Below are 144179 nucleotides of genomic sequence, written 5' to 3'. Positions count from 1 at the left end.
GTTCACAGCACTAAACAAGCTGCTAACCCCACACACAGACAAAACCGGGAGAACAGGCTCTCGACAGCAGGCAGAAGCCATCAAGGGCCACAGGAACGGTCGTTCACACCTCATCAACCCACAATGCGAGCAATCAACTACAAACTGAGAGAAGCTCAAGAGAGATCAGCCAGACGAAGCTCATTCTTTGGGAACACTTTGAACAATGGAACAGGTCTGTGCTGGAGGTGTGGGGGTGGGCACCCGTCAAGGGGATGTCGATTTCAGCAGGTTGTTTGCAGAAATTGTGAAAATACAGGGCATTTGGCCCGCATAGGCAAAAAAAACGGCAGCTCGGCTGGTATACGAATCGGATGGGTCGGAAAGCGGACCAGAAGATGGTGGGGACAGTACCCGGGACACCAATGTACAGCGGGTCAACACGATCAATGGCCGCTGCTCCTACAATAGGCCGCCTCCTATAATGATGAGAGTCCTACTCAACGGGATATCTGTCAACATGGAGCTGGATACGGGAGCGAGTCAATCTCTCATGGGCGCTCAACAATTTGAACAACTGTGGCCACATAAAAGAGACAGACCAAAACTCACAAGGGTCGACACCAAACTAAGGACCTATACCAAAGAAATCGTACCAGTCCTTGGCAGCGCCATGCTCTCTGTCACACACAAAGGGACAGTGAACCGACTTCCCCTGTGGATTGTCCCCGGAGACCCCCCAGCACTGCTGGGGAGAAGCTGGCTGGCAAAACTAAACTGGAAATGGGATGATGTCCATGCCATGTCATTAGAGGAACGGACCTCCTGCTCAACAGTTATAAAGCGATTTGAACATCTCTTTCAGCCAGGTATGAGCACTTTCAAAGGGGCCAAAGTCAAAATCTACATCACACAGAATGCTAGACCGGTCCATCACAAGGCCAGAGCTGTACCCTATGTGATGAGGGAAAAGATTGAACACGAACTAGACAGGCTTCTGCGAGAAGGCATTTTATCACCTGTGGAATTTAGCGACTGGGCAAGTCCCATCGTCCCAGTCATGAAGCCTGATGGATCCGTGCGAATCTGTGGAGACTACAAATCTACCATAAACAGAGTCTCCTTACAGGACCAGTACCCGCTGCTCAGAGCGGAGGACTTATTTGCCACATTGGCTGGAGGTAAACTTTTCTCAAAATTAGACCTCACATCTGCGTATATGACACAAGAATTGACCGAGGAATCCAAGCTACTCACCACCATCAACACACATCGAGGCCTTTTCATGTACAATTGATGCCCATTCGGCATCAGGTCGGCAGCTGCCATATTCCAGCGCAACATGGAGAGTCTGCTCAAGTCCATCCCGAGGACGGTTGTATTTCAAGACGACATACTTATCACGGGCAGGGACACCGACTCCCATCTCCGTAATTTGGAGGAAGTACTAAAGCGGTTGGATCAGGTAGACCTACGAGTCAAGAAATCCAAGTGCCTGTTTCTCGCACCCGAGGTTGAATTTTTGGGCAGAAGGAATGCCGCTGATGGAATCCGCCCAACAGAGCCCAAAACAGAAGCAATTCGCCTGGCACCCAGGCCCCGGAATGTCTCAGAACTGCGCGCCTTTCTCAGGCTACTCAATTACTTTGGGAACTTTATGCAGAACTTAAGCACATTGCTGGAGCCTCGCCACATGCTACTCAGGAAGGGGTGCGATTGGTTTTGGGGGGACGCCCAGGAACGCGCCTTCAATAAGGCACGAAACCTTCTGTGTTCCAACAGTGTTTTGACTTTCTTTGACCCAGGTAAAAAGCTAGTTCTCACATGCGATGCGTCAGCGTATGGGGTCGGGTGCGTTTTGCAACATGTCAATAGTGCAGGCAAATTACAACCCATAGCTTATGCCTCCAGGTCACTTTCGCGGGCGGAGCGCGAATACGGAATGGTAGAGAAGGAGGCGCTCGCGTGCGTGTACGGTGTCAAAAAGATGCACCAATACATTTTCGGGCCATGTTCGCGTTAGAAACCTACCACAAGCCCCTCACGTCCCTCCTATCCGAGAGCAAGGCAATAAACGCCAACGTCTTGGCGCGAATTCAACGCTGGGCACTCATGCTAGCGTCCTACGACTATACCATAAGGCACAGACCAGGCACAGACAACTGTGCCGATGCGCTCAGCAGGCTACCCCTGGTGACCATGGAAGGATCTGACGAACAGGACTGTGAGGTAGTCATGGCAATCAATGCCTTTGAGTCCACAGGTTCACCCATGACGGCTCGCCAAATCAGAGCCTGGACGGCCAGCGACCCCACGTTATCCTTAGTAAAAAGATATGTCCTCACCGGTGACTGGGCAGAGGCTCGCGATGCCTGCCCAGAGGAATTAAAACCCTTTCATAGGCGCATGCATGAGCTATCACAACAAGCAGACTGCCTGATGTGGGGCAGCCGAGTAGTCATGCCTCTGCGAGGCAGAGAGGCATTTGTCCGGGAGCTCCACCGCGAGCACCCGGGGATCGTTCTCATGAAGGCCATAGCCAGATCCCACATCTGATGGCCTGTTATTGACGTGGACTTGGAGCTCTGCGTCCGAAGGTGCACCATTTGTGCCCAACTCAGCAATGCCCTCAGGGAGGCTCCACTGAGCCCCTCGCCCTGGCCTACCAAACCGTGGTCGCACGTAGACTATGCGGGCCCATTCATGGGCAAAATGTTCCTCGTAGTTGTAGATGCATTTTCAAAGTGGATCGAATGCACCATTTTAAACTCGAGCACAACCTCCACCACTGTGAAGAGCCTCGCAACCATGTTTGCAATGCACGGAATCCCTGACATATTGGTCAGTGACAATGGTCCGTACTTCACCAGTGCAGAATTCCAAGACTTTATAATTGACCACGACATAAATCACGTCAAGACGGCACCGTTTAAGCCGGCCTCCAATGGCCAGGCGGAGAGAGCAGTGCAAATCATTAAACAAGGCATGCTTAAAATCCAAGGTCCCACGCTGCAGGGTCGCCTGTCGCGACTGCTGCTGGCATACAGATCTCATCCGCACTCATTGACTGGGATCGCCCCCCGCGCAACTGTTGATGAAAAGGACTTTAAAAACAAGGCTCTCATTAATCCTCCCAGACATGCACGAAATCATTGAGGCAAAGCACCGTAAGCTGACTGAGTACCATGACAGAAATTTGAGGGGGAGATGGAATGAGATAGGGGACAAAGTGTTTGTACTAAACTATGGCAGGGGTCCCAAATGGCTTGCAGGGACAATAACGGGCAAGGAAGGAAACAGGCTACTGGTAGTACAAATGGACAATGGCAAAACCTGCCGGAGGCATGTAGACCAAGTCAAAAGCAGATTTACCAACAATACTGCGGAACCAGAGGCAGACTACAATGTGGAACTCGCACCATACCTGGTGGACAGACAGAGGGAACAACCTGAGGAAAGGGCAATCCCAACAGACAGCCCAGGCGAGTGAACAACAATCACACCAATCGAAACAGACAGGCCAGGCGAGATACCAGCAACCACACCCAAAGAAAAACAGACACCAAGGCAAACAACTGAACCACAACTCAGACGCTCCACGTGAGAGCGTAGACCACCTGAGAGACTGAACCTATAAAGACAATAAGACCTTGGGGGAGGGTGATGTCATGTATCTTACATTATAATATATAACTGTATCCCAACATGCTATACATTACTGTAATAAGATATGACCTGTAACCACCAGCATACCTTACCACCAGGGGTGCACTTGCAAGAGACAGGTATATAAGGACAGGTCTCAGGCAAGTGCAGCATTCCAGAGCTGTGAAATAAAGGTGTAGATCCAGAGTGACCTTGACTTCACTACATGCCTCGTGTGAATCTGTACTGAGGGGACAGGACTTTACACCTTGCATTGAAGTATATACCATTTAGCGCTGCCAAACTCCCTTGTGTCTATTTTCTAGTCCTTTTTTTCCCCCCTGTCTTCCATCACTTTCTACTTTTTTGCTTTCCAATTTCAGCTTTGTTTCTCTCCCTTCTGAATCTATTATCTGGTTCCCATCCTCCTGCCAAGCTAGTTTAAACCCTCCCCAACAGCACTAACAAGCCCCTCCGCGAGGATATTGATCCTGGCTCTGTTGAGATGCAACCTTCTGGGTTTCTACCTCCCCCTGAAACGGTCCCAATGCCTCAGGATTCTAAAGCCCTCCCATCGGCACCAATTCTCCAGCCGCGCATTCATCTGCTCTATCCTCCTATTTTTGTACTCACTTATTTAAACATTAAATATACAGTGCACATATACTCTTACAGTAATATAAGTAAATATTGAAATTAAAGTTTGCATCAATATTTTGTCATGTAAAAATCAAACTGCTTTGCACATAACAATGTGGTAAAAGAATCATCATACAATCATAGAAATTACAGCACAGAAGGATGCCACTTGGCCCATCATTTCTTTGCCTCTGCCATGTCTTTGTCAGACTTGGTAGCACTCTCACCTCTGAGTCAGAAGGTTGTGGGTTCAAGATCCACTCCAGAGACTTGAGCACAAAATCTAAGCTGACACTCCAGTGCCGTACAGAATAAATGTTGCACTGTCGGAGGTGACATCTTTCAGATGAGACGTTACACTGAGGCCCCATCCGCCCTCTCAGTTGGATGTAAAAGATCCCATGATACTATTCAAAGAGCAGAGGAGTACTTCCCGGTGTCCCAGCCAATATTTCTCCTTCAACCAACATTACTAAAACAGATGATCTGGTTATTATCATATTGCTGTCTGTGGAAGTTTGCAGTGCGCAAATTTGCTGCCTCATTTCCTGCAATACAACAGTGACTACACATGAAAAGTACTTAATTGGCTGTAAAGTGCTTTGGGGTATCCCTAGGCAGTAAAAGGTGCTATATAAATGCAAGTCTTTCTTACTTTTACCAGTTCTTCAACTGGAACTATAAGGGTAGAAATTGTAACCAGTCTGCACAGGTATTGGTCCCACTGTTAGGTTTGGGGTCCGTGCCTAAAATAGACATCAGGCTTCTTAAATATGTTAATGGGGAGCCTAACATATATTAAGAACATAAGAACATAAGAAATTGGAGCAAGAGTAGGCCATACAGCCCCTCAAGCTTGCTCCACCATTTTATAAGATCATGGCTGATCTGATCTTGGCCTCAACTCCACTTTCCTGCCTGTTCCCCATAAACCTCGACTCCCCTGTAGTTCAAGAATCTGTCTATCTCCGCCTTGAATATATTCAATGACACCATTTCCACAGCTCTCTGGGGTCAAGAATTCCAAAGATTCACGGCCCTCTGAGAGAAGAGATTCCTCCTCATCTCCATCTTAAATGGGCGATCCCTTATTCTGAAACTATGGCCCCTAGCTCTAGATTGCCCCATGATGGAAAACATCCTCTCAGCATCTAACCTGTCAAGCCCCCTCAGAATCTTAAAGGGCCCCTCTACAAAATGTTTACCCAATGAGCGGGGGCAGGCAGGATTCTTCAGCTGCCCCCATGGCCGCCAACTACAGGCAAGTTTTTAAAAATTAAATTTAAATTAAATGTGGAGCCAGGAGGAGAAGGAGTGTTCCCCCCCCAAATACACAGACCTGCTCATCAGCTATCTCCCATTGCCCGATCCGACCCCCTCCCAAAACAAACTTGAAGGCTGCAGCCAGCAGCCTGAAACTTGTGGGGCGAGCTGCCTGTGCAGATGTAACAGGGGCTGGCAGCTCGACCCGAAGATGTAGATGTGACTGGAGGCCCAATTTTGTGATGAACTCGGGCCTCTTTGTTCAGGCCCAGGCTAATTTCGACCCCATTGACTCCCATCCTATTTCCATACATCCTTTTATATTCTTCCCAATCAAGATGTTATCCAATTCTCTTTTAAATTGTGTGACAGTCTTTGTATATGGTAAAGCATTCTATGCTCCAACAGCCCTCTTTGTAAAGAAAATATCCTCCAACCTCCTCCTTCATTCTTCTAGTGATAATTCTCACTTCAGTACCCCCACCCTCTCAAAACCTTGCATAATTTCAAAAATATCCAATGGATTTCCCACTTTGCCTTCTCCAGTCTAGTAAAAATGACACAATTTGTCATTCCATTTTTCCCATTTCATAACTTTTCCATGGCTCTTCTTGTAAAGGAGTACTGAACTGCACACAAGATCCCAACTGTGGTCTAGCCAATGCCTTGCACAATTTCAATATCATTTTGTTGCTTTTGGATTCAATGTCCCCATCATAAACCCAAAATTCCACTTGCCTTTTACATAGAAACATAGAAAAACATAGAAAATAGGTGCAGAAGTAGGCCATTCAGCTCTTCGAGCCTACACCACCATTCAAAATGATCATGGCTGATCATGCAATTTCAGTACCCCATTCCTGCTTTCTCTCCATACCCTTTGATCCTTTTAGCCATACAGGTCACATCTAACTCCCTTTTGAATATTTCTAACGAACTGGCCTCAGCAACTTTCTGCGCTAGAGAATTCCACAGGTTCACAATTCTCTGAGTGAAGAAGTTTCTCCTCATCTCGGTCCTAAATGGCTTACCCCTTATCCTTAGACGGTGACCACTGGTTCTGGACTTCGGCAACATCGGGAACATTCTTCCTGCATCTTACCTGTCCAATCCTGTCAGAATGTTATATGTTTCTATGAGATCCCCTCTCATTCTTCTAAATTCCAGTGAATATAAGGCTAGTCGATCCAGTCTTTCTTCATATGTCAGTCCTGCTATCCCGGGAATCAGTCTGGTGAACCTTCGCTGCACTCCCTCAATAGCAAGAATGTCCTTCCTCAGATTAGGAGACCAAAACTGTACACAATATTCAAGGTGTGGCCTAACAAGGCCCTGTACAACTGCAGTAAGACGTCCCTGCTCCTATACTCAAATCCTCTCGCTATGAAGGCCAACATGCCATTTGCCTTCTTCACCACCTGCTGTACCTGCATGCCAACTTTCAATGACTGATGTACCATGACACCCAGGTCTCATTGCACCTTCCCTTTTCCTAATCTGTCACCATTCAGATAATATTCTGCCCCTCTGATTTTGTCACCAAAGTGGATAACCTCACATTTATCTATATTATACTGCATCTGCCATGCATTTATCCACTCACCTAACCTGTCCAAGTCACCCTGCAGCCTCTTAGCATCCTCCTCACAGCTCACACTGCCACCCAGCTTAGTGTCATCTGCAAACTTGGATATATTACATTTAATTCCTTCGTCCAAATCATTAATATATATTGTAAATAGCTGGGGTCCCAGCACTGAACCTTGCGGTAATCCACTAGGCACTGCCTGCCATTCTGAAAAGGACTTGTTTATTCTCACTCTTTGCTTCCTGTCTACCAACCAGTTCATTATCCACGTCAATACATTACCCCCAATACCATGTGCTTTAATTTTGCACACTAATCTCTTGTGTGGGACCTTGTCAAAAGCCTTTTGAAAGTCCAAATACACCACATCCACTGGTTCTCCCTTGTCCACTCTACTAGTTACATCCTCAAAAAATTCTAGAAGATTTGTCAAGCATGATTTCCCTTTCATAAATCCATGCTGACTTGGACCGATCATGTCACTGCTTTCCAAATGCGCTGCTATTACGTCTTTAATAATTGATTCCAACATTTTCCCCACTACGATGTCAGGCTAACTGGTCTATAGGACCCAAGTTTCGGGCCGCGCCTAGAACGGCGCAGCCCCGACCTGGACGCCCATTTTTTGCCTAAAAAAAAACTTCCAGATTCTCCGGCTCCCTGCTGGTCCTCTGGCCCTCGGCACGGCGCAGCACGAGCTGTGGGGGCGGAGCTAGGTCCCTGCGCTGAAAACAGTGCCGGGACCTCTGCACATGCGCGCTACAGTGGGCGCGCATGTGCAGTAGCTCCAGGCACCCAAAACTGTGTGGGAGGGGCCCGAAGCACACAGCCCCTAGCCCTGGCCGAATGTCCTCACTGGGGCTGCGTGTATAAGGCTCCGCCCACGCCCAGCTCCTGCTTTCTCCCACCCCCCGCCCCCGACACGAACCGACCTCCCTCCTCCTCCCCCCCCTCCTCCCCCCCTCCCCCGACCCGACCTGTGCTCCCGTCCGCCCCCCCCCCGAACCGGCCCCGACCCGATCTGACCCGCGCTCCCGACCCTGACCCGCGCTCCCCCCGATCCGACCCGTGCTCCCGACCCCGGACCCGACCCGACCCAACGCCACCTACCTGGAAATCTGGTGCTGGGGACAGGCCCTGCCTGAAGCCCGTTCAGCCTCCCCCCCGCCCCTTCTCCTCCCGCCCCTTCTCCTCTCCCCTCCCCTTCTCTTCCCCCTCTCCCCCTCTCCCCTCCCCTTCTCCTCCCCCCTCCCCACTTCCCCTTCTCCCCCCCTTCCCCTTCACCACCCCTCCCCCTTCCCTCCCTCCCACCCCTTCACCATCCCTCCCCTTCTGCCTCCCTCCCACCCCTCCCCCTCTCTCTCCCTCTACCCGCCTCCTCTCACTGTCAGAAACACAGACACTGACAGACAGAGAGTAAGAGACACACACAGACAGACAGACAGACAGACAGACAGAGAGAGAGATAGAGACACTGACAGAGACACACTGTGGGGGTGGGGGGTGGGGGCATCCCAGCACACTGTTGGAGGGCTCCCGGTGCTGTAGTCGGTAAGTAGAAAATGTTTTATTTATTGATTTAAAAAAATATATATTTCTTATTAATTTTTTTTGATTGAGTTATTGGTTGATTTATTGATGTTTTTATCATTTATTATTGATGATGGCTCTTTATTTGTAAAACTGAAGTGTTTAATGTTTGTAAACTTCCCTTTAACCACCCCCCATTCCCTACGCCTGATTTTCTAAAGTGTAGACAAGGTTTTTTCGAGCGTACAAAAATCTTCACTTACTCCATTCTAAGTTAGTTTGGAGTAAGTTTTCACTGACGAAACTTTGAAAACAGGCGTAAGTGGCCGGACACGCCCCCTTTTGAAAAAGAAATTCTGTTCCAAAGTGAAACTGTTCTAACTGACTAGAACTGGAGCAAACTAAATGCCGAGAATTTGAATTTCTAAGCTACTCCGTTCTACACCAGTTGCTCCAAAAAATCAGGAGCAACTGAGGCCGAAACTTGGGCCCATAATTACCTGTTTTCTCTCTCTCTCTCTCTCTCCTTTTTTAAAAAAAGTGCGGTTACATTAGCTACCCTCCAATCTATAGATCCAGAGTCTATGGAATGTTGGAAAATGACCGCCAATGCATCCACTATTTCCAAGGCCACTTCCTTAAGTACTCTGGGATGCAGACTATCAGGCCCTGGGGATTTATCGGCTTTCAATCCCATCAATTTCCCGAACACAATTTCCTGACTAATAAGGATTTCTTTCAGTTCCTCCTTCTTACTCGACCCTCGGTCCCCTAGTATTTCTGGAAGGTTATTTGTGTCTTCCTTAGTGAAGACAGAACCAAAGTATTTGTTCAATTGGTCTGCCATTTCTTTGTTCCCCATTATAAATTCACCTGATTCTGACTGCAAGGGACCTACATTTGTCTTCACTAATCGTTTTCTCTTCACATACCTATAGAAGTTTTTGCAATCAGTTTTTATGTTCCCTGCAAGCTTCCTCTCATACTCTATTTTCCCCCTCCTAACTAAACCTTTGTTCTCCTCTGCTGAATTATAAATTTCTCCCAGTCCTCAGGTTTGTTGCTTTTTCTGGACAATTTATATGCCTCTTCCTTGGATTTAAAAATATCCCTAATTTCTCTTGTTAGCCACAGTTGAGCCACCTTCCCTGTTTTATTTTTACACCAGACAGGGATGTACAATTGTTGAAGTTCATCCATGTGATCTTTAAATGTCTGCCATTGCCTATCCACCGTCAACCCTTTTAGTATCATTTGCCAGTCTATCCTAGCCAATTCATGTTTCATACCGTCGAAGTTACCTTTCTTTAAGTTCAGGACCCTAGTCTCTGAATTAATTGTGTCACTCTCCATCTTAATGAAGAATTCTACCATATTATGGTCACTCTTCCCCCAAGGGGCCTCGCACAACAAGATTGGCAATTAATCCTCTTTCATTACCAAGACCCAGTCTAAGATGGCCTGCTCGCTAGTTGGTTCCTTGACATATTGGTCTAGAAAACCATCCATTATACACTCCAGGAAATCCTCCTCCACCATATTGCTACCAGTTTGGTTAGCCCAATCTATATGTAGATTAAAAAGTCACCCGTGATAACTGCTGTATCTTTATTGCACATATCCCTAATTTCCTGTTTGATGCCATCCCCAACCTCACTTCCACTGTTTGGTGGTCTGTACACAACTCCCACTAGTGTTTTCTGCCCTTTGGTGTTCCGCAGCTCTACCCATACAGATTCCACATCATCCAAGCTAATGTCATATACTTCCAATTTCAAAGATATATATATCTGTGCTCCTAGATCTCTTGGTAAATAATCTTACAGTTTAGGGTTTCGCTGTTCTTTATTCCCAAAATGTGATAATTCACACTTTTACATTTCAAACTGTAATTGTCACTTGTCTGCCCACTCTGTTTACCTGTCTATGTCCTCCTGCACTCTTCCTCACATGCCCCCTTAATTTGATATCATTCCTCTTGTGTCTGTGTCCAAATCATTAATACAAATAGATAAACAAAAGAGGGCTTGGCACAGGTTCCTAGGACACACCACTATCCATTATCCTGCCAATCTGAAACATATCCATTCCCCAGGCCATCTTTCTATCTATGTGGCTATGTTCCTTTAATACCATGCAAAATTTTTACTCATGTCCCTCATGTGGCACCTTATAAAATACCTTCTGAAAATCCATGCATACATTCACCACATTCCCTCTATGATACATGCCATGATTTCCCTCAAAAATATTAGTTAAGTTAATCAAACATGTCCAGCCCTTTACAATTACATGCTAAGTAGTAATTTTATGCTAAACAAAATCCAGGCAACTTTCGTTAAAAGGTATGTACAAATTCTGCTTATTGTCCTGTTTGTACAAAATACCCTAAAAGCAAAACACTTCAATGTTGTGCTGTATTGGTAGGAAAAGGTGGTTGTCTTGGATGACTGGACAAGTCTTGTAGCAGCACGTAGCCGACAACAGGAAGAAATCTGTCAAATGCTATTAAATTCATCTGATATCCATTTACAGGAATCGTGCTGTACTACCCACACAAACTATCAACCAGAAATACTTGAACTGCAGCAAGAGTACTTAAAAATAATAATCTGAATATTGGGTTGCTGATTTTGTAACAGGTAACAGAGTTGTATGCAATTGATCCTGGCAAACAACGTCAAAGGAACAGTTCCAAGAAAATGTTGGCAGAAATTTCTTTAAACAAGCATACTATTGTAAAACATAGAGGTCTTGTAGCAAAAGTAATGTTAGTAAATAAAGAATTGAATTATATATTATATTAGCAAAATAATATATTACCCAAGTTGAATAAAACTTATTCTCATTTATAATGTAAATTATTAAACAGCACAATATTCCTATAAACAGAAAAATGTTAGGCATTTGCTACCTCAATTTTAAATAGTAAATATTGAAAGGAAGGACAGCATCTTTTCAGATAGTTACACACTCACTGTTAAAGTCAAGCTCCACTCCTGAGTCTGGGATGCTGGCTCACTGATCCTTGTGCTGGAGGCTCTGGTTGCTGCTCTCTGACACTTCGTTGCTGAAGCACTTCAATGAGTTCTGGTGCTTTGCACTGCTGCTTGCAATTCAATCGCTGTACCCAGCATCACTCTGCATCCCTGTCACTACACCTGCTTGTCCTGCTCCGTCTCTCTATGTACTCAGTATATACTTTTGGTGCCTAACCAATCTCTGCAAGTCTATGTGCACCTGATCTCTATGTGTGTTGTGTCCACTTGTGGCCAGGTCAGTCTCTCAGTACTCAAATATTTCACTCTCTGTGCATGGCCTTTGCACTCTATTGCTTTCTCCCTAATCGCTCTCTTTCCCTATGTCTGGTATATTCAACACACAGTCTATTTCTGTTTCTCTTCCCTGTGTATGCAGATACTCTGCAGTCTATTCTGCCTCACCCTGTACCATGTCTCTCCGCGCGCTCCCTCTCTCGCTCTGGCTGGTTCCCGCGCGCCGCCGCCACTGCACGAGAGCCTCCCACGGTGGCGCGCTTTAAAGCCCAGCCCATTGTGAGCTCAGCCCCTCCCAGCGCACGAGCTCCCGGGCTCGGGGAGGCGCCGACACGCGCAATTATTGTGCGGCTCCTGCAAACCTTCCACACCAGCTCCCAGGCTCAGCGCAAGCTGCAAGGGACCGGCCCCCAGTGCAATGGCACACGTGTTGGTATCGCTATTGCCCCGCCGCCTTTCATGTTCCCAGTACCTTGTCTAACTGAGGTAACCGCAGTCTGCATATCTTTCTGATGAAAGGTTCATTGACCCGAAACACCTAACTGTTTCTCTCCACAGATGCTGTCTGATCTGCTGAGTATTTTCCACCATTTTCTATTTTTTTTTAAATTTGAGGTAGTTACACAAATATCAAATGAGAATGTGACACGATCTGAGGAGCAATTCTTGCTCAGTGAAGGAATTCTTGCATACGAAGTCCAGAGTACAACTGTTGCGCCTTCGTGGTTGGAATGTGTAATATTGTACGGAGACAATATATGTGGTAAAATCTAACAGGACTTGTATGCTGAAAGTAGTGTAATGTGGTTATTAATGGTTCAGAAGTAGGTAATCACAGACCTTCGGTAAAATTATTCGATGGTTAATTTACCGTTGGATATTTACAGATTGGATCAAAGTCCCCAGTCCAAATGGAAACGTAAAACGCCTCCGATATTCACGATGACCGAATGGATTGGTTGTAATCTGATTCATTTTATACTATACATGCATTGTGCCTCGGTTTAAAAAAAACGTTATATTATATAATAGCTGATACATATGCATTAAGGGTTAACTATTACTTCAACATAAGGGTGACTATTCTTTCAACAAATATAGCACTTTTGTTTCTAATTTGTGGTACGAGCTGCCACTTTTTGGGGGTTCTGCAACGGTAATACACACTTCGAATGTCTAAAAAAGCTAGGCTTTTTGGACAGCATGAATAAAGTTCTCATTGCTGAGACTTGCATTTTTGCGCCTCGGTACACAGCACCCATCACTTCATCAGAGTAAATTCGGTAAGTTACTTCTACCGACAAGTCAACGGAATGTGGAAATATTGCGACTTCCCTTATAAAAGACGAAACAGTTACAGATACATCCAAATGTTGATTATTACAATTATTGGTAACGTGTCAATTCTTCAGCAAGTTATTTGCTGCTTGGATTTCACTTGTGACCCGGGATCCCTTGGTCGCACATTTGGAAAAAAAAACACTATCCCCTACAGCTATTCTCTTGTGAAAGCAAATAAACGCTTCCGATGTCAGAGGACATTATTGCAAAGATCCATATGTGACAGCATGATTTAAAAAAAACACGGGGGCCGCTTATCAGGTAAGAGATCAAAAGAAGTGCATTCTCTGGATCTGATCAAAATGTGAGAGTGGAAATACATCTTTAACATTCTGCTGGATGAAAGAAACCTACATTTATCTCGATGCATTTTGTGTCGGTAACTTTGACCAAAACATACCATTGGGCAGATGAGTGGCAGATTAGATATTTTTAAACTAAATATTTTATTTTGAGACATATATACGAAACGCACGTAGTTGCTACAGGCATGAGTTGAATTCACAACATTCAAACCCACACAATGACTGGGCGAGAAGAAAACAACACCGCTCTTCTACATCTTATCAGCAAGTACTGCTGTACTTCCTATTTGTAATTTTTTTTATCGCATTCTCTGATCCTCAGCAGCCTAGCTGGTGCCATTCCTGTTCTGTTGTACAATTGCTTTATATCTTCCGCTATAAATATGTAAACCTAATGCAACAAAGAAGTTGATTATTAAAACTAACGCACACAGATTTAGTGTTACATTTTTGAAACAGTCTTTCATCGAATGGATATATGTACAATGCCAAAACTCGCAATAAATTGGGCAACTTGGTTATAAATATTCGGAGATGAAAATAATTGGCATTGTGTAGATTTTCCAAATTCGACTTGATTTTCCAAATTACCCATTACAATATGACCATTTTCTGTAAAACAGTTTCTTGACAAATGAAATATGTATAACATGCAATTGTGAAGCTGTGTGTTTTCTTGCGTTGCACGTGCTTGTTCTGTCAAACCTGAAAAAATATATATAAATGTCTATAGATTTGAAGCCTTCTGATTGGTGCAGTGTAGGTGATGTTCATTTTTGTCCTGATTATTTGTTTTCGTGGTTCAAACACTAAACCAATCATATTATAGGAACATTTTAATCTCCCTTTCAGAGGCCATTACGTTTTGCTGCTTAACTCTGCACTGCAGCCCATCAAATATGGAAAAACAAATAGACGTCTACCCCTTCAAGGCCAATATATATTTCCTGAGGTTCAGTGTCCAAAACTGAATGCAATACTCCAGATGGGATCTGACCAAGGCTCTGTAAAACTGAAGCATTAATTCCTCACTTTTATATTCCAATCCTCTTGAAATAAACACCAACATCCCACTAGCCTTTTTGATTACTTTTTGGATCTATAAACTAGCTTTTAATGATCTGTGCACATGGACATCCTTCACGGCTCCTAATCTCTCACCATTAAGAAATTATTCTGATTTGTCCTTCTTGGATCCAAAGTGTAAGTCCACACACTTCTTCACATTGAACTCCATCTGCCCACGCAATTAGTGGACTCAAAATTGGAAGTCATTGTATGAGCATAAAACAGGCGTTGTTGAGGGCCAATTTCAGGAATCAACATCCTTCAGCCAAAGGATGTCTGAAAGACATCTGACCTGATATTAGGTCAGGCTATTTTCCATACGTCCCTAGAAGCTGGCTAAATCAGGAATTAGGCCCCTTACATATCAAAATTAGGGGCCTAATGCCTGTTTTAGGCCCCCTCTGGGAAATTGTACATCACAGGCCTGCTCTGCTCAGGATTCTCCAGTTTTCCTGACTAGAGATTGATACAGAGCTTGGAGTATCACATGGACCCTCTGAGCCTTTCCATCACTTGAAGTGGGTATTGGTCACTATAAGTTGATAAAGCACTTTGAACAAAAACTCCCCCTAGATTTACTATAATGCTCCACTCCTGCATGTCCAATTCTACTTTCATAGCTTTTCCTTATCTCACTATCTTTTTTGTTTCCTTCTACACAATGAACCAAGCGATTTAGTCTCTTCTCTGGGCATACAAGCTCAATAGCCTCCAACAGACTGAAACAAAATTAGCTAACAGCTTCACACCATGGTGGCATTTTTACAAAATTGCAGCCCGGCAAGCATTGCTTTGCACTAGGAGCATGATTTCATAAAATTACCCTGTATGCTTTAAAGTTCAGTATTCTATAGAGTATGTGGTAGATAGAATCATATGGCTAGAATTTCCTATCAGCCCGCCAGCACCCAATCACTGCCCAAAAGACCGCTAAGACTGGGAAGATCATCGCCGGCAAAAACTTCCCCCCCCAAAAATAAAAGAATCCATCAAGCAAAAAAACATGGACCTTGCACCCCCATTTTGGGCGAAAAAGTGCAATTTAGGGTCGATTGAGCAGTTCATTAAAAAAAAGGGCGAAAATAAAATAATAAAAATTTACCTCAAGGCTGCAGGTTGGACCTAACACCAGAAAAACAATAAAAATTATTTTTCAAAAAATATCAATTAAAAAAAATCAAAAAACCATTCCCAAGATACTTTAAAACTAAATCACAACACATTTTTATAATAATTAGTAAAAAAACAATTACTAACCTTTTTCTTGCAGAGGTACCTGCCACCCAGCTCTGCTGATCCTCATGAGTGGTTTTAAAAAAACTCAGCTACAGGTCACCGCTGACCCAAATATCGCACCAGGGCGATCTGAGGACGGTGCATACGGTGGTCCACTCCCCAGCGGTACCTCGAAATCGCTGGCGTAACTTAGGTAAGGAATTTTTCGCTTACCTGATTACCACCCACAATGGCCAATACCGCCCAGAAATCGGCGGTAAGCCATAGGAAATTCTAGCCCATAGAATCATACAGGTAGAAGGAGGCCATTTGGCAAATCATGCCTGCAGCACTCTATCCAAGTGCTATCCAATTAGTACCATTCCTCTGCCCTTTCCCCAAAGCCCTGCACAATTTCCCTTTTCAGATATATATCCAATTTTCTTTTGAAAGTTACTATTGAAATTGCTTCCACCACTCTTTCAGGCAATGCATTCCAGAAATTATCTTAAATCTGTATGCTCTGGTTTCCAACCCTCCTGACGGTGGAAACAGTATCTCCCTATTTACTGTATCAAAATCTTTCAGATGTGAAAATAAAAGCATTAACATTAACTGCCAAACAACAATCGCCCCAACAATGAAGCACTGCCAAGGGAACATGGCCAAACATATTCCCTCTACTTTTCTCCCCTCTCTGGCACAATATTGTTTCCATGGAATGCTTCCAATGATTATCCCATTGGCCCTCTATGCAGAAGGCAACTGCTCCCACTGCTCCCTCAGTGTGTTTATTTGAACAAGCCTAACTATCAGGAGGAGACATGAAAATGTTGCCAGTGTAAAGAAATGTAAACAATCAAAATGTTTAGCTGGCTCAATACTAAGAGCTGAAAACCGCATCTGGTTGCTACTATGAAAATCAGACGATGTGTGCAAGCCCAACACTCCATGCTCTCCATCTCAACAAACCCTGGGCATGTTTCAGAGTCAGAGGAAATGTATTAGCATGGATCGAGAATTGGCTGGCTAACAGAAAGCAGAGAGTCGGGATAAATGGGTCCTTTTCGGGTTGGAAATCGGTGGTTAGTGGTGTGCCACAGGGATCGGTGCTGGGACCACAACTGTTTACAATATACATAGATGACCTGGAAGAGGGGACAGCGTGTAGTGTAACAAAATTTGCAGATGACACAAAGATTAGTGGGAAAGCGGGTTGTGTAGAGGATACAGAGAGGCTGCAAAGAGATTTAGATAGGTTAGGCGAATGGGCTAAGGTTTGGCAGATGGAAAACAATGTCAGAAAATGTGAGGTCATCCACCTTGGAAAAAAAAAACAGTAAAAGGGAATATTATTTGAATGGGGAGAAATTACAACATGCTGCGGTGCAGAGGGACTGGGGGTTCTTGTGCACGAATCCCAAAAAGTTAGTTTGCAGGTGCAGCAGGTAATCAGGAAGGCAAATGGAATGTTGGCCTTCATTGCGAGAGGGATGGAGTACAAAAGCAAGGAGGTCCTGCTGCAACTGTACAGGGTATTGGTGAGGCCGCACCTGGGGTACTGCATTCAGTTTTGGTCACCTTACTTAAGGAAGGATATACTAGCCTTGGAGGGGGTACAGAGACGATTCACTAGGCTGATTCCAGAGATGAGGGGGTTACCTTATGAGGATAGATTGAGTAGACTGGGTCTTTACTCGTTGGAGTTCAGAAGGATGAGGGGTGATCTTATAGAAACATTCAAAATAATGAAAGGGATAGACAAGATAGAGGCAGAGAGGTTGTTTCCACTGGTCGGGGAGACTAGAACTAGGGGGCACAGCCTCAAAATATGGGGGAGCCAATTTAAAACTGAGTTGAGAAGGAATTTCTTCTCCCAGAGGGTTGTGAATCTGTGGAATTCTCTACCCAAGGAAGCAGTTGAGGCTAGCTCATTGAATGTATTCAAATCACAGATAGATTTTTAACCAATAAGGGAATTAAGGGTTATGGGGAGCGGACGGGTAAGTGGAGCTGAGTCCACGGCCAGATCAGCCATGATCTTGTTGAGTGGCGGAGCAGGCTCGAGGGGCTAGATGGCCTACTCCTGTTCCTAATTCTTATGTTCTTATATTCTATGTTTCATCATGCTTCATCCTCCTCCAGCACAAAAGCTCGTCTTTTTAAGGTTTTTTTCGGGGGGGGGGGTGTCGGGGAGGGGGCAAAGAGATCATTTCTTTGTTATTATGCTACCTTAGTTCTCTACCTTTAATGGGTTACTACCTTTGTGAAAAAAGGTTTGGCAATTTCGTTTGGGAAGGGAAAGAGTGAGAACGGCAGTGTATCATTTTCATCATGGTGCGTCACATGGAAGTGATCAAACAATGTATTTTGATATGTGGGCAACTGTGAGGTCATCCACTTTGTGCCGAAGAAAGGTACATGGGTGTATTTTGTAAATAGTGAGAAACTAGGAACTGTAGAGGAGCAGAGATGTAGGAGTCCAAGTACAAAAATCATTAAAAGCTTGTACAAAAGCAATCAAAAAAATGAATGGAATGTTAGCCTTTATCTCAAGGAGGCTGGATTACAAAGGGTAGGAAGTTATGCATCATTTGTATAGAGCCTTGGTCATACTCCAAATGGAGTATTGTATTCAGTTTAGGGCACCGCATCTCAGAAAGGATATATTGGTCTTGGAGAGGGTGCAGCACAGATTCACCAGAATGATACCAGAGCTTAGAAGGTTAAATTATAAGGACAGGTTGCGTAAACGGCTTGTATTCCCTTGAGTATTGATGATTAAGGGTTGATCTGATCGAGGTGTTTAAAATGTTAAAAGGATTCGATCTGGTAGATACAGATAAACTATTTCCTCGGGTGGGGGAATCAACAACGAGGGGACATAATCTTAAAGTTAGAGCTGGGCCATTTTGGAGGGAATCAGGAAGCACTTTTTCACACAGAGAGTAGTAGATATCTGGAATTCTCTTACCCAAAAGGCTGTGGATGCTGGGACTATTACAGCTTTCAAGACTGAGTTCGATAGATTTTTGTTAGGTAAGGGTATCAAGGAATAAGGAGCAAAAGTGAGTAAATGGAGTTGAGGTACAGATCAGCCATAATGTAATTGAATGACAGAGCAGTCTCGAGGGGCTGAATGCCCTACTCCTGTTCCTATGTGCTTTGATACAACTTAATACATTACATTATGGGCTAGAACCTCCACTTTTGTACTTATTGCCCCAAAATGGGCGTTATTTCCGGCGTGGGCATTAAAAAAGGATTTTCAGATCACTGGCTTCGCGTCCATTCTCAAAACAACTAGTTTCCATTTTTGAAAATGGGCGTTACCACGAGCGATATCAAATTGGCGGTAGCATAAAATTTTTTTGCCCTTCTGCCGTAAAGTGTGGCCATCCTTAGCAATGGCATGGCAACACTCGATTCCCGCGATTCAGGAGGTCAAGGAGCATCATGACATGTGCAGAAGAGGAGACAGAGAGAGAGAGGGAGCACAGAGACACTGAATGCGTGTGCGGGATGGTATGTGCTTGTCTGGCTGTTGTGGGAGGAACGAGAGATTCACCAGTAGCAAAAAGCCTACTAAGCATCAAGAACATAGTTGGCACCGAGTTTATGTCCAACAAATAAGATGTAACATGGAAGGGATGGAGGACGCCCTGGAGCTGGTAGCCAGGACCACTGGTGGCAGAAGGCTCCCAGTGGTCCTGGAGCGCCACACTGCACCCCAAGGTGCTGCACCCCCATTGCCAACCACACATGAGAGCCAGCAGCAACATCTTGCTTTTGGCTCCGAGCACGTTCCCACCTCGGGACCGTCCTCTCCCGTCTCCATCCAAGTAGCGCTTCGGCCGTCACCCCCACCCCCAATGAAGCATCACCTGGGAACTTCCTCAGCCAGGCGGCTTGGAGCCAGGAAGGGAAGGAGAAAGGGTAGAGTTGGGGGGGAGAAGCGGGGGCGGGGGCGGTGGGGGGGGTGAAGGGTTGATTTGTACAGAAATACTGATGATTTCAGACTAATGTTCGGTTTAAATGTTTTTTATTTAAAAAACCTTGTAGCGCATTGGCTCAGATAGCTGCAGCGTTACACGCTGGTGATTTCTTAACATCAAAGGGTATAATCACACTTAAGTTCAATCAACTTAAACTTTAACTGTCACCAAGGTGATGCCCACCATTGATGTATCACCTGCACACTCAGCCGTGTGTCAGCCTTGTAAATAACACCAACTTTCTTCCAGGCAAAGCAATCGTTGATGAGCTCCTGACGTAAATCTCTTGCAGCTATCATGCCACCATGGGCCCTTTCATGTGGTCTACAGGGGGGCGGGGGCATGGCTTCAGCGTCAGCCTGATTGTCTGGGCCGATGTCAGCATCCGCCTCCTCATCCTCCTCTTTCTCTCTGGTGAGGTGGACTGTCAGACTCATCAGGCAATTCTTGTCTCCTCCTGATAGCCAAGTTGTACAGCATGGAGCACACCACCACAAATTGAGCTACCTACTCAGGGTGGTATTGAAGCTCGCCTCCTGAGTGGTCCAGGCATCTAAAGCGCTGCTTCAGCACTCCAATGGTTTTCTCCACGATATTGCAAGTTGCTCTGTGGCTCTCATCGTATCGCCTCTCAGCTTCAGTGTGGGTGTCACGCGGGGGGGTCATCAGCCAGGTGGCGAGGCCATATCCTTTGTCACCAAGAATCCAGCATTGACCTTGTGGCTGATTGTTAAACAAATCAGATACAGTGCTCTCACGCAGGGTGTGTGCATCATGGATGCTGCCCGGAAATTAAGCATTCATAGCCAGTATAATTTGCTAGTGGTCGACAACCAGTTGGATATTCAGGGAGTGGAATCCCTTGCGGTTCCTGAAAACCTCAGCATTCTGAAAAGGTGCCCGCATCGCGATGTGTGTACAGTCTATTGCTCCCTGCCCCTTGGGGAAGTTTGCAATTCTGGGGAATCCTAGAATCCTCTCACTCTGTGCCTCCCTGGTCATAGGGAAGCTGATCAAGTCCCTCCTGCGTGCATACAGGGCTTCAGTGACCTGTCTAATGCAGCGATGTGTGGCATGCTGAGAAAGTCCGCAAATGTCTCCAGCTGTGGCCTGAAAAGAAACTGAGACGTGGAACGACAGTGCCGCGGTGACTTTGACCTCGACGGACATTGCAGTACTGATGGAGCTGGCAGGTTGCAGATCTGCCCTTATCAGCTGGCATACCTCAGTGATAACCTCTTTGTGGAAGCGCAGTCTCCGAAGGCAGGTGGTGTTGGGCAAATTGAGGTAAGAATGCTTCTCCTTGTACTTGCGGGGGGTGTAACATCTGGTCCTCCTCATCTGTCTGTCGCTTCTTACATTGGGCACATAATGCAGTGGAGTGTTCCTTCGGCGATGTCGAGTCTGCTGCATGTAATTGGTCAGCAAGAGAGAGCGAGAAAGGACAGGCCCCATTGCAGTAACTCCCTGTTTTCTACCGATTGGTCACAAACAAGGAATGTCCCGGCGAACACACCTTTTCAATTCCAATCGGTCACAGTGTGGTCAAGATGTTTTTACAAATGTTCACATTAACTCCAACGACCTGCAGAGTATATCCGAACTCCGCCGAGGTTGAAGCACAGCAGCTTTTTAAAGGACGCTACATGTGATCTAGAACATGGCATCCATAACGCTGTGATTCATTTCGGTTAGTTCCACTTTTTCTGGGCGTTTTTTGGGCGAGCGATATTGTGGTGATATGTGTGCGAGGTGGTGAAATTGATGCAGGGTGATCTTATGGCCGCTAGTTCGGTAAATATGCACTTTTCGACAAAAAATAGTGGGCGGGCGTAAATATTGAATCACGGTGTTAAATCCGTGCAGAAAGTAATGCTGGGCAATGTTACGGGCGTTGAATTCGCCCATTCTGCTGATTCCGCCCCAAAAAAGTGGGCGGACTATATTATTTTGTCCCCACATTAAGCACATGGGGAAAGTAACGCTCGGCGATAAGTTTCCGAAAAACGCCCGCCAGTTTCCATTTTGTGCCAAAATGGGCGATATATGGCCGTTATACGTCATTTCAGCAGTAAAATGGGCGTTAAGTGAGTGTTAAACATGCAAAAAAAGTGGAGGTTCTAGCCCCATGTGTTTATTAAATAAAAAAGATTTGCCAAACACTATTTATGAAAACATTGGCTCTTTAATATATTTTCTTATCCACTCATTTCCTAACAGGTAGTGAATTATTAGCCAGAAATATGCAAACAAGCCAAAACTATAATTATTTTAAATTTATACTGTTAATCCTACTAATTAGCAAAACAGGATTGCAATTTGCTCCATCTCAAAATCACATCAAAGCTTTTAGACTAACAAATCAGCTAAATAGAAAGTGCACCTTCTGCAGTACAATTTATCCAGTCTTCATTCAAAATTCCCCAGACCCTGAGTGCTCCTTAGCAGATCTTACCTATGTTAGTATTTGAGTTTTGATGCCTCATGCATATCACTAAGACTATAAACATAGTACCAAATCCAAGTGTGCAGTCACCATACTGGGAGGAAAAATAACTCTGAAAGTCAATTAACAGGTGCCCTGAAATTACCCTGTGAGATAATGCTAGATCTGAATGTCCTCTCTCCCCGTGTTACGAATTTAAAAAAAACATGAAACATCTGAATCAATTAAGCATGTATACTTTAGTTTTGAAACAAATGAATTATGCACAACCTGGGAAACAACCGCAACACCCTATACAAAAGCAAAATATTGCAGATGCTGGAATTTGGAATAAAAACAGAAAATGCTGGAAATCTCAGCGGGTCAGGCAGCATCTGTGGAGAGAGAACAGAGTTAACATTTCGGGTCGATGACCCTTTGTCAGAACTGGAGAGTGTTTGGAAAGAATAGATTCTTAAAATGCACTGAAAGGGGGAGGGGGAGAAAGAACAAAAGGGAAGGTCTGTGATAGGGTGGGAGACAGGAGAGATTACTGTAAAGTCCTGTACCTGCAGTACAGACTCACACGAGGCACATGCTGAAGTCAAGGTCGCTCAAGACCTGCACCTTTATTACACAGCACTCGAATGCCACACTTGCCTGAGACCTGTCTTTATATACCTGTGTGGGACAGGTATCCAGTGTCTCCTGCAAGTGCACCCCTGGTGGTAAGGTATGCTGGTGGTTACAGGTCATATCTAGTTACAGTCATGTATAGCATGGTACGATACTGTTGTGTAAGTAGTGTGAGATACATGACATCACCCTCCCCCAAGGTCTTATTGTCTTTATAGGTTCAGTCTCTCAGGTGGTCTACGCTCTCGCGTGGAGCGTCTTAGTTGTGGTTCAGTTGTTTGCCTTGGTGCCTGTTTTTCTTTCGGTGTGATTGCTGGTATCTTGCCTGGCCTGTCTGTTTCGTTCAGTATGATTGTTGGTGTCTCGCCTGGGCTGTCTGTTGGGATTGCCCTTTCCTCAGGTTGTTCCCTCTGTCTGTCCACCAGGTGTGGTGTGAGTTCCACATTGTAGTCTGCCTCTGGTTCAGCAGTGTTGTTGGTGAATCTACTTTTGACTTGGTCTACTTGTCTCCGGCAGGTTTGGCCATTGTCCATTTGTACCACCAGTAGCCTGTTTCTTTCCTTGCCCGTTACTGTCCTTGCAAGCCATTTGGGACTCCTGCCATAATTTAGTACAAACACTTTGTCCCCTATCTCATTTCACCTCCCCCTCAAATTTCGGTCATGGTACTCAGTCAGCTTACGGCGCTTTGCCTCAACGATTTCGTGCATGTCTGGGAGGATTAATGAGAGCCTTATCTTTAAGGTCCTTTTCATCAACAGTTGCGTGGGCGGAACCCCAGTCAATGAATGCGGACGAAATCTGTATGCCAGCAGCAGTCGCAACAGGCGACCCTGCAGCGTGGGACCTTGGATTTTAAGCATGCCTTGTTTAGAAACATAGAAACATAGAAAATAGGTGCAGGAGCAGGCCATTCAGCCCTTCTAGCCTGCACCGCCATTCAATGAGTTCATGGCTGAACATGAAACTTCAGTACCCCCTTCCTGCTTTCTCGCCATAACCCTTGATCCCCCGAGTAGTAAGGACTTCATCTAACTCCCTTTTGAATATATTTAGTGAATTGGCCTCAACTACTTTCTGTGGTAGAGAATTCCACAGGTTCACCACTCTCTGGGTGAAGAAGTTTCTCCTCATCTCGGTCCTAAATGGCTTACCCCTTATCCTCAGACTGTGACCCCTGGTTCTGGACTTCCCCAACATTGGGAACATTCTTTCTGCATCTAACCTGTCTAAACCCGTCAGAATTTTAAACGTTTCTATGAGGTCCCCTCTCATTCTTCTGAACTCCAGTGAATACAATCCCAATTGATCCAATCTTTCTTGATAGGTCAGTCCCGCCATCCCGGGAATCAGTCTGGTGAACCTTCGCTGCACTCCCTCAATAGCAAGAATGTCCTTCCTCAAGTTAGGAGACCAAAACTGTACACAATACTCCAGGTGCGGCCTCACCAAGGCCCTGTACAACTGTAGCAACACCTCCCTGCCCCTGTATTCAAATCCCCTCGCTATGAAGGCCAACATGCCATTTGCTTTCTTAACCGCCTGCTGTACCTGCATGCCAACCTTCAATGACTGATGTACCATGACACCCAGGTCTCGTTGCACCTTCCCTTTTCCTAATCTGTCACCATTCAGATAATAGTCTGTCTCTCTGTTTTTACCACCAAAGTGGATAACCTCACATTTATCCACATTATACTTCATCTGCCATGCATTTGCCCACTCACCTAACCTATCCAAGTCACTCTGCAGCCTAATAGCATCCTCCTCGCAGCTCACACTGCCACCCAACTTAGTATCATCCGCAAATTTGGAGATACTGCATTTAATCCCCTCGTCTAAATCATTAATGTACAATGTAAACAGCTGGGGCCCCAGCACAGAACCTTGCGGCACTCCACTAGTCACTGCCTGCCATTCTGAAAAGTACCCGTTTACTCCTACTCTTTGCTTCCTGTCTGACAACCAGTTCTCAATCCACGTCAGCACACTACCCCCAATCCCATGTGCTTTAACTTTGCACATTAATCTCTTGTGTGGGACCTTGTCGAAAGCCTTCTGAAAGTCCAAATATACCACATCAACTGGTTCTCCCTTGTCCACTTTACTGGAAACATCCTCAAAAAATTCCAGAAGATTTGTCAAGCATGATTTCCCTTTCACAAATCCATGCTGACTTGGACCTATCATGTCACCATTTTCCAGATGCACTGCTATGACATCCTTAATAATTGATTCCATCACTTTACCCACTACTGAGGTCAGGCTGACCGGTCTATAATTCCCTGTTTTCTCTCTCCCTCCTTTTTTAAAAAGTGGGGTTACATTGGCTACCCTCCACTCCATAGGAACTGATCCAGAGTCAATGGAATGTTGGAAAATGACTGTCAATGCATCCGCTATTTCCAAGGCCACCTCCTTAAGTACTCTAGGATGCAGTCCATCAGGCCCTGGGGATTTATCGGCCTTCAATCCCATCAATTTCCCCAACACAATTTCCCGACTAATAAAGATTTCCCTCAGTTCCTCTTCCTTACTAGACCCTCTGACCCCTTTTATATCCGGAAGGTTGTTTGTATCCTCCTTAGTGAATACCGAACCAAAGTACTTGTTCAATTGATCCGCCATTTCTTTGCTCCCCGTTATGACTTCCCCTGATTCTGACTGCAGGGGACCTACGTTTGTCTTCACCAACCTTTTTCTCTTTACATACCTATAGAAACTTTTGCAATCCGCCTTAATGTTCCCTGCAAGCTTCTTCTCGTACTCCATTTTCCCTGTCCTAATCAAACCCTTTGTCCTCCTCTGCTGAGTTCTAAATTTCTCCCAGTCCCCAGGTTCGCTGCTATTTCTGGCCAATTTGTATGCCACTTCCTTGGCTTTAATACTATCCCTGATTTCCCTAGATAGCCACGGTTGAGCCACCTTCCCCTTTTTATTTTTACGCCAGACAGGAATGTACAATTGTTGTACTTCATCCATGCGGTCTCTAAATGTCTGCCATTGCCCATCCACAGTCAACCCCCTAAGTATCATTCGCCAATCTATCCTAGCCAATTCACGCCTCATACCTTCAAAGTTACCCTTCTTTAAGTTCTGGACCATGGTCTCTGAAATTACTGTTTCATTCTCCATCCTAATGCAGAATTCCACCATATTATGGTCACTCTTCCCCAAGGGGCCTCGCACAATGAGATTGCTAATTAATCCTCTCTCATTACACAACACCCAGTCTAAGATGGCCTCCCCCCTAGTTGGTTCCTCAACATATTGGTCTAGAAAACCATCCCTTATGCACTCCAGGAAATCCTCCTCCACCGTATTGCTTCCAGTTTGGCTAGCCCAATCTATGTGCATATTAAAGTCACCCATTATAACTGCTGCACCTTTATTGCATGCACCCCTAATTTCCTGTTTGATGCCCTCCCCAACATCCCTATTACTGTTTGGAGGTCTGTACACAACTCCCACTAACGTTTTTTGCCCTTTGGTGTTCTGCAGCTCTACCCATATAGATTCCACATCATCCAAGCTAATGTCTTTCCTAACTATTGCATTAATCTCCTCTTTAACCAGCAATGCTACCCCACCTCCTTTTCCTTTTATTCTATCCTTCCTGAATGTTGAATACCCCTGAATGTTGAGTTCCCAGCCCTGATCATCCTGGAGCCACGTCTCCGTAATCCCAATCACATCATATTTGTTAACATCTATTTGCACAATTAATTCATCCACCTTATTGCGGATACTCCTTGCATTAAGACACAAAGCCTTCAGGCTTGTTTTATTAACACCCTTTGTCCTTTTAGAATTTTGCTGTACAGTGGCCCTTTTTGTTCTTTGCCTTGGGTTTCTCTGCCCTCCACTTTTCCTCATCTCCTTTCTGTCTTTTGCTTTTGGCTCCTTTTTGTTTCCCTCTGTCTCCCTGCATTGGTTCCCATCCCCCTGCCATATTAGTTTAAATCCTCCCCAACAGCACTAGCAAACACTCCCCCTAGGACATTGGTTCCAGTCCTGCCCAGGTGCAGACCGTCCGGTTTGTACTGGTCCCACCTCCCCCAGAACCGGTCCCAATGCCCCAGGAATTTGAATCCCTCCCTGCTGCACCACTGCTCAAGCCACGTATTCATCTGCGCTATCCTGCGATTCCTACTCTGACTATCACGTGGCACTGGTAGCAATCCCGAGATTACTACTTTTGAGGTCCTACTTTTTAATTTAGCTCCTAGCTCCTTAAATTCGTTTCGTAGGACCTCATCCCTTTTTTTGCCTATGTCGTTGGTACCAATGTGCACCACGACAACTGGCTGTTCTCCCTCCCATTTCAGAATGTCCTGCACCCGCTCCGAGACATCCTTGACCCTTGCACCAGGGAGGCAACATACCATCCTGGAGTCTCGGTTGCGGCCGCAGAAACGCCTATCTATTCCCCTCACAATTGAATCCCCTATCACTATTGCTCTCCCACTCTTTTTCTTGCCCTCCTGTGCAGCAGAGCCAGCCACGGTGCCATGAACTTGGCTGCTGCTGCCCTCCCCTGATGAGTCATTCCCCTCAACAGTACCCAAAGCAGTGTATCTGTTTTGCAGGGGGATGACCACTGCTCTCTCCGCCTGGCCGTTGGAGGCCGGCTTCAACGGTGCCATTTTAATGTGATTTATGCCTTGGTCAATTATAAAATCTTGGAATTCTGCGCTGGTGAAGCACGGACCATTGTCACTGACCAATATGTCAGGAATTCCGTGCGTTGCAAACATGGTTCCAATGCTCTCCACAGTGGTGGAGGTGGTGCTTGAGTTTAAAATGGTGCATTCGATCCACTTTGAAAATGCATCTACAACTACGAGGAACATTTTGCCCATGAATGGGCCCGCATAGTCTACGTGCACCCGCAACCACGGTTTGGTGGGCCAGGGGCTCAGGGGAGCCTCCCTGGGGGCATTACTTAGTTGGGCACAAATGGTGCACTGTTGGATGCAGAGCTCCAAGTCTGCGTCAATGCCAGGCCACCAGACGTGGGATCTGGCTATGGTCTTCATGAGAACGATCCCCAGGTGCTCGCGGTGGAGCTCCCGGACAAATGCCTCTCTGCCTCGCAGAGACATAACTACTCGGCTGCCCCACATCAGGCAGTCTGCTTGTAGTGATAGCTCATGCATGCGCCTATGAAAGGGTTTGATCTCCGCGGGGCAGGCATCGCGAGCCTCTGCCCAATCACCGGTTAAGACACATCTTTTTACTAAGGATAACGTGGGGTCGCTGGCCGTCCAGGCTCTGATTTGGCAAGCTGTCATGAGCGAACCTGTGGACTCAAAGGCATTGATTGCCATTACTATCTCACAGTCCTGTTCGTCAGACCCTTCCGTGGTCGCCAGGGGTAGCCTGCTAAGCGTGTCGGCACAGTTGTCTGTGCCTGGTCTGTGCCTTATGGTGTAGTCGTAAGACGCCAGCATGAGTGCCCACCATTGAATGCGCGCCGAGGCGTTGGCATTTATTGTCTTGCTCTCGGACAGCAGGGTCATGAGGGGCTTGTGGTCAGTTTCTAACGTGAACTTGGCCCCGAAAAGGTATTGGTGCATCTTTTTGACACTGAACACGCTCGCGAGCGCCTCCTTCTCCACCAGACCGTACCCGCGCTCCGCCCGCGAAAGGATCCTGGAGGCATTAGCTATGGGTTGTAATTTACCCGCACTATTGACATGTTGTAAAACGCACCCGACCCCGTACGCTGATGCATCACATGTAAGAACTAGCTTTTTATCTGGATCAAAAAAAGCCAAAACACTGTTGGAACATAGAAGGTTGCGTGCCTTATTGAAGGCGCGCTCCTGGGCGTTCCCCCAAAACCAATTGCACCCCTTTCTGAGTAGCACGTGGAGAGGCTCCAGCAGCGTGCTTAGGTTCTGCATAAAGTTCCCAAAGTAATTGAGCAGCCCAAGAAAGGCGCGCAGTTCCGAGACATTCCGGGGCCTGGGTGCCAGGTGAATTGCTTCGGTTTTGGTCTCTGTTGGGCGGATTCCATCAGCGGCAAACCTTCTGGCCAAAAATTCAACTTCGGGCGCGAGAAACAGACACTTGGATTTCTTAACTCTTAGGCCTACCCGATCCAACCGCTTTAGTACTTCATCCAAATTGCAGAGATGGGAGTCGGTGTCCCTGCCTTGATAAGAATGTCGTCTTGAAATTCAACTGTCCCCGGGATGGACTTGAGCAGACTCTCCATGTTGCGCTGGAATATGGCAGCTGCCGACCTGATGCCGAATGTGCATCGATTGTACAGAAAAAGGCCTCGATGTGTGTTGATGGTGGTGAGTTGCTTAGGTTCTTCGGTCAGTTCTTGCGTCATATACGCAGATGTGAGGTCTAGTTTCGAGAGAGGTTTTCCTCCAGCCAATGTGGCAAATAAGTCCATCGCTCTGGGCAGCGGGTATTGGTCCTGTAAGGAGACTCTGTTTATGGTAGATTTGTAGTCAACACAAATTCGTACAGATCCATCAGGCTTCATGACTGGGACGATGGGACTTGCCCAGTTGCTAAATTCCATGGGTGATATAATGCCTTCCCGCAGAAGCCTGTCTAGTTCATGTTCAATCTTTTCCCTCATCACGTAGGGTACAGCTCTAGCCTTGTGATGGACCGGTCTAGCATCTTGTGTGATGCAGATTTTGACTTTAGCCCCTTTGAAGGTGCCCACACCTGGCTGAAAGAGATGTTCAAATTGACTTAGAACTGTTGAGCAAGAGGTCCGTTCCTCTGATGACATGGCGTGAACATCATCCCATTTCCAGTTTAGTTTTGCCAGCCAGCTTCTTCCCAGCAGTGCTGGGAGATCTCCGGGAACAATCCACGGGGGAAGTCGGTTCACTGTCCCTTTGTGTGTGACTGAGAGCATGGCGTTGCCAAGGACTGGGACGATTTCTTTGGTATAGGTCCTTAGTTTGGTGTCAACCCTTGTGAGGTTTGGTCTGTTGCTTTTGTGTGGCCACAGCTGTTCAAATTGTTGAGCGCCCATGAGATAGTGACTCGCTCCCGTATCCAGCTCCATGTTGACGGGTATCCCGATGAGTAGGACCTTCATCATTATTGGAGGCGTCTTGTTGTAAGAACAGTGGCCATTGATCGTGTTGACCCGCTGTACATCGGTGTCCCGGGTACTGTCCCTACCGTCTTCTGGTCCGCTTTCCGACCCTTCCGATTCGTATACCAGCCGAGCTGCCGTTTTTCTGCACATGCGGGCCAGATGCTCTGTATAGCTGAAGTTTCTACAAATGGCATGCTGAAATCAACACCCCCTTGATGAGTGCCTTCCCCCACATCTCCAGCACAGACCACTTCCATTATTTCCAAAGGATGAGCTGCGTCTGGCTGATCTCTCTTGAGCTCTCTCAGTTTGTAGTTGATTGCTCGCATTGTGGGTTGATGAGGTGTGAATGGCCGTTCATGTGGCCCTTGATGGCTTCTGGCACTACTGCCTGCAGTTGAGGGCCTGCTCTCCTGCCTTTGTCTGTGTGTGGGGGTCGTGGCTTGTTTCACACTGTGAACCCCTTGTTCTGATGTTTCGTTAGTTGTCATACCCGCAGTGTAGATCAACCTCGTCTCTTCTTCTCCTGCCAGGAATGTCTGTGCAACCAGTGCTGCTGCCTCTAGGATCAGGTCCTTGGTCTCTATGAGCTTTCGGAATATGCCTGCGTGGCCTATTCCTTCAATAAAAAAGTCTCTCAGTACTTCTCTCCTTAGTTCATTGGAGAAGCTAGCCAACCTCCGAAGTTCCGCCACAAAGTCGGGTATGCTCTGGCCCACACAGCGTCTGTAGTTGTAGAACCTGTGTCTGGCCATGTGTAGGCTGCTTGCTGGCTTCAGGTGGCCTCTTACCAGTGTGCTCAGCTCTTCAAACAACTTGCTTGCTGGTTTCTCGGGTGCCAGCAGGTCCTTCATTAAGGCGTATGTTTTCGAGCCACAGCTGGTCAAGAGATGGGCTCTTCTCTTGTCTGCCTTATCGTCGCCTAACCAGTCTTTGGTTACGAAGCTTTGCCTCCCAAGTCCTCCCAATTATCTCCAGCATTGTATTTTTCATCTGAGCCGTTGTTCGCCATTTTGTGGATTCTGTAATCCCGTAACTCGTCGCCACAGTAAAGTCCTGTCCCTGCAGTACAGACTCACACGATGCACATGCTGAAGTCAAGGTCACTCAAGACCTGCACCTTTATTACACAGCACTCGAATGCCACACTTGCCTGAGACCTGTCTTTATATACCTGTGTGGGACAGGAATCCAGTGTCTCCTGCAAGTGCACCCCTGGTGGTAAAGTATGCTGGTGGTTACAGGTCATATCTAGTTACAGTCATGTATAGCATGGTAAGATACAGTTGTGTACAGTAGTGTGAGATACATAACAATTACAGAGACAAAAGAGATGATGGTCCAAATTCAAATGGTAATGCCAGGAGTTAGGAAAACATTAGTCAAGATAAGGTGTGAATGGCGGGATAATGACCAGCAGCCATTAGAGACAAGGAGAAAAAAAGAAAGAAACAGGCTTGGGGTGCGGGGGGGCGGGTGGAAGGGAGCCAAAGATTGGCAGCGGCTACGCTCTGAAATTGTTGAACTCGATGTTGAGTGCAGAAGGCTGTAAAGTGCCTAAACGAAAGATGAACTGCTGTTCCTCGAGCTCGCATTGAGCTTTGTTGGAACAGTGTAGGAGACCAAGGACGGAGAGGTCAGAGTGGGAATGCAGTGGAGAATTAAAGTGACAGGCGACTGGAAGCTCAGGGTCACACTTGCGGACTGAACAGAGGTGCTCCACAAAGTGTCACCCAATCTACACTTGGTCTCCCCAATGTAGAGGAGACCACATCGTGAGCAGCAAATACAGTATACTAAATTGAAAGCATCACCCTATTGATCAATTTGAATTGAAGGCATAGCTAGCCACAAATGATTCACCTAAGGAAACTGATACATTTTATCTAATCGGGAAGCAAAAAGAAAGTGAGATATGTCAGTAAAAAAAAACCTTAAGAAGTTAATCATAGCAAAATATTCCTGATAAATTATGCCTAATATTGGATCAATCCCAGAAATTGTTACAGGCATGCAGAAATTTATGAAGTAAATGACAAAGCTGAAAAAATTGAAAATTCCTTATCGCAGAATATTTTAAAATGTCTTTGAAGATCCCTAAAAGAACCTATTTAGATCATTTTTAAGATATAGTTATTTAACATGCTTTATGTCGAAAACATTGCAGAAGTCCCTGAAATTTGAAACCAATATACAAAATTCCCTGTAGATTAAAAGAAGGGGAAATGAATAAAGATAACCAAATAGGCACATCAGAATTGTTATTAATAGGAAAATTCCAGAAAGTCCAACAAAGCTTTCTCTTCAACCAATCAGATTTCAGAACTAGACACTTTAAGGTCATCAACCTTTATTTTCAAACCCATCAATACCGGAAGCATGTAATCAGAACCAATCAGATCTTAGAACTATCTCTGTAGTATCACTTCTGATTGGTTTAGTCAAAAACAACCAGTTCCATTGTATGAACATAATTTTTTTTAACATAAGTAACATTTCTAACATAATTAACACTAATAGATTCTACATTTTGTTTAAAAAAAAATCAAATTTACCAATACACTTTCCCTTTCCCATCTTCAAATTATTCAATTTATCTTCCCACATAATCCATCAGGCCCCTCAAGCATCTGTAACCATCGATACACGTTCCCTGATACTTTATGGTCTGGTGCAACTCACCCAGGGGAAGCCTTACTTGAGTAATGCTTGTAGAAAAACTCATATGCACAGAGACCTCCTTATTTGTCTTTAGGCTGGTTGCCTTTTCACCCAAGTAAAGGAAATAATATGCCAACAGACCACATGTCCACCCCAAATACTCACAAGCCCCTGGGATCCCTATATCCTCATGGGTGCCTTGGGCCACTGGCCAAATCACAAGCCTCCTGCTATTTTACAAGTGGCCTAATCTCCCCACTGTCAGCCCCTGCCTCGCTCGCTGTGTACAAAGTCAGCCTGTACTCCACTCTCCAGATGTGAGCCCAGTTTCTGCTCCACTTCCAATCCTGGAATTACTTCTGCTCTGTTTCACTATCTCTCTGTTCGCTCCCAAACTTTTTGTGTTTATATTTGAAATCATTCATCCATTGGGCATTGATTTACTCGTTTATAATATTGCAGTTGTTCTCTCCTGGCCTCAGAGCCAGGTCTCTCCACTCATCTGAACTCAACCTCCTATGTTTAGCTCTCTTCTGCTCCAATCCCTGCCCACAGAGCCAGCCTCTGCTCCCATCTCTCAATGTGATGGATTTTTTACTTCCTTATGAATCATTATGGATTTGCAGATTTACGTATTCCAGATCAATACCGTGCACAGGAATAATAGATAAAGTACAATGAGTATTACTCACATATATCGAAGTGTTTTCATTACCGAAAGTTTGGAAGATAGGAATGGATAATTATTCAGGTAGTTTGAGCTTAAGGCCCTGAATGATGAATCCAGCCCAGAAGGTGGAATGAACTCTCCTCTCTCTCTTGAAGGGTATTCAGGGTCCCATAAGAAATTAGGTTGGACTTTCTCAACCCAGCTCCAAATGAAGAAGACTCTATAGAACTAAATCATTTCTAAACTTTGTACTAAATAACACAATGATATGTGTGTGGACAACTTAAAATACATTGGAATTTTTTAGGCATACTAACTTTTCTCACTACTGGAATTGCTCAGATTTTAACCTAAATGTGCTGCATATTTAATGTTTAAAAAAAAGCAATTTAGATAATGATACTGATTTTCCTCCCTCCCTAGTCCAGGGTTTGAGATCAATGGTAGCATACATATTGCTGCACTCGGAGAGATCAACAAGATGCAGTAACAAAGAATTGAAAGCAGCACTGATGACAAACTTTGAATATGTTTGACTTCTAATTACAATGAAAGTGAAACATTAGTGATATTAAGCCACATACAAAGTGTAGTTATGGGTCAAAAGACTAAAATAAAATGATTGTGACTCTGGGAGCATTTTGAATTTAATGTTTCCTACATTACAACAGTTACTACACTTCAAAAAGTACTTAATTGGCTGTAAAGTGCTTTGGGACATCCAATGGTCATGAAAGGCACTATATAAATGCAAGTCTTTCTTTAATTCTTTCTTTCTTTTAGATCACAAACAATATTAGCTGACTCTGTTCAGAGTCTGGTTCATAACAAGATAAGTAAGTGGCAGAGAGGGACAAGATAGAAAGAGATAGACAGAGGAATGAGCTTACAGCAGGAAGACCGACCAATGGAGAGAAGGAAAGCTTTAGGCAAGATTTATTGCTAAAGTATTTAAAGATGTAAGGGGTAAACAAGTACACTTGAGTAAGAAGCATAAGGGAATTAGGAGGTTCTGAGGAATCGGGAGTTCCTCTGTCTTACGGTATAGATTGTAATATTGACCGGTTATGTATAACCCGCTTATGTATGTAAACACTAGCTTACATTGGGCTAGTAAGAAAGGAATAGTGAAGCCTGATGGATAATGAACCATTCATGGTGTGAACTTTAGTATAGATTTACATAAGCAAATCCACCAAGGGCAACAGTCTGGAACATGGACTGTAAACAATTAGTTTGTGACTCTCGGGAAGAAATAAGGAAGCCAGTATTTTTGGAACAAGAGTTACTTCACATGTCATAGGACTATGGCAAAGTTCACATCACTGAACAGCATGATTGACATGTGATGAGAGAAGGACAGGTGGGAACGAACCACTCAGAGCTAGTCTGATAAGGGCCAACAAATCAATGTAACTTTGCTGATAGCAGTAGTCCAATCGATAATGTTGTAGGAGGGTAGCACCCCTTGAAAACCTGTATAATTGTACTTTGAAGGTTTCACGTTTGAACTTTCCCTTGCATTTGCTCGAAATAAACAAGTTGTACCAAAGGTTTTGTTTGATGGATTCTGTGGTCGTTATACGGGCGGGGGTGTTGATTCCTTATATCAGGGAGTCCACCGTTAAGGAGAGAAGTCTTCTTTCTACCCCAACAAAGATAAGGAGCCTGAAGTGGTGAAAAAGCTCATTATGTTGTCCAAACAGTTGGAGAATGGAGAAAGCACCTCAGGTTTGGAAAAAGTCAGTAATAATTCCATTATGCAATAATGGGGACAGGAATGAGTGTCAAAATTCCAGAGAAATTACGCAGCTTAATTTGTCAGAGTTATTGAAGGACTCAACAGAATTTTGTACAAAGAGATATAATGTTCCGAACCCCATTCTCACAGCCAACAAGTTGCTCTATTTAAATCTTAAGAAGCACAAGTAACAAGTAATGGATGTTTACAAAGCATTCTGTGGAGTATCATATGTATACAATTGTCTCTTACAATGCGACTGGAAAATTGAAACATTCTCTTCGTGTTGAATACATTATAGACCCAAATGAATTGAAAAATAGCATTCTGTTCATCTAAAACAGACTTGTGTCAACACTAAAGTCATTTTTTGGTTTAGAATATAATAGTTTCCGAAGCTTTGAAGCACATACATGACTTGCGTAAAGAGTGAATGAAAGTTATTGAAATATATATGGAATTTAATTTTTATAGATTGCACAGTGATGAAAGCATGATAGATACCCAATTGACACTGACATATTAAACCCATTTCTGGAAATGTTATATTTTAGATTCAGCAAGCCACCACAAACTCACTGTTGAAAGCATTTTTGGAGGATTGATATTACAGTGTACTCCAGCAATTGGCTAAACGGACTAACTCATCCATAAAACATTGGTGCAAAAATATAGTTGCATGAAGTACAGTACAAATAACTATTGTTTAATCAAGTGTTGAGGTGCAAGATATATTAATGCCTTTTACATGCAACAATCTTTCAAACTGTTCAGTAAATATTAGTTTGCAACATACATTAGCTCCTGACTATATAGCACATTACAGATTATGAAACAATATTAATAAATCTTAATTTATATATTCCTTTTAACTTTATTCAAAGTAGCAGGGATTTTTAAGACTTAGAAACAGTGCAGCATGCAGAAATGTATGGTTTTCCCCAGGTTTAATTAAACCAGCAAGAAACACTTTGTAAATTACATTTTGTTTATTTTTAATTACAGATCCATGCCCTAGGAATGCTAGTACACATATCTCTATATATCCATAACAATAATGATCTTATAAACCCTGAATAGAATCCCAGAACTTGTGCTGAAGCAGTTGTTGATATTTATCACCACCTGGTGGTCAAGTTGTTGAAAAGTGCTATTTTAATTTTCCCTCTGGATCAGGTGTTCAATATTCAAAAAAATGAAAAGAAAAAGGTAATACCTAACTTTCAGAAGATTTTTAACTGTTAAGCTTATATCATCATTTAAAATGGAGGAGGAGAAAACAACAACTAGGAAAACAATAAGAATGAACAAAAGTAACGGGGAGTGAAATGTACTCTATTTTATTTTAATTGACATGATAAAGTTGCACATATTGTATTAAATCGATGTAGGACCCAGCATTACACCCCACTTGAAAAATCTAGTTATGTAAAAATTCAGAAATGCTACAAAAAGAGAATTTGTTCTTGATAGAACCAGTGTTTGGTGAGGAATTCAGAAGAACCTTACTATCCCACAGAGGTTTTATTTGACACTACGTACAATTAAATTTTCCTTCATAATTTAAATATGGTTAGTTTTAGGTAGCAAAATTGTCAAAAATAGTAAATGTAAAAGAAATATGTAAAAATGATTTGATCTGATTCAAACAGTAGTGAAATTCTATGCAACTGGGAAATAGGAATATGCCAACATTTCACCATTTATAAACGTAAAATAATTACTTTGGGATGACTATTATAAAATCATCAATTCACTTCCTGTTTTGCTTAAAAAATTAAGGTAGAGACTTCTGCCAATGAACATTCTTTAAACAGCTGTGTCTGAGTTCCTGCAGACACTGACCATGTGGACAAGAGCTTGCCCTGAAAATGTCACTAATTTCGAACCTGGAAAATATTTCAGCATTGGCCATATAGGCTCTCCCACAACCCATCATTCCTACTGCCCACTTGCACAAAAAAGGAAGTTTACCCTGAGAACTAATACTCCATGATTACATCTCAACACCATTGGACCTGCAACAAGAATGAATTGGGCCTTCACATAGAATCTTATCACATCCTCAGAACATCCCAAAGCTCTTTGCTACCAATCAATTCATTTTGAAGTGCAATCACTGTTGTTATGTAGTAAAATTTGTCCACAGAAAGGGCCCATAAACAGTAACTAAGATGATCAGATAATTTTACGTTGGTGGCATTAGTTGAGGAAAAAATATTGACCATTATCCAGGTGATGTCTCTATTCTTCTTTGCATAGCATCATGGGATCTTTGATGTCCACTTGAATAACAGTCAGCACCTGATGGTGCACAGGACACAAGGTATCAGCACATGACCATATTGCTGCTTGGGAGGCCTCACCATGGCCAGATTTACTTCACTTGACACTGTACATCCTGGCTGCCACATGATGCGCCAGGTTGGCACCACCCTACACCAACATCATATATATCCCTACAATACCCAAGCCATCCCTTTCCCACTCCTCACCATTGCGGGGAGTACCGTTATATCTCACCATTCACCGCATCTCACTAAGGCAGTTCCAAAGGTGCACACACATCTGTCCAAGACCACAAAGTGTTGAAAATAAAGATTTCAATGTTTGACAGAAAATTAACAGAAACTTTACATGAACATTAGCAAAAATACCTAAGTGACTACCCTTGTGTGTTGTTAGTTGGTATGATTGGACTAGGATGAGGGTGAGGGGTGGCTAATGAGATGGGGATGTGATAATGTAGATAGAGAGTGATGGGTGGAGGTGCAAGGTAAGTTGGTTTAAGGATGTGCAGGAGTCGGGTAGGGAAGTCAGAGTGATGGGGATGTGATGAGTGGCACAGAAGGATGAGGTTGAGTGTGGCTTTGCAGTATCGTTTCGTGATCCACTGAGATCATTGAAAGGTTTGCGCCACTGCAGCCTGGTCCTTCTGACGACATTCCTGCTTGTGTCCTCCTGTGCAATGTGCAATCAGGCTGTGTTGGTGTCCTGAGGAGGTCTCTTCCGCCCATTGGTAGGGAGGAGAACCTCCCTGCATGCCCTGACTCCCTTCGTAAGCATATGAAGGAAGAAACTGTCTTCTGTAGATACCTGTACATTTAGCAGAAAGGAGGTATGGCAGGGCTCGACACAATAAATGCAACCTTTAGCAGGTCTATCTCAGGTCTTGGGTGCCATGAAATGAGGGCCATCACAGTCCCAAGAGGTTCATAATAATGCTCAAGAGCCCCATTTTCTGTCTCTGTCCACCTGAAATATGGACGATATGAATATGATAATCAAGCCTAGAGTCTCTGCAGGCTCTAGAATTGAAAGAAATTCCTTGGAATTGGATATTCAGTGCTAAATTCCTTAATAGGTAAATAAACATGATGTTATTTCAAGATGGAGGGCTTTGTTTTGGTGGATGATTCTCATTTTATTTGTTGATTATGTTAATCTAACTGTCAGAATAGGAGATTATATATTTTGCACACAAGGAGATTATACTGTTTACATTAGAATGGAACAATGTATTACAAGCAAACAGATCTCGATATTATAGGATTTCCTGTGTTGCCTATGGCAATATACCTTATCCGCTGCTAATGTGCATTGGAAAATCATGAACAATGTGCATATGATTTTCTCAGGTGTTGGCAGTGGACAAGGACAAGTAGTAAAATATACTTTTATCTGATCTAATATAGTGCATGCTTGACACAAGTAAGCTAAAATTAGTACACCACCAAATCAACATAATGTTTGTTGTAAAATAATTCAATATTCAACATCAAATGGTACAAAATGCCAAATTTATTAAACAAAATTACATATCAAAGGAGATTTGAAGTTTTTTTTAATGTTGTCACTCAGTGTTCCCTTGGAGGCATATCGTACAGTCAGGAGCACCTGCACAATAAACTAAAGCTGAAGAGAATTTAGCAAAGATTAAAGTTAAAACCAACAAGACTAAAGACTAGAATGCAGTGAATATAATACTTGAAAGAGAGGTGCTGTGATAACTATAGTAGAAATATTAGTGTCACAAATTATAATCTGCTACCTTTTTAAACTAGAATATTTCAAACATGGTCACCCATTCTCCGTCATAAAACAAATATATGTTCAAACAACAAGATTGGTAGAGACAGGTGTTAAAGTGGTGGATAAATGATTGATAAGCTAAAATTGACAATTTCTCCCCCTTTCTCTGCTAAAAATTTCCACCCAAAGAATTTGATAACATAATTTTATAAAATCTGTTGTTGTTCATTTTTAGGCTTGTTGAAGAAAAGATGTGGCAACTTTTCACTTGGAGTTAAAAAGGCCCATGGAGGAATTAGCTTACTTGTTGAGCAGCAGTTAATTTAATGATGGATCAATTAAACCCCTTTGGAGAGTATTTGCTCAAGGTGGATTTTGCTGCGACTCTTATACTAACTGTTGTTGCTGGTGGCAGAAGGCTGCCTTGGATTTCAGGCTCTACAGGAGACTAAGCACTAACCAACCAACTTCCATCAAGCTTTTAAACCATCTACTGTGTTGCTCACCTCAGCTCAGAGACAACTTCAAACAACTAAACAGTAAATGTTTAAAAAGGTCCAATCAGCTGCTCAGCTTTGTATTAGATTCTCTCTCACGGCAAATCTAAAATCTCAAAAGTGTGGATGTTTAAACTAATCATTACACTGACAAAGGCAGCCTTAACTAACCAATAATGTAAGTATAATTTTCAATATGAGCTACACAAGGAAACAAGATACATGTTTAAAACTTGAATTACAGTTTACACTCTTCCTTATTTCAAAATTCAAAAGGTTGAATAAATAAGAGGAATCCAAAGCTAGTCATGGAGGTGACTCAAGATGCACAGACTCTGCCTAATTTCCTACCATTTCCTATTCTATGGAGCTGGTATTATATCCTTGGTCATTTGACAGAAATCAAATGAGCATTATTGCGGTTAAGTCCTGACTGGCTGGATAAGTTAACAAGATTCTGTAGAACAAACTCACGTAGCAGTAAACTTTAAACAATTAGCATTTCTTCACTGCCATTAAAATAAAAATTGGTGAGATTAACATCCCAGTTTCTAAAAGTAGTAAACATAGCCAGTAGTGGCTTCCTTTTATTTTTGAGTATATGAGTGAAAACAAAATCCTTGAACAGTTTTGTAAAAGAAAGAAAAACTACTTCATATTGAAAATCTTTCAGTACCTTTCTTATTGAAGCATTTCACACACACCTTGTAGTATTATTGTTATAATAGTTATTTTTGTTAAAACTGAATTTAAAAAGAGGTAATGGCGTCAATTTATGTATGCTATTACAGCCTACGTTTCAACTTTTCAGTAGAAAATATTAGTTATTTAGTTGATTATTAAAAGTGAATAGTAAATATTAACATCTGTCTCCCTGTTAAATAGAAGCAATTACAAAACTGTATGACCTAGAAACTGGATATGACCACGTAACAGTCAGTGTTAAGGCCCAACGATGTTCAGCTGTGCCGAGTCAAAATGGTCTAAGTAGCACGCAAAATTCGTGCTCAGTCCTCATTAACATGATTATACTCTTGATCCTAGCGCTAAAACCACTGCTCATTGGTTTACTGCTCAACAGATGAGCCAATATCCCAGTCATGTTTGGCACAGGCTTTATTGAGTACTTAAAGGGGAGGTGTATTGCTGCTACAGCACTTCATCTTCAAACCACTCACAACTTCAGCTGGAAGAAGACGGTAGTGCAAACACATGGCGGAGCCGTAGCTCAGGGAGAGAGCCTGTAGATTCTCTGATGTGACTCTTGAGGCACTGGTCATCACCGTGGAGAGGAGATGGGCTGTCCTCTTCCCGCACACTGGCAGGAAGCCAGCGCCACACATCTCTTGAAGGCTTTGTCAGGAGATAGCCGCCTATGTGATAGCCAGCATTGTGGTCCAACGGTCAGCCATCCAGTGCCAAAAGAAGTTTATGACCTCACACGGCAGGTCAAGTGGAGTGAAAGCTTCAGTAAATGCTAGTGTTGACCGGGGCTTGCAGGGTGTTGCTGCAGCCAAGCAGTCTGTGCACCAGCAGATTGTTAGGAATGCTGAGGCTCCGCCCGGGAGAGTGGAGGTAGAGCAGGAACCTGCTGTCGTCTCTCAGGATGACAACATTCCTGTTCGCACCACTGCCACTCTGCCAGTGTCCTTGCTGCTGCCGATCAGCCAGCCAGCCCAGACTGCTGCCGCCCATGCCGAGGTGGTGCAGTCTACAGCCGGGCCTTCTAGGGCCAGAGCTGCTTGAGGTCATTGTGCAAGGCCATCTGATGTCTCCCCCATAGAAACTTAGCAGCATTCCACCAGCCATGCTGCAGCCACTGGGGCAACACTTCATAGGAGCACTAAATCAGGAAAGGACTCCCGAATGACGGGCACTAAAGGATTGCACATGGGTGATTAGTTCATATCGTAAGTGTACATATGTCAATTGATTTGGGTTAATTAAAAAATTTTGTTTGGAATCTTTTGTGGTGTCTCTCATTTCAGCTTTTGTGCCCAGGAGGACAGTGTGATATTCCATGACAGAGGGATGGTATGACGAGGGTGTGGAGAGCAAATTAGACTTGGGGTTTCATTCATTGGAATCGGCGTCTGATAAGGTGTTCATTGACAGCCTGTCCGGAAGGGGAATTGGATGCCTGCCTCCTCCCTCCCTCCTCATCCTCATCCTCTTGCTCCTTTTCCTCTTCCACCTCTTCTCCCTTGTCCTCCTCTTGAGGTGGCCCCATAATCACTGGTGGCAAGAGCTGCGTCCTCATGATGGCCAAGTTGTGGAGCATGCAGCAGACCACCACAAAATGGGACAAGCAGAACCGTTGTTTCAGTAGCCTGATGGTCTCCTCAATGATGTTCCTGATGGGAGCATGTCCCTCATTATATGAGTGCTGGGCGCAAGTATTGGAGTAGTGGAGGGGAGTCAGGAGCTAGGTGGAGAGCGGATCACCCTTGTCTCCATCAAGTTTGCTGATGACTGGGAGCTGCTAGCATACTGAACTGTTGCAGGATGAAGACATCATGGCTGCTGCCAGAATAGTGGGCATTGACCATCATGATGTGCTGAGTGTGCTCGCACACCAAGTGCACATTAAGTGAGTGGCAGCCTTTGCGGTTACGGAAGATCTCAGGATTGTTATACGGCACCCGCAAAGCCAAGTGAGTGCAGTCGACCTGCACCATGGGGAAGCACCATGGGGAAGCCCGCCATCCTGACAAAGCCACATGCGCACCCGTCCTGCTTCTCTCTGCTTAGAGAGAAGAAAACATAATCCCTTCTGGAGTAGAGAGCCTCAGTGACCTCCCGGATGCAGCGATGGATGGCGAACTGGGAGATGTTAGCCATATCTACTGCTGTAGACTGGAAGGATCCACTGGCGAAGAAATTGAAGGCCGCAGTGACCTTGACTGGCACTGGGAGGCTGTGTTCGCCCTGCTCTCAGGCTGCAGGTCTGGTTGCAGGACGTGGCAGAGTTCTGTGGCCACCTCCTTAGTGAAGCGTAGCCTCCTAATACGCTGCTCCTCACTTAAGTGGATACAAGAGAAGTGCTATCTGAAGATCCTATGTGGACAAGGCATCCTGTTGAGAGCCCGCCAGGCCCTCCTCCTCCTCCCTCTGCACACATCTTCTCATCTTCTTCGTTCCCCACTCCCTCTCTCGCTCGAAGATACTCGAGTGTGAGGGGGACTGCCAGTACACACGCCCTGAATGTGAGCAAGTGTTGTGAGCAGAAGCTTTTAAATATGAAAGCCTTCTCCACTTATAACAATACTCCCTTTTACCTTAGAATCTTGAAAGAAGTTAATAAAGCTGCTGGAGTTGCAGAAAGTTGCACAGAGCCAACCAAACTGCAGTAACATGTCCGCAGCAAGTAGTTGGAGCCTCCTTCCTGCTTAACAACGTTTCCTCAGCTCGTCGCACTTAAGGCATACTGCTAAGTTGAACAGCGAACTCCAAAATGGCAGATTGGACATCAGGTGAGTGTTGCACACTCACTGACATCATAATCTGCAAAATCTATATACCCCTAGTGAGTGAGGACATCGCTGCCAGCATCCAAAAATGGTGGCCACCGCGGGACCCATCAGCAGTGGGCGGAAGAACGGCAGCCGCCATTTCTTCACTCGAATCTGGCGGTAACGGGTGCCGCTAAACCCCTGAATTTCTAGGCCTAGAACTTTACACGCATTTATGGATGAGTAACGTGCTAAAAATAAATCTGGTTTGTTTCTTTCTTAGTTGCCAAGGTATGTTTCTTATTATGCAGTTTAGAGTAGTGTATAAATAGAGATTTTAAAAATCAGCTTTCACCAATTTCTGCTGATAAAGTATTGGATTTTTTTTTGGTGATGAATCAGTAAAAGGAAACGATTTGATTGGGGCGGGGTGGGAACAGGTTAGGAATGAAATGTCACATGTTTTCTTACAAAAATCAGGTCTGGAGATATGCAAATTGCATTGGTGAAGTCAACAAGTTGCACGCTGTGGATCTATGAAACGGATCTCGGACAAAAAAGAAACGAAGGCTGTGCGGTTTAGATGTATTTTTTAAAAGGAGACATGGACCATCTTTTGGCACTGCTGTGAGGACTGTAATACTCTACACTACAGCAAATGTCAGTCTTTCATTTTTGCTTAGGTCTGGAGCAAGGGCAGAAGTGCACTGGCACAATCACCACATTGATATTCCCCTGAAGACTTAGGCCATCAATCATAAAGTCATTGTTTTATTATAACCAAGATCACCACTGTTCACCTCAACATTATCTTCAATCATTTTTTCAATATCTCACCATCATAGTGGTAGATAACTGGCTAGAGCCAGAACAGTAAACAGTTACATTAATTTTGCTTTTAATTTAAAAAAAGACTAGGAGTTTAAGTGAGAGTGTGATGACAAGCCCTATAAAAGTGGTGCCACGAACTGTATAAATAACTGTGGGTTGACATTTAGCTTGACCTTTTGTTTTTGAAGTTGCTTGCTTGTTTTTTTGAGTTTTAACAATGTTCAAAATAAAACATTTTATTTTTTCAAATCATTTTCTCTGATTTTACCTGGATATCAAGTATTTTGAGATTTAAGTTTTCCCCACTGATGTTCTCTTTTTTTAAACATTTAAAAATAAGACCTGAAAAAAATCTGGAAAAAATACCCTGGGTTTTTAAACAGGCAATTAAAAATTACATTAAAGGTCTTGATGAAAAAAACGTGGCCAGAATATGTTATAGGAAGAAACTTGACTAGGTATTTACATAAATACATAATTTTAAGAGTGCGATACAAACTTGACTCTTTTAAAACAGCTAAGCAAACCATTCATTATCAACTTGAATAATGTCTGTTTTACTGAGGGATGTGGGGCTATAAAATAGAATGTTGGGTGTATCATTTCTCAGAGCAATGATCAATTCTTGCTACCTTGGGTTATTTTTTTTATTCCAGACCATGGCTTTGTCAATGGCTGGACACTAATAACTTGGTCCTTTTAGAAGTCCACGTTGAGTCTGAAGAGCAGCAGCATGGATTCCACAGTCTCTAGCTTCGCAAATCCCAGGAACCCCTGGCACGCCAGGCAATCCTGGCTGCCCTGAAGGCCCACTGTATCCTATTGGGCCCTGCAGGCCTAGTTCTCCTTCTTCGGCCACACCTGGATAGCCAGGATATCCTAAAGGATAATGAGAGAGACAGTTACTTTCAGTTCAATGTGAAAACAAAAAGCACGTTTAAAAAAAAAAGGGTTTGCAGAAGTAATGAAGTTCTTTAAGTCAATTTGATTTGAAATTGAACAGACCTAGGGAACTCGACAGTGCTGTGAGAAATATGTGGACACCAATGTTGGAAATACACACCCATTACCTATAAATATTCAACGCATGGAGCGCTAATGGTTCTGTTGCTAAAACACCGCAAACAATTTTCTCTCCTCCCCTATTCCCCAGTCACAGATTTAAACAATACAGTTTATTTGCCACAGGTTAAATTTGAATCTGATTTTTCCCCTTCCATTAAACTAGGTGTTAGCGGAGGCTCAGTGGGTAGCGCCCTCGCCTCTGAGTCAGAAGGTTGTGGGTTCAAGTCCCATTCCAGAGACTTGAGTGCAAAAATCTAGGCTGACACTCGAGTGCAGTACCGATGGCGGTGCCATCTTTTGGATGAGACGTTAAACCAAGGCCACGTCTGCCCTCCGAGTTAGACGTAAAAGATCCCATGGCACTATTTCGAAGAAGAACAGGGGAGTTATCCCCAGTGTCCTGGCCTACATTTATCCCTCAATCAACATTATTAAACCAGATTATCTGGTCATTACATCGGCCCTGAATTTGCAGCCCCTTCGGGCACGTACGGGGTGCGCACTCATCTGTAGCGGCCCCGCAAATTCCGAGTTTAAGCATACACTGTCCACATGCTAAATAGTGAGAAACAATATTGGCTCAAATGATCAGGATGTTGAAACAGTTTGAGTGGAGATAAGGAATAATAAGGGGGAAAAAGTCATGGTAGGCGTAGTCTATAGGCCCCCTAATAGTAGCAAATCTGTTGGTCGGAGCATAAACCAGGAAATACTAGGGGCTTGTAAAATGGGAACAGCAATAATCATGGGTGATTTTAACCTACATATTGATTGGACAAATCAAATTGGTCTGGGTAGCCTTGAGGCGGAGTTCATAGAGTGCATAAGGGACAGGTTCCTTGAGCAGTATGTAACGGAACCAGCCAGGGGGCAGGCTATCTTAGATCTGGTCCTGTGCAATGAGACAGGATTAATAAACAATCTCCTAGTAAAGGATCCCCTTGGAATAAGTGATCATAGCATGATTGAATTTCAAATTCAGATGGAGGATGAGAAAGTTGGATCTCTAACTAGTGTACAAAGCTTAAATAAAGGAGACTATGAAGGTATGAGGGCAGAGTTGGCTAAAGTGGACTGGGAAAATAGATTAAAGTGTAGGACGGTTGATGAACAGTAGTGTACATTTAAGGAGATATTTCACAACTATCAAGAAAAATTTACTCCAGTGAGGAGGAAAGGGTGCAAGAGAAAAGAGAGCCATCCGTGGCTAACTAAAGAAATAAAGGACGGTATCCAATTAAAAACAAGGACATACAAAGTGGCCAAAACTAATGGGAGGACAGAAGACTGGGAAGCTTATAAAAGCCAGCAAAGAATGACTAAAAAAATGATTAAGAAAGCGAAGATAGACTATGAAAGTAAACTAGCACAAAATATAAAAACAGATAGCAAGAGTTTCTACAGGTATATAAAAAGGAAACAAGTGGCTAAAGGAAATGTTAGAGGACGAGACCAGGGAATTAGTAATGGGGAACATGGAGATGACAGAAACTCTGAACAAATATTTTGCATCAGTCTTTACGGTAGAGGACATTAACAATATCCCAACAGTGGATAGTCAAGGGGCGATGGGGGACAGGAACTTAACACAATCACAATCACTAAGCAGGTGGTACTCAGTAAGATAATGGGATTAAAGGCAGATAAATCCCCTGGACCTGATGGCTTGCATCCTAGCGGCAGAGATTGTGGATGCATTGATTGTAATTTACAAAAATTCTCTGGATTCTGAGGAGGTCCCAGCAGATTGGAAAACTGTAAATGTAACACCCCTATTTAAAAAAGGAGGCAGACAAAATGCAGGAAACTATAGACTAGTTAGCCTAACATCTGTGATTGGGAAAATGTTGGAGTTCCATTATTCAAGAAGCAATAGCAGGACATTTGGAAAAGCAAAATTTGGTCAGGCAGAGTCAGCATGAAGGGGAAGTCATGTTTGACAAATTTGCTGGAATTCTTTGAGGATGTAACGAACAGGTTGGATAAAGGGGAACCAGTGGATGTGGTGTATTTGGACTTTCAGAAGGCATTTGACAAGGTGCCACATAAAAGGTTACTGCACAAGATAAAAGTTCACGGGGTTGGTGGTAATATATTAGCATGGATAGAGGATTGGCTGACTAAAAGAAAACAGAGTCGGGAATAAATGGTTCATTCTCTGGTTGGCAACCAGTAACTAGTGGGGTGCCGCAGGGATCAGTGCTAGGATCCCAACTCTTTACAATCTATATTAATGACTTGGAAGAAGGGACTGAGTGTAATGTAGCCAAGTTTGCTGATGATACAAAGATGGGTGGGAAAGCAATGTGTGAGGAGGACACAAAAAGTCTGCAAAAGTACATAGACAGGCTAAGTGAGTGGGTGAAAATTTGGCAGATGGAGTATAATGTTGGAAAGTGTGAGGTCATGCACTTTGGCAGAAAAAAAATCAAAGAGCAAGTTATTATTTAAATGGAGAAAGATCGCAAAGTGCTTCAGTACAGCAGGACCTGGGGGGTACGTGCATGAAACACAAAAGGATAGCATGCAGGTTCAGCAAGTGATCAGGAAGGCCAATGGAATCTTGGCCTTTATTGCAAAGGGGATGGTGTATAAAAGCAAGGAAGTCTTGCTACAGATATACAGGGTATTGGTGAGGCCACACCTGGAATACTGCGTGCAGTTTTGGTTTCCATATTTACGAAAGGATATACTTGCTTTGGAGGCAGTTCAGAGAAGGTTCACTAGGTTGATTCCGGAGATGAGAGGGTTTACTTATGAGGAAAGGTTGAGTAGGTTGGGCCTCTACTCATTGGAATTCAGAAGAATGAGAGGTGATCTTAACGCAACGTATAAGATTATGAGGGGGCTTGACAAGGTGGATAGAGAGAGGATGTTTCCACGGCTGGGGGAAGACTAGAACTAGAGGGCATGATCTTAGAATAAGGGGTCACCCATTTAAAATTGAGATGAGAATTTTTTTTTCTCAGAGGGTTGTAAGTTTGTGGAATTCAGTGCCTCAGAGAGCTGTGGAAGCTGTGACATTGAATAAATTTAAGACAGAAATAGACAGTATTTTAAACCATAAGGGGTTATGGGGAGTGGGCAGGGAAATAGAGCTGAGTCCATGATCAGATCAGCTATGATCTTATTGAATGGCAGAGCAGGCTTGAGGGACACCAGCTTTCTGCTTGGGTAAGTTTTTATCAATTTATTTTTATAAACACACAATATAATGACACACATTGGTTTGATTAGGATCATTGCATCATGTGCACGTGTTTGTCATGAAAATAGCACACAAAGCTTCTGGCTCGTCTCCCTCCAGAAGTGGCAATAAATTGCCAGTTTTTGCATGAAGTCAATTAACTCCTATAAATCTGATTCAGATTGGGGCACAGAGCCCAGCACTTGGTTTCACACAATTTGTCTGAACTACTTCAAAACTAGGATTGATTCAAACTCCCAAGCACACCATTACTCATCATTAAAACACAATGAAATATAAGACAGTGAACCTCTCGGTCCTTGTAGTCCATCTGCTCCAGAAAGTCCAACCCCTCCAGCTCCTATTACACCTTTTTCACCTTTATCTCCTAAAATACAGCAGAATTTTAGTTAAAAATCAGCAAAAACTATCCCCAAGGATGGTTCTGTACAGTAAAGTTCTAAATGAAGCTCTAACATAGATATGACTGAAGATTACCTCTCTCTCCAGGAGCACCTATTGATCCAGGTAATCCAGCTCTACCTCTTGGCCCAGGTTCACCAGTAAATCCTGCATTACCAGCTTCACCCTGTTAAGAAATTGTTTTTTTAAGTCTTTAATACAACTATATTCACAAAAATAGCTTTTGAAGACAGAAAACATGAATGCAGCTGTCGCTATCATGGCCTCCGAGAGCAACAGCCCGAAGGCCCAGGGCCTTTAGATGGTCTTTGTCCATGTGGGGCAGAGATTCAACAGATTTCCCGCCGGCCCTCCAGTCCATGGGGGTCCTAGCCCAGACCTGTGTATCAGGATCCTTCAGCTGCCCCTCCACTAGAGTGCCCAACAGTCTTTATGGTATGGGAATGCCCAACAGTCTTTAAAGGTTCTCCACCAGCCTGTCCTCGCCGCACAGCACTGCCCCCCAGTCATCAAGATCCACGGCATGGCCCTGGACAACGTGGACCATTTCCCATACCTCGGGAGCCTATTATCAACAAGAGCAGACATTGACTTCAACACCGTTTCCTTCGGCTGCCTGAGGAAAAGAGAGTGTTTGAAGACCAGGTCCTCAAGACTGTCATCAAGCTCATGGTCTACAGGGCTGTAGTAATACTCGCCTCTCCTGTATGGCTCAGAGACATGGACCATGTACAGTAGACACCTCAAGTCGCTGGAGAAATACCACCAACGATGCCTCCACAAGATCCTACAAATCTCCTGGGAGGGCAGATGCATCAACATTAGCATCCTCGATGTAATGACTCAAGAGTCTTGTTACTGTAAACTGCCTCAGGTGTAAACCTGATCCAGTTTTATTCACGCCTAAAGTACCCGCGTGACATAGTACCCGTGCTTATATACCAGTGCCCGCACACACGTGCATACAGCCCGATGACCTCCGACAGTGGTGCTCTCTGGTGTCTGGTGACCCCAAGCATCAATACATAACAACATCCCCCTTTCAAGATCTTAATATCAGTCCCTTTACAAATTAAGACGGTCTGGGACTTTCCACTCACGAGTTGATCGTCTCAGTTCAACTTTAGTTCTGGGCAAACGTTCTGAGTCAATTGTGACTGAAGGCTGAGTAACCGATCTGACGGGAGTGGTATTGACCAGATCAGAGACTGATGGTCCAGGTTCAGTAATGACAGCAGAGTCCTCTGATGAATGAACATTGGTTGGTTGGTCATTGACTGCATCTTCCTCAAACGGTTCTAGTTCATCCATGTGCCGCAGTTTGACCTGATCAACATGTTTCCTGCATGTTTGCCCATTCTTGGGCATGACAATAAACACTCTGTTACCCTCCTTGGCTGTAACAGTACTGGTGATCCACTTTGGACCTTGACCATAGTTCAGTACATAAACTGGATTGTTGACAGAAATGTCACATGACACAGCAGCACAATCATGATACCATTGCTGACTTTGACGTCTGTTTTCAACACGATCATTCAAATCAGGGTGAACAATAGAAAGCTTGGTCTTGAGATTTCTCTTCATCAGTAGTTCAGCAAGAGAAACCCCAGTAAGCGTATGAGGTCTTGTCCTGTAACTGAACAATATACATGACAAACGAGTTTGTAGTGAACCCTGAGTTACACGTTTCAAACTTTGCTTGATTGTTTGAACAACACGCTCTGCTTGACCATTAGAAACAGGTTTGAATGGAGCTGACCTCACATGTCTAATACCATTGCATTTCATGAACTCCTGAAACTCAAGACTTGTGAAGCAGGATCCATTGTCGCTCACTTGTCGCTCACATCTGTTGTCACGCAAACCATGAGGAGCAAACATGACACGAAGGCTCTCAATAGTAGCTGTAGATGTACTGGATGACATAATAATACACTTGATCCACTTTGAATATGCATCCACCACAACAAAAAACATCTTTCCCAGGAAAGGGCCCGCAAAATCGATGTGGATCCTCGACCATGGTTTAGATGGCCACAACCAAAGACTCAGCGGAGATTCCGCTGGTACTTTACTTAACTGCATGCAAGTATTGCACTGATGTACACATGATTCCAGATCAGAGTCAATTCCAAGCCACCATACATGAGATCTAGCAATGGCTTTCATCATGACAATACCGGGATGAGTGCTATGTAGTTCATGTACAAATTTTTCTCTACCTTTCTTAGGCGTGATGACCCGATTAACCCACAGTAAACAATCTGACTGAATGGATAGCTCAGCTTTGCGACGGTTGTAAGGTTTGGTCTCATCACACATCTCCTTAGGTATTGACGACCAATCACCACTGAGGACACAACGTTTCACAACCGATAAAATAGAGTCATGACTGGTCCAGATCCTAACTTGTTGAGCAATGGCAGGAGTTCTTTCATTCTCAAAGCATCCATTACTAACAGTAGGTCTGCAGGTTGAGGTGTCTCCATATCAGGTGTGGGCAAAGGCAGACAACTCAGTGCATCGGCACAATTCTCAGTACTAGGTCTATGACGAATAACATAATCATAGGCAGACAATGTCAACGCCCACCTCTGAGTATGGGACGATGCATTGGTATTAATACTTTTTTTTCCCCAAAAACAATGAAATGAGTGGCTTGTGATCTGTTTAGAGTTCAAAACGAAGACCAAACAGGTACTGATGCATCTTTTTGACCCCATACACACAAGCTAAAGCTCCTTTTTCGACCATGCTGTAAGTTCGTTCCACTTTTGACAAACTTCTCGAAGCATACGCAACAGGTTGTAGCTTACCCGACTTGTTGGGGTGCACAGCCAACCCTATATGATGAAGCATCACAGGCCAATACAAGATGCTTACATGGATCATAATGAACAAGTAACTTGTTTGAACAGAGCAGATTCTTCGCTTTCTCAAAGGCTCAATTTTGAGACACACCCTAGAACTAGTTGTCACCTTTTATGAGCAGCATGTGCAGTGGCTCTAATAAAGTGCTCAGTCTGGGTAAGAAATTACTGAAGTAGTTGAAGGAAAGAACACAGCTCCGTCACATTCTGAGGCCTGGGTGCATTTTTGATGGCCTTGGTTTTCGAATCAGTGGGTCTGATGCCATCAGCAGCAATCTTCCTCCCCAGGAATTCAACTTCAGGTGCCATGAAGACACACTGCGAACATTTCAGCCTGAGTCGCATTTTGTCCAGATGATGTAGGACTTCTTCAAGATTGTTCAGATGTTCAGCAGTGTCACGACCTGTGACCAGAATGTCATCTTGAAACACGACAGGTCTAGGAACGGACTTCAGTAGACTCTCCATATTCCTCTGAAATATGGCTGCAGCCAAACGAATTCCAAAAGGACACGTGTTGTAGACAAACAGTCCTTTATGGGTGTTGATGCAGGTAAGTTTCTTTGAAGTGCCAACAAGCTCCTGTGTTATATAGGCCGACATCAGATCTAGTTTACTGAACGACTTTCCACCAGCTAGCATGGCGAACAGGTCATCTGCCTTCGGTAACGGATACTGATCCTGTTTCGAAAATTGGTTAATCGTAGCCTTGTAGTCTCCACAAATTCTGACTGTGCCATAACTCTTCAACACAGGAACAATAGGACTGGCCCACTCGTTAAACTCAAACGGTGATATGACCTCTTCATGTTGGAGTCTGCCAAGCTCAATTTCAACCTTCTCCCTCATCATGTAAGAAACAGACCGAGCTTTATGATAGACAGACCTTGCATCAGAATCCAGGTGAATCTGCATCTTGGCTCCAGTAAAATTACCAATGCCCAGTTCAAACAAAGAAAGAAACTTCTTCAACACTTGAGCACATGAAACACGAAGTGTCATCCACCGAGGACAACGCTTTGATATCATACCACTTGATTTTCTCGAGCCAATTCCTGCCGAACAACGTTGGACCATTACCTGGGACAATCCATAATGGTAGATCTTGAACCACACCATCATAAGACACCTTGACTACTGCACTGCCAATTACCAGTATAAGTTCCTTAGTGTAGGTACGCAACTTGGCATTGACTGGACTCAGCTTAGGCTTCACAGCCTGTGTCCCACAACTTGTCGAATGTCCTTTGGCTCATTATCGACCGACTCGCACGCGTGTCCAGCTCCATTGATACAGGCACGCCATTCAACTTCACATTAACAATTATCATCTGGCTCTTTGCCAAGAACAAATACAGACCATACACTTCCTCCTTGGGTTGTGTATCTGGGCCAGCACTAGACTGGTCATCATCAACAATGTGATGAGCTGCAGAATGCTTACTCAGTTGTGGGCACATTCTCTGAAGATCGCCACTTTCGAACACCCATTACAGGAGTATTGTTTAAACCGACACTGCTGATGATTGTCCCCACAACGCCAACAGGGTGAAATCAGATTCGTACCAGTTGGCGGACGCTGAACAGCTACAGGTTTCACATAAGCAGTCGAGTAGGTCCTGCCATAAACAGCTCTGCCAGAAGAAATCTTGTTTACAGTACCTGCCGTGGAGCTCCAACTCTTCAATGATATCTGCCTCAAATTATCATCAATCGTCATGCATGCCTGGGCAGTCGCGATGGCCTCTCTCAAGTCCAGCTTCTCTTCGGCCAATAACTTCTGGAGAATCACATCATGGTTGATGCCTATCAAGAAGAAATCTCGCAACATGTCTTCCAACATGTTCCCAAACTTACACGGCTCAGCAAGACACCACAGGTCGGTGACAAATCCCAACATATCCTGGCCTTCAGCATGAATATGCGTGTAGAAACGATAGCATGAGATGATGTTCCTCTCTTTTGGCTTAAGATGGTCACACACCAAAGCACACAAATCCTCGTACTCTTTGTCCGTTGGACGTAAAGGCGAGAGAAGGTTCTTCTTGAGGCCGTAAATTTTCAGACCACAAACGGTGAGGAAAACCGCCCTGCGCTGAACTGCATCAGCCTCCCGCTCCATTTTGTTGGCAACAAAATACTGATCCAGGCGGTCGATAAAATCAGCCCAATCCTCGCCCTCCACAAATCTCTCCAGAATTCCAATAGTGCCCATTGTACATGCCAAGGTTCTTAAGTTACCTCATCGCCAAATGTAATAACTCAAGAGTCTTGTTACTGTAAACTGCCTCAGGTATCCTAAATAATCATATGACATAGTACTCGCGCTGAAATACCAGTGACCGTGCACACACGCATACAGCCCGATGACCTTCGACAGTGGCGACCTCTGGTGTCTGGTGATCCCAAGCATCAATACATAACACTCGACCAGGCCAACATCCCCAGCAATGAAACACTGACCACACTTGATCAGCTTCGCTGGACAGGCCCGTCGTTCGCATGCCAGACATGAGACTCCCAAGCAAGTGCTCTACTCGGAACTCCTTCATGGCAAACAAGCCAAAGGTAGGCAGAGGAAATGTTACAGGGACACCCTGAAAGCCTCCCTGAAAAAGTGTAACATCCCCACTGACACCTGGGAATCCCTGGCCAAAAACTGCCCTAAGTGGAGGAAGTGCATCTGGGAGGGCATTGAGCACCTCGAGTCTCATCGCCGAGAGCACGCAGAAATTAAGCACAGGCAGCGGAAAGAATGTGCGGCATACCAGTCCCACTCACCCTTTCCCTCAATGACTATCTGTCCCACCTGTGACAGGAACTGTGGTTCTCGTATTGGACTGTTAAGCCACCTAAGGACTCATTTTTAAAAATGGAAGGAAGTTTTCCTCAATTCCAAGGGACTGCCTATGATGATAATGATGATTATGGTATTAACATACCAGTGCTAGACCTACATGTATACAAGAGCTAGATTTACATCTATACAGGTACAGGCCCAGTTCCACCCACTGGCAATATCCTAAGAAATCTATTGTGGCACAAGGGAGAAAGAGACCTGATGTAATGGGTTTCCACTGCTTTTCCCTCTTCCCTGTGCCTATGCAACACCAATTTTCCAGGTACCTTAAAGAAGGAAATCTACCCTTCCATGTTTTAAAGCAAATGGCCTCTTCTATGCTTAATTCATATGCTTCCACTCATAAGAAAATGAAACTTGACTTTCTTAAACTACATGCTGAAAAGGGATATAACATAGAAACAAAGAAATTTACAGCGCAGGAGGCCATTCCGGCCCATCGTGTCCGGAAAATGTAGTAGGCCCACCACCACCTTCTCAAGGGCAAATAGGCCTGCAATAAATGCCAGCCTTGCCAGCGATGCCCACATCCAGAAAATGAATAGAAAAGTGTATTTTAGTTGTGAAAGTGGTTGGAGCCTCGCACTCGCTACGTTGGGCAGGCACCACAGGCACATCACCGATATTGCACTAATTCGCCCCTTTTTCCCACTATTACTGTTAGGCGATTCCTCGTCAGTACTCCAGAATTCAATGATGAACAAACAAAAATGAGAGTGATAATACATAATATGTGCAAAAAACCCATAAAAATGCAAATTTTGGTTGTTGTTCTATATATTAGCGAGTAACTTACTGGCTCTCCTCGTTTCCCTGGCATTCCAGGAGGACCAGGAGGCCCTATCAACGTTACGTTGTTGGTTGGACATGCTCTTGCACATATCCGCCTGATTGCAGATGCGTAGATTGCTATTTGTTCATTCACTACACTTTTGCACAATTCATATACTTGTTCTTCGAGCATTCCTGGACCCTAGCAGAAACACAAATAAATCATTTTACGGTTGTCATATTTTTAATGGTCTATGTAGCTATAAATGAACAGATTGCACCTTGAAAACTTTACAATGGTTCTGTTTTCAAAAAAATTATGTTTTTGTTATAAACATTGCAATACCAGAAAGTATGATTGATATTATTTTAACCTGAAGAATGATTATAAAATAAATCTGAATTATTTGTTTTCTTTTCATTATATGATTACTAAATATTCTTTGCAGTATTAAAAAGATATATCTTTTCCAATACATACATTTTTTTTGCAGATTTCCAGGACTAAATACTAAATATTCTATGTTAAAGAGAAATACAAAGAACATTTAAAAAAAAAATATATCAGTGTAAGGGGACGTAATGTATAAAAGGAGGCAGTACTCAGTAAGATAATGGGACTAAAGGCGGATAAATCCCCTGGACCTGATGGTTTGCATCCGAGGGTCTTAAGAGAAGTAGCGGCAGGAATAGTGGATGCATTGGTTGTAATTTACCAAAATTCCCTGGATTCTGGGGACGTCCCAGCAGATTGGAAAACTGCAAATGTAACGCCCCTATTTAAAAAAGAAGGCAGACAAAATTCAGGAAACTACAGACCAGTTAGCCTGATATCTGTGGTTGGGAAAATGTTGGAGTGCATCATTAAAGAAGCAGTAGCAGGACATTTGGAAAAGCAAAATTTAGTCAGGCAGAGTCAGCATAGATTATGAAGGGGAAGTCACGTTTGACAAATTTGCTAGAATTTTTTGAGGATGCAACGAACAGAGTGGATAATAGGGGAACCAGTGGATCTGGTGTATTTGGATTTCCAGAAGACATTTGACAAGGTGCCACATAAAAGGTTACTGCACAAGATAAAAGTTCATGGGGTTGGGGGTAATATATTAGCATGGACAGAGGATTGGCTAACGAACAGAAAACAGAGAGTAGGGATAAATGGTGTTCATTCTCGGGTTTGGCAATCAGTAACTAGTGGGGTGCTGCAGGGATCAGTGCTGGGACCCCAACTATTTACAATCTATATTAACAACTTGGAAGAAGGGACTGAGTGTAACATTGCCAAGTTTGCTGACAATATAAAGATGGGAGGAAAAGCAATGTGTGAGGAGGACACAAAACATATGCAAAAGTACATAGACAGACTAAGTGAGTGGGTGAAAATTTGGCAGATGGAGTATAATGTTGGAAAGTGTGAGGTCATGCACTTTGGCAGAAAAAAAATCAAGGAACAGATTATTATTTAAATGGAAAAAGATTGCAAAGTACTGCAGTACAGCGGGACCTGGGGGTACTTGTGCATAAAACACAAAAGGTTCGTATGCAGGTACAGCAAGTGATCAGGAAGGCCAATGGAATCTTGGCCTTTATTGCAAAGGGGATGGAGTATAAAAGCAGGGAAATCTTGCTACAGTTGTACAGGGTATTGGTGAGGCCACACCTGCAATACTGCGTGCAGTTTTGGTTTCTATATTTATGAAAGGATCTACTTGCTTTGGAGGCAGCTCAGATAAGGTTCACTAGGTTGATTCCGGAGATGAGGGGGTTGATTTATGAGGAAAGGTTGAGTAGGTTGGGCCTCTACTCATTGGAATTCAGAAGAATGAGAGATGATCTTATCGAAACGTATAAGATTATGAGGGGGCTTGACAAGATGGATGCAGAGAGGATGTTTCCACTGATAGGGGAGACTAAAGCTAGAGGTCATAATCTTAGAATAAGGGGCCGCCCATTTAAAACTGAGATGAAGAGAAATTTTTTCTCTGAGGTTTGTGGATCTGTGGAATTTTCTGCCTCAGAGAGCAGTGGAAACTGGGACATTGAATAAATTTAAGACAGAAATAGACATTTTCTTAAATGATAAGGGAATATGGGGTTATGGAGAGCAGGCAGGGAAGTGAACCTGAGTCCATAATCGTATTAAATGGCGGAGCAGGCTCAAGGGGCCGTAAGGCCTACTCCTGCTCCTATTTCTTATGTTCTTATGTTCTTATTACTTTCAATTTTAAGTATTTGGCCCTTTATGTCTCATCTATACTTTTTGTAGCATCCTTCTTAGAATTAATGTGTTGTGAATGGTTTCTCCACAGATATCAGTGGGCAGGTGTTTTGTTTCACAGGAAGGTGAAGGATAAGGTACTTCTACATTTGTGCTTGAACATCAGATTGTCTTCACAATGCCTATCGGGAACATGTCTCTATGGGTGTGCTGGCCTCTATGGTGTGTTGCAAAAAAATGTGAGATTGGCTCTGTTGTGTCCTTACACACTACAGCAAATCAACACGAGGCACATACTGCAGACAAGGTCACTCTGTGACCTGTACCTTTATTCACAGGACCAAGAAGTGATGACCCTGCGTGGGATCTCCCTTTATATACCTGGATGACCAGGTGAGGAGTGTCTCCCACAAGTTCACCCCCTGTGATCAAGGTGTGCATTTCTCAGGTGTATACAGTGTACAGTGTTGTTACATAAAGGTTACAGGTATGTGAAGGTTACAAACATGACAGACTCCCTATGTTTATTGCACTGAAGCTGCTGACCTTAAGTCAACAGCACATTTTTAGGTTCACATTTCCATGCCATCAACTACCCAAGCCTCAGCTCCTGTATACTTAGGAGTGCAGCTAATGGAGTGAGAACATCTTATCTATTTCCAGCTGTTTGAATTTCATGGCTGTTGACCTTCCCCAGTGGCCAGCATTCCTGGTCTGTATGAGCGGCCAGAAAGATGGCACCCAGAACCATGAAGACAACATTTGTGTATTTGCTACCGCAGCAATGCTGCCCTACAGGAGCCCAGAAAACCAACCTTGGAGGAAGAATTGAGTGAAGTTAAGGTGTGTGTCTAAAATTTTGTGTCATATAGCAAAAAGGAAATGGTCCTTGCCTCGTTGGGATGGTTCTCTGCTCCTCCGCAGACAAGAGCCATTTCTGTTATGGGAATTCCTGTGACTTAGCCACACACAGGTCCTGACCATTTTATGACCCTCTTCTTTACCATTTGATTGATAGTCTTAGAATTTAGCACTTTTAAATGTGTTAGCTAATAAAATATAAGTATGCGTACTACACATAAGGCAAAACTATCCTTGTACTGTTATTGAATCACACCTAAACGAATGGCAAAAGGTCTGAATGATACATAAATTAGGATATTTTGATAGCAACTTAGAATTGATACGCTATAGGTGTGGTAACAGATGCCCAAAAAAATAAGCAACTGGAAAAGTAGAACTAAAATGTAAAATAAATCTTCATGTAAATTTAAAGTTGTTACTATTGGAAAACGGAACAGGGAAAGAAAACCTGAGAACAGTTTCACATTATTCTCTGAAAAACACAAATTAAAGAGATGCTGTTTCCTTTTTTAAAGTTATTTTGAGATTAATTTGAACGTACATGTGTCCCTACAGGTCCTGGTTCTCCTCTTGGCCCAGATTCACCCGTCTCTCCTATCGGCCCTGGAAAGCCACGTGGTCCAGGAATTCCAGGCACACCTCGTCTACCTTCTATGCCAACATCTCCTGGAGGGCCATGTTGTCCAGGCTAAATTAAAAACAAATATTAAACAAAACTTACAACAATTTAACTACTTAAAGCGGGCAAACCAACAACCACTGGACATGCATTCAACAATGAATGATATGCTTATTATTCAGTGTGGCTGTAACTTTGAATCAGACAAAAGGCAAGTGTACTGGTTTACAATAAGAGTCTTTCTGCATTTTATCAAATGTCTTTTGGAAGTCTAGGTACAATGGGCCCAAGTTTCCTCAGGAGTTGTTCCTTTTTTTTTGGAGTAACTTTATTTTTCTGGACAATCTTTTTAGTTGCAATTCTGGCCATTTAATTTGCGCCAGTGTAAGTGAGTTAGTTAGATTTTTTTTTAGTTCTGTTTTTTTTTCCAAAAGGGGGCGTTCCCAGCCACTTACGCCTGTTTTAGGCGTTTGGCCAGCAAATAGCTGCTCCAAACTAACTTAGGCCAGCGTATGTTGCCACTTCTGTCTGCACAGAAAAACCTCACCTAGAGTTAAGGAATCAGCGCAAGTAACTACATTTAAAGATTCACCAAGCACCAAACAAAGCACAAAAAGTAATAAGCAATTAATTAATAAAATAGAAGGAACCCTGCACCTAAAGCACGAAGGCCAAAGTAATAAGCAATCAATAAATAACAGATAAAAAAATAGAAGGAACCCTGCATCTAAAGCACCAAAATCAATCAGTAAATAACAAATAAAAAATAGAAGTCCTCCATTAGGGAACGCAGCGGGCCGCCGATGAGGGAGCCCATTCGGCCAGGGCTAGGGACGGTGTGCATCAGGCCTCTCCCACACACCCTGCAGCGCGTACTCACAGATTTGGCCTGCCAGGAGCTACTGCACATGCGTGCAGACTTTAGCGCGCATGTGCAGAGGTCCCGGCACTGTTTTCAACGCCGGGACCTGGCTCCACCCGCAATCCATTGGACCACGCTGCACCACGACCGAAGAGAGGCTGGGGAGCGGCCAGAATACCAACGTCTTTTTTCGGCACGCTTGGAGGTGGACAAAAATGGCGCGCACCTCGGGTGAGGGCGCCAGAAAAACAGGTTAGGGAAACTCTAGCCCAATATAACTGTGAATCTGGGATGTCACTTTGTCAAATAGATTTATGAGGTTGGTCAAGCAAATTCTAAAGTTGATTGTCCTTTAATACGATAATTTCATGTGCTTTTCCAATTTGTTTCTGGTTATTGATTTCATTAGTTTTCTAATAAATTGAAGTTGATTCAAAGATCCATAGATAGCAGCGATGGCTCTATGGGCCTATTTGAATAAGGGAACTACACTTGACATTTTGTTGTTTGTCTGTCTAATCGGTCTGAACATTAGCACCGTGATCTGCGCCTCCCACAAATTGACCTTCACTACTACCCACATAGCGTCCCCTGTCTTTTTAAAGTATTTTGGGATTAGTTAATTAATCCCCAGGAAGATTCATTGGTTTGCAGTCCCATCAACCTATCTGAAAGCCACAGAGCAAACATGACATGTGATTGACGGATATTGTTCGAATCCTCCCTGGGTAAAAGAAAACTCCAAAGTAGCTATTGGGCTTGTTAACTATTTCATGTACAGCCCCATGTTCAACTCTATATGGGTCCCATTAGGATTTTAACTTCTTCCTGATTATCCTCTTGCTTTTTAAACTTTGGAAGATTTTATTTTGGTGTCAACTGCCATCCTCTTTCAATAGATTGACTGGATTCTACTAACAGAAAATTCAAATACAGTGAAACTCACTGTAACAATTTCCATGTCTCAATTCAGTTAGCATGCAATTCAATTACCTTTTAACTGAATACAATAGGTTAGATTTTCCAATCAGATATCCCTTGTTATTGGGTATAAACAATCAGCAAAATTAGATCAATTACTCAGCTTTCTAATCATTTAGCAACCCCATCCAATTTTTTGGTTGGGTTTTGCACAAGCGCCAGAAGCACCTGCCAGTTTAGAATTAATTGTGTGAAAATTAGGCCCCAATGACGGGATTTAGACTTTTATATAATGGGCCTGAATTTGTGGCCCCTTCCGGCGCGTATGAAGTGCACATTCAACTACATGGCCAAAATAGTAGAATAGAAGTCATGATCAAACTATATAGTGCTCTGCTTAGACCACACCTTGAGGACTGTGGTCAGTGCTGGTAACCAAAACCAGCCCTAATGTTCGGGGTCAGTGTTATGAGGAAAGAGTGGAAAGTTTGAGCTTCTCGGTCTTGAAAGGAGGCTCCAAAGGATGATTTATCAACGTATACAAGATAATAAACAATATGGAAAAGATAAATATGAAAAATTAATTTAAACTAAATTGTAGGAATAGAACAAGAGGCCAGAGGTTCAAGGTAGTAAAGAGCAAATTTAGGATTGACGTCATGAAGTTCTTCGGACAGGGTGATCAATACATGGAATGGAAATCCAGAGTGGAGGCGAAAACCCTGTAATCATTCAAGAATTGTTGCAATTGGGAATCTAGTGTCATTCTGGATGTATGAACTAAGATGGACCAAATGGCATCTCTAAATTTCATTTGATAGTAATCAGGAGCAGGAATCCTAGATGGTCTTCCCCTCCCAAACCTACAAGATAATTGTATCAGCACTAGAACTTTTCCAGCTGTAACCAGTTAACGACACAGACCATGGATTAAACTTGAGACCATCCCATCTGTATAGCTGAATTTCACACTGGGCACTCTATTTACCAAAGGAGTCATTGGGGAGCACAGCTCAATCTTCCAATGTGCTCTTCCCATTATCTGTCCTTGACAATACATTTCTTATACTATGTCAAAGTTAATCCAATTTTGCCTTAACCAACACTAATATAATGTCCTCACTCCATCTGCCCGTTTGTGATTTAATGTCATTGATGATACAATAACAAACATAATTTTACTACAGAAAGGTCTCATGGGAAAACTATCAATGCCTATTTTATTAAAGAAAATTACCAGTGGCACAAAGCAAATATTTAATGCTATAACCTTTTCTATCTTCCAGTGTCCCTGACTGCTAAGTGTGCGGGAAGAGTGTCCAGCTGCAACTCCTGACAAACCTCATTGCGGAACTGGAGCTGCGGGTGGATTCACTCTGGAGCATCCGTGATGCTGAGGATGTCGTGGATAGCATGGTTAGAGAGTTGGTCACACCGCAGGTAAGAGGTACAAAGGCAGATAGGGAATGGGTGACCATCAGGCAGAGCAGTAGTAGAAAGGTTGTGCAGGAGTCCCCTGCAGTCATCTCCCTCCAAAACAGATATACCGCTTTTGGATACAGTTGAGGGAGATGGCTCATAAGGGAAGGCAGCAGCAGCCAAGTTCATGGCACCATGGGTGGCTCTGCTGTGCAGCAGGGCAGGAAAAAGAGTGGGAGAGCTATAGTGGTAGAGAACTCTATTGTAAGGGGAATAGATGGCCGTTTCTGGGGCCGCAAACGAGACTCCAGGATGGTATGTTGCCTCCGTGGTACAAGGATCAAGGATGTCTCAGAGCGGCTGCAGGGCATTCTGGAGGGGGAGGGCGAACAGCCAGTTGTCGTGTTGCATATAGATACCAACGATATAGGTAAAAAGTGGGATGAGGTCCCACAAATTGAATTTAGGGAGCTTGGAGTTAAATTAAAAAGTAGGACCTCAAAAGTAGTAATCTCAGGATTGCTACCAGTGCCACGTGCTAGTCAGAGTAGAAATAGCAGGATAGCTAAGATGAATACGTGGCTTGAGGAATGGTACAAGAGGGAGGGATTCAAATTCCTGGGACATTGGAACCAGTTATGGGGGAGGTGGGACCAGTACAAACCGGACGGTCTGCACCTGGGCAGGACTGGAACCGATGTCCTAGGGGAAGTGTTTGCTGGTGCTGTTGGGGAGGATTTAAACTAATATGGCAGGGGGATAGGAACCAATACAGGGAGACAGAGGGAAATAAAATGAGGTCAGAAGCAAAAGGTAGAAAGGAGAAAAGTAAAAGTGGAATACAGAAAAATCAAAGACAATGATCAAAAAGGGCCACATTACAGCATAATTCTAAAAGGACACTGTTAAAAAAACAAGCCTGAAGGCTCTGTGTCTCAATGCGAGGAGCATTCGTAACAAGGTGGGTGAATTAACTGCACTGATAGCGGTAAATGGATATGATGTAATTGGGATTACGGAGACATGGCTCCAGGGTGACCAAGGCTGGGAACTCAACATACAAGGGTATTCAATATTCAGGAAAGATAGACAGAAAGGAAAAGGAGGTGGGGTAGCGTTGCTGGTTAAAGAGGAGATTAACGCAATATTAAGGAAGGACATTAGCGTGGATGAGGTGGAATCTGTATGGGTAGAGCTGCGGAACACCAAAGGGTAGAAAACGCTAGTGGGAGTTGTGTACAGACACCACCAAACCATCATAGTGAGGTTAGGGATGGCATCAAACAGGAAATTAGGGATGCGTGCAATAAAGGTACAGCAGTTATCATGGATGACTTTAATCTGCATATAGATTGGGCTAACCAAACTGGGAGCAATACGGTGGAGGAGGATTTCCTGGCGTTTATAAGGGAAGGTTTTCTAGACCAATATGTGCAGGAACCAACTAGAGAACTGGCCATCCTAGACTGGGTGTTGTGTAATGAGAGAGGATTAATTAGCAATCTTGTTGTGCGAGCCCCTTGGGGAAGAGTGACCATAAAATAGTAGAATTTATCATTAAGATGGAGAGTGACACAGTTAATACAGAGACTCGAGTCCTGAACTTAAAGAAAGCTAACTTCGACGGTATGAGACGTGAATTGCCTAGGATAGACTGGCAAATCATACTTAAAGGGTTGATGGTGGATAGGCAATGGCAGACATTTAAAGATCACATGGATGAACTTCAAAAATTGTACGTCCCTGTCTGGCGTAAAAAAAAAACGGGGAAGGTGGTTCAACCGTGGCTTACAAGGGAAATTAGGGATAGTGTTAATTCCAAGGAAGAGGCATGTATATTGGCCAAAAAAAGTAGCTAATCTGAGGACTGGGTGAACTTTAAAATTCAGCAGAGGAGGATAAAAGGTTTAATTAGGAGGGGTTAAATAGAATATGAGAGTAAGCTTGCAGGGAACATAAAAACTGACTGCAAAAGCTTCTACAGATACATGAAGAGAAAAAGATTAGTGAAGACAAATGTAGGTCCCTTACCATCAGAATCAGGTGACGTCATAATGGGGAACAAAGAAATGGCAGACTAATGGAACAAATACTTTGGTTCTGTCTTCACTAAGGAAGACACAAATAATCTTCCGGAAATACTAGGGGAACGAGGGTCTAGCGAGGAGGAGGAACTAAAGGAAATCCTTATTAGTCAGCAAATTGTGTTAGGGAAATTGATGGGATTGAAGGCGATAAATCCCCAGGGCCTGATAGGCTGCATCCCAGAGTACTTAAGGAAGTGGCCCTAGAAATAGTGGATGCATTGGTCATCATTTTCCAACAGTCTATCGACTCTGGATCAGCTCCTATGGACTGGAGGGTAGCTAATGTAATCCCACTTTTTAAAAAAGCAGGGAGAGAGAAAACAAGGAATTATAGACCGGTCAGCCTGACATCGGTAGTGGGGAAAATGTTGGAATCAATTATTAAAGATGTAATAGCAGCGCGTTTGGAAAGTAGTGACAAGATCGGTCCAAGTCAGCAAGGATTTATGAAAGGGAAATCATGCTTGACAAATCTTCTAGAATTTTTTGAGGATGTAACTAGTAGAGTTGACAATGGGGAGCCAGTGGATGTGGTGTATTTAGACTTTCAAAAGGCTTTTGACAAGGTCCCACATAAGAGATTAGTGTGCAAAATTAATCTCATGGTATTGGGGGTAATGTATTGACATGGATAGCGAACTGGTTGGCAGACAGGAAGCAGAGAGTAGGAATTAACGGGTCATTTTTAGAATGGCAGGCAGTGACTAATGGGGTACCGCAAGGTTCAGTGCTGGGACCCCAGCTCTTTACAATATACATTAATGATTTAGACAAAGGAATTGAATGTAATATCTCCAAATTTGCAGATGACACTAAGCTGGGTGGCAGTGTGAGCTGTGAGGAGGATGCTAAGAGGCTGCAGGGTGACTTGACAGGTTAGATGAGTGGGCAAATACATCGCAGATGTGATATAATGTGGATAAATGTGAGATTATCCACTTTGGTGGTAAAAACAGGAGGGATGATTATTATCTGAATGGTGACAGATTGGTAAAAGGGGAGGTGCAATAAGACCTGGGTGTCATGGTACATCAGTCATTGAAAGTTGACATACAGGTGCAGCAAGCGGTGAAGAAGGCAAATGGCATGTTGGCCTTCCTAGCGAGAGGATTTGAGTATAGGAGCTCGGAGGTCTTACTGCAGTTGTACAAGCCCTTGGTAAGGCCACACCTTGAATATTGTGTACAGTTTTGGTCTCCTAAACTAAGGAAGGACGTTCTTGTTATTGAGGGAGTGCAGCGAAGATTCCTGGGATGACAGGATTGACATATGAGAAAAGATTGGATCGACTTGGCTTGTATTCAATGGAATTTAGAAGAATGAGAAGGGATCTCATAGAAACATATAAAATTCTGACGGGATTGGACAGGTTGGATGCAGGAAGAATGTTCCCGATGTTGGGGAAGTCCAGAACCAGGGGTCACAGTCTAAGAATAAGGGTAAGCCATTTAGGACCGAGATGAGGAGAAACTTCTTCACTCAGAGAGTTGTGGGCATGTGGATTTCTCTACCACAGAAAGTTGTTGGGGCCAGTTCATTAGATATATTCAAAAGGGAGTTAGATGTGGCCCTCACGGCTAAAGGGATCAAGGGGTTTGGAGAGAAAGCCGGAATGGGGTACTGAAATGCATCATCAGCCATGATCAGCTTGAAGGGCCAAATGGCCTGCTGCTGCACCTATTTTCTATGTTTCTATGTTTAATGCTTCTGCTTGTACCCAAGAGGATATATCTTGCAAAATTTACAATTACAAACCTCTCCTTTGCCACCGATATCACCGTTGTCACCCTGTAGAGAGAAGGAAGAGATAAGTATGTATAAATCTACAAACTTTCAAGCTTAATTTATTGATTTAATATCTACTGTGTATGAAATACCTTAGGTCCTGCTGTGCCATTAAATCCGGTTCTTCCTGTTTCACCCTAATAAAAGAAAGATTTGAATTATAAAATTAGCACTTCCGTACACGCACAAAAAACCCGAATGTTAATTCATAAAAAGTTGCAGGAATATAAAAACTATACCAAAGGCTCCCAGTGGTGCAAAACATAACTAGTATAACCTGGTAGAAACCAAACATATCTGGTAGAATTCAGGTCCGCGTCTCTGATTCCTCATCGAGTGCACTTCCAGTTCCAGTCACACCGCAGGGTTAGATTTACAGTGTAGTCCAGTTGTTTCCCAAGAGCTGGGAGAGGGAAAAGTTGCTGGGTAGTTCACCTCATCCCAACCATTCTTGAGCACTTCCGAGTATCTGGTTACACAGTAGCATTGGCTGAAGCTTGGCAGGGGTCATCTGCCAAATCTAATGGCCAGACATAGGTGGGTAGTGCAGAAAGACTAAAAGAACAATTATAATTCCACAAAAAATTATATTAACTTAATGTCATTTTGCATTCAACACTAAATCTGTGGCCTGCGCAATTTCCACCCCCGTGGTGGGCAATGGCAGCCTGCTGAGAGCATCAGCACAGTTTTCTGTGCCTGGCCAGTGGCGGATGGCATAATTGTATGCAGACAACTTGAGCGCCCATCTCTGGATGCGGGCCGATGCATTAGTATTTATCCCCTTACTCTTGGAAAACAGGGATATCAGTGGCTTATGGTCAGTTCCAATTCAAATTTTAGCCCAAACAGGTATTGATGCATTTTCTTTACCCCATAAACACACGCTAACGCTTCATTTTCAATCATGCTGTAGGCTCTCTCAGCCTTAGACAGACTCCTGGATGCATAAGCAACCGGTTGCAATTTCCCAAAATCACACCCGACGCCATACGACGACGCATCACATGCTAGTACCAAACACTTACATGGATCATACAACACAAGCAATTTGTTTGAGCATAACAATGTTCTAGCTTTTACAAAGGCATTTTCTTGGCTTTTGCCCCATACCCATTCGTCTCCTCTATGCAGTAGGGTGTGCAGTGGTTCTAACAGCGTGCTGAGACCAGGTAAGAATTTACCAAAATAGTTCAGGAATCCTAGAAATGACCGCAGTTCTGTCATGTTCTGTGGCCTCGGTGCGTTCTCGATTGCCTCCGTCTTCAAATCGGTGGGCCTGATGCCGTCTGCCGTGATTCTTCTCCCCAGGAACTCTACTTCAGGTGTCAGGAAAATGCACTTCGAGTGTTTTAACCTGAGCCCCACGTGGTTGATTCGACTAAGAACCTCCTCCAGGTTCTGCAGATGCTCGCTTGTGTCCCAACCTGTAACCAAGATGTCGTCGTGGAAGACCACCGTGCGTGGGACCGACTTCAGTAAGCTTTCCATGTTTCTCTGGAATATCGCTGCCGCTGATCGAATTCCAAATGGGCATGTGTTATAAATGAAGAGAACTTTGTACGTGTTGATGCAGGTGAGGGCCTTCGATGATGCCTCCAGCTCCTGTGTCATGTAGGACGAGGTCAAGTCCAGCTTCGTGAACATCTTTCCTCCCGCCAGCATAGCAAAAAGGTCGTCGGCCTTTGGGAGGATGTATTGGTCCTGCAGAGAGAAACGATTGATAGTTACTTGGTAATTGCCACAGATTCTGACGGTGCCGTCTCCCTTGAGGACAGGAACGATCGGACTGGCCGACTTGTTGAATTCGATCGGCGAAATGATGCCCTCTTGTTGCAGCCGGTCTAGCTCGATCTCTACTCTTTTTCTCATCATGTACAGTACTGCTCTCGCCTTGGGATGGATGAGTAGTACCCCCGGAATTAGGTGGATCTGCACTTTTGCTTCTTGGAACTTCCCGATGCCTGATTCGAATAACGAAGGGAACTTGTTTAAGACCTGGGCACGCCAAGTGTCATCAGCGGACGAGAGCGTTCGGACGTCGTCCCAGTTCCAGCGTACCTTTCCCAGCCAGTTCCTGCTGAGCAGCATGGGCCCATCGCCTGGTACCACCCAGAGTGGTAGCTTGTGCACCGCTCCATCGTAGGAGACTTTTACAGTAGCACTGCCGATTATGGGAATCAGTTCCTTTGTGTAAGTTCTTACTTTTGTGCGAATTGGAGTCAAGACGGGCCTTGAGGCCTTGCTGCACCACAATTTTTCAAAAGTCATTTTGCTTATAATGGACTGGCTCGCACCCGTGTCCAACTCCATTGACACTGGGAGTCCATTTAGTTCAACCTTCAGCATTATCGGGGGACACTTAGTGGTAAATGTATGCACCCCATATACCTCTGCCTCCTCGGTCTGAGGCTCTGGTTCGTCATGATCCGCCATGGATCTGTCCTCCTCTGCAACATGGTGGTTTGCAGGATTAACAGGATTAGCAGCTCGCCTGCACATACATTGGAGGTGTCCCATTGTTCCACAGCCCTTGCAAACGTATCCTTTGAAGTGGCACGAATAGAAACAATGATCACCCCCGCAGCGCCAACAAGGTGTTAATGGCCTTGCATTCATCACCCTTGATGGTGGACTCTGAGACATCTATGGATGTGCAGCTGCAGGCATGTGGGGCCTGCCCTGTACGTTGCAATTTGAAAACAACATCACTTTGTTCACAGTACTTATAGTAGCACTCGTGTGCTGAGAGATTTGCTTAGTATTGTCACTGGTGGCAATGAACGCCTGGGCTAATGCTATGGCCTTACTCAAGGTTGAAGTCTCTACAGTCAAACGTTTGCGAAGTATCGTTGGCTAATGCCAAGTACGAAAATGTCTCTGAGCATGTTCTCCAAATGTCCTTCAAATTCGCAATGTCCTGCAAGGTGTCTTAGCTCAGCGACATAACTCGCCACTTCCTGGCCTTCAGACCTTTTGTAGATGTAGAACCGGTACCTCGCCATCAGAACGCTTTCCTTCGGGTTCAGATGCTCCCGGACCAGGGTGCATAAATCATCATACGATCTCTGTGGATTTCCTGGAGCAAGCAGATTTTTCATGAGGCCATAGGTTGGTGCCCCGCAGACGCTGAGGAGAATCGCCCTTCATTTGGCAGCGTTCGCTTCTCCTTCCAGCTCGTTGGCCACAAAGTATTGGTCGAGTCGCTCCACAAAGGTTTCCCAATCATCTCCCTCCGAGAATTTCTCAAGGATGCCCACTGTTCTCTGCATCATTGGATTCATTATTTGTATCTCGTTGCCAGTTGTTATGTATGAAGAAAGAGTCTTCATACTGTGTCTTCTTACTTCAGACTGGATACTGTGAGCTCAAAGTAAAGTGTGACCTTAGTCTTTTATTGCAGGTCTCCAGAGTGTCTCTCCAGCCTGTGAGGCCTCCTTAAGTACCTGTGCTCCCAAGGAATTATGGGATCCCTTAGGACTCCAGGGGATGAGCCCTCTGGTGGCTGTACATGATAAATACAAGTTTACATATATAACAGGTTTGTGACCATTTTTTGAAGGTGATAGGGACAATAGTGAAGGATAGCGATAGGTTGGTCATGTCAGCAGTCAAGTTGCTGTGAGCAGAGGCAATGGAGGAAGATAATGAAAAACTATGGGATCATTGTGGGCTGGGGCATGTTTAGAAGAGAGAAGGAGCAAAGGATCAGAGTTAAGAAGGTCGATATAATGTATGCACCTGTGAGAATGCTCACAGGTTTGTAGAGCTGTTGAGTTGTGTGTGTTTTAGCCAGTCATGTGATGCTCACAAGACTCAATAAAACCCCAGACATTTGGGTTCAGGAAATCCATAATGGAGGTAGGTGGTTGTGAGCCTGGTGGATGAACTGTAATTTGTAGTGTGATTGTTAAACCTTTGCTAATAAACCAACTAGTTCTTAATAGCAATGTGTTGCTATGAATGCTTAAGCAAAGAACCCATGTAGCAAATACATTACAGTAGGAGGAGGCAGAGGCACCGTTGCGGATAGCCTCAGTTTTGGACACCGAGAGGTTTCCTTATATTTATAATGTAAAGTGAGAATCAAAGGAGCACAATGAAACGAAGTTGGAGGAGATGTTTGGTAGTGGAGAATCAGAGATTAGGATTGTTTCTATTCCAAAATAATGTTGGCGTTGTGGATGAATTTAGCCATTAAAAGGAAGAACTTGTATTCAAACTGTGTCCAGTAGTGGACTGCCAGGCCAGGTACATTTCAGCTTACAGGTAAGGCAACAAAGATGACTGTTGTACCAGGGTGTGATGGGATGAGAGACATTCTGAGATCTAAAAGGGAAAAGTCTTTTAAAAATGGAGGTGGGGCAATTATAATGGATCAACAGAGATGTCAATATCATTGCAGACTAAAAAAAGGTTAGAGTTTGAGAGTATTAGTGAGAAGATTGATGTGGGGTAGTTTTTTTGGCCCAAGGACAGAAAATTGAAGGTTCTATGATTTTATGAATAACCTGCAGGGTCTGTATAGTTTTTCAAGAGGGAACTTAACAAATTTGTTAAAATCTTAAATTTGGGACAAGATGATAGAATATAAACTAGTTGATATGCATGTGCCTAATTATTTGAATGTATTATCAGAACCAATACTGGGGGACAATTGTTTGCATAAGCTAGCATGTACATATGTTTGCATGTACCTGTACTGTAAAAAGTTGTAATTACACAGGACAAATAGCATGGAAATAAAGAGAGGAAAATTAGAGCTTTAAAGAAATGATTCACTCCCTCCACCACCGACGTACCGTGGCTGCAGTGTGTACCATCTACAAGATGCACTGTGGTAATTCGCCAAGGCTTCTTCGACAGCACCTCCCAAACCTGCGAACTCTACCACTTAGAAGAATAAGGGCAGCAGGCGCATGGGAACACCATCACCTGCAAGTTCCCCTCCAAGTTACACACCATCCTGACATGGAAATATATCACCGCTCCTTCATCGCCGCTGGGTCAAAACAGCAATGTGAGAATTTGTTCACCACAAGGACTACAACGGTTCAAGAAGACGGCTCACCACCACCTTCTGAGGGACAATTAGGGCTGGGAAATAAATGCTGGTCTTGCCTGCGATGCCCACATCCCGGAACAAATTTTTAAAAAACTATTATTCAGTAGGCAAAGACAACAACCAACTCTGCACAGTATGGTCCACAAAACCAGCATACTAGAGGTGTTGGTTGCGGGAGGATTGTTGGCCGTGACACTTGTGTTTTCTAAATAAAATGTAACAGATCGGTAAAGCACTGGGAAGTCAAGAGGAAATTTATGCTTCAATCAAAAATGCTAAATTGGTACTAGGTATAGGGTGCCACTTGCTCTTTCAAAGTCTAGAAGGCGGCATCAGTCCATACAAAAAGAAGGTGCACCTTTCATCGCAACAACTACATGCCCCACCTACAACTTTGACCCCACACTGTAGCTCACCACTGAAAAATACATTTCCATTTTATTGCTACTGATTGTGAAAAGAGCTTGCTAAGCAATGAGGCATGTAGTTGTTGCAATGAAAGGTGCACCTTCTTTTTGTACGGATTGACGCCTTCTTCTCGACTTTGAAACAGCAAGTGGCACCCTGTACCTAGTACCAATTTAGCATTTTTGATTGCAGGCCTATATGGCTGTTAGAATTCTTTTGTATTCACATTGCAGACTCTTACCTTCTGGCCATTGGAACCTTGATCACCTTGTGCACCCTGTGATGAAAAAATACAATAAATGAGATATATTTTGCAAAAGGGATATTTTATAACTAAGTGTAGCTTCAATGGAAAATCTGCTCACCAGTAGACCTTTCATTCCCTGAGCACCTGGCTTTCCAGGTATTCCAGGTTTCCCCGCATCACCTTTAGGCCCCTGTAAGTAAACACAAGATCGTCCATAAAGAGCCATATAAATGGTGTTAGTTGAGGGCAAAAGTACTTCAGTAATCAACCTTTATTTTGTATTCAAATAATGCTTAAATGTTACAAATTGAAAAACTTTAAAAAATGTCACATTTTGCATCAATCTGTTTTCATACCAACCATAAATCATGTCTTCCCGTCCCCTCTCTCCTCTCTCTGTCCCCCTTCCCCCCACCCCAGTCTTCTCTTGGGTATCGCTGGTTTGGCTGTTTGTCTGTTAATGAGTAAATAGGGCAGCAGAGGAGAGTTTTTAGTTGGGATTATTTTCAGACAGATTTTTTGGGGGCCAAACAACAAAAATACATGGAACATATACAGGTAAGTACTTAACAGTCCTCGAATTTACCCCTTGCATTTCATTTTTACACACGCCTGTTAATTATTCTTGATTTTAGTGTGGTCAGATAACATTTTACACTTGACGATGAAATGTTTGTGAGTACACATATCGACCATTGAGAAAAGCACACTTCTAAGTATCTAAACCCTTAAAGCTTTGAAGCCCGGTGCCTCAGTGTCACACATAGATAACACCAAATACCTGAAGAAAATAAGAATTTAGAATGCAAGTATTTTTAAGAGCAACAAAATGCCATTAAGCCCAAAAAGCCTGGGAGACCAAATGCCTTCAAAGAAAAATGAGAAAAGGAAAATCAGTTGTAGTGTGCATTCACTGAAAAGGCCAAATACAGTCAACCAATTGAAGTGCGTATATATGCATTTGAACATTACTCTATTTATTCATCAATGCCATTTTATATAATCCATGAACTATTGAGTTGACTGTCATTCATGAACTGCAAGAGCAAGCCATGATATATATTTGTGATCTTAAAAGTGTTTGTTTTAATAACAATGTACAGATGAATATAACTCCTGCCACAGATCATTTCATGACTGTTGGGAATACTAACAAAAATTTACAACAGCAACGTGAAGTTACAAAAATGTTGGTGCTGTGGGATACTGGCTTGTGTTCATGATCGCCCACATGCTGTGGGAGGTGCTGAGCATGGGTGGAGGGGCGTGCGGTGGGGCAGAGGGAAGAAGATGGAGGAAAAAAGGGAGGGGGGGAGAAAAGAGACAAAAATATGGCTTTACAGAATTCCACCAAATTTATTTTTAACCTATACCAGGTTTGGCCTGTTCGGCTAAATAAATAAAATTTATTTATTTATTTTAAAATAAAATAAACTTTAGACGCAGATTGTTCCTGCTTGACCTCCTCACATTTCATGTCCTTCTCAATACACTGCAATAACCTTTGTTGCTCTGTGAGTTTGTGTTGCTTTAAAAATGTATTTTTAACCTATACCAGGTTTGGCCTGTTCGGCTAAATAAATAAAACAGCATAAGCAATTTATTTGAATTAAACCAGAAATTACACTCCCCAATGGCAAAGTAGATTAACGCACCATTTGGTGCAGTACTGAGCCATAAAATCACAACTGCTCATCCTTGCTGAGCTAGTTCATCTGAGCTGGGGCAGCAGTGGGAGTGTGGGAGTACTGTAATTGGACTCAAAAGTCCGGAAGGGGTTCCTACTCCTCAGCAGTGACTCCTGCTGGGAATGTCTATGTGTTTGGACATTTAGGCAAGTACAGGCTGTAATCCCTTTGTAGTAGAATAGTCTGCCAACACTTGTTGTCTAAGCTCACACATGAAGTACAACTGCTTGGGCAGGGTACTCGGAGTGAACGGTGCCTCTGAATCCATATGTCAACATTAAGAGTTGCTAGTTTTAGGAGGGAAGCATAGAGAAGAGGACAAAACTGAAGAAACAAATGCCAGAAATTACTAAAGAATGACTTTATGACGATATATCTTCATCTTTTGGCTCTGGGAAGGGATCAAGTGATTGTGAAATGACCAAGTGGCTGAACAAGGAGTGGTATCGACAGGAATACTTGTGAAGATGGGAGTAGTGTAGTAGGAGAAGCAGGTTAGCATTTAATCACCAATTTTGAGTATGAGGGACAAATGTCACAACTTCACTTGGCTCAGTTGGTTAAGTTTTGTTAATATTCTGGATGAGGCACACAGAAACAGAGTGCTCTTTTGCACATCAGAGGGAGAAAGAGTATCCTCCCCCACCTGCCCCTGGCCCATGCTTGAGTCGTACATCCAATCTCAGAGCAATTTATACCGACATTGTTTGTTGAGCAATCCAGCTCCCTACCACCTGAAGGGGCGGTCAGTGATTTGAAAAAGGCTGTAAACAAACGTACAAAATATATCTTTTGATAAGTAGCTGTTGACAAGGTAATATCTGTTTAGTTTTGCTCCATAAAGCTATCTAGCAGAATGGATGCAGATTAGAAAATGCAGTAATAAAATAATGGATTAAGTTTCTGTTGTTCCAGCACAATATTTTAAGTTGTAACATTTTTTTAAAAACTTACCGGAAAACCACAGGAGCCTTGTGGTCCTCTTGGGCCTGGGTCCCCTCTCTCTCCCTACATACAAACAACAGAGAATATTCCTCTGGTAAATACCAATGACTCAAATCTGGTATACTTTAAAATAATCTAATTAAACAGCATAGAATTAGATATGCAAAAGCACCTTTGCTCCCTTTTGTCCAGTTTCACCATGTAATCCTGGTACCCCCAGAGGGCCCTGAAATCAAATAACAGGATCATTTGAAGTTTTCTTTCCAGATGTACATTTTCTTTTAATATCAGTAGTTTAAATTATTGTTTATAGTCAGCTTCAACTTACATCATCACCTGGCACACCATCGCTACCAGGGATTCCAGCAAATCCAACTGAACCCTGAAAGAAGACATATAAAAACAAATTAATTTTAGATCCGTGACACAAACATTAATAGCTTTGTACCAAAAACTATGCATTTACCTTTCTGCCTGGAATTCCTATATGTCCTATTGGTCCTGGATAGCCCTACAAAAATAGAGTTAAAAAAAGACATAAAATAACATTCTACAGGCCCAAATTTCCCCAACCCCTTTTTACAGCGCACTCTCCCGAGATACGCCGACTTTGTGCGCTGGAAACGACACCGGAAAAACTTACTCACGATTCTGGCCACTCTGCTGTGTGTCCCGGGTCCTGGTGAGGTGCTCCTCATGGAGTGGGGGGGGGTAGAGCTACAGCCCTGCGCCAAAAACAGTGCCAGCAGCTGCGCACATGCGCAGGAGAGCGGTCGTGCATGCGCAGTAGCTCCTTCCCATGATGCCTGCCGAACGCGTCCCGCCCCTATCCCAGACCGAATGGCCTGCCGCACAGGTCGGCCTTATGGGGGCTGCATGAAACAGATTGGTCCGACTGAGTTTTGATCGGGGCGAGAGAGGGGGGAGAGGTTCGTCGTCTTTGGCTGCAGTCTAGTAGTTTGGACCGAGGATAGCTTGTCGTGTAATGACGTCGCTTGCCATGCTGGGCTGGCTTTGCATTCATTTGGTTGGGTGGCGGTTTGCCAAAGAGTCTCTGCAGTGCCGTGTGTTGCGCTGGACCTCGGTGTCCTTCCACACGTGGCCCGCTTGGCTCTAGCACACTTGCCGACCGCTGAGCGTGTGCCCAAGTCAGTCCCCGTACGTCTCGCCGCCGTCGCTGCTGCCTGCTTTTATCCTCCAACACTCCGCGCTGCCCAGCCACTGCTTCTGGCCTTTCTATCTCTTTCTCACTCCGATGTCGTCTATCCCTCTGCTGCTCTCTCTCTCTCTCTCTCTCTCTGAATCAGGACTCCAGACAGTGTGAGCCGATCCCAGGCTCCAGTGCACTCGTGCACCCAGGCCCCGTCCGTCTGCCTGTACTAGCCCGCCCGGGTTGGTCTTGGGGACAGCGGTGTGAGCGTTGTTGCGCTGGAGATGCCGGCTAATGCCGACAAAATACCTTTCTGCCTACGATCTACGACCCCAGGGCTGAACTCGGGCATGTTGGCCGATCTCCAAACTCTTTTCGGGGCTAAATAGAGTCGTCTGCGATCCCTCACGCGAGGGAGCCGAAGCCACATGCCTCTGCCAGGTTTCAGGCTGCCGTTTTTAAAGCCCGACCAAAAACCCAAAAAATGGGCAAAAAGGGAAAAAATTCCCGCCCGAAAGGGGTTGAAAGTCAGTAGGGCGGCAGCCGCGTTCTCCCTTCCCTATCCCAGGCCGAAGGGACTCCCGCACGGCCAACCGCTGCCGAGTTTAGTTGAAGGTAGGAAGGTTCTTTATTTGTTAATTTAATTATTTACTTCAGTTCTTTCTTTTTTATTGAATGCTTATTACTTTTTGTGCTTTGTTCAGTGCTTGGTGGTGCTTTAAATGTAGTTACTTGCGCCGATTCCTTAACTCTAGGTAAGGGTTTTCTGTGCGGACAGAAGTGGCAACATACGCTGCCCTAAGTTAGTTTGGAGCAACTATTTGCTGGCCAAACGCCTAAAACAGGCGTAAGTGGCTGGGAATGCCCCCTTTTGGAAAAAAAAAACGCTGGCGCAAATTAAATGGCCAGAATTGCAACTAAAAAGATACCCCAGAAAAATCAAGTTACTCCAAAAATAACAGAGCAACTCCTGGGGATATTTGGGCCCTACGTGTCAGTAAATTCTCGTTAAAAAGTCTTTTGCCGGTCATTAAAAAAAAACTGATGTAATCACACACACTGTACATTATCTAAGACTTACCACTAATAACCTCTATCACATGCATCATACAGAGAGATATATGTCAGTTGTACAGGAAACATAAACCACTTATTCTGCTGTATTCAATGTAGATGCTAGTAATATTAATAGCGATTTATCTCACCTTCAAACCTGCACTTAATTATCAGATGCATTGGTCTTGAAGATGTATAGTTTAGCCAGTTTTAATTTTATTGTCTGATCTGAACCGAGTAGGTTGTATAATAAAATTTAAAAAAACAGAAAATGCTGAAAATACTCAGCAGGTCAGGCAGCATCTGCAGAGAAAGAAACCAAGTTAACGTTGCAGGTCGGTGACCTTTCATCAAAACGGGAAAAAGTTAGAGATGTACAAAAGCGGATGCTGGAAATCTGAAATAAAAACACCTGAAACATTAATTCTGTTTAGCTCTCCACAGATGTTACCTGACTTGCTGAATGTTCCCAGCATTTTCTGTTTTTATTTAATTTAGGGATGTTTAAAGGCAGGGGAAGGGGGAAGGGGGCGGGGGCGGGGGAGAACAAAAGGGAAGGTCTGTGATAGGGTGGAAGGCAGGAGAGATTAAATGACAAAAGGGATGATGGTGCGAGACAAAAGGAGATGGTAACGGAACAAGTAAAGAAACAAAAGATGGGTCCAGAGGAGCTGTAAATGACAACAGCACAATCATTACCAGCAGCTGCTGTCTGAAAAATGAGAGCAGTTGTATACTTTACCTATTGTAGCTGAGTATGTTGTATACTAATTATAGCAGAACAGCTGGTGGGAGTTAATAAGGAGTCAATATTGCCTATACAAGGTTAGAATTGTTAACTATGTACCAAGATACTGATGGCAGGTTTCAAATTTATAAATGCAAATGTATATTATCCAATCCCCTTTTACAAAAATAAAGTTTACCAAATAGAGTTACATACCTTCACACATTCAGTTATGCTTTTCTGCTTTTCTAATCCTGTATTATAGGACACTTAAATTAAGGTCAGATCAAAAATAGCAGACAGTCGAATACTGGGGTGTCTAAACTAAATCCGAGGGGCCACAAGCCCCGGCAATGTGACCCAAAGAAGCCCTAGCAACTCTGTTCTATTTGCACTTATATTTCTTACTCATTAATTTATCCTATTTGGCTTTCATGAGTCTGGATATCCTGTATGGACTGTTCTTAATGCTGTTGCCAGATTGGTGAGTAAGTCCACAGTCTGAACTCCAAGACCTGCTAGCATCCACAGCCTGAGGTATATGCAATTAAGTGAGAACAAAGACTTGAACTTTGACCTGCGGATTTTATGGTGTGCTCCTAAACAGCCCACAAAGACAAAAAACTGGAACATTTGTGACCCAATTGGATTCTGAAAATTCAGTTGTGTGAACAAGGCTTTCATTTACCAAATGATACAACAACAGACTTTGTGAAAAATGTGTTCAAAAGCTGCAATAGCAGATGGTGACATTGCTCCTTAGCAAAAGGTAAAAGTTTTGCAATATTTTTGTGATTTTGCACAAATTGTGGTTGTTATTAAATGTTGACATAATTTACCATTATGTAATTTTGTTATAGAAAAATTACTAATGGTATTTTTATTTATTTATTCAAATATGGAATATGGACCTTGCTGGCAAGGCCAACATTGATTGCCCATCCCTAATTTCCCTTGAGATGGTCATGTTGAATTGCCTTCTTAAACCACTGCAGTCTGTGTGGTGAAGGTACTCCCACACAACGTTCCGGATTAGCTGCGCAGCTGCTGTCTGGAAGTCCCGCACGGGCTATGGTGCAGCAGGGAGGGATTCAAATTCCTGGGGCATTGGAACAGGTTCCGGGGGAGGTGGGACCAGTACAAACCGGACGGTCTGCACCTGGGCAGGACCGGAACCAATGTCCTCGGGGGAGTGTTTGCTAGTGCTGTTGGAGAGGAGTTAAACTAATATGGCACGGGAATGGGAACCAATGCAGGGAGACAGAGGGAAACAAAAAGGAGACGAAAGCAAAAGACAGAAAGGAGATGAGTAAAAGTGGAGGGCAGAGTAACCCAAAGCAAAAAACAAAAAAGACCACTGAATATAAAGGGGCTGCAGGAGGGGGTCAAAACTAAAAATCATGGTTTAAAAACTAGGATTAAAACACCCTACCTAAATGCACGCAGCATTCGAAATAAAGTAAATGAGTTGACGGCACAAATCATTACAAATGGGTATAATTTGGTGGCCATTATAGAAACATGGTTGCAGGGTGCCAAGGCTGGGAATTAAACATACAGGGGTATCTGACGATTCGGAAAGATAGACAAGAAGGGAAAGCAGGTGGGGTAGCTCTGTTAATAAAGGATGATATCAGGGCAGTTGTGAGAGACGATATTGGCTCTAATGAATAAAATGTTGAATCATTGTGGGTGGAGATTAGAGATAGTAAGGGGAAAAAGTCACTGGTGGGCGTAGTTTATAGGCCCCCAAATAATAACTTCATGGTGGGGCGGGCAATAATCAAGGGAATAATGGAGGCATGTGAAAAAGGAACGGCAGTAGTCATGGGGGATTTTAACCTACATATCGATTGGTCAACTCAAATCACACGGGGTAGCCTGGAGGAGGAATTCATAGAATGCATACGGGATTGTTTCTTAGAACCTACAAGGGAGCAAGCTATCTTAGATCTGGTCCTGTGTAATGAGACAGGAAAAATAAACGATCTCTTAGCAAAAGTTCCTCTCGGAATGAGTGATCACAGTATGGTTGAATTTGTAATACAGATTGAGGGTGAGGAAGTTGTGTCAGAAATGAGCGTACTATGCTTAAACAAAGGGGACTACAGTGGGATGAGGGCAGAGTTGGCTAAAGTAGACTGGAAACACAGACTAAACAATGGCACAATTGAGGAACAGTGGAGGACTTTTAAGGAGCTCTTTCAGAGTGCGCAACAAAAATATACTCCAGTGAAAAAGAAGGGCGGTAAGAGAAGGGATAACCAGCCATGGATAACCAAGGAAATAAAGGAGAGTATCAAATCAAAGACCAATGCATATAAGGTGGCCAAAGTTAGTGGGAAACTAGAGGATTGGGAAAATTTTAAACAACAGCAAAGAATGACTAAAAAAGCAATAAAGAAAGGAAAGATAGATTACGAAGGTAAACTTGCGCAAAACATAAAAACAGATAGTAAAAGCTTTTACAGATATATAAAACGGAAAAGAGCGACTAAAGTAAATGTTGGTCCCTTAGAAGATGAGAAGGGGGATTTAATAATGGGAAATGTGGAAATGGCTGAGACCTTAAACAATTATTTTGCTTCGGTCTTCACAGTGGAAGACACAAAAACCATGCCAAAAATTGCTGGTCACTTGAATGTGGGAAGGGAGGACCTTGAGACAATCACTATCACTAGGGGAGTAGTGCTGGACAGGCTAATGGGACTCAAGGTAGATGTCCCCTGGTCCTGATGAAATGCATCCCAGGGTATTAAAAGAGATGGCGGAAGTTATAGCAGATGCATTCGTTATAATCGACCAAAATTCTCTGGACTCTGGGGAGGTACCAGCAGATTGGAAAGCAGCTAATGTAACGCCTCTGTTTAAAAAAGGGGGCAGACAAAAGGCAGGTAACTATAGGCTGGTTAGTTTAACATCTGTAGTGGGGAAAATGCTTGAAACTATCATTAAGGAAGAAATAGCGGGACATCTAGATAAGGAATAGTGCAATCAAGCAGACAAAGCATGGATTCATGAAGGGGAAATCATGTTTAACTAATTTACTGGAATTCTTTGAGGATATAATGAGCATGGTGGATAGAGGTGTACCGATGGATGTGGTGTATTTAGATTCCAAAAGGCATTCGATAAGGTGCCACACAAAAGGTTACTGCAGAAGATAGAGGTACGCGGAGTCAGAGGAAATGTATTAGCATGGATAGAGAATTGGATGGCGAACAGAAAGCAGAGAGTCGGGATAAATGAGTCCTTTTCGGGTTGGAAATCGGTGGTTAGTGGTGTGCCACAGGGATCGGTGCTGGGACCACAACTGTTTACAATATACATAGATGACCTGGAAGAGGGGACAGAGTGTAGTGTAACAAAATTTGCAGATGACACTAAGATTAGTGGGAAAGCGGGTTGTGTAGAGGACACAGAGAGGCTGCAAAGAGATTTGGATAGGTTAAGCGAATGGGCTAAGGTTTGGCAGATGGAATACAATGTCGGAAAGTGTGAGGTCATCCACCTTGGGAAAAAAAACAGTAAAAGGGAATATTATTTGAATGGGGAGAAATTACAACATGCTGAGGTGCAGAGGGACTGGGGGTCCTTGTGCATGAATCCCAAAAAGTTAGTTTGCAGGTGCAGCAGGTAATCAGGAAGGCCAATGGAATGTTGGCCTTCATTGTGAGAGGGATGGAGTACAAAAGCAGGGAGGTCCTGCTGCAACTGTATAGGGTATTGGTAAGGCCGCACCTGGAGTACTGCGTGCAGTTTTGGTCACCTTACTTAAGGAAGGATATACTGGCTTTGGAGGGGGTACAGAGACAATTCACTAGGCTGATTCTGGAGATGAGGGGGTTACCTTATGATGATAGATTGAGTAGACTGGGTCTTTACTCGTTGGAGTTCAGAAGGATGAGGGGTGATCTTATAGAAACATTTAAAATTATGAAAGGGATAGACAAGATAGAGGCAGAGAGGTTGTTTCCACTGGTAGGGGAGACTAGAACTAGGGGGCACAGCCTCAAAATATGGGGGAGCCAATTTAAAACCGAGTTGAGAAGGAATTTCTTCTCCCAGAGGGTTGTGAATCTGTGGAATTCTCTGCCCAAGGAAGCAGTTGAGGCTAGCTCATTGAATGTATTCAAGTCACAGATAGATAGACTTTTAACCAATAGGGGAATTAAGGGTTATGGGGAGAGGGCGGGTAAGTGGAGCTGAGTCCACAGCCAGATCAGCCATGATCTTATTGAATGGCGGAGCAGGCTCGAGGGGCTAGATGGCCTACTCCTGTTCCTAATTCTTATGTTCTTATCTTATGTTCTTATGGTTACCAGTTTTTCAATGGGAGATTTTGCATGCATGACATTTTGAATGGGCCACGCAGCCCATTAAAGGGACCACGCACCCAAATAAAAAGTAGGGGGAACATGGCCCCACAGTGCTGTGAGGGAGCGGGGGTTCCAGGATTTTGACCCAACGCGATGAAGGAACGGCAATACTGTTCCAAATCAGGATGGTGCTCGACTTGGGGAACTTGGAGGTGGTGGTGTTCCCATGCGCCTGCTGTCCTTGTCCTTCTAGGTGGTAGAAGTCACAGTTTTGAGAGCTGCTGTCGAAAATGCCTTGGTGAGTTGTCACAGTGCATCTTGCAGATGGTGCACACTGCAGCCATGGTGCGCCGGTGGTGGAGAGTGTATCGTTTCTTTTAAGCTCGAATTTTCTTCTTTTTAGTTCCATGCTATTTGTCCTATATAATTACAACTTTTTACTATACATGCAAACATATGTACATGCAAGTGAAAAGTTTATGCAAACAATTGTACCCAAGTATTATTTCTGATAATACTTTCAAATAATTAAACACATGCATACGAATTTTCTACATCTTGTCCCAAATTTAAGGTTTTAGCAAATCTGTTAAGTTCCCTCTTGAAAAACTATACAGACCCAGCAGGTTATTCATAAATTAATAGAACCTTACTGCACAGAAGTAGGCCATTTGGCCCATCGTGTCTGTGCCAGTTCTTTAAAAGAGCTATCCAATTAGTCCCACTTCCCATAGCCCTGCAAATTTCCTCAAGTCAACTGCAGTAAATGATTTAGTCTAATTTCCTATATGGTTCGTGACTTCTTAATTTTGAAAGCATGTCGGAGGGCTCTATAATTCTGACTCCTTTCAAAGAATTTGCTTTGCCTACTCTCCTCAATGTCTTAAATATCTCAATCACCTGTTTTTCTTTCGTTAATAAATACATAATAGTTTTGTCAGTGAAAATAAAATTAAAGCATCATATGAAAATAGTTGACATACTCTAGTAAATTTATCATTTGAGAATTTCGTTTGGGATTGTAAGAGCTTACCATAATTCCTGGTTCCCCGGTATCTCCTGAGAATCCAGGCTCACCAGGAAATCCCTGTCACATTTGGAGAGAAAAAAAGAAAAGTTAACAATTCACGGACTTAGGAAAGTCAAGGACAAGAAAAGCCATTTGGCATATTGAAGCATATCCCTCCAGTAACCTAACTCTCATAGTACCCAGCCCTATAATACCCTAACTCTCATAATGTCCAACCTTATAGTACCCCAACTCTCATAATGTCCAGCCTTATAGTACCCTAACTCTGATAATACTCAGCTCCATAGTACCCAACTCTCATAATGTCAAGCCCTTTCATACCCTAACTCTCATAATGTCCAGCCCTATAGTACCCTAACTCACATACTACCCAGCCCTATAGTACCCCAACTCTCATAGGGCCCAAAATTGCCCAGGAGTTCCTCTGTTTTTTTTGGAGCAACTTGACTTTTCTGGACTATCTCAAAAATCACCATTTTGCACATTCAATTTGTGCCAGTGTAAGGTGAGTTAGTTAGGATTTTTTTAGTTTAGTTTAGTTTTTTTCAAAATGGGGCCGTTACCAGCCACATATGCCAGTTTTGGCCATTTTAGCCACTTTGGACAGCTAATAGTTGCTCCAAACGAACTTCAGCCAGTGCATGTGACCACTTGTGGCCGCACAGAAAACCCTTGCGGAGAGTTAAGAAATCAGCGCAGCTAGCCAGAGATAGGGGCGGGAAGGGAAGCGGAGAGGACCTTACAAAGCCCTAAACATAGAAACATAGAAAATAGGTGCAGGAGTAGGCCATTCGGACCTTCGAGCCTGCAGCACCATTCAATAAGATCATGGCTGATCATTCACCTCAGCACCCCTTTCCTGCTTTCTCTCCATACCCCTTGATCCCTTTAGCCGTAAGGGCCATATCTAACTCCCTCTTGAATATGTCCAATGAACCGGCATCAACAACTCTCTGCGGTAGGGAATTCCATAGGTTACCAACTCTTTGAGTGAAGAAGTTTCTCCTCATCTCAGTCCTAAATGGCTTACCCCTTATCCTTAGACTGTGTCCCCTGGTTCTGGACTTCCTTCTGCATCTAACCTGTAGCTAACATTCTTCCTGCATCTAACCTCTCCAGTCCCGTCAGAATTGTATATGTTTATATGAGATCCCCTCTCATTCTTCTAAACTTCAGTGAATAAAGGCCCAGTCGATCCCGTCTCTCCCCATATGTCAGTCCAGCCATCCCGAGAATCAGTCTGGTGAACTTTCTCTGCACTCCCTCAATAGCAAGAACATCCTTCCTCAGATTAGGAGACCAAAACTGAACACAATATTCCAGGTGAGGCCTCACCAAAGCCCTGTACAACTGTAGTAAGACCTCCCTGCTCCTATACTCAAATCCCCTAGCTATGAAGGCCAACATACCATTTGAATCTTCACCACCTGCTGTACCTGCATGCCAACTTTCAATGGCTGATGTACCATGACACCCAGGTCTCGTTGCACCTCCCCTTTTCCTAATCTGCCGCCATTCAGATAATATTCTGCTTTCGTGTTTTGCCCCCAAAGTGGATATCCTCACATTTATCCACATTATACTGCATCTGCCATGCATTTGCCCACTCACCTAACCTGTCCAAGTCCTCTGCAGCCTCTTTACGTCCTCCCCACAGCTCACACCGCCACCCAGTTTAGTGTCATCTGCAAACTTGGGAGATATTACACTCAATTCCTTCATCTAAATCATTAATGTATATTGTAAATAGCTGGGGTCCCAGCACTGAGCCCTGCGGCACCCACTAGTCACTGCCTGCCATTCTGAAAAGGACCCGTTTATCCCGACTCTCTGCTTCCTGTCTGCCAACCAGTTCTCTATCCACGTCAGTGCATTACCCCCAATACCATGTGCTTTAATTTTGCACACCAATCTCTTGTGTGGAACCTTGTCAAAAGCCTTTTGAAAGTCCAAATACACCACATCTACTGGTTCTCCCTTGTCCACTCTACTAGTTACATCCTCAAAAAATTCCAGAAGATTTGTGAAACATGATTTCCCCTTCATAAATCCATGCTGACTTGGACCGATCCTGTCGCTGCTTTCCAAATGCGTTGTTATTTCATTTTTAATAATTGATTCCAACATTTTCCCCACTACTGATGTCAGGCTAACCGGTCTATAATTACCCATTTTCTCTCTCCCTCCTTTTTTTAAAAGTGGTGTTACATTAGCTACCCTCCAGTCCATAGGAACTGATTCAGAGTCGATAGACTGTTGGAAAATGATCACCAATGCATCCACTATTTCTAGGGCCACTTCCCTAATTACTCTGGGATGCAGACTATCAAGCCCTGGGGATTTATCGGCCTTCAATCCCATCAATTTCCCTAACACAATTTCCCGCTTAATAAGGATATCCTTCAGTTCCTCCTTCTCATTAGACCCTCGGTCCCCAAGTACTTCCAGAAGATTATTTGTGTCTTCCTTCATGAAAACAGAACCAAAGTATTTGTTCAACTGGTCTGCCATTTCTTTGTTCCCCATTATAAATTCACCTGAATCTGACTGCAAGGGACCTATGTGTGTCTTCACTAATCTTTTTCTCTTTACATATCTAAAGAAGCTATTGCAGTCAGTTTTTATGTTCCCAGCAAGCTTCCTCTCATACTCTATTTTCCCCCTCCTAATTAAACCCTTTGTCCTCCTCTGCTGAATGCTAAATTTCTCCCAGTCCTCAGGTTTGTTGCATTTTCTGGCCAATTTATATGCCTCTTCCTTGGATTTAACACTATCCCTAATTTCCCTTGTTAGCCACGGTTGGGCCACCTTCCCCATTTTATTTTTATTCCAGACAGCGATGTGTAATTGATGAAGTTCATCCATGTGATCTTTAAATGTTTGCCATTGCCTATCCACCGTCAACCCTTTAAGTATAATTTGTCAGTATATTCTAGCCAATTCACGTCTCATACCATCGAAGTTAACTTTCCTTAAGTTCAGGACCCTAGTCTCTGAATTAGCTGTGTCACTCTCCATCTTAATGAAGAATTCTACCATATTATGGTCACAACAACAACACAACAAAGCACAACAACATTCAAGAAGCATAAAAAACATCAAGAAGAAATAAAAAAGAAAACTTAAGTCCTACCTTCCTAACTCGGGCCCGGGAAGTCAACGGGGCAGCTGGTGTGAGAGGCCACTCGGCCTGGGATAGGTGTGGGCGGGATGACCGGGCGGGAGAGCACAGAGAACTGGCCTCAGGCTCGCAGAACACACAGGCATGCTGGGCTGGGCTCCCAGAAGACACAGGCTGCTGGCTGCAGGAATCAACGGACTGCAGGCCGGCCGGCCGGTACGAGAGGCCATTCGGCCGGGGATAGGTGCAGACGGGATAGCACAGGGAACTGGCTGATCGGCAATGTTATTCGCTAATGCGCATGCGCGAATGCTCCCATGCGCAGCGCTGTCAGCACTCTCATACGCAGGGCCCTAGCTCCGCCGCCAATGGAATCACCACGCCGTGCCAAGCCCCGGGAGAGTCAACAGAGTGGCCATAATCCAGGGACATCTTTTTGGTGCCGTTTTGAGCCTAGGAAGTTGGCACATCTCACGTGAGTGTGCCGAAAAAATGGGTTGGTCAAATTTGGGCCCATAGTACCCAGCCCTATAGTACCCTAACTCTCATAGTATCCAGCCCTATCGTACTCCAACTCACATAGTACCCAGCCCTATAGTACCCCAACTCACATCGTACCCAGCCCTATAGTACCCCAACTTTCATAGCATTTTGAGCATTCTAATGTTTTTGTTTCCACTATCTTGCCCAGCAAAAAGTACATATTTCTTTCTAATATCTACCGTAAACTTATTTCCATTAATTTAAATTTTTGTAATCATATCCTATCCACCTGGCTTACTAAAAAATAATCTGGATCCATTACCTATATAAATTTACCTTTAGAATGCTGTTCAAAAACAAAAGACAATAATATGTTGCAAATCACCTTTAATCCCATGATACCTGGCGGTCCGGGAGGGCCTGGGTTTCCTAGAGAACCCTGTTGTAAGCAACAAATACAATTTATTTAGCAATTAATTCCTTTATCTACTGACTAGTCTCATGAATAACTTTCAAAAAATCCACAAAGCTTTTAGTAGGACGATGGACATGTTACTTTGGAATTCTTGGGTGAAGCATTTATTTATTTTGAATTGATCATTCTTTGTAGCAATACTTACCACTTCACCAAGGGAACCAGCACTGCCTTCTTCACCAGTTCTTCCAATATCACCCTTAAATTAAATTTTAACATTAATGTACCATTTCTTAAATATAGCTGCTCTCTTGCTATAACTAAAGTTAATGTTAATAAGAGTTTGACATAATTGATAATAATGCACATTGAGATACTTACAATTTCACCCTTAGGTCCTGGTTCCCCTTGTGGTCCTGGAAATCCAACAGCACCCTACAATGTGTAGTCATCGAAAGCATTATCTCATTATTTTGCCCAATTGCATTATTTATACTCTCAACATATAAATTAGAATGCATTGTTACAAAGCTAACTTCTCCAAAGATCTACAGAACAATGGAGGTAATTTTCAACTGCCCTCCAGAGACTAAAACCAATGATTGTGGGTTAGTACCCGTTATTGAAATCAATGGAGAGGCTAATCATGCGGTTTTATAATGGCCGTCTCACCTGTAAATTTTACGCTCCAGGGCTAAATTGAAAATTATTTCCAGTATCTCTTCAGAACAATATAATTTTCTTTTCAATGAAATAAATTAACAAACCTGCACCTAGTCAGATTAGAGTATATGGGGCTAGAACCTCCACTTTTTTTGCATGCTTAACGCCCACTTTACCGTTGAAATGACGTATAATGCCCATATATCATTCATTTAGCCACAACATGTAAACTGACGCCCATTTTTCGGAAACTTATCGGCAAATGTTACTTTCCCCATGTGCTTCACGCCGGGAAAAAATAATACCGCCCGCCCACTTTTATGGGGCGGAATCATCAGAATGGGCAAAATCAACGCCCATAATAGCGCCCAGCATTAATTTCCGCACTGTTTTAACGCCGAGATTCAATAATACCGCCCGCCCACTTTTTTTTTTCGTAAAGAGCATATTTATCGAAACTAACAGGCATGATATCGGCCAGTGTCATTTTCACCACCTCACACACATCGCCTATAATATCGCTCGCGCAAAAAAACGCTCAGAAAAAGTGGAACTAACCAGAACTAATCACAACATTATGGATGCCATGTTCTACATTACGTCGCATCCTTTAAAAGTGCTTCAACCTTGGGGGAGTTCGGATAAACTCGAGGTCATTGGAGTTGATGTGAACATTACTACAAACATCTTGACCATACTGTGATCGATTGGAATTTAATAGGTGTCTTCGTCAGGACATTCATTGTTTGTGACCAATCGGTGGAAAACAGAGAGCTACTGCATGGGGCCTGTCCTTTCTCACCCTTTCTTGATGAACAATTACATGCAGCAGACTCAAGATCGCCAAAGGTATGCTCCACAGCATTATGTGCCGAATGTAAGACGTGACAGACTGATGAGGAGGACCAGACGTTACACCCACCGCAAGTACAGGGAGAAGCATTCTTACCTCGACTTGCCCGACACCATCTGCCTTCGGAGACTGCGCTTCCACAAAGAGGTTATCACTGAGGTATGCCAGCTGATAATGGGAGATCTGCAGCCTGCCAGCACCATCAGTACTGCACTGTCTGTCGAGGTCAAAGTCACCGCGGTACTGTCGTTCTATGTCTCAGATTCTTTTCAGGCCACAGCTGGCAACATTTGCGGACTTTCTCAGCATGCCATACATTGCTGCATTAGACAGTTCACTGAAGCCCTGTACGCACACAGGAGGGACTTGATCAGCTTCCCTATGACCAGGGAGGCACAGAGTGAGAGGGCTCTAGGATTCCCCAGAATTGCAAACTTCCCCATGGTGCAGGGATCAATAAACTATACGCACATCGCGATGCGGGCACCTTTTCAGCATGCAGAGATTTTCAGGAACCGCAAGGGATTCCACTCCCTGAATGAACAACTCGTTGTCGACCACCAGCAAATTATACTGGCAGTGAATGCTAAATTTCCAGGCAGCATCCATGATGCTCACATCCTGCGTGAGAGCACTGTATCTAACTTGTTTAACAATCAACCACAAAGTCAATGCTGGATGCTTGGTGACAAAGGATATGGCCTCGCCACCTGGCTGATGACCCCCTGTGTGACACCCACACCGAGAGGCGATACGACGAGAGCCAAAGAGCAACTCAGAATATCGTGAAGAAAACCATTGGAGTGCTGAAGCAACACTTTAGATGCCTGGACCACTCAGGAAGTGAGCTCCAATACCACCCTGAGCAGGTAAGCTCAATTCGTGGTGGTGTGCTCCATGCTGCACAACTTAGCTATAAGGAGGGTACAAAAATTTCCTGATGAGTCTGATAGCCCACCTCACCAGAGAGAGGAAGAGGAGGATGAGGAGGTGGATGCTGACATCGGCCCAGACAATCAGGCTGATGCTGAAGCCATGCCCCTGCACCCTGTAGACCGCATGAAAGGGCCCATGGTGGCATGGTAGCTGCAAGAGCCTTACGTTAGGAGCTCATCAATGATCGCTTTACCTGAAAGAATGTTGGTGTTATTTCCAAGACTGACACACTGCTGGGTGTGCAGGTCACACATCAATGGTGGGCATCACCTTGGTGACAGTTAAAGTTTAAGTTGATTGAAGTTAAGTGTCATTATATCTTTGATGTTAAGGAATCACCAGCGTGTAACGGTGCAGCTATCTGAGCCAATGCGCAACAAGGTTTTGTTAAATAAAAAACATTTAAACCGAACATCAGTCTGAAATCATCAGTATTTCTGTAAAAACCAACCCTCCACCCCCGCCGCCCCCCCCCCCCCCCAAGCCCGCCCCCACCGCTTCTCCTCCCCACCTCTACCCTTTTCCCTCCTGACTCCAAGCCACCTGGCCAAGGAGCTCCTCAGGCGATGCTTCATTGGGTGGGGGGGCTGACGGCCGAAACGCTGCTTGAACAGATACGGAAGAGGACAGTCCCGAGCTGGAAACATGTTCCAAGCCAGAAGCAAGATGTTGCTCCTGGCTCTCATGTGTGGTTAGCAATCGGGGTGCGGCACCTTGGGGTGCAGTGTGGCGCTCCAGGACCACTGGGAGCCCTCTGCCACCAGTGTTCCTGGCTGCCAGCTCCAGGACCTCCACCATCCCATCCATGTTGTATATTATTTGTTGGACAAAAACTCGGTGCCAACTATGTTCTTGGTGCTTAGTAGGCTTTTTGCTGCTGGTGAATCTCCCTCTTACCTCCCACAACAGCCAAACAAGCACACACCACAGCCGCACATGCCTTCAGTCCCTCTCAGCTCCCTCTCTCTCCGTCTCCTCTTCTGCGCATGTCATGATGACCCTTGACCTCCTGAATCACAGGAATCAAGCGTTGCCATGCCGTTGCTAAGGGCAGCGACACTTTACTGCAGAAGGTCAGCGAGATTTAACGCTACCGCCCATTTCATATGGAGACTAGGTACTTTGAGAATGGGCAAGAAGCCGGAGATCTGAAAACCCTTTTTTACCGCCCACGCCGGAAATGATACCCATTTTTGGGCGATAAGCACAAAAGTGGAAAATCTAGCCCTATATCTTCTATACTATGAAAAATCAAGAGTCTAAAAAGTTATTTTTTTCCCTTTTCCCTTTCTTGGCCTTCATAAGAACATAAGAAATAGGAGCAGGTATAGGCCATTCAGCCCTTCGAGCCCGCTACGCCATTCGATAAGATCATGGTTGATCTTCAACCTCAACTCCACTTTCCCGCCCGATCTCCATGTCCCGTAGTTTCTCAGGTAATCAACACACATGGCAACCTACTCCCAAGGCTCTGCCAATATCACTGGGGCCTGTATATGGGTGAATCTACCTCTGAGTTTCTTTCCATCTGTGTGTGGAAGTCCCTGCCTTTCATCTGGCACCTTTCCAAGATGATACAGGTAAGAAAATAATTCGCCATACGAAGAATGTTGAGCACAAACCCATGTCTCACCTTTCTGTCCATAGCCTGTTGGCACTGTGTAAATACACATGTTCAGGGCTCCCTTCCAACACCTACAGGATGTTTCCCCAGCCCACAGCACATGTCAGGTTTTGCTCACTATGAGAAATGCTCTTCAGCTACCAGTCTCTGACTGATAGCTCAGTAAAATTGTAGCTTTAGTTTCTTATCACCATGTAAGTATGTATCTGGTGCTACATACAAGAGACATTAGTTAGCAATGGGTCATAATGAGAACTTACAATTAATTTGGCTTCCTAAGCCTTTTTTGAAGTGACCAAAGTAATTAATAAAGTTATTCTTATAAATGCATGTTGCAACGCAAGAGTGGCCATTTCTTTTTTTTTTTCACTCTAAAAAACATTTGGAGCATTTTTCTACATTAAAGATGTTATATGAAGAAAATTATTGGTCAACAATTTTTATATTGTTTGTTTCAAAGTTTAACTTTCATCATATTAAAAAGTCGCACAAAGTTGTGAATTTTGGCATTTTCATATCAGGAATGTGCAGGAACAGAGGCCAAAGAATAATATTAGGATATATTTTTCCTATTTTTCTAATTTTAGTATAAAGTAGGCACAGACAGTCTCTGCTTCATGCTCATGCCTGTTTTTTTTCCACTAAAATTAGCAAACTGAGGAAAATATAATTGTTATTGCACGACAGTGACTCGTATACACATATATATTTTCCTTGTAACATAATACTAGCTACATTACAGTCAGAATAGAGACATGATAAACATCTCTAAAAGTGGGATTCACAGGAAGTGAGTTACAATTCTCTCTGAAATGAAAAAGATACTTCAGAACTTGTTGCTATACTTAACTCATTCTAAAAATGCCAGGATTCTAAATAATTTTTTTTAATGAATTTGTTTTTCATGACATTGCTATTTTAAATAAATGACAAATGTCTGTAGTTCCCTAACCACACCTATTAAACACAATTGGTTATTAAAGGATACTGGGACCCTCACTGTTCAATCATGAGTGTTTTGCAATTATGGGTTAAGAGTTGTTCTATATGTCTCTCTTGTTGCACAAAGCATGAAAACTTTTGAATCCACTGATAACTCATTCCCCATACATGCACTAAAGGCCCCTCAATTATGCTTGTCCAAAGTCTTGCACAAGTTGGCACCCACCATAATCTTTGGTCTTTTTTTTATGTACAATATTTTCTCAGTACCTTTTCCCCTTGTTCTCCAGGTACACCTTGCTCCCCATGGGGACCAGGAACACCCTATAATACAAAGAGTTTTATTTTAAGGTTTCGCTCAATATAAGTACAGCATTCTTCAACATTTTGTTAGCATCTTTCAACAAAGGGATTCATGTGTACCATAGCCCCTGAGTAACCTGGATCTCCATGAGAACCTTCTTCACCTTCCTCACCCTAGAAGACATAAAATGATTGAACCCGTGAATAATGTACAAAGGCATATCCTGTAACCACAGTTTCGTCAGCAAACATGATGTTCATCTTTTTACATGTGAATACTCAAATTACTCAAACTTACACAGGATTGCATAGGATATATGACACAGAAACAGGCCTTCGACTTAACCAGCCCTTGCCGACGTTTATGCTCCACTCGTGTCTCCTCCCATCTTTCCTCAACTGAATCTATCAGCATAACACACTATTCCCTTCGCCCTCATATGCTTGTCTAGCCTCCCCTTATATGCATCTATATGATTTGCTTCAACCACTCCATGGTAGTGAGTTCCACATTCTCACCACTCTCTGGGTAAAGAAGTTTCTTCTGAATTCCCTATTGGATTTCTTGGTGACTATCATATTGATGGCCTCTAATTATGCTCTTCCCCACAAGTGGAAACATTCTCTCTGTATCCACTCTATCAAAACCTTTCATAATTTTTAAAACTTCTATTGATACTTGACCAATATACATTCAAAGCGAGGCCATTTTCTGAGCTCTATTTAGTTCCTCTCTCTCTATTGCAGTATTTACCAATCTCTTCCTTTATTTATCCAATTCTTCAACTATTTCTCTCTTTTTCATTCTGATTTTCTACATTTACTTTGCTTTAACATTGGAAACAATCACTTCCAAAATCAATGTTAAAATATGAATTTGCAATACGAAGCAACCACTCAGAGGGCCGAAGTTTCGGCTGTCCCGCAGAAGGCGCACCTCCGAGAGGCCCGCCTATTTTGTAGAATTAAAAGCACGCCTAAAACTTACCTCGCAATTCTCCGTGTTCAGCAGGCCTGTTTAGCAGTCGGTGCGGCGCAGCACAAAGAGCTGGGGGCGGAGCTACAGCCCTACGCCGAAACGGGTGCCGGCAGCTGCGCGCGCATACGCAATGGCTCCTGGCCCTTTCAGCGTGTCCTGTCTCCGGGCGACACTATCCCTGGCTGAAGGGACGTCGTGATGTTCCCCACCCCATCCCAGGCCGAGTGGCCTGCCTGCCTCACCGTCACTCACCTTGCCGCTGCCCCACCTTGGGCCTCGCCTCGTCGCCACTGCCCTTACCTCGAGACCTCCTCGCCGGCCCGCCCGAACACCTCCTCCGCAATGGGGCAGCCCAACCAGCTCTTTGGCAGGCCCCACCTGACCACCTCCTCAGTGGCGGGCCCCGCCCAAACACCTCCTCGGTGGCGGGGCATGCCCAACCAGCTCTTCCATGGGCCCCACCCGACCACCTCCTCAGTGGCGGGCCCCGCCCAAACACCTCCTCGGTGGCGGGGCCCGCCCAACCAGCTCTTCCATGGGCCCCACCCGACCACCTCCTCAGTGGCGGGCCCCGCCCGAACTCCTCCCCGGTGGCGGGCCCCACCTCAACACCTCCTCGGCGGCGGGGCCTGCCCGACCAGCTCTTTGGCGGGCCCCACTCGACCACCTCCTCGGTGGTGGGCCCCGCCCGAACTCCTCCCCGGTGGCGGGCCCCGATCAAACACCTCCTCGGCGGTGAGGCCCACCCGAACTCCTCCCCAGTGGCGGGCCCTGCCCGAACTCCTCCTCGGCAGCGGGGCCCGCCCGTCCAGCTCTTCAGCGGACCCCACCCAACCTCCTCCTTGGCAGGTAGAGCTGCGTGTGCTGTTGGAGGGCTCCCAGTGCTCCCGAACGGGTAGGTGCTGCAGTAATAATTTTTTATTTACTGATTTATTGATTTATTTATTGATTGGTTTATTTATTTATTTATTTATCATTTATTATTGATGATGGCTCTTTATTGCTAAAAATGAAGTGTTTAATGCTTTGGAAAATCCCCTAACTTCCCTCTAACTTTCCTTCCCCCCATTTCTGGCTATCTGCGCCTAATTTCTAAAGTGTACGCAAGGTTTTTCTGAGCGTACAAAAGTCGACACTTACTCTGTTCTAAGTTAGTTTGGAGTAACTTTTCGCTGCCTAAACTTGCAAAACACGCATAAGTGGCTGGTAAACGCCCTGTTTTGAAAAAAAAACTGCACTAAAAGGAAACTAAACCATCTCACTAGAACTGGAGCAAACTAAATGCCGAGAATTGCGATTTCGAAGATACTCCAAACTAAACTAGTTGCTCCAAAAAAATAGGAACAACTCCAGCCGAAACTTGGGCCCAATGATACTTGCATATTAAGAATGATCTTAATACAAACACAATGATACACAGGCTGGTTTTCCCTTTGTACCATTTCAAGGTTTCACTAACAAATGTTTCTATTCACAGGTTACAGCAGATACAAATTTACTATTGAATTACTTACATATTAGCACCCAAATTTAATATGTGTCTGTTGGTATATATAGTGCACTCATATCGTAAGTTACTTAATCATCATCATAGTCTATTTTTATTTTTAGATTTTGTTTGCTGACTATAAAGTCATTGTAGACAGGAATTTTTCCAAACAGGTTTCTTTTTAAATCAACAGGTCAAACATTAAACTTTGCAGCTCTGGAACTGCTCAATGTGCTTTAATTCAAAATTAGTTTAAAAAAATAGATTACAGCTTTTTTTTTTAAGTTCTCAGATCAATTTTATTTTTCACACTTCAAAAGTTACGGACAGTGAAGGACACTGGGGTAGAAATGTATCTTGTGCAATAACGCTAAACGGGCAGTATCACATCGACTGCCTGTTATGCGCAATGCTTGATATTCAGTTCTATTACAGTGAATAGAAGTGAATATTGGGCGGGGTGTTTAAATTGGCAGCCGATTCAATACTGCCCATTTTCCGCTAGTGCCCCAAGACTAATTTCTACCCCACTGATTTGTATCTTTGAGCATCACGGGAAGCAGATCACAAATACTGCTAATATATATTGAGCAACCCCTGATGGTTTGCAACTCCTCAGTTACATGTGCACTATGGCAGCTCACATTTTAATAACTGTGTGGATAATAGATGTAAAGATCAGGGAGTGTTTGAGGCAGAGACCATCATAACTTTTAAGGGGAAGGATTAGATAAATATTTGAAGCAGAGGAAAGTAAAGGCTATGGGGAGAGAGAGGGGCAGTGGGTTTAGTTTTGGGACTGCACCAGCAAACAGCTGACAGACACAATGGGACAAATAGCTATCTTCTATACTGTAACTTGGTTCTATCAAGTCAGTTGGTTTTTAACATAAAGATGATCTCTACAGGGAAGTGGGTTTACCTGGGATAAAAATAAAGACTTGGCACAATCTTTTTTCTTTAAATCTTGAATATATTTTCTGAATATAATCTTAACTGTCCTCTTAAATGGCCAAGGAAGCCTTTCATTTGCACCAAACCACGACAAAGAAGTATCATGGACTGCAGCGGTTTGAGAAGGTGGCTCACTCGAGGGCAATTAGGATGGGCAATAAATGTGGCCTTGCCAGTGATGCCCACATCCCGTGAATGAATAAAAAAAAATTGTTAACTATATGATCAAATTATATTTTTGCCCCCATTTTATCCTTCCTCTCCTGAAGGCAGTACTGTATCAGGTAAGCCGGCAGTCTACAGGGCCTAACCCCAACAGACATTCTTCATATGCGAGCACAAATTGTAAGTGTCAGCAGCTATTTGACTATGGGAGGCTATTCCAGTTAAGTCCAATCCTGTCTTGATTTGATGTCCAGAGCGGGGGACTTTGAATAACAATCAGAAACACATTCGGATTTGTCTCCTCTGTAGTCCAGGGGCTCTGAGGCACCACATCACAGACTCGTTTAAGATCAACTTAAGCAGAGATCGAACCTGGGAGCTTTCTGGTTTTATGGGCTTGGCAGCACAATGGACTATTTATTCACTGAGCTACTGTGAAGCCCTAACCTGTATTTTAATTTAAACTGAGAGAAATAATCTAATATGTAACTATATATTTAAAAAAAATACCTAAGAACATAAGAAATAGGAGCAGGAGTAGGCTATTTGGCCCCTTGAGACTGCTCTGCCATTCAAACAAGATCATGGCTGATCTGATCTTGGCCTCAACTCCACAACCCTGCCCGTTCCCCATTACCCTCGACTCCCTTATCTTCAAAAATCTGTCTATTTCCACCTTTAATATATTCAATGACCCAATCTCCACAGCTCTCTGGGGTAGAGAATTCCAAAGATTCACGACCCTGTGAGGGAAGAAATTCCTCCTCATCTCCATTTTAAATGGGCGACCCCTCTATTCTTAGACTATGCCCCCTAGTTCTAGATTCTACCACAAGGGGAAACATCCTCTCTGCATCTATCCTGTCAAGCCCCCTCAGAATCGTATAGGTTTCAATAAGATCATCTCTCATTCTTCTAAACTCCAATCAGTATTGGCCCAACCTGCTCAACCTTTCTCCATCTCAGGAATCAACCGAGTGAATCTTCTCTGAACTGCCTCCAATGCATGTATATCCCTCCAAAACTGTATGCAGTACTCTAGGTGTGGTCTCATCAACGCCCTGTACAGTTGTAGCAGGACTTCTCTGCTTTTATACTCCATCCCCCTTACAATAAAAGCCAACATTCCATTTAACTTCCTAATTACTTGTTGTAGCTGCATGCTTACTTTTTGTGTTTCATGTACAAGGATCCCCAGTTCCCTCTGTATGGCAGCATTTAAATAATAATTTGCTTTTTTATTTTTCCTACCAAAGTGGATAACCTCACATTTTCCCACATTGTACTCCATCTACCAAATTTTTGCCCACTCACTTAGCCTATCTATATTTATTCTATATCTATATAGTGCTGAGAGATCACGGCGGAGGTGTGGCGAATGTTTGTGTTCGAGGAGCAGCGACAGATTGTGGTGGAGGTACGACAAATGAGGGTATGGGGTCCAGAAGAGCTGAGAGCCCAGGGGCAGCACGGGCCAGCCCACACTGTGATATGTGCGCGCACTAGGTCCATGCAGCAGAGCAGGTCTGCAGTCATCCTGGTTAATCTGTGCCACTGGATAAAGGCCTAGCTCTGTCAAGCCCGTGGGGTGGCTGTTGTGCAACGGTCACCACACGTTAAAAAAATCCACACACGGGCATTTTTCATTCTTTCCATTGGAGTTCAGGACTGGAATATCGGGTCCTTCATTGAAACATCTGTGAATTCATGTGGAAACAAGTCATCCTCGTTCGAGGGACCGCCGATAATGATGATATTCCTTTGCAGATTCTTTGTGTCCTCTTCCTACCTATCCTACCTATCTTTGTATCATCGGCAAATTTGCCTACAATACTCTTGGTCCCTTCACCCAAGTCATTCATATAGATTGTAAATAGTTGATGCCCCAGCACTGATCCCTGTGCCACCCCACTAGTTACAGTTTGCTAACTTGTAAATTACTCATTTATCCCGACTTGCTGTTTTCTGTTAGTTAACCAATCCTCTATCCGTGCTAATATATTAACCCCCAGCCCTGTGAGCTGTTATTTTGTGCAGTAACCTTTTATGTGGCACCTTATCGAATGCCTTCTGGAAATCCAAGTATACTACATTTACTGGAACCCCTTATCCACCCAGCTCATCCTCAAAGAACTCTAGCAAATTTGCCAAACATGATTTCCCTTTCATAAAACCATGCTGACTCTGCTTAACTATATTATGATTTTCTAAATGTCCTGCTACTACTTCTTTAATAATGGACTCCAGCACTTTCCCAATGACAGATGTTAAGCTAACTGGTCTATAGTTTCCTACTTTCTGTTTCCATCCTTTTTTTAAATAGGGTCATTACATTTGCGGTTTTCCAATCCGCTGGGACCTCTCCAGAATCCAGGGAATTTTGGTAGATTACAACCAATGCATCCACTATCTCTGCAGCCACTTCTTTTAAGACCCTCGGCTGCAGGCCATCAGGTCCAGGGGACTTGTCCTTTAGTCCCATTAGTTTGCCCAGTACTTTTTCTCTAGTGATTGTTTTAAGTTCCCCCCTCCCTATAGCCCCTTGATGATCTATTATTGGGATGCTTTTAGTGTCTTCTACCATGAGGACCAATACAAAATATTTGTTCAAAGTCCCTGCCATTTCCCTGTTTCCCATTATTAATTCCCCAGTCTCTTCCTCTAAGGGACCAATGTTTACTTTAGCTACTCTCTTCATTTTTATATACCTGTTTTTATATTTCTTGCTAATTTACTCTCATAATCTATCTTCTATCTCTATTATTTTTTTAGTTGTCCTTTGCTGGTTTCTAAAAATTTCCCAATCCTCTGGCATACCACTAATCTTTGCAACATTGTATGCCTTTTTTCAATTTCAATTTCATACGATCCTTAAGTTAAATTTAAAAAACCCAGAAAACTACTATAATTGAGAGCACAAATGTAAAACACTGATTAAAAGTGTTAATCCTTCCAGGTTATCTCAGTCTCTTAATATAAAGTGCATGAGCTATAGAACGTATTTATTATGTAATACAATTGTAGTTTACCCGTGGTCCTGGATCGCCTCGTCTTCCTTGGGCGCCTTTGAAACCGCGATAACCCTACAACACACACAAATCATTTAATTCAAGAACCCACAGCAAACATGTAGAACAATCAAATTTTGCCTGTTCAAGTGCTGGAAAAAGAAATATACTTGAAGGACTGTTTCCCCCAACCATTTTTAAAGAGGAATCTTGCCGTCAGGGCTTCTGAAAAGAAGAATTTACTTTTAGAACCCATTTTATTCTGAATATTTTCAAAATTACTTCTGAATATAGGAGTCCTGATGGCATTATCATAGAAACTATCAGGGAGGAATTAATGAAACCATTAATGTGACAAGGCTGAATATCGGCAGAAATATAAAGATCTCAACAGAAAATGGTTTAATGAATGTACATTTTAACCATGTGTTAACTCAGCTCTCTCAGTTAACTGCAATAACTTCTGCAAAGCCAATGCCCCCAGTACTATTAAGTTTGGTATCGTCTTGTGACCACTCTTGATTTACCCCATAATTTCCATTAAATGCCCCACCAATCTTAGCAATTTCCTGCAGTTTGGGCCTTGGCCCTTCATCTTGCTTCCTGATTATAAATTTTTAAATAACAGAACTGAAAGTAAAAATAAAAATAAATCAACAGCACTAGACAGAAGATTTTAAAGCCCATCACAATTTTTGTCAACTATTTCACTTTTTTGAAGGAATAGAGATTGCAAGGCCCCCCTTTTAATGCAAATTTCACTCAGTCATCACTATCGAGAGCCCCAACTCTAGGTAAACGACAAATCAACTTCACATCAGTAATTTCACTTGTGGAGTAGACCCACAGTTGACAGCCTGTACAACTGCCTCTTATATTATCTATAACATTAGTTTTGAACATATTACAGGTAGAGCGTCTTTCCGACATCCCGAATCTGGAAATGCCTGGGCCAAGGTAAGGAGAGGGGGGGAGGGGGTGCTTGGGGAGTCTGGCAGCGGGGACCTGGGGAGTCAGGGGAGTCTGGGGGAAGGGGCCTGGGGAGTCAGGCAGCAGGTGCCTGGTGAGTCTGGTGAAGGGGGCCTGGGGAGTCCGGCGGCGGAGCGGGGGTGTCAACGGTTCCGGTCAGGGTCGGCTGCGGGTTAGCGGTCGGCGGCCGTGTAAAACCTGCATTGAAGACCCGCCAAAAAGGTCAGTTAAAGTTTTTATTTTAAAATTATTTTCCAACGATTTAGTAGGCAAGGGCTTTGCGAATGTTTTGCGAATTTTTTTTTGCTTTTTGTAAAAACATTTTGGGTGGTTTTTCCCCTCCCCAAGTCCAACTCAGTAATTGGTTTAAAAAATATCTAGATTTCAGAACCGTTTCCAGATTCCGGACAACCCTGCCATGGATTGGCCCGTTGTCCGGATTCCGGTGCATTCCAAATTTCGGAACTCCGGATTTCGGACCCTCAACCTGTACTGAACAAAATGGGGTGGAATTTCTGGTGAGAACCAGACAAGATGGCTCCAGTCTTGTCATTGTTTAGTTGGAGGAAGTTCTAGCTTATTCACAATTTAATGTTGGGCAGGCTGACAGAGCATACGACACTTGTGGATTCAAGGTTGCTAGAGGAGAGGTAATGCAAGTGTTGTTGCATATATTTGAAAACGGACCCAAGTGAACAGGTTATGTTGCTGAGAGGCAATATGTTGGGGAATAGGAGGTGGTCAAGGATGGCAACTTGGAGCACACAAGAGGTGTCAGTGCAGGCACATGAGCAGAGCAATTGTAGGAGGTGTACAGGCTATGTTGGCACAGGTACAAATGAAACCCTGAAAGCCACTGAGGTGGACAACAGAAGAGAGACAATAGATGGATGAGACTGTGGTAGGCTCTATTAAAGACAGCAGAAAGGTCGAGGAGGATGAACATAACATATTATACTCCATCTGCCAAATTTTTGCCCACTCACTTAGCCTGTCTATATCCCTTTGCAGATTTTTTGAGTCCTCCTCACAATTTGCTTTCCCACCTAGCTTTGTATCATCAGCAAACTTGACTACATTACACTCGGTCCCTTCATCCAAGTCATTAATATAGATTGTAAATAGTTGAGGCCCCAGCACCGATCCCTGCTGCACCCCACTAGTTACTGTTTGCCAACCGGAAAATGACCCATTTATCCTGACTCTCTGTTTTCTGTTAGTTAGCGAATCCTCTATCCATGCTAATATATTACCCCCACATTAGGATGTACATAAGAACATAAGAAATAGGAGCAGGAGTAGGCCACCTGGCCCCTCGAGCCTGCTCCGCCATTTAATAAGATCATGGCTGATCTGATCATGGATGCAGCTCCACTTCCCTATAACCCTTTATTACCTTATCGCTCAAAAATCTGTCTATCTTCGCCTTAAATATATTCAATGACCTAGCCTCCACAGCTCTCTGGGGCAGAGAATTCCATAGACTTACAATCCTCTGAGAGAAGAAATTCCTCCTCATCTCAGTTTTAAATGGGCGGCCCCTTATTCTGAGACTATGACCCTTAGTTTTAGTTTCCCTTACAAGTGGAAATATCCTCTCTGCATCCACCTTGTCAAGCCCCCTCATTATCCTATATGTTTCGATAATATCACCTCTCATTTTTCTGAATTCCAATGTGTATAGTTAGCCAATCCTCTATCCATGCTAATATATTACCCCCAACCCTGCGAACTTTTATCTTGTGCAGTAATCTTTTTTGTGGCACCTTATCGAATGTGGAGGGTGATGCACCACAGTACTTTCATCTGTGCCTCAGTTTCTAAATTACTTCTTTTACAGTATATTCCATTATGATGCAAGTATTTTTCAAAAAACAAGTAAACCTAATGCAAGAAACTCAAATAGTCTGCAGTTCCTTGTATTCTGATAATTCCTCCAATTGTCCTGACTTTAACCTTTTCTATTTTATCAGAACTTTATGTCCACAAATTTCACTTGTTGACCTCCCACATTGGGCCATTTAACAGCCCAAAGCTTCCTACATTGACCTTGGCACCTGGGCTATTTGTTCAACTCTCCTCCTCTTCTTAGCATTTACTCCATACACTGCATCTGAAATTGAAGGTTTACTATGTGGGGAACCATTGGACAGTCGTTTGGGCTACCACTGTGTGCCAGAGCTGCACACTAACCATTAGGATTTGTTGGTACCTAGGCTAATCTATTAAACCAAGAGCAAAAGGTGCACAATTTTGTAGCATAACACAATACAGCTTTATTTCTAACCATGATAAGCGAAACCTATTATCGTCCCAGATAAAAGCTGACTGAGCTCATCATGCATATTGGCATTGGTGATGCATTTAAATAGAAAATAAAAGAAAGACTTGCATTTATATGGTGCCTTTCATGACTACCAGACATCTCAAAACACTTTACAGCCAATGAAGTACTGTTAGCGTGTAGCCACTGTTGTAATGTGGGAAACGCAGCAGCCAATTTGCGCACAGCAAGCTCCCACAAACAGCAATGTGATAATGACCAGATAATCTGTTTTTGTTATGGTGATTGAGTGATAAATATTGGCCAGGACACCGGGGATAACTCCCCTGCTCTTCTTCGAAATAGTGCCATGGGATCTTTTACGTCCACTTGAGAGAGTAGTCTCATCCAAAAGATGGCATCACTGACAGTGCAGTACACTCCCTCAGCACTGCACTGGAGTGTTGGCCTGCATTTCTTTGCTTAAGTCCCTGGAGTGGGAGTTGAATCCACAACCTTTTGACCCAGAGGCAAGTGTGCTACCCACTGAGCCACAACTGACAACATTAATAGAGCCGTTTAATTTTAAAGAGAGGTACCTAAGTGACTGCTTTCCACATTGGAGCCGAGTACAAGAACTAGTGAAAACTTACCCAACATGCCTAACCTACCTTTCTACCCTGAGATCCAGGAAATCCAGAATTGCCTTTGTCACCGACGTAACCCTGTAACAATGACGTTTATCGCAGTGCCTTTAAATACATGTAACCTGCATACAAAAGCAAACATATACAAGAAAGTTATTCTCTGGAAAACTTCTTGAAGTGGTGGAAAAGCCTTACCTTCAGTCCAGAGAATCCAGGGAATCCAGGCATTGCTGATCTGCAGGCACAGTCAAATGAGGTGCCCTCAATTCCTTGTCTTTCACACTACATTGGTGGTTTAGAATGAATCAAACAGTTTAAAAGAAATATAATGTAGTCAATTTTAGTTTGCAAAAATTCAAGAACAATTGCGCAAACCCTTTAAAAAGAAAACTGCGAAATACATGGCAGCAGTGTGGTACAGCACACCAGCCTTAAATTCAGAGCCAGGCTATTCAAGAGAGAAGTTAGGAACCATTTTTTCATGCTAATGGTGGAAAAAGGGTGGAACTCTCTCCCACAAAAAGCAGTAAATGCTAGCTCAATTCATAATTTTAAATCGAAGATCGATAGTTTTTTGCTAGTTAAGGATGCTAAGGGATATGGAGCCAAGATGGCTGAAAAAGTAGGATACAGATCAGCCATGATCTCATTGAATGGCAGAACAGGCTCGAGGGGCTGAATGGCCTATGTTCCCAACACCACTACACAGTGCTACGATGGTGGGTCCCAGCTTTGATCATGTGCACTATGCTGAAGTCTCGATCTCAGAGGAGGGAGGAAGGCAAAGGCCTGGGAAGTAAAACAAAGGTAGCAATTCTTCATTGAGCCTTATCTCCTATCCCATGTACCTCCCTCCTGACAGCTGAAGAAGAGCCGAGCTAGCAGTGGCATGAGAGTAGACTCTTCACCCTGCCCTCGTGAATGAGAGATGTGGATGCCACAGTGGGGAACTCGCAATAAAAGAAAATAGGGGTAGAAAAGACAATGGGCTGGATTTTCAGTTCTGCACATTTCAGGGCATTAAAGTTTGCGCCAAGAACAGTTTGCACCTCAGTCAGCAAAATTCGTCAGCTGAGCCCCGAGTGTGGGGCACAGTGCTAAGGGAGGCGTTACACACCTCTCCTAAGGCGCTAGGCCGACTGAGTAAGTGAAAATCCCAAGCTAAACAGCCGGCCTCGAAGTGCTGCAAGTGAGGCCTGGGGGAAAAAAAATAATAAAAACAATCACCAAAAACATTTTGGTTTTAAATAATTCAAGCCACCACATCATAAATTGCAACAAAAAAAAAATAAAAAAACAATCACACTTACCCGAAGTCGACATTACTTACCTCACCTCAGCCGCTACAGCTTGGACCGCCCACTTTCATAGGAGGTCCCAGCAGGGCACGAGCGCTCAGGGTCGGGCGGCAGCCAAAAAACTAGGGGCGGTGCACACCTGCCCACCTCTTCCAGCTGGCAATGCTCCGTGCCCCATCAAGACCGGAACCGAAAGTCCCGGTGGGGTGCTGGAAGCTGGCCGCCCGCCCAAAAGTACTTAAATCGCCATTGCTGCCATATACTCAAAAAACTCTGAATTAGGCAGTGAAATGAAAGTAAATGACAGTGACAGTTTTCATTCCAAAAAGCACAAATTCACCATTGACAACAAAGGAAAAAAGTACCCATAGATGATGATCTCTTGTCAATTGTGTACTTACAACACCAGGCAATTCGCAGCAGGTTGCATCAGTTGCTTTGTTTGGGTTGCTATAAATTTTGAATTGTTGTACATCCACCTAGGATATAAACGTATGGCAGATGAATTTAAAGGGATACGTGTGTGAAGAACTCCATCACTGCAATCTGAAACTTGCTTTGATATTTAAGCCAACAAAAATTGTCAGTAGGAAGACTAAAAACCCTGTGAGATCCTTTAGGGAAGAGTGACCCATAACATGATTGAATTCTTTATTAAGATGGAAAGTGAAGTAGTCCAATCCAAAACTAGGGTATTAAATCTAAACAAAGGAAACTATGAAGGTTTAAGGAATGAATTGGCTATGATAGATTGGATAGATTCATTAAAAGGCATGACGGTGGATAGGCAATTGCTAACATTTAAGGAATGAATGCATGAATTGCAACAGTTATACATTCCTTTCTGGCGTAAAAACACAAAAGGAAAAGTGGCCCAACCATGGCTAACAAAAGAAATTAAGGATAGTATTAGATCGAAAGAGGTGTTATACAAAGTTGCCAGAAAAAGTAGTAAGCCTGAGGATTGGGAGCAGTTTAGAATTCAGCAAAAAAAGGACCAAGAGATTGATTAAGAGGGGAAAAATAGAGTATGGGAGTAAACTTGCAAGGAACATAAAAACTGACTGCAAAAGCTTCTCCATGTACGTAAAAAGAAAAAGATTAGTGGACAAATGTAGGTCCTTTACAAATGGGAGAATTTGTAATGGGGAACAAGGAAATGGCAGAACAATTAAATAAATATTTCAGTTCTGGTTTTATGGAAGAGGACACAAATAAGAGCATAAGAACATAAGAAATAGGAGCAGGAGTAGGCCATACGGCCCCTCGAGCCTGCTCCGCCATTTAATACGATCTTGGCTGATCCGATCATGGACTCAGGTCCACTTCCCTACCCACTCCCCATATTCCCTTATCTCTTATCGGTTAAGAAACTGTCTATCTCTGTCTTAAATTTATTCAATGTCCCAGCTTCCACAGCTCTCTGAGGCAGCGAATTCCACTGATTTACAACCAGAGAAAATAAATTTCTCATTTCAGTTTTAAATGCGCGGCCCCTTATTCTAAGATTATGCCCCCTAGTTCTAGTCTCCCCCATCAGTGGAAACATTCTCTCTGCATCCACCTTGTCAAGCCCCCTCATAATCTTATACGTTTCGATAAGATCACCTCTCAATCTTCTGAATTCCAATGAGTAGAGGCCCAACCTACTCAACCTTTCCCCATAGGTCAACCCTCTCATCTCCAGAATCAACCAAGTGAACCTTCTCTGAACTGCCTCCAAAGCAAGTATATCCTTTCATAAATATGGAAACCAAAACTGCACGCAGTATTCCAGGTGTGGCCTCACCAATACCCTGTATAACTGTAGCAAGACTTCTCTGCTTTTATACTCCATCCCCTTTGCAATAAAGGCCAAGATTCCATTCGCCTTCTTGATCGCTTGCTGTATCTGCATACTATCCTTTTGTTAAATCATGTCCCAGAAATGCTAGGGAACCAAGGTTCTAGTAAGCAAGAGGAATTAAAGGAAATGATTATTAGTAATAAAATAGTGCTGGAGAAACTAATGGGACTGACGGCCAATAAATCCCCAGGGCCTGATGATCTGCATCCCAGAGTACTAAAAGAGGTAGCCATGGAAATAGTAGATGCATTGGTTGTCATCTTCCAAAATTCTATAGATTACGGAACAGTTCCTGCAAATTGGAGGGTGGCAAATGTAACCCCACTATTTAAAAAAGGAGGGAGAGAGAAAACGGGGAACTACAGACCTGTTAGCCAAACATCAGTAGTAGAGAAAATGCTAGAATCTATTATAAAGGATGTGATAACGGCACACTTAGATAATATCAACGGGATTAAAAGTCAACATGGATTTATAAAAGGAAAATCATGTTTGACAAATCTATTGGAGTTATTTGAGGATGTAACTGATAGAATAGATAAGGGAGAACCAGTGGATGTTGTGTATTTGGATTTTCAGAAGGCCTTTGATAAAGTCCCACATAAGAGGTTAGTGTGCAAAATTAAAGCACATAGGATTGGGGGTAATGTATTGGCATGGATTGAAAATTGGTTAACAGGAAACAGAGAGTAGGAATAAACAGGTCTTTTTCAGGGTGGCGGGCAGTGACTAGTGGGGTACCACAGGGATCAGTGCTTGGGCACCAGCTATTCACAATATATATAAATGATTTGGATGAGGGAACCAAATGTAATATTTCCAAATTTGCTGATGACACAAAACTAGGTGGGATTGTGAGTTGTGAGGAGGATGCAAAGACGCTGCAAGGCGCTTTAGATAGGTTGAGTGAGTGGGCAAACACATGGCAGATGCAGTATAACGTGGAAAAATGTGAAGTTATCTACTTTGGTAGGAACAACATAAGGACAAAGTATTATTTAAATGGTGATAGCTTGGGAAGTGTTGATGTACCGAGGGACCTGGGTGTCCTTGTACACCAGTCATTGAAAGCAAACATGCAGGTGCAACAAGCAGTTAGGAAGACAAATGTTATGTTGGCCTTCATTGCAAGAGGATATGAGTATAGAAGCAAGGATATCTTACTACAGTTATACAGGGCCTTGGTGAGACCGCACCTGGAGTATTGTGTGCAGTTTTGGTCTCCTTCCCTAAGAAAGGATATACTTGCCATAGAGGGAGTGCAGCGAAGGTTCACCAGATTGATTCCTGGGATGGCAGGACTGTCGTATGAGGAGAGATTGAGTCGACGAGGCCTGTATTCACTGGAGTTTAGAAGAATGAAAGGGGATCTCATTGAAACGTATAAAATTCTGACTGGGTTGGATAGACTGGATGTGGGGAGGATGTTTCCCCTGGCTGGGAAGTCTAGAACAAGGGGGTCACAGTCTCAGGATACGGGGTCGGAAATTTAGGACCGAGATGAGGAGAAATTTTTTCACTCAGAGGGTGGTGAACCTGTGGAATTTTCTACCACAGAAGGCTGTGGAGGCCAAGTCACTGAATATATTTAAGAGGGAGATAGATAGATTGCTAGAAACAAAAAACATCAAGGAGTATGGGGAAAAAGTGGGAATGTGGTGTTGAGATAGAGGATCAGCCATGATCATATTGAATGGCAGAGTAGACTCGAAGGGCCGAATGGCCTACTACTGCTCCTATTTTCTATGTTTCTATGAGATACAAGTACCAAATTGTAGCGATGAATTGTCCAGTTTCTTGCACAGTTATATAGCGAACTAGGAGTCTGTATGGTCACAGATTAAATGAACAGTTTTAGCCATTTGATCTAAATGCATAATTACTACTTCTGAAGTACTGCAAGTTCATTATTTCCTTTTATTTGTTAATTTTATGAATATTTCAATATTTTGCAACTTTATCTAAAGTTTGGTGGTATCTAAAGCAGGGAACTTTATTAATATTTCCTATGCTTCTGCTTTCTCCCCTCATAAGTAACTAACTGCTTTAATAAATCTACCAATTGCACCTCTGAGCTGCTTTTCATTACCTCATAACAGGTAATGAAGTTGGGAGACCGCTATTCATTACAAATGCACCTCAGTCAAAAGCTGTAGCAAAATACAACCAGTTAGAAGGAAAAGAATCCACATATCAAATTATTTATTTTAGTTTTAAGATCCTCGAACACTGCAAAATATTAATGATGGTCACGTTTTCCGATGTTATTTGTACATCAAATTGCAACAAGAATACAATCTTAAACGTGGTTTATTTACGCACAATTGTGTGGGATAATGAGCTGATGAAATAAAATGGAATATCATGGAGTAAAAAGTGCTTACTGGAAGTGTAGCAGCATTCTTTGCTCCTGTAGCTATAATAGTAACTCCATCCGTGCCAATGGATCCATACTGTCGGATGGGTGCTGTACCAACCTGCTGACAATCAACAAATAGAGTCAGCTGGGTTCTCATGGCACTAAGTGAGAGCTTGTGCCAGGCCCGGTTAAACAGCTGTCCCACATTCTCAAAGGTGGTGACCTCCTCTCCCACAGCCGCCACATTGTAGAGTTCAACAGCATTGGTCTCACCGTACAGACGGAGTCGGAACAGTTCATCGCCATATCTGTCTGTTACCTCCCACAGATTCCATACCATCTCAGGGGTATCTTCTCTCATTCTAAAAGTTGCAACTACTGAAAATTCTTTGGGGAATCCGTGTGGATGAACAAACCTGTAAAATTCACAAAAATTGGGAAATTGTAAACGATATACTTTAAAAGTGAAGTGACGAGGAATTTCGTACTTCTTAATAATGTAATAAATGTTCCTTGTATTGCATTCAGGTTACCCACCAGAGTTGCACACAGTGGTTTACTAATGTGTTGCACCACAGAGAAATACAAGACGAGTTCAGCCAATACAAAAGGGTGAATTTTAACCCCCAAAAGCAGGAGGGTTTGGGGGTCGGGTGGGATGTAATAATGTTAAAAATATGAATCCTGACCCCAAACCCGCCTCCAATCCGCTCGCTTCCATTTTTAGGGAGGGGGCAGGCAACTAACCTGCTCCCGGGAGATGGGTTGTCCATTTAAATTTTATAATGAGACTGCATGCCTCATATTTAACCACCATTGTAAATGTAAATCTAGTCAGCCAAGTTTTCTGGGCCTCAGGAAATATGGCGGCTAAAGGGAGGCTAGGAATGCCGGATCCAGGAGGCAAGTGCCTTTCTACTTACCTGCTACTTTCAGTTTACCTGCTTTACCCATCCCCCGTGATCGGACATTCACCCAACCCTTCCGATCTCCCCTCTGCCTTCCGATCGTCAGGAAACTAGTTCTTCTGGGTTAAATTGCCCAGATAAGTGGTAGGGGTCATGGCAGAGTCCAGTGCTATCCTCATTGCCAGTATTGGAGAAGGATTTGACACATTGCAGCGAGTGATGGCATCATGAACAGCTGGATTTGTCACTGTGGCAGAAATGTGTGCAGTTCCAACCATGCATCCAAAGTGAGTGCTTTGACCACTGGCCATAAGGCTTTGGGGGACGGTTTGGAGAAAATGATTGAAACTAGCTTCTGAGAACCTGTGGGTACCAACTTTTAGAATCTGTAGGATCTAACTGATACCATCATGGTTGTGCCCCTGGTGACCAGTGGTGCTCAGATCCAGGACCCAGCACAAGTGGCATGTCTAGAACCTGCATTCATGATGCCATCTTCTCTCCGAATCACAACTCGTGTTAGTTTTCCAACCAGTCCCCTCACATTCCTGCTCACGTTGGGTGACAGCATCCAAGACCAGTCTGTCCATACACGTCAGGCGATGCAGCCTGCTGAAAAGTCCTCCTGAGACCCAGATGCCCTGAGACGAGGGCCACCTTGGTCCTAAGAGGTCATCAGAGGATGCCACAAAACAGCCAAACACAATGGGCGTCTCTCGCCATGAGCTAGCATCTTGGCACAGCACCAGGATACATTTGAGAACAGCACAGAGTGGCACCAGTGCACGGCACAATTACAAGGTGCACCTGCTATAAACATATATATGCAGTAAAGCCACTTTGTGATATGAAATCCAGTGTACTGAGTAATGTCAGTTATTTGCTTCATTTTTGTGTTTTAGAGGATGTTTGGATGTCACAGTGCAATGGAACACAAAGTTCTCTTCTATGTCTCCTTAAACTGATTTCTTCTGAAACATTCTCAAGAGAGTGGCAGGGTCTGGAGACTCTGGTGGAAGGTACCTCTCCAAGTTGGTTTACTTCTACTTTGTTGTGGTCTTCCCCTGTGCGCTTCTCTTCCTCCTGTTCCTTTTCCTGCCTCCATTGTAAACGATATATATGGAAATAGTAAACCACATGCTAAAGGCTCTATGACAGAAGAGTGGGAAGAAAAAGATTTCCCTGCCTGAAGCTGCTGAATTGCAGTTTGCAGAATATTTCTTAGTAGCACAACTGAGAAAAGATTTTTCTAAATCGCTCAAGTCAAAGCTGATATTTCACAAAGACATCAGACAGTCAAAGCCTGTGAACTCACCAACCTCCCGGTTTGACAAGTCATGCAGGTAACACCCTCTTTTCTATGGGTTTATGAGCGACGCAATTCTGGTATAAATGATGAGATTTCTGGAACAGCAAATTTTGCCCTCTTCATTCTTTCATTTGCATGTGTGTGCCATTTTGAGTGCTTTGGAGTTATATAAATGCAAGCCTTTCTTTTCTTTTGAGGGTGGGTGCATATTCTGCTAGCACCCAGTTCTACCATGATTTAGTTTGTATCTTAGAACAGGTGTAAATCTGGCTCTGTATCTGACTATGCTGGAATTACACCGCTTTTGCCCTAAGAAATTGTGGAATTTTGGTACCTATAGCTTTAACGAGGGGGGAAAGGGGAGCCAAAGATTGACAGCGGTTACGTCTGAAATTTTTGAACTCCAGAAGGCTGTCAAGTGCCCAAACAAAAGATGAGGTGCTGTTGCTCGAGCTTGCATTGAGCTTCATTGGAACAGTGTAGGAGACCGAGGACAGAGAGGTCAGAGTGGGAATGCAGTGGAGAATTAAAGTGACAGGCGACCGGAAGCTCAGAGTCACACTTGCGGACTGAACGGAGGTGATCCGCAAAGTGGTCTCCCCAACGTAGAGGAGATCACATTGTGAGCAGCGAACACAGTATACTAAATTGAAAGAACTACAAGTAAATCGCTGTTTCACCTGGAAGGAGTATTTGGGGCCCTGGATAGTGGGAAGGGAGGATGTAAAAGGGCAGATGTTGCATCGCCTGTGCTTGCATGGAAAGGTGCCGTGGGAAGGGGAGGGATGCAGGGGTGGCTGCGGAATGGACCAGGATGTCGCGGAGGGAGCAGTCCCTTCGGAATGCTGAGAGGGGAGGGGAGGGGAAGATGTGATTGGTGGTGGGATCACGCTGGAGGTGGCGGAAATGGCGGAGGATGATCCGTTGAACGTGTAGGCTGGTGGGATGAAAGGTGAGGCCAAGAGGAACCCTGTCATGGTTCTGAGAGGGAGGGGAAGGGGTGAGAGCAGAGGTGCGGGAAATAGAACAGAGACGGTCGAGAGCCATGTTAACCACAGCGGAAGAGAATCCTCTGTTGAGGAAAAAGGAAGACATATCAGAGGCACTAGTGTGAAAGGTGGCATCGTCAGAGCAGATGCGACAGAGACGGAGAAATTGGGAGAATGGAATGGAGTCCTTACAGGATGCGGGGTGGGAGGAAATGTAGTCCAGGTAGCTGTGGGATTCAGTGGGCTTATAATGGATACTGGTTGATGGTTATAATGGTTGAAAGCCCATCCCCAGAGATGGAGACGGAGAAGTCAAGGAAGGGAAGGGACGAGCCTGTTTCTTTCTTTTTTTCTCCTGGTCTCTAATGGCAGTTGGTCATTATCCCAACATTCACACCCTATCTTGACTAATGTTTTTCTAACTCCTGGCATGCCCATTTGAATTTGGGCCATCATCCCTTTTGTCTCTCTAATCTCTCCTGTCTTCTAACCTGTCACAGACCTTTCCTTTTGTTCTTTCTTCCCCTCCCCCTTTCAGTGCTTGTTAAGAATCTGTTCTTTTTGAACACTCTCCAGTTCTGAAGAAGGGTCATCGACCCGAAACGTTAACTCTGCTTCCTCTCCACAGATGCTTCCTGACCTGCTGAGATTTCCAGCATTTTCTGTTTTTATTCCAGATTCCAGCATCCGCAGTATTTTGCTTTTGTATTGGTGTTGTAGGTTTAACGAGGGAGTCAGTCAGAATTCATGGGTTTTCTTTTAGTCACATAACTTGTGATTCAAATTTAGCTTCAAAGTAAGAGAGCTAATTCCTATAACCCAATAACTGAGAGGTTCAGTGCCCGTGCAGTAACTACTGTAGGAACTGTTATATCTTTGGCACTCAACTTAATAATCCATCGTTATCTATTAAAGCGAAAAGTTTTGAACAAAATAATAAAACTGATGATAAATGGATCAGAATCACAAATATGGTGCTCAATTATCAAGCTTTATGTTGTAGCTCATATGGTTGAAATATACTGGGGATTTGGTTATAGACATATTCTAAATTTGTGCCATTACTCTCAGTAGATAATGCAATGAAAATTAAAGCTAAAAAAAATTATATTTAAAATGTATAAAATCACTTATTATAGTTCATATGTTGACATGCCTAATTTATTTATGTATTCACCCAGCAGTGCAAAGCAATGTAACACTATCATCTGGTAATGAAATGTCACTGATGAGATCTCTAAAATAGTTTTTGGCAAGTGGGAAACATCCACCTTTGTAAATTGTTTATAAAGTGTGAAGTAGTAGGTACTTAGTACTAGGGATGGGATATTGGAGGGGTATGCTGTATATAAACATTATTTAGAGGGTGGTCTTTTTTATTTAATTATTTTGAGGATGAGCAGATTCATTTTAGCAACAAACAATTATAGAATATATACCATAATTAACCTTTTTAGTTGATATTACATACCTTGTTTCTCTCCTAATCTGTACTCTTGGTTCGAGGCGATAGGCTGTTAGGTCAATTTGGGATCCTCCCACCACATGTACTCCGACTGTGCTGGATACCCTTAATGCATCCAACATGTCAGTAACTGGAACAGAGGGGAATCATAACTAGCACCAAGTTTATAATGGTTTATCCAATCCACTTCTACCTGAACATAACCTATATCCATTTATAACTCAGCATTATAGTATTGGGCAGAAAATAGCTTAGGGTTGCAGTACACAAAGGACGCAATCCATTTGGATAATTGTATAGGAGCCTTTTCATTTTGCATATGTTTATCTTCTGAGGGCTGCAAGATTATTTTAGCTGGAAGAATCAGAAATGTTTCACATCACTTTTTCATTTTAAAATGATCATCTGAAGAACACAATAATGATTATTGCAAGCCACAAGGAGACTAGCAAGAAATTCTGTTGCAGCATAAGCAGAACATGAAAAAAAGGAAAACTAAATATTTTGGAGGGCAGCATGGAAAATGCTACATAATACAATTGGTTGCTGTGCAACAAATAATCTGAATAGTCAAACCATGTTTGAACATTCAGAAGCAAATACTTAAAAGCCCTTGGGAGCCAGACATTTTGTGCTTTATAGCCACACAACAACCTATATGTCTCATATTTAATGCTGTAATGTGAAAAAAATCATGAGCCATGTCCCAGTAGTCCCAAGGCGAAAACATCACTATAACTGAATCACTACGAGCGTCAGATATATTTTACAACCCTGTGCATGTGCCATTAAATTAACAAAATACAAGATGACCGTGGGCTTTTTTTAGCCAGCATTTTTGAGCTGTGAACAATGAGAGATGAACGCTGGTCAGGATTTCAAGGCTTTGTTAACGAGGCTATGAATGATATGAATGTTGATGATGTAATTAACTAACAGATAATGGTGAAATATGAATGAAGGATAATACAGTGCGCTGCTCTTAAAAGTGGAAGTTAACCATATGTTTTAGTCTACATTGCAGTTTACTCACATAGTCCTTTGCCAAGTGTTCTGAACCATATGCTGTTCTGTTATGAAGAAATCCAATTTGGAACTTTGCACCTGGACAGCTCCATTCTTGCAGTATGTTTTGGTTAAGTTGATATCACAGTTAACTGGCTGCATATGTATTAGTTTCCACAGAATTTTATCTCGTAAGAAAGCAATTTTATAAAAAAATAGAAAATGATAAGAAATAGGTTTTTAATTTAAAAATTGCACAATATTTAAATGTTTTATTTTGTTGGGGTCCTCTAAATGCTCAACTCCCTTTTGTATAGTTCATAGTCTTTTGCGGAAATTATTTAATTTTAGATTACTAATAAATTCGTTATTTACTTTGTTTTATTTACCATACATTTAAAAATGTTCTTAACCTTTTTTTATAAAATGTGTATTTGTGTCACTGCAACTAGCACAATGTGTTCAGAAGCATGTTGGTTTTTGTGTAGTGTTTTGAACATGTAACAATGAAACACTTTGTACCATTCCAACTTCCTTTGTCTAAGCTATTCTGCAATGTATCCAATGTCTGATTTCAACGAGTCCCCCGTTATGTTGGCTTGAAAGGGAAACTCAGTCATAGTACAGTTCAATCAAAAAGTCACTAGCATACCACACATCTGTGAAAGTTGCAACATGCCAAAAAAAAGATCCTATATAAAGTGGATAAAAAATTAAAATTATTTAAAAAAATAGTTCCACTTGTATAAATTACCAAAGTCCTTACAGACTTGGAGGAAGGGAGGAGGTGGGCTGTGGTTGAATGACATATAATATGTATGATGCCAACCGCCAACAAAATACTACAAGAGTTTCCCACCATCTCTACTATCACTCCCACAGACCAGCAACATAATCATGAGGAGACAACAGGTTCTCCCCAGTGTAAGAACAATATTTAAACAAAAGTCTTTTTACATTACTTTCCTTAGGAGAGGTTTCAATTGCCATAAAAGACCAGTCAGAAGTTTACAAGGTTGTAAGAGAGTTTTCAGATCTCCACTCACAACTTGTAATATTTACCAACCTCTTGCAATTTATATGTTTGAAAGTTGTTATTAGTGGTGAAAATATTGAGAAATTTCTAAAACACCAAAAATTTGCATTTATACTGCATCTTTAAGGTAGGTAAGCATCCCAATGTATTCACAGAGGAGTAAAGGAATAGGTACCGAGTCTTTGCAAGAGAGTTAGAAGAGGTGACCAAAATCTTGGCCATAGAACTCTGATTTGAGAAACCTTTTTAAAAGTGACGAGGAAGAAAGAGAGATGGGGGGGGATGGGGAGGGAGGCCAAGGAGTAGGATTGAGGATGCTGAAGGCTCTGCCACAAAAGGTGCAGTGGGGAAGAAGAGAGCAATACACAGCAGGCCAGAGTCAGAGGACCAAAGGATGCAGAAGGTTACAGAGGTAAGGTGGAGCGAGGACGAGGATTTTAAATTTGATTTGTTGTGGAATGGGGAACAAATATAGATCAACAAAGACATGGATTCTGAGGAAATGAAGCTTAGTGCAGAGGAGAGGGTGTAGAGCTTTGGATGACTTGGAGATTTTGAGGCTGGAGGTCAGCTGACTGGTAAGGAAGTAAAATTTGAAGGTGATGATGGTATGAATAAAGCTTTTAATGACTGTGGGACTAAGTTAGGGGCTGAGGTGAGCAATTTGTGAGGTAAGCAGTCTTAGTGATAGATGGTATGTAGCATTTGTAGTTCAGATCAGGATCAAACAAACCACAAAAACTGCATCCAGTCTGAGCAAAAAGCAAGAAGAAGGGGCCAAGGGCAGCTTCTTGCAAGAGCTGGAGATGCACTGGAACATGTAGGAACGGAAACTGGCTAGGACAGTCCAATGAGATGGACTACTGAAGAGAGGCAATGAAGCAAGATGGAATGATCAACCATGTCAAACACTGCAGAGAGATCAGCAATGGATAAAGTGCCTTGGTCGCCTAGGATGGTGCAGGCGGGAGGGCTTTAATTTCCTGAGATATTGGGACTGCTTCTGGGGGAGGTGGGACCTGTACAAGCCAGGCGGGTTGCTCCTCAAGAGTGCCTGGACCAATATCCTCGCGGGGGGCGGGGGGGTTGCTAGTGCTGTTGGAGAGGGTTTAAACTAGCTTGGCAGGGGGATGGGAACCTGAAACTAGATTCAGTAGGGAGGGGAGTAAAGCAGGAACTAGAAAGCAAAAGTAATGAAAGTGAGTTTGAATGAGAGAGGAAACAAGCAAGAAAAAAGGGTAAAAAAAAAACAAACTTAAAGGCACTTTGTCTAAATGCATATAGCATTTGTAACAAGATAGATGAGTTGATGGCACAAATTGAGACAAATGGTATGATCTGATAGCCATTACAAAGACATGGTTGCAAGGTGACCAGGACTGGGAATGAAATATTCAGGAGTACTTGACAATCCGGAAGGACAGACAGAAAGGAAAAGGAGGTGGGGTATTGATAAAGGATGGAATCACTGCAATAGTAAGAAACGATATTGGCTCAAATGATAAGAGTGTTGAAACAGTTTGGGTGGAGATAAGGAATAATAAGGGGAAAAAGTCGCTGGTGGCGGAGTCTATAGGCCCCCTAACAGTAGCAACTCTGTTGGTCAGAGCATAGACCAGGAAATAGAGGGGGCTTGTAAAAAGGGAACAGCAATAACGTCCATATTGATTGGACAAATCAAATTAGTCAGGGTAGCCTTGAGGAGGAGTTCATAGAGTGCGTAAGGGACGGATTCCTTGAGCAGTAAGTGATTGGTGAGTAGTTTTTCTTTTTCTTTTCTTTATCAGTAGGTAACTTTTATCATTGTTGTTGCCAAATTAAGTTAATCTCGGGGTTTTCATGGCAGGAGTGCTCAGACATGCGTCATGCTCCTCCTGTGCTATGTGGGAACTCGGGGATGCTTCCAGTGTCCCTGATGACTACATGTGCGGGAAGTGTATCCTGCTGCAGCTCCTGACAGACCGCATTGCGGCACTGGAGCTGCGGGCGGATTCACTGGAGTATCCACGATTCTGAGGACGCCGTGAATAGCACGTTGAGCGAGTTGGTCATACCGCAGGTAAAGATTACACAGACAGATAGGGAATGGGTGACCAACAGGAAGAGAAGTGGAAGGAAGGTAGTGCAGGGGTCCCCTGCGGTCATCCCCCTCCAAAATAGATACGCCGTTTTGGGTACTGTTTGGGGGGGGAATGACTCATCAGGGAAGGGCAGCAGCAGCCAAGTTCATGGCACCGTGGGTGGCTCTGCTGCACAGGAGGGCAGGAAAAAGAGTGGGAGAGCTATAGTGGTAGGGGATTCTATTGTAAGGGGAATAGATAGACATTCCTGCAGCCGCAACTGAGACTCCAGGATGGTATGTTGCCTCCCTGGAGAAAGGGTCAAGGATGTCTCGGATTGGCTGCAGGACATTTTGGAGGGGAAAGGTGAACAGCCAGTTGTCGTGGTGCATATATGTACCAACGCTATAGTTAAAAATTGGGATGAGGTCCTACAAGCTGAATTTACGGAGCTAGGAGTTAAACTAAAAAGTGGGACCTCAAAGGTAGTAATCTCAGGATTGCTACCAGTGCCACGTGCTAGTCAGAGCAGGAATCGCAGGATAGCTCAGATGAATACGTGGTGCAGAAGGAGGGATTCAAATTCCTGGGACATTAGAACCGGTTCTGGGGGAAGTAGGACCAATACAAACCGGACGGTCTGCACCTGGGCAGGACCGGAACTAATACCCTAGGGGGAGTGTTTGCTAGTGCTGTTGGGGAGGGATTAAACTAATATTGCAGGGGGATGGGAACCTATGCAGGGAGACAGAGGGAAGTAGAATGGGGGACAGAAGCAAAAGATAGAAAAAAGAAAAGTAAAAGTGGAGGGCAGAGATACCCAAGGCAAAAATCAAAAAGGGTCACATTACAACAAAATTCTAAAGGGGCAAAGTGTCATAATAAGATAAGCCTGAAGGCTCTGTGCCTCAATGTGAGGAGTATTCGTAATAAGGTGGACGAATTAACTGCACAGGCAGCAATTAATGAATATGATATAATTGGCATCACGGAGACTTGGCTCCAAGATGACCAAGGCTGGGAACTCAACATCCAGGGGTATTCATCATTCAGGAAGGATAGACAGAAAGGAAAAGGAGGTGGGGTAGATTTGCTGGTTAAAGAGGAAATTAACGCAATAGTAAGAAAGGACATTAACTTGGATGATGTGGAATCTGTATGGGTGAAGTTGTGAAATAGCAAAGGGCAGAACACGCTACTGGGAGTTGTGTACAGACCACCAAACAGTAGTAGTGAGGTTGGGGACTGCATCAAACATGAAATTAGGGATGTGCAATAAAGGTACAGTAGTTATCATGGGTGACTTTAATCTACATTTGGATTGGGCTAACCAAACTGGTAGCGATACGGTGGAGGAGGATTTCTTGGTGTGAATGGGAGGTTTTCTAGACCAATATGTCGAGGAACCAACAAGAAGGTTGGCCATCCGAGACTGGGTGATGTGTAATGAGAAAGGAATAATTAGCAATCTTGTTGTGCGAGGCCCCTTGGGGAAGAGTGACCATAATATGATAGAATTCTTTATTAAGATGGAGAGTGACACAGTTAATTCAGAAACTAGGGTCCTGAACTTAAGGAAAGGTAACTTAGATGGTATGAGACGCGAATTGGCTAGAATAGACTGGCGAGTGATACTTAAAGGGTTGACGGTAGATCGGCAATGGCAAACATTTAAAGATCACATGGATGAACTTCAACAATTGTACATCCCTGTCTGGAGTAAAAATAAAACAGGGAAGGTGGCTCAACCGTGGCTAACAAAGGAAATTAAGGATAGTGTTAAATCCAAGGAAAAGGCATATAAATAGGCCAGAAAAAGCAGCAAACCTGAGGACTGGGAGAAATTTAGAATTCAGCAGAGGACGACAAAGGGTTTAATTAGGAGGGGGGAAATCGAGTATGAGAGGAAGTTTGCTGGGAACATAAAAACTGACTGCAAAAGCTTCTATAGATGTGTGAAGAGAAAAAGATTCGTGAAGACAAACGTAGGTCCCTTGCAGTCAGATTCAGGTGAATTTATAATGGGGAACAAAGAAATGGCAGACCAGTTGAACAAATACTTTAGTTCTATCTTCACGAAGGAAGACACAAATAACCTTCTGGAAATACTAGGGGACCGAGGGTCTAGTGAGAAGGAGGAACTGAAGGAAATCCTTATTAGTCAAGAAATTGCGTTTGGGTATTTGATGGGATTGAAGACTGATAAATCCCCGGGGCCTGATAGTCTGCATCCCAGAGTACTTAAGGAAGTGGCCCTAGAAATAGTGGGTGCATTGGTGATCATTTTCCAACAGTTTATCGATTCTGGATCAGTTCCTATGGACTGGAGGGTAGCTAATGTAACACCGCTTTTTAAAAAAGAGAGAAAGTGGGTAATTATAGACCGGTTAGCTTGTCATCAGTATTGGGGAAAATGTTGGAATCAATTATTAAAGATGGAATAGCAGCGCATTTGGAAAGCAGTGACAGGATCGGTCCAAGTCAGCATAGATTTATGAAGGGAAAATCATGCTTGACAAATCTTCTAGAATTTTTTGAGAATGTAACTAGTAGGGTGGACAAGGGAGAACCAGTGGATGTGGTGTATTTGGACTTTCAAAAGGCTTTTGACAAGGTCCCACACAAGAAACTGGTGTACAAAATTAAAGCACATGGTATTGGGTGTAATGTACTGACGTGGATAGAGAACTGGTTGGCAGACAGGAAGCAGAGAGTCGGGGTAAACGGGTCCTTTTCAGAATGGCAGGCAGTGACTAGTGGGGTGCCGCAAGGCTCAGTGCTAGGATCCCAGCTATTTACAATATACATCAATGATTTAGATGAAGGAATTGAGTGTAATATCTCCAAGTTTGCAGATTACACTAAGCTGGGTGGCGGTGTGAGCTGTGAGGAGGATGCTAAGATGCTGCAGGGTGACTTGGACAGGTTAGGTGAGTGGGCAAATGCATAGCAGATGCAGTATAATGTGGATAAAAGTGGGGTTATCCACTTTGGGGGCAAGAACACAAAGGCAGAATATTATCTGAATGGTGGCAGATTAGGAAAAGGGGAAGTGCAACGAGACCTGGGTGTCATAGTACATCAGTCATTAAAAGTTGGCATGCAGGTACAGCAGGGGTGAAGAAGGCAAATGGTATGTTGGCCTTCATAGCTAGGGGATTTGAGTATAGGAGCAGGGAGGTCTTGCTGCAGTTGTACAGGGCCTTGGTGAGGCCTCACCTGAAATATTGTGTTCAGTTTTGATCTCCTAATCTGAGGACTGATGTTCTTGCTATTGAGGGAGTGCAGCAAAGGTTCATCAGACTGATTCCCGGGATGGCAGGACTGACATATGAGGAGAGACTGGATCGACTGGGCCTGTATTCACTGGAGTTTCAAAGAATGAGAGGGGATCTCAAAGAAACATAAAATTCTGACGGGATTGGACAGATTAGATGCAGGGAAAATGTTCCCGATGTTAGGGAAGTCCAGAACCAGGGGAAACAGTCTAAAGATAAGGAGTAAGCCATTTAGGACTGAGATGAGGAGAAACTTCTTCACTCAGAGAGTTGTTAACCTGTGGAATTCCCTACCGCAGAGAGTTGTTGATGCCAGTTCATTGGATATATTCAAGAGGGAGTTAGATATTGCCCTTACGGCTAAAGGGGTCAAGGGGTATGGAGAGAAAGCAGGAAAGGGGAATGATCAGCCATGATCTTGTTGAATGGTGCTGCAGGCTCAAAGGGCCAAATGGACCTATTTTCTATGTTTCTATGTTTCTCTGGTTGGCAACCAGTAACTAGTGGGGTGCCGCAGGGATCAGTGCTGGGACCCCAACTATTTACAATCTATATTAACGACTTGGAAGGGACTGAGTGTAACGTAGCCAAGTTTGCTGATGATACAAAGATGGGAGGAAAAGCAATGTGCGAGGAGGACACACAAAATCTGCAAAAGGACATAGACAGACTAAGTGAGTGGCCAAATATTTGGCGGCTGGAGTATAATGTTGGAAGTGTGAGGTCATGACTTTGGCAGAAGAAACAAAGAGCAAGTTATTATGTAAATGGAGAAAGACTGCAAAGTGCCGCAGTACAGCGGGACCTGGGGGTACTTGTGTATGAAACACAAAAGGATAGTATGCAGGTACAGCAAGTGATTAGGAAGGCCAATGGAATAGTGGCCTTTATTGCAAAGGGGATGGAGTATAAAAGCAGGGAAGTCTTACTACAGCTATACAGGGTATTGGTGAGGGCACACCTGGAATACTGCGTGCAGTTTTGGTTTCTGTATTTACGAAAGGATATACTTGCTTTGGAGGCAGTTCAGAGAAGGTTCACTAGGTTGATTCCGGGGATGAGGGGGTTGACTTACGAGGAAAGGTTGAGTAGGTTGGGATTCATTGGAATTCAGAAGAATGAGAGGTGATCTTATCAAAACGCATAAGATTATGAGGGGGCTTGACCTAGGTGGATGCAGAGAGGAAGTTTCCAGGGATGGGGTAGACAAGAACTAGAGGGTGCGATCTTAGAATAAGGGGCTGCCCATTTAAAACAGAGATGAGGAGAAATTTCTTCTCTGAGGATTGTAAATCTGTGGAATTCGCTGCCTCAGAGAGCTGTGGAAGCTGTGGCATTGAATAAATTTAAGACAGAAATAGACAGTTTCTTAAATGATAAGGGGATAAGGGGTTATGGGAAGCGGTTGGGGAAGTGGAGCTGAGTCCATGATCAGATCAGCCATGATCTTACTGAATGGCGGAGCAGGCTTGAGGGGCCGTATGGCCTCCTCCTGTTCCTATTTCTTATGTTCTTATACTGTTGATGACTTTGATTAGGGCTCTCTCAGTGCTTGACAGGGCAGAACCCAAATGGAGGGGCTTTAAATGGGGAATTGCGGGATAGGCGAGCACACAATGGGCTCAAGTTTCGGCCTGAGTTGCTCCTATTTTTTTGGAGCAACTAGTTTAGAATGGAACATCTTAAAAATTGCAATTCTCGGCATTTAGTTTGCTCCAGTTCTAGTCAGTTAGAATAGTTTCATTTTCGAATAGATTTTTTTTTCAATTGGGGCGTGTCCAGCCACTTACGCCTGTTTTACAAGTTTAGGCAGCAAAAACTTACTCCAAACTAAGTTAGAATGGAGTAAGTGTAGATTTTTGTACGCTCAGAAAAACCTTGCCTACACTTCGAAATCAGGCGTAGGGAATGAGAGATTGGCAGGCGGGGGGGTGGCAGGGATGGAAGTTTACAAACAGTAAACATTTCACTTTTACAAATAAAGAGCCATCATCAATAATAAATCAATCAATAAATCAAAAAAATATATTAACATTTTTTTTAAAAATCAATAAATAAAAAATTATTTCTACTCACCTACTGCAGCACCGGGAGCCCTCCAGCAGCGTGCTGGGACGGCCACCTCCCCTCCCCCCAGTGTGTCTCTCTCTGTCTCTGTCAGTGTCGCTGTGTTTCTGACAGCGAGTGATGGGGGTAGAGAGGGAGGAGGGGAAGGAGAGGGGAGGGAGGGAAAGGAAGGGCGGGAGAGGCTGAACGGGCCGGGTCGGGCCAGGCCAGCCCCCAGCGAGATGCCGGGCGGGTCCCGCCGACATGGAGGGAGGGAGGGGGGAAGGGGGAGGGAGAGAAGGGGGGGAGAAGAGGGAGGGGAGAAGAGGGAGGGGGTGGGAGAGGCTGAACATGGGGGGGAAAAGAAGAGGGGGGTGAGAAGATGGGGGAGGGAGGCTGAACGGGAGGGAGGGAGAGGCAGCTGAACGGGGGGGAGGTCCGAGTCCCAATCTTCGCCCTGTGAGCCCATTCGGCCAGGGCTAGGATCGGGCCCCTCCCACACAGCCTCGGGGGCCTGGAGCTACTGCACATGCGCACACACTCCAGCACGCATGTGCAGAGGTCCCAGCACTGTTTTCAGCGCCGGGACCTGGCTCCGCCCCCGACCCCTTGTGCTGAGCCACACCGAGCACGAAGACATCCTGAGGAGACCGGAGAATCACAAGATAAGTTTTCGGCATCCTTTTTCTTCCAGAAAGTTGGCGCACCTTATCTAGATGCGCCATTTTTCCAGAGGGCGGAAACTTGGGCCCATTGGAAAGTGACATATTGTTCAAGAAGGACTGGGCACAAATGCTTGTAGCAAATTGTCCTTTGACATTATTACTTTGGTTTCAAAAGCAGTGCAAAGGAATTTCACTGAACAAATTGCACAAAAATAAATTTCACAGTTGTAAGGGCTTTTAAAATTATACTTAGTTTTTCCACGGGTCCACATAAAAAGAGAGTATTAACAATTTAAAAAATAAAACACTAGTATTAATTAATAAAAAGTGTTAAAGATTTTATTATTAGTCATGAAGAACAATCTTTAGTTACTGTGTCAGCTTTACCATTCTTAATTTTGGATCTAGAATGAAAATCCATCTTACCAAAATTGATCTAAAGTTAGGACTGAAATTTAATTTACTTTTTCGATTAATGCATTTGTTGACATATTGGCTGGAGTTTTTTGCTTCTGATTACTCGTCCATGATTTCCCACCCTTTAATCATTTTAACACAGAGGAACATCACTGGCTGGTGAGCACAAAAGCAAAAACTCTAGCCATTAAGTAGGGATGAGCAAAAAGACCCATGTTCTTATTCTTCACTGAAGTGTGGATGTGCAGTGTGCTGGTTGCTGCTTTGTGGTAGGGCCTGGGGCTACACCTGAACTCGTATGTGGTGAGTTCCTGACCTCTGTCAGAAAGAGAAAGAGTGCAGAAGAGAGGTGCCTCATCATAGAGTCTAATAGTTGGCAGGTTGAACTGTCACACACCACAAAGAGAATCAAGCTAGTATTTGCAGGAGCTCTAGTTACAGACTACTTCCAAATTGGAATATTGCATGGCAAGGGCAGAACCAGGATAAAATAAATTAAGAGGAACAAAAAAAAAAAATTAGTCAAATACCATTATTATTTCTGTCAATATTTAAAACTCCTGATTTAGGAATATGTACTTTAAAAATAATACAAATGATCAGTGACATGATCTGTTTGAACTGAAGATGCCACTTCTATCTTCATTTTGCAAATACAAAATGAGGTAAATAGCTCATTTTTGTTTTAATTACATGCCTGTGCACCATCATGCATCAGCCAGGTCACGTACCTTCTCCCTCTGAGATATCACGGACGGGAAGCAACCCTATCTCCACATCCAATGTTTCTGTGGGTTGCAGGTATGGAATTCTTGTTGTGAGGTTAGTGACTTCTCTGGCAGGAATGTAAAAACCCGTGGGGCTAGTGTAAGGGTAATCTCCATCTGTGATCATTTGTACTGTTAGCATGGTGGACCCAGTTTCACCCAGGTCAGGATCTCCAGACGCTGTGTTGTATAGCTCATCATAGTCAGATGTTGATATTTCAGGATAAAATCCTGATAGGGATTCAATAATATCAGGAATGTCTGTTGTGATTTTATAGTCATCACCAGACATTTCATCCTCGGAGGAAGCGTTCCCTGATCCTGTGCTTTCTGATGGCTCTCTGTGCAAATCTTCAGTTGTAGACCCTTCAAAGGTATGTATGTCATCATCTCCTAAAGGAAACAATAGTTAACTTCAGCAGCAACCTTCCATAATGTTAAATTTTGGATTTACAGGGGTATTTTCTGCATCTTGGGTGGCTAACAGCAGGATACGGCCAGAGACAACAGTATGGAGAACAGATGTCTTCGGACCTTGACCCTGACAGTTGCTTAGAGCACCAAAAACCCAAAGAGTTCATACTGGGATGCCAAGTGACATGCCTAGACCTCTCCTATGGCCTATTGTATGCTCCAATAACCCTAGTTCATGATGATGCTTGAGTGTGTTTGAAGTTTTACTTGTAAGTGTTACAGATCCTGAAGATGATATTGTTTGGGAGACAGTTCCATGGGCAGAAGGGCGTGTGAAGCTTTGCTGCTAGTATTCGGTACAGACTTTTCGATTGCTGCAGAATAATGAGATGAAGCAGCAGCAGCTCTTGTATTCCCAGCATAAATGCTGTTGGTCCTGTTCCAGTCATATTGATGTGGAAGGCCAACAGCCTGACCCCATCTCTCTGGTGTTGTAGAGGATAGACTCTAGCATGGAGTTGGTGAATCTAATCCAGTCCTATGACCTTAATGGCTTTGTGACTTTAGAGTCCAGGAACAAGAGATTTTTTTTTCTCTCTGATGCCTGCCAAACTTTACTACAATATTCCATCACTGAGCAGGTATAGGCAATTGTGACAAGAAGGTTTGTGTTATTTGTAGAATTCAAATCATCTGTCAGCTTTTCCAGTCAATTGCATTATTTTAATTCAGAATTCATAATTCATATTTTATAATATTAGCAATCTTTAAAAAGTAATCATTTTAAATGGAACTGTAGGGTTGCCTGATACAATTAATAAAATGTCCCCATCACAATTCAGAGATCAAAGATTCAAGATCCACAACTGCCTGAAACATCTGCAGATATTAGCCATTACTAAAATCCTCCTTCCACTAATTATAATGGGATCTTTTACGTACAGGTAAGAGGGTTGACGCTTAGGGGCAGCATTCCCTCAGTACTGCATTCGGAGAGTCAGCCTAGAGGGACTTGAACCCATAAACTTCTCGTAAAGGACCAAAGCATGTGATGCAGGACTTCACATGTCAGGCATTAGATTTCACCGTAATTGTCACCGTAAACATTTTTGCGTGACACTTGTTTTTTTAAAAAGGTACTAAAAAAGAGAAAAAGTGCTTGTCACTTTCTGCCGGTTCTTCAATCACTTACAACGTCGTTACATGGTGAGCAGCGTGAAGGCCCCGACCTACGCAAGAACACCAGTGGCAGGTCGGAGCCATAAAAAGAGCAGCATGGGGGCATACTACTCCAGGGATCTGCGCGAGCTGGTGCAGGAGGGCGACGGCAGTGAAGCGTGACATCGTCAAGGTCCAGGTCGGTGATTGGAGCGCGGGCAGATACAGCAGGAGTGGCGAGGTCGGGGCACAGGAGCGGCGAGAGATTGTAGAGGGATGTGATCAGAGCCCAGGGGAGGCGTGAGTTCGGGGCCAGGGGTCCAAGGACAGCACGGGCCAGCCTGCACTGGGATATGTGTGTGCACTAGGTCCATGCAGCAGAGCTGGTCTCCAGTCATCTTGGGTAATCCTTGCCACTGGACCAAGACCTAGCTCTGTCAAGCCCTTGTGGTGGCTGGTGTGCAACGACCATCACACGTTTAAAAAATCCATGCACAGGCATCTTCCACCCTTGAGGATGTAGTTCAGGTCCTTCATTGAAACACCTGTGAACTCATCCTTTTTTGGCATGGAAGCAAGTCATCCTCGTTTTGAGGGACCGCCTATGATGATGATGATTTGTGCATAAGGATTTAGCCGTTTTATAAATGTAAACCATACAGAAAATGTACATGCTCCCAGCAATGCGCTTTTAATGTAGACAAATATTAATCAAATGTTACATTTTTCACAATACCCACTCCAGGAAATCTTAAATTATTTTTCAGTCCCTTAATCTTGATCATTTATCTAGTATGAAACTATTTTCTGTGGACAAATAGAATGGATGGCTTCACTAAAAGTCACATGTATTATCAGGATGTTTGCACTGTGCACTGGTTAGTAGTCAGAAGCACAGCCTAATAAAAGCCAGCAATATTAAATGACAGCATAAAAGCATTTCAGAATTTTTCTACATAGGATATATGCGCTAAGGAACTTTTCACTTCATTAGAAAAAAATGAGAAACCAACATGTCAAAAAGACAGTACACAGAAAACCCGAATACTTTCTAATCTTTAACTGACAATTTCTGCAGCGACTGGCTGCTGCCAGGCTAATTGCAAACCTCTGTTCTTCCAGCTTGACTTGTCAGAACAATCTTGACGTTTAGAAATCTTTGCATTAATTCCGTGAGCCATGAATAATTTAATCGTGCAATAAGCTATGAAACTTATACACTGCAAAATATTGCAGAAACATCAGAAAAATAACACCATCACAGCCAGGAAAACATTATCCAGAATATTTCCTTTTTTTAAAAAAAAGTTATTATTCTAATCAGTCAAATTAGTAAAAATGACAAGGAAAATTATCAGAGAAAATCTGAAAAGTGCCACATTAGATTAAATAGTCAAATTCAAGAAAGTATTTTTGTTAGACAAGTTTACAAATGTTTAACATCTATCAAGAATATAGAATAAATCCTCCACATGCACTGAGAACAAAGATTGTCAAACTTTATCATTTCTTTTGTAAATGGATCATCATTTTAGGCTTTGTGTAATGTTTAGTCTTCATTTGCTATCAAAAATTTATCAGCCTTCTATCAGTCTACAGACTTCTAAAAGATGCTTTGGACATGGTTTGATGATTATAGAACCATAATATTTTTATATAGGTGAAAGGCAAAACCAGGAAACAAACAAGAAATAAAAGAGGTAGAGGAACGGTATATGCAGAACATTGAAACAAGGAACTCCACGTCAGCTGATATTAAACTGGTTGTCCAGATCCTACTCACCAGAAATGGAGCCTGAATATTCCTGACAACTAACGTCAAGTGAATGCAGAGAAATTAGGAAATAAATAACTAGCCACAGCACATGTCCCCTCATAGGCGTGGAAGAAATCTGCAAGTTTGGATTGAAAACAAATGATAAGTTGATGACTGAAATATAAAGAAATGCTATATATTTAATGCCTAATATTTTAGAAAACACCTCTTCTTGCTATAAATATGTACATTGATGGGGTTGTTCTAGGCTTATCCCATGGAACCCAACACAAGTGTTCCAAGGCTTTTTGTGCCTTCAACAACCAGCAGCTCAGTGCCTTAAAACATTAATGTGTCACTGCTGTCTCCAGTACATCCCCTGTTCTGTCACACACACAAAACACATTTTTTTAAACTTGCTTAATGATCTAATCTTATTATGTTGCGTGGCAGAATGAGAGATACCTGGGGTCAGAGTACTACCCTTTTACCTCTGGGAGCTTTGCTGGTCAAGTGTATGGACATGACCAATCCCAAACAAATCTAGTTTCTGCAATAGCAACGAAACCTAATATTCACTTATTTGATGCTTGAATTATAAGCATTAAAATAGGTAAAACTCACCTACCCCTTTGACTGGCCTCTTAACCAGAGCCAGAGATTTTCATCTACTTTAAAAAAATCTATTTTAATCATTTTAAAGGAAATCTCAATTTGGAGATTTAATCTGTAGTGACTAAGAAAAAATTGTGTGCTACTTATATATGATTAAAATGTATTTGTGGTATATAGTTTTAAATTATAACTGAATAGCAATAGTGGATGTTTTGTCTTGACAAGTTTTATTTGCCAATAATTCAATTTTTCCTTAATTAGGCAAGATAGTCTACAAGTATCTATTTAATCGCATTTTATTTGTATAATGAAGTCTAACTGACTGAAAGGCAATGACTTAAGACAATCCAGCTAAAATCAAAACAGTAAGATTATGTCATAAGATTGTGAGATGTCATAAGCACTTAAAAATGATTTTTTTCTTCATTTGCTTTATTTTCCAGTGCTTTCTCCCACTTCACCCTCTCTTTCTTCATAAATCCAAAGTTTGCAAAGACTGTACAAGTTTCAATATCTCACTCACCTGGCCGTTCAGATCTCCACAACTTGGGCTAAGGTGCTTTTTTGGAGTCAACTGAGCACAGCAGAAAACACCAGAAGTTACCACACATGTTGCACTTTACAATGTGCGAATTCTACAAGACAATTCAAAATGTGGAAATCGCTACCACATGCACAGGCTAGACTTTCCACTTCTATCATGGGTGGTATTTCCGGCGGTAGTGGATGTCCCACTTTTAAGAACTGCCGGAATACCACCCATTTTCAAAACCGCTAGTTTCGGCTTTTTTGGGGCGGGGGAGGGGGAGGGGGGGTGTGGTGGTGGTAGCGGTAGCAAGTGGGTGATAGCAGTCTTTTGCATCACGCAAGGCCGCGTTCCTAACAACGGTCATTTTTTTTCTCCACTTCACTTCACTATTCCCGCGATTCAGTAGGTCAGGGGTCACCTGCGCATGTGCAGAAGAGGAAAGGGGGAGAGAGACAGTGACAGAATGTGGCTGAGCAGATTATTTGAAGATTTAAACCTTATTACAAATTTAAAATACATTTGCAATGGATATTGAGGAGGGAGTGATGAGCGACATAGCTGAAGTGGGAGGGAGGAAGAGTACCAAGCGCTTTTTGGATGAGGCCAACGCTGCCTTGGTCCATGAGGTAGAGACGAGGTGGAGCCAATTGACCGGGGGTAGGCGTGGGAAAACCCCCCCCCCCCCCGAGTGTTTACCAACATATATGGGCAGAGATTGCCGAGGTGGCCGCCCATGACTATCGAGAGCTGAGCCAGTGCCGCAAGCGCTGGAACGACCTTGTTGCGTCTGCAAGAATAAGTACTAACTTTAATAACTGTAATCATGCACTGATTCATTACTTAAAATGTAAATCTGCCAGATTGTAATTAAGCTTGGTAAGCTGGGTAAGCTTGGTGTCACACATTGTTTCCTATCCACGATCTTATTACATTGCTTTTCTGAACTTGGATGTGTTCATCATGCATCAATTGCATCCTAACGGTATTAGCATATAACATAAATGGGACATTGATGAAAAGCATTGGTGATGGCTAATTGTGGATGTCTATCTGTGTGTTCCATATTAGTACCTGGGTAATTAGCTTATACCATGCTCATCATCTTTGCAGAAGAAGATATCTTCTAATCACGTGGAGCATCGGCGCAAAGAAGGAGGTCCGGCAGAGTTGGTTGAATTGACGGATCTCGAGGAGCGGGCCGCAGCACTCGTTGGGGTCCATAATTGCTCGGCCACCCGTAGAGGTGCAGATCCGGTAATGGCAGCAGGTAAGTCATGTATAACCCCCAGGTAATTTAATGTTATTTGATTATAATATATGAATTATGTAATGTAATGTAATTAATGCTGGCATCATGAAATCTTATTATAATGCCATGCAGTTTCTGTACATTCTGTTCACGTTAATTAAATGTAACATCTCTCGTTGATATCTAATGCAGTAGTGTTGCCTATGCAGCGTAAGCGTTCTCATGTCACCCTGGCCCTCCCCTCCTCTTCTACTAACCTCACATATGTTTTCTAGCTGCCCAGGTGCATCGGAGACCTTTGGAACACCACCCATACTGCTGCAAATGGTACTCACCACCAGAGACCACAGAGGAGGAGGATTGTTTGGATGAGCCTCAAGCCAGCTCATCAACACAACATTTGGAGGAGGGGGACTCGGAGACTCAAGGGTCCAATCTAACTGCGGCCACCTCTTCCTCAACCGAGGAAGTAGCGGGACCAAGCGGCTTGCAGCAGGGCACACCAAGTGGTCCAGCACCTACGCCGAATCCACAGAAGTTAATTTGGTGAGGTAGGCATGCTCAAAGATAGACAGACATCAACCTGGACATGGTAGCACTGTCTAGGGCGAGCATCGCCATTGGTCGAGAGCTCCTCCAGGCGATAGGTGGATTAAACGGCAATACTGCCACGCTTTCAGCTCATCATTTGGAGGACATGGTGCAGCTGATTGCAGTGATGCGGTGAACCGGCGATTCCGTCAATTCCATGCAGCAAACGATGGACTCGATATATGACACTGCACCCCAAGGTGCCGTACCACCTATGCTGGCAGCTACTGAGAGTCAAGAGGAAGCAATTGCTTCTGACTCTGGAGACGGATCTTCGGATACCAATTCTTCTCCGGGATCCCAAGAAATGATGCTGCCACTGTCACGCCCGCCCGCCCCCCCCCCCCATCCCCGCCCCCCCACAGCAGTTGCAGCGCTCGAGGTGCCCTGCTGCAAGAGATCTTGGTGTAAATGCGGGTAGGACCAGGGGAAGGCGCAACGGGAGGGGGAAAGGGTGTGAAAAGGTCAAGGCAGGGGGGTGTAGAGGCAGAGAAAAAGGTGGCTGCAGGTAGAAATTTTGACGGGTGAGGGGTGTTATCGTTATTTTAATTGCTTTTCAAAAATTGTTGACTGTTGGAGGGGGGGCGGTGGTTATGGGTGTTTCTATTTTGTTTAACTGTTTTCAATGTTTGTCTCTGTTAATTGGTTGTTTATTTAAAATGATGTTGCTTTTTTCCTTTAACAATTATTTAATTATAAATTTCTAAAAAATGTTTTTGCAATTTTGTTAAATTGTAAAAAATGTTATTACACTTACAATTCTTGGGCAGTGTCTCACTCACTTTTACAAACTGAAGATTAGCAATCAATACAAGGGTTGCAAACAATGGCCAGGCAAGGATAAAACAGAACGTAACTGTCACCGTTCATTTGTGAGCTGCTGACGCAACAGTTTTGCAGCTGCATAACTACCACGAGGCTTCTCCTGTAGTGTGTGTGTGTTTGGGGTGGGGGTGTGGTGGCATGGGTTCATCGCCAGGCTGATTGTCCTCCTCGAGGTCTTCGTCCTCCTCCCCTCTCTTCTGAGGTGGACCGACAGTCCCATCTGGAAATTCATGTCCCCTCTCGATAGCTAAGTTATGCAACATGCAGCACACCACAATGAACTCAGCGACCTGCTCAGGGTGGTATTGTAGGCTGCCTCCAGAGTGGTCCAGCCATCTGAAGCGCTGCTTCAGCACTCCAATTGTCTTTTCGACAATATTGCGTGTGGGTATATGGTTTTGATTGTAGCGATGCTCGGCATCTGTCTGAGGCTTACAGAGGTGGGGGGTCAAGAGCCAGGTGGCGAGGCTGTATCCTTTGTCACCCAGCATCCAGCATTGACCTTGTGGCTGACTCTTAAAAAGGTCAGAGACAGTGCTCACACAAGATGAGCGCATCATGAATGCTCCCTGGAAAATTGGCATTTACTGCCATGATTATTTGCTTGTGGTCGACCATAAGCTGCATGGTCAGAGAGTGGAATTCCTTTCGGTTATGGTAAACCTCTGACTCCTCTAAAGGTACTCACATGGCGATGTGCGTACAGTCTATTGCGCCCTGGACCTTGGGCAAGTTTGCTAATCTTAAGAAATCCAAAGCCCTCTCACTCTGTGCCTCCCGGTCATAGGGAAGTTTATAAAGTCCATCCTATGTGCGTAAAGGGCTTCAGTCACCTGGCGAATGCAGCAATGTGTGGCATGCTGAGAGATGCAGCAAATGTCGCCAGCTGATGCCTGAAAGGAGCCCGATGCATAGAAGGAAAGTGCCACAGTAACCTTAACCTCAACGGGCAGTGCTGGTAGGCTGCAGGTTTTCCTTAATGAGCTGGAAGATCTCTTTTCGGAAGCGCAGCCTTCTAACGCACATTATATCGGGCAGGTGCCGGTATGACCGCTGCTCCCTGTAAATGCGTTGGGAGTAAGGCCTCCTCCTCCTCAGCAGTCTACCACCTCTTTGAGTGGGCACATAATGCTCTTCAATGAACCTTCTTCCATCTCTATTCTGCAGCATGTGAGTAGTCAGCAATATTGGCTGAGAAATAACAGGCCCCATTCCTTTAAATTTCCTAAACTGTCTTCAAAATTCTAGAAATGTCTGTAAACTACATCAAATGTATTCTAAATTGACCACAATGTGCTCAGATAATGCTCAATTACTTTAATGCTCCCATCAACTTGGAGCAGCCTTTTCTTCAACTTCATCTGATTTAAACCATGGTGTCTATACCACTGGGGTTAAAGTCAGGTGAGTGTAGCTTTTTCTGAGCGCTAGAATTTCCCCAAAGCCCGCCAGCACCCGACTGCCACCCAAAAGCCTGCTAAGGCTGGGAAGATTATCGCCGGCGAAAACTTCCCGAAAAAGTATTTTAAAATCCGCCCAGCGAAAAATATGGGCCTTGCACTCTGTGTTCTATAGCATTGAGGTGCAGCTAATCACTGACAATCACTGCACAAAGGTGCACGGCTCCACCTAGATTCTCCCATGACTCCCTCCATATGCTTATGCAGGGAGTCAGAGCACGTGGGAAGGTTCTCTTCCGTTCTAATGGGCGGAAGAGACCTCCCCAGAACACCAAAACAACCTGGTTGCACATTGCACAGGAGGGCACAAGCAGGGATGTCGCCAGAAGTGGCGCAGTGGCGCAAACCTTTCAATGATCTCAGTGGCTGCAAAGCCACACTCAACCTCATCCTGCTGTGCCACTCATCACATCCCCATCTCGCTACCTTCCCTACCCTACACCTGCACATCCTTACTCACACCAACTTACCTTGCACCTCCACCCATCACTCTCTCTCTATCTACATTATCACTTCCCCATCTCTCTAGCCACCCCTCACACTCATCCTCATCCTAGTGCAATCATACCAACTGAAAACACACATTTTAGGCACTTGGGTGTTTATGCCAATGTTCATGTAAAGTTTCTGTTAATGTATTGTCAAACATTGAAATCTTTTTTTTCAACACTTTGCCTTCTCGGACAGATCTGTGCGCCCATTAGGGAAGTGGCTTAGTGAGTTGCAGTGAATGGTGAGACATAAGGGTTCCACTGCAATGCTGATGAGTGTGAAAGGAATGGCTTGCACATTGTAGGGATGCTTTATGATGTTGGTGTGAGGTGGTGCCAACCTGGCGCATCATGTGGAAGCCAGGGTGTACAGCGTCAAGTGAAGTAAATGTGGTCATGGTGGGGCCATCCCTGGCATCCTGGGCAGCAATGTGGTCAGTTGCTGATGCCCTGTGTCCTGTGCAGCTCAGTCACTCAACCAGGAAACACCAGGACTGGTTTGATGAGAATAATCAGGAGATCCAAGAGCTAACAGACTGCAAACGCAATGCATTTCTGAGCCTTAAAGAACAACCCAACTTGGGAGTAGCAAGGCAGCATTACAGACGACTTAAGGCTGAGGTCCAACAAAAAACCCGGGACCTAAAGAACAGGCGGTGGATGGAAAAAGCACAGGAGATACAGCAGCTGGCCAACATCCATGATGTGTGAGGATTCTTGCAGTCTAGGCCACCTACAGCCCAAACACACCCCACCCCACTGCTGACCAAGAACGGGGAAACACTCATCAAGGACACCGAGGCAGTCAGGGCCCGCTGGAAGGAGCACTTTGATGATCTTCTCAGTCGAGACTCTGCCTTTGACTCGAGTGTTCTCGACTCCATCCTGCAGCATGGTACCCGCCACCAGCTCAGCATTGCTCGAGGTAGAAAAAGCCATAAGACAGCTTAAGAACAAGGCTACGGGAGCGGATGGAATTCCCGCTAAGGCACTGAAGTATGGCGGAGAGGCACTGTTGGTGCGAATAGATGACCTCATCTCTCTCATCTGGAGGGAGGAGAGCATGCCGGGAGATCTGAGATGCAGTGATCGTGATCATCTTTAAAAAAGGGGGACAAGTCCGACGGCGGCAACTACAGAGGAATCTCCCTGTTATCAGCCACTGGGAACATTGTCGCTAGAGTCCTCATCAACCGTCTTCTCTCTGTGGTCAAGGAGCTACTCCCGGAATCACAGTGCGATTTCGTCCCTACAGGGCACAACGGACATGATTTTTACAGCTCGATAGCTGCAGGAAAAATTCAGGGAACAGCACCAGCCCTTATACATGGCCGCCTTCGACCTTACAAAGGCCTTTGATACTGTCTAATGCCCCCAAACGTTCATCACCATCCTCCGCCTGCTACACGACGACATCCAGACCATGATCCTTACCAACGGATCTATTACAGACACAATCCATTTCCGGACCTGAGTCAAACAGGGCTGTGTCATCGCCCCAACCCTCTTCTCAATCTTCCTCGCTGCCATGCTCCACCTCACAGTCAACAAGCTCCCTGCTGGAGTAGAACAGTGGGAACCTGTTCAACCTTCGTCGTCTCCAGGCCAGGTCCAAGACCACCCCAACCTCTGTCGTCAAGCTACAGTACGCAGATGATGCCTGCGCCTGCGCACATACAGAGGCTGAACTCTAAGTCATAGTCAACGTATTTACTGAGGCGTGCGGAAGCATGGGCCTTACGCTAAACATCCGTAAGACAAAGGTCCTTTATCAGCCTGCCCTCACCGCACAGCACTGCCCCCCACTGCCCTGGACAACGTGGACCATTTCCCATACCTCGGAAGCCTCATCAACAAGAGCAGACACTGACGACGAGATTCAACACTGACTCCAGTGCACTAGTGCAGCCTTCGGCCGCTTGAGGAAAAGAGTGTTTGAAGACCAGGCCCTCACATCTGCCACCAAGCTCATGGTCTACAGAGCTGTAGTAATACCTGCCCTTCTGTATGGCTCACAGACATGGACCATGTACAGTAGACACCTCAAGTCGCTGGAGAAATACCACCAACGATGTCTCCGCAAGATCCTACAAATCCCCTGCGAGGACTGACACACCAACATTAGCGTCCTCGACCAGGCCAACATCCCCAGCATTGAAGCACTGGCCACACTTGATCAGCTCCGCTGGGCAGGCCACATTGTTCGCATGCCAGACACGAGACTCCCAAAGCAAGCGCTCTACTCGGAATTCCTGCACGGCAAACGAACCAAAGGTGGGCAGAGGAATTGTTACAAGGACACCCTCAAAGCCTCCCTGATAAAGTGCAACATTCTCACTGACACCTGGGAGTCCCTGGCCAAAGAGCGCCCTAAGTGGAGGAAGTGCATCCGGGAGGGCGCTGAGCACCTCGAGTCTCATCGCCGAGTGCATGCAGAAATCAAGCGCAGGCAGCAGAAAAAGCTTGCGGCAAACCTGTCCCTCCCACCCTTTCCCTCAACAACTATCTGTCCCACCTGTGACGGGGACTGTGATCCTCGTATTGGACTGTTCAGCCACCTAAGGACTTATTTTAAGAGTGTATTTTAAGAGTGGAAGCAAGTCCTCCTCGATTCCGAGGGACTGCCTATGATGATGCAGCATCATTTGATTGCGGAGAAGGTTGGTGGTGTTATTTATTGGTGCTGCTGGTGTGCCTGGTGATGGGGTTCATCATGGTCACATTCTGAGTGCCAAGGTGACAGATATAAATAGTTCCCATCCTGTTGGAGTAGATACCAGTTGAAAGTAAGATGACAGAAGCACACTGTCAAAGGTGAGAGAGGTTGCTGCAATGAGGTGAGCCTGGCTGGAGAGTTTGCTGCAAAGACTTGCAGGCTGCATAAATCACAATCTGTCTTCTAAGGAGAGGAAACCAAAGCGTCTCTGGGTTTGGAAAGTGTGCAGGTGTAAATTATGAGGTTTTATACAAGTTTTAACACTGTCATCAATCATCTGCTTCAATGGCCACGCAACATCTGCCTCAGATAAACAGATGGGGTCAAGGAGCAGGGAAAAATCAGTGGGCATTCTGGTAAAGTTAAACGGTCAGTACAATATCACTGTTCAGGGCTTCTAAACAAGCCAATAATTGACCACTGCTGCCTGTCAGGTCTGCTTAGCGCAGGGAGACCCAACATTTGAGGAAGGCGCGTGTTGGCAGGTTGACGGCCCCAGTCCTGCCCGCTGAACGCTGGCAAAATCACGGCCGATGGGTCGAATGGCCTCTTTCAGTGCTGTAAATTTCTATGATTCCATGAATTAATATAATGTAAAATTGTTGAGTATGCTTCAGTTCTTTTACCCTTTGTCATGGGCTATACATTGTGACTAAAACATTTTTTTTTTAAGGAAACCCTTCAACATGGTTTAATATGTTCAGAGAAAAATGCTTCCTCAGGATAGATATCAATGGAATCCCTTTAGGATTACCACATACTGTCTTAGTTATTCCTTTGTTGTATTTGAAAATCTTAAATGTTAACACTTCAACTCTTTCCGAGAAGCTCACTATGCTATGCTATACTCTGAAGAATTTGTAGATTTAAAATGTAGCCTTAAGCACCTTGCATTGTGTTAAGTTTTGATTTAGCTTGGTTTTTTCACTTCAATGTTTCCTTTTCTTATCTCATTGCAAGTCAATATAGTTTAAAACTTCTGGATAAATCTCGTTTACTGCAGTAAACAATTGACTAAATTGAAGTGTAAGTGCTTTAAATACAAATGTGAATACAAATAAATATACTGTTCCGAATATTCTCCCTCCTGTCCTGGAAGCAGTGGCTCATGCTGGGGTACAGCTTTATGAAAACCCACAGTCTTGTGGTACCAAGAAGTCATTCCTCATGTGTGAGGCTGGGACTATTCAACTGTGGTGGAGGATGGATAATTCTAAATGAGCTGATCCTCTCCTCGGCCAAAATCTACATGCGTGAATATCTCGAGGTGGGTATTCACTGGATAGTGATCAAGAACTTTGACTGATTCTTATTGCCTCCCAGTCCAGGTGTGCCAAGGCCAATTATAACACTCCTGCTATAATAATAATTATGTATATTTCCAGTATATGGTGGTTATGAAAATAGTGAGATTAATTGACAGGTAGATTATAGTCAGATGCAGAGAAAAGCTACCACTACTCTACTCTGACAATATGCCAGAGCCTCAGAAAAGCCCTTCATACTGTGCCAAAAATGACATTTTCCATAATTGGTCTTTGTATCCTCTTGTGATTGCCAATTTAGTACTACATTATGAGCATCTTAATGCTATGCACCCGTGCTCGCTGATACTTCACATAGGCCTGTTACAGCCAGTGGACAGAGGAGGCTTTCATCCCAGCTGGATTCCAACAGAGGTGCCAGAGTGAAAGGTTAGTGTGCTTTCACTCTGCTCCACTCAGCCCGCACCTCCCGCCGCTCCCCCGCGCCCCCACCCCGCAAATAAAAACTCTGAATCCTTTCAAAAGTTATTGATAATTTACCATTCAATGCTGAGTTCATAGTGGGAAGTTTGAGGGGATTAGAAAAACCTATTTAGAATTTTTAATGTAATGTGACATTTATATAGGACAAACCAAGCTGATTATGAGGGATAATTTGATGAAATCATCCTCAAATGATAATAATTAGCATCCATTTTTTTTTTAAACTTAAACTTTGAGAATACTTTGAATTGCTAGTAAATTCTATGTCATTTTGTTCAGTATGATCTCCTTTACATGAATTCTCATGGAATACTTAAAGGAGCAAATCGTTAGAAGTTATATTAATGTCACCAGCGGCGAGTCTGTTGTGACACAGATTGCAGAATAATTTACTATATGGAGCTGTTAAGACTGACAGTCGTCGCAGACTCCCCCAGTTTATTCAGTAAATAACTAAGCCATGTAGAACAAGAAGGTGCCAGGTTCAATCTCCATTCTGTGCTCAGTTAGCTGTTCCCGGCCAAGTTTGAGGTTTCCTCACTGCTGGGTTAAGGAGAGGAAAAAAATAGATACTTCAGATTGCTATCCGTCCCCTGCTGGAAGTAAAGGTTTTGAACAGCAGCCACTTGGGTAAGGACATGCAGCCTCCATGGAACTCTACCCCAGCAAGGAGTCACGCCTTCCAGAGGGCGGGGCAGAGAAAAATTTGGTGAGCAAAAAGGGGGAGAAAATGCCAACATGCATCAAAATAGCTACAATTTTGAAACCAAAAAGAATGGTTATCGCTCTTAAATGAATTTCAATCTGAAAAGTACAAAATTAACATTATTTTCATTATAGAATATTGCTCATTTTCATAGCTCTGAAAATGTTAGCGATCAAACTTTAAATAACATTCCCAAATAAAAAAACTATTTCGACTTATGAAATGAATGTCAGTATCTGCAAGTATTGCAGGTGACAAGTAGCAAAGTGAATCATTGGCCATCCAACCAGTTTAAGTGATTATGACAGAACTTGAGACCAGAAACATTTCTCATGCAGGATAAATATTCCACACAAAGGACGAAATTCCCTTTATCTGCAAGGGCTGAGAAAGGGTCTTTCAGCATTGCTCAGCCTGTCTGGTTTGCTTAGTTTGTTCACTCTACCTTGTGAAACAAACAAACCCCTAAACTAGTGCGAATATAGAGAGCTGGCCTCTCTTTAATGCTCTGTACACCCAGTTTGTTCTAGGTACACTTTACACAAGATGATATTTTATACACTTTACCCTAAAAGGTATTCTCTCAGATATTGCACATTTTTCCATATATTAACACGTGCATAAATCTTACAAAGAAAGATGTCTTATGAAGAAATGTTGAGCAGGTTGGGCATATACTCAATGGAATTTAGAAGAATGAGGGTGATTTTAGTGAAACATATAAGGGGGCGTGACAGGGTAGATGCAGAGAGGATATTTCCCCTCATGGGGGAAATCTAGAACTAGGAGGCATAGTTTCAGAATAAGGGGTCGTCCATTTAAAACGGAGATGAGGAGGAATTTCTTCTCTCAGAGGGTCATGAATCTTTGGAATTCTCTACCCCAGAGAACTGTGGAGGCTGGGTCATTGAATATATTTAAGGTGGAGATAGACAGATTTTTGAACAATAAGGGAGTCAAGCGTTATGGGGAGCAGGCAGGAAAGTGGAGTTGAAGTCAAGATCAGATCAGCCATGATCTTATTGAATGGCGGAGCTGGCTCGAGGGGCCAAATGGCCTACTCCTGCTGCTATTTCTTACGTTCTTATGTACCTACTTAAATTAAGTTACACTGAATGTATTTCATAACATTGATCATACTGCAAGGAAAATTAGGAGCTCAAATGACCATACAAACTTAAAAGCTGCAGTAAAACATTAGCCTGTGACCTCACAAATTGCATGATGTAAATGTTACTTGTGCTTTTTTTACATTAGTTACTAGATAGAAAAAAAATGGTATCCCTTTTTCCTGTAACAGTTTCGCTCTTATTCCATAATTCTTTGTCTTGCTCCATTTAGTATTAATTTACATTATTTTTTCTCACTTTTTCAGCATCTTTCTCTACTTCCCTTTAATCCCATTTTACATCAATTCTTGATAACCTTGTTTCCTCCAGTCCCCATGGCATTACCAATAGCAAGTGGAATTAAAGGAAACCATCTATCAATTTCCTGAAGCTTAAACTTTATTTAAAAATGTGTGCAAAATACATCAGTACAGTTGCATCCTTCAGCTGTCAAGAGATTTGAGGTTATGCTTCCCTCTCCCAGGTATTAGCTCCTGACTGAGGGCAGGCATTGGGATGGTCAGAGGAGGAGAAGGAGGAGAGGTCAGAGTGGCTGCAGCCATTGTGCGCACCATGTGCTCGCCAGGGCCTGTGCAGTTGAGTGGGGCCAGCAGCCGGGGAGAGGCCAAAACATCGCCGGAGGAAGGAAGGAAGGAAGGCCAGGACATCATCGAAGAAATGAAGGCCAGGACGTCGCCAGAGGGATGAAGGCCTGAACGTCGGTGGAGGGAGGAAGGCCTGAGAGTGAGGGCAGAGAGAGAAGGTAGGACCCAAACCTGTGGTCGGAGCTGGTCGGAGGCTCACCAGACGCTGTAGGGGATCGGGTGAAGCAGCTGAGTCGGCCACGTCCAGTGGGGAGTGAAAGGCTTGGTAGCAGGAAGGTCCAGGTGGAAAGTCCTGGAAGCAGGAAAGTCGATCTGGAAGGTAAATCTGGAGAGCCTTTGACACTGTCAACCATGAGGGATTATGGAGCATTCTCCTCCGTTTCAGCTGCCCCCAAAAGTTTGTCACCATCCTCAGCCTGCTCCATGACGACATGTAAACCATGATCCTGACCAACGGATCCACCACAGACCCAAACCACATCCAGACCGGGGTCAAGCAGGGCTGCATCATCGCGCCAATGTTCTTCTCGATCTTCCTTGCTGCAATGCTCCATCTCACTCTCAACAAGCTCCCCACTGGAGTGGGACTAAACTATAGAACCAATGGGAACCTGTTCAACCTTAGTCACCTCCAGGCTAGATCCATGGTCATCCCATCCTCTGTCATTGAACTACAGTACGTGGACGACACTTGCATCTGTGAACATTCAGAGGCCGAACTCCAAGCCATCATCAACATCTTTACCGAGGTGTACGAAAGCATGGGCCTTACACTAAACATCCGTAAGACCAACCTAACCCCGCCCCGGTCATCAAAATCCACAGTGTGGCCTTGGACAATGTGGACCATTTTCCATACCTTGGGAGCCTAAGATCAGCAAGGGCAGACATTGATGACGAGGTCCAACACCGCCTCCAGCATGCCAGTGCAGCCTTCGGTCACCTGAGGAAGACAGCGTTTGAAGACCAGGACCTCAAATCTGGCACCAAGCTTATGGTCTACAGGGCAGTAGTGATAACCGCCCTCCTATATGGCTCAGAGATGTGGACCATATACAATAGACACCTCAAAGCACTAGAGTACCACCACCAGCGTTGCCTCCACAAGATCCTGCAAATCCACTGGGAAGATAAACGCACCAACGTCAGTGTTCTCGCTCTGGCCAACATTCCCAGCATCGAAGTGCTGACCACTCGACCAGCTCCGTTGGGCAGGCCACATCGTCCACGTGCCCGACACAAGACTCCCAAAGCAAGCGCTCTACTCGGAACACCTACCAGGCAAGTGAACCCCAGGAAGGCAGAGGAAATGCTTCAAGGACACCCTCAAAGCCTCCTTGATAAAGTGTAACATTCCCACCGGCACCTGGGAATCCCTGGCCCAAGACCGCTCTAAGTGGAGGAAGAGCACCTCGAGTCTCGTCGCCGAGAGCATGCAGAAATCAAGCGCGGACAGCAGAAGGAGCGTGCGGCAAACCAGACTCCCCATCACCCTGTGGAGCTGAGTCCATGATCAGATCAGCCATGATTTTATTAAATGGCAGAAGAGGCTCAAGGGGCCAAATGGCCTACTCCTGTTCCTAGTTCTTATATTCCTATCTTCAACCACTGTCTGTCCCGGCTGTGACACAGACTGTAATTCCCATATTGGACTATTCAATCACCTGAGAACTCACTTTTGGAGTGGAAGCAAGTCTTCCTCGAATGTCTAAGATGATGATCAGCTGTCATTGGATAGTCTGAACTGAACAAATTTATAGACTACAATATATTTGCAGCCCTGATCATCTTTCCTTTTTAGGCTGTATACAATTTATTTTTTTAAATGGAGAATTATGTGCTTACCCAACATGGGCAGTACAATCTCAGTTTTCAGCAATTTCCTTGGCAGTTATCTCTAAATGACCCCCAGTCACTGCACTGTAATTGAATCAATAATAAGCAGTAAATAATGCTGAGAGACTATTTCCCCTGGCTGGGAGTCGAGAACTAGGGGTCACAGTCTCAGAATAAGGGGTCAATCATTTAGGATTGAGACGAGGACATATTTCTTCACTCAGTTGTGAATCTTTGGAATTCTCTGCCCTAGAGGGCTGTTGATGTTCAGTCGTTGAGTATATTTAAAACAGAGATCGATAAATGTTTTGCTTTTAAGGGAATCAAGGAATACGGGGATAGTGCGGGAAAATGGAGTTGAGGTAGAAGATCAGCCATGATTTTATTGAATGGCGACGCAGACTCGAGGGACCGAATGGCCTAGTCCTGCTCCTTTTCTTATGTTCTTAAAAGGTCTCAACTCTATATGTACTCAATGACTAACTGGTAAGTGTACAATTCTTACCATTAAGAATAATAGGTCAATTGCATTAGCAATATGAACTTCATTCTGCAAAAGTGAAATCATTGCAACAGTGAAAGTAGTTGTCCCCTATTTACATTATGAAAACACCTCTTTCAGATAGCTTCTCAACCTTCTCTGCTCTAATGAAAGAGAAAATTTTCTCTAGTCTTTCTTCATAACTGAATCCTCTACTCCCTGTTATTATCCTAATGAATCTCTTCCATTCCATCCCCATGGCCTTGACATCCTTCCTAAAGAAATATGCCCAAGGCTGGACATAATGAGGCAAATGTTCCTATTCCTGAATCTGGGAGTACAGGAACATCGGGTAGGTAAGGGTGCATACATAGGGAACCCGCCCAATTCTCCTAACCCCCTCCCTTCAATCTTTTTGTGATGATCTGAAATTTATGCCATCTAGTTACTGGCTCACCAACCAAAGTTTTCCTTATTTACCTTATCAAAACCCTTCATACTTTTGAACATCTCCAACCGATCAAGTTTCTCTGATGCAATGAAAAGTGCCCTAGTTTCTCTTGTCTCTCCCGATCAGCAAGCTTCTAATCCCTGCTTCCCCGAGGTTCCTTCTTGGGATGCTGCTGAGGGGGCAGTAGTTGTAATTCTCCCAAGTCAAAAAAAAATTACTTGTATTGATATAGTGCCTTTCACGACCACTGGACATCCCAAAATGCTTTACAGGCAATGAAGTACTTTGAAGTGTAGTCGCTGTTATAATGATGGGAAACATGCACTCTCCATGAGAGGAGAGCAACAGCAATAGTCTAATACCAAGCCTGACACAGAGGGAGACCTGGTGGGTTCAGAAATGGCGCAGCGAGACCAGGATAAGGCAAGCAGATTTGGATGGAGCTGGTTTGTGATATCCAAGGAAGAAGAGCAGCACCGAGAACAGAGCACAGAATTGGGCTGGCCAAGAAACAGGAGAGTGGGGATTCGTCCATGGTAATCACGTAATTGATAATATTAATGGTTATGATTCCATGGATCAATCAAATCACTGAATAAGAAATGGATCATGTAACTCCCACAGGCCAGAGTGACAACTCAATGTTTTTAAGTTGGATATATTGATAAGCATAATTGTAAGTATGGCTAGAAACACCAGCGCCCACATTGAGATTGCCTGTTTATTTCTGAATAAAACCCAAAACTGTCCATCTCAGATACGAGCTAGCTGCCACTGCAACACATATATGGATATTAATATTCTCCTGGGTCTTTATCAGTCACTGAACCTTGATCTCCTCGGCATGTTTCAGTCGGCTGTCCAAAAAACATGGAAGAATACTCAAATGCGTAATTAATTCACTCACTTTAATGAACATTCACCTGCCTTGGTGGAATTACCCAATATATAATTTAAAAGAAAATTTTAACAGACTGCCTCCCTCCCCCCACAAAAAAGTTACAAACACTGGAAGTACTTCAGTTTCCAAGTTCATCTCTAATTGAAGAGAACAAAAATCTAAACCGCATGATTTGCACTGTAACTTTTTAAAATTAATTTTCCTGTTACAATGATGGAGAGCAATGGGTATGTTTTAAATGTTGCCTTGTTATACCCAACAATGGCTGTAAGTCATGTCCATCCTTGCTAAATAGTCAAACACCTTTATTGTGTTTTTTGCGATGCCTATTAGAAACATTGCAACATTATAGGGCTCAATTTTGGCTACCATTTTGCGTTGTTCTTTTGGCATATGCAGCTTTTTTTTTAGCAGACAATAATCTGCAAGTTTGGCCAAAGTTTCTGCGCCGTTCTAAAGTAGGTACGTCCGATGTTTTTTTATGTCACTGGAGGCGGAACCTGCCGTGTGCGCCACTTCTAGCCATTTAAGCGAGTTTGACCAAGTACGATTTTTTTCTAAAACGGCGCTTGTGAAAAACGCCATTGTTCAGCGGAGCTGAAGACAGGGCAGGTAGCTGGGGGCTGGGTCACTTCGGCCCGTGATAGATGTGGGCCAACCCACTGCCATCCCGGGCCGAAAGGACCCCGCACCGGCCTGCTGCCAACGCAGGGTCCTTTCGGTCCGGGACAGGTGCGGGCCGGTGCAGGATCCTTTCGGTCCGGGACAGGTGCGGGCCGATGCGGGGTCCTTTCAGCCCGGAATAGCAGCGGTTTCAG

The 144179-nt window shown here is 43.7% G+C and overlaps 1 protein-coding gene across 1 annotated transcript; it reads right to left on the bottom strand.

Moving 5' to 3' along the window:
* Positions 1 to 38838: 38838 nt before the first annotated feature.
* LOC139263900 (collagen alpha-2(IX) chain-like) lies at positions 38839 to 127573 on the bottom strand. Its single transcript, XM_070880006.1, has 28 exons — positions 127540 to 127573; positions 127076 to 127222; positions 123685 to 124113; positions 112453 to 112576; positions 107801 to 108191; positions 103972 to 104049; positions 102468 to 102554; positions 102297 to 102350; positions 98415 to 98468; positions 91919 to 91972; positions 91766 to 91819; positions 86859 to 86912; positions 86683 to 86736; positions 86448 to 86501; positions 82462 to 82515; positions 74643 to 74687; positions 74505 to 74558; positions 74349 to 74402; positions 74186 to 74239; positions 71662 to 71733; positions 71538 to 71573; positions 65916 to 65960; positions 65794 to 65826; positions 58672 to 58818; positions 55074 to 55250; positions 48620 to 48710; positions 48432 to 48509; positions 38839 to 44748 (listed from the first exon to the last, which is right to left on the bottom strand). The coding sequence occupies exons 1-28, from the start codon at positions 127571 to 127573 to the stop codon at positions 44552 to 44554; spliced, it is 2805 nt and encodes a 934-aa protein (XP_070736107.1). The 3' UTR covers positions 38839 to 44551.
* Positions 127574 to 144179: the final 16606 nt, after the last annotated feature.

This window comes from Pristiophorus japonicus, chromosome 1 (assembly GCF_044704955.1).
Source record: "Pristiophorus japonicus isolate sPriJap1 chromosome 1, sPriJap1.hap1, whole genome shotgun sequence".
Lineage (NCBI taxonomy): Eukaryota > Metazoa > Chordata > Chondrichthyes > Pristiophoridae > Pristiophorus > Pristiophorus japonicus.
Note: the sequence above shows the minus strand (reverse complement) of the source record. Positions and strands in the feature narration are given on the sequence as shown.

Bases quoted from the DNA above. Each gene is read 5' to 3' on its own strand.
- LOC139263900 (XM_070880006.1), bottom strand. From the start codon at position 127,573: ATGTCCATACACTTGACCAGCAAAGCTCCCAGAG. The intron at 74,559-74,642 runs GTAAATGCATAG...GTCTTCTTTCAG, and splicing joins TAGGAATTCCAGGCAGAAAG to GGTTCAGTTGGATTTGCTGG. The intron at 71,574-71,661 runs GTGAGCAGATTT...TTTTCATCACAG, and splicing joins AGGGAATGAAAGGTCTACTG to GGTGCACAAGGTGATCAAGG.